Source organism: Schistocerca nitens, chromosome 4, assembly GCF_023898315.1.
Source record: "Schistocerca nitens isolate TAMUIC-IGC-003100 chromosome 4, iqSchNite1.1, whole genome shotgun sequence".
In the NCBI taxonomy this organism is placed as follows: domain Eukaryota; kingdom Metazoa; phylum Arthropoda; class Insecta; order Orthoptera; family Acrididae; genus Schistocerca; species Schistocerca nitens.
The window spans coordinates 400,345,230-400,489,408 of NC_064617.1; the positions used below are offsets into that span (position 1 = coordinate 400,345,230).

Genomic DNA, 144,179 nt, shown 5'->3' on the forward strand with positions numbered 1-144,179 from the left:
CATCTCCGTAACGCTATCACGGTTACCAAATAACCCTGTGACGAAACGCGCCGCTCTTCTTTGGATCTTCTCTATCTCCTCCGTCAACCCGATCTGGTACGGATCCCACACTGATGAGCAATACTCAAGTATAGGTCGAACGAGTGTTTTGTAAGCCACCTCCTTTGTTGATGGACTACATTTTCTAAGCACTCTCCCAATGAATCTCAACCTGGTACCCGCCTTACCAACAATTAATTTTATATGATCATTCCACTTCAGATCGTTCCGCACGCATACTCCCAGATATTTTACAGAAGTAACTGCTACCAGTGTTTGTTCCGCTATCATATAATCATACAATAAAGGATCCTTCTTTCTATGTATTCGCAATACATTACATTTGTCTATGTTAAGGGACAGTTGCCACTCCCTGCACCAAGTGCCTATCCGCTGCAGATCTTCCTGCATTTCGCTACAATTTTCTAATGCTGCAACTTCTCTGTATACTACAGCATCATCCGCGAAAAGCCGCATGGAACTTCCGACACTATCTACTAGGTCATTTATATATATTGTGAAAAGCAATGGTCCCATAACACTCCCCTGTGGCACGCCAGAGGTTACTTTAACGTCTGTAGACGTCTCTCCATTGATGACAACATGCTGTGTTCTGTTTGCTAAAAACTCTTCAATCCAGCCACACAGCTGGTCTGATATTCTGTAGGCTCTTACTTTGTTTATCAGGCGACAGTGCGGAACTGTATCGAACGCCTTCCAGAAGTCAAGAAAAATAGCACCTACCTGGGAGCCTGTATCTAATATTTTCTGGGTCTCATGAACAAATAAAGCGAGTTGGGTCTCACACGATCGCTGTTTCTGGAATCCATGTTGATTCCTACATAGTAGATTCTGGGTTTCCAAAAACGACATGATACTCGAGCAAAAAACATGTTCTAAAATTCTACAACAGATCGACGTCAGAGATATAGGTCTATAGTTTTGTGCATCTGCTCGACGACCATTCTTGAAGACTGAGACTACCTGTGCTCTTTTCCAATCATTTGGAACCTTCCGTTCCTCTAGAGACTTACGGTACACGGCTGTTAGAAGGGGGGGGGGGGGGGGGGGGGCAAGTTCTTTCGCGTACTCTGTGTAGAATCGAATTGGTATCCCATCAGGTCCAGTGGACTTTCCTCTGTTGAGTGATTCCAGTTGCTTTTCTATTCCTTGGACACTTATTTCGATGTCAGCCATTTTTTCGTTTGTGCGAGGATTTAGAGAAGGAACTGCAGTGCGGTCTTACTCTGTGAAACAGCTTTGGAAAAAGGTGTTTAGTATTTCAGCTTTACGCGTGTCATCCTCTGTTTCAATGCCATCATCATCCCGGAGTGTCTGGATATGCTGTTTCAAGCCATTTACTGATTTAACGTAAGACCAGAACTTCCTAGGATTTTCTGTCAAGTCGGTACATAGAATTTTACTTTCGAATTCACTGAACGCTTCACGCATAGCCCTCCTTACACGAACTTCGACATCATTTAGCTTCTGTTTGTCTGAGAGGTTTTGGCTGCGTTTAAACTTGGAGTGGAGCTCTCTTTGCTTTCGCAGTAGTTTCCTAACTTTGTTGTTGTACCACGGTGGGTTTTTCCCGTCCCTCACAGTTTTACTCGGCACGTACCTGTCTAAAACGCATTTTACGATTGCCTTGAACTTTTTCCATAAACACTCAACATTGTCAGTGTCGGAACAGAAATTTTCGTTTTGATCTGTTAGGTAGTGTGAAATCTGCCTTCTATTACTCTTGCTAAACAGATAAACCTTCCTCCCTTTTTTTATATTCCTATTAACTTCCATATTCAGGGATGCTGCAACGGCCTTATGATCACTGATTCCCTGTTCTGCACATACAGAGTCAAAAAGTTCGGGTCTGTTTGTTATCAGTAGGTCCAAGATGTTATCTCCACGAGTCGGTTCTCTGTTTAATTGCTCGAGGTAATTTTCGGATAGTGCACTCAGTATAATGTCACTCGATGCTCTGTCCCTACCACCCGTCCCAAACATCTGAGTGTCCCAGTATATATCTGGTAAATTGAAATCTCCACCTAAGACTATAACATGCTGAGAAAATTTATGTGAAATATATTCCAAATTTTCTCTCAGTTGTTCTGCCACAAATGCTGCTGAGTCGGGAGGTCGGTAAAAGGAGCCAATTATTAACCTAGCTCGGTTGTTGAGTGTAACCTCCACCCATAATAATTCACAGGAACTATCCACTTCTACTTCACTACTGGATAAACTACTACTAACAGCGACGAACACTCCACCACCGGTTGCATGCAATCTATCCTTTCTAAACACCGTCTGTACGTTTGTAAAAATTTCGGCAGAATTTATCTCTGGCTTCAGCCAGCTTTCTGTACCTATAACGATTTCAGCTTCGGTGCTTTCTATCAGCGCTTGAAGTTCCGGTACTTTACCAACGCAGCTTCGACAGTTGACAATTACAATACCGATTGCTGCTTGGTCCCCGCATGTCCTGACTTTGCCCCGCACCCGTTGAGGCTGTTGCCCTTTCTGTACTTGCCCAAGGCCATCTAACCTAAAAAACCGCCCAGCCCACGCCACACAACCCCTGCTACCCATGTAGCTGCTTGTTGCGTGTAGTGGACTCCTGACCTATCCAGCGGAACCCGAAACCCCACCACCCTATGGCGCAAGTCGAGGAATCTGCAGCCCACATGGTCGCAGAACCGTCTCAGCCTCTGATTCAGACCCTCCTCTCGGCTTTGTACCAAAGGTCCGCAGTCAGTCCTGTCAACGATGCTGCAGATGGTGAGCTCTGCTTTCATCCCGCTAGCGAGACTGGCAGTCTTCACCAAATCTGATAGCCGCCGGAAGCCAGAGAGGATTTCCTCCGATCCATAGCGACACACATCATTGGTGCCGACATGAGCGACCACCTGCAGTTGGGTGCACCCTGTACCCTTCATGGCATCCGGAAGGACCCTTTCCACATCTGGAATGACTCCCCCTGGTATACAATGATTTCCATCTTTTGTTTTGGTACAGGACTTATAATATCAATGCAAATTTGTTCAAAAGGTTCACTTGTTTCTGGGAGTTCTTGCAGTTGTACTTTAGTTTTGCCCACATCATTCTGCTTACTGCATGACACCACTTCAACATAAATGAAAGTATCTGCTTTCTGTTTTGGCCACCAACAGATATGTGCTACTCATTGATAAGTTGCTCTTTTTTGCCATTGTGTCCTGCTAATGGTCTGTCATGATTACGGTCTTTTAACACTTGTACTCATAGGCAGACTTGTAGTCAGATTAATACTAAGCAGACCTGTACAGCAAGAACAAGCACTCAAGAATGGTTATGAGTTAAATAGTTAGAATATAGTATGATTACATGCAATTAGATAATTTATATTAATTGCTACAATGAACTTGAATTATTTCTGATCTAGTGATTATTTTGTATACCTTTTATTGGAATGGGTATGTTTCACCACTGATGTTGAGTTAGTCTTTGGGAACTCTGCTACCACCAAGATATGCAATCTTTACTGCAATTGTTTTTTATTACTTTTTTATTTCATGCTTACACACATATCTGTAGGACCACTATTCCAATTATTTGTGAGATTTACTGAAGGTAATTGAAATCCTTTGACGTTGCCTACAAGCAGTTATCTCAAAGAATACAATCTTTTGCCATTTTTATACAAAATTTTAGACTCCAAGATCAGGAGTTAAAACAATTTTGCAACTAGTTTAGCTGCTGGGCACAAAAGTAGATGGTACACGGCTTGATCCTAAAACAATACTGAGCCAATATTTCAAATAAAGTTGTGCGTTTCACCTAATATGTGACTTGAACATTGTAGTTGTTTGATCACATAAGCTATTAAAGTAGCTGTATCATCACACCAGTACAGTCGCATCTCCTACTCAGGATGAGCTGGTGCTGACCTTAGCTTGTCAACTTTCAACAATCAGCATATCTGGTTTAGCATTTCAGCAGTAAAAGTGGAACCATGACTGCTAATTATAGAAGAAAGTGAGCTAAATTTCAAAATCTACTTTTAACAAAAACATGCACCACAAACTCAGGTCTTTGGTCCAAGATTTGTGTCACTAATACATGTATTGTTAAGCATTCAGAATTGTCAAGATACAATGATTTCCATCTTTTGTTTTGGTACAGGACTTATAATATCAAGGCAAATTTGTTCAAAAGGTTCACTTGTTTCTGGGAGTTCTTGCAGTTGTACTTTAGTTTTGCCCACATCATTCTGCTTACTGCATGACTCACAACTTCAACATAAATGAAAGTATCTGCTTTCTGTTTTGGCCACCAACAGATATGTGCTACTCATTGATAAGTTGCTCTTGTTTGCCATTGTGTCCTGCTAATGGTCTGTCATGATTACGGTCTTTTAACACTTGTACTCATAGGCTATAAGTTACGATGATACAATTCCCTTTAGCAGTGCTCTTGTAATGGATTCCATCAACTACTTTCAATTTATGATATTGTTTCCAGGACTGGCACTGCATCTCAGCCTCTTGTTCATTAATTAATCTCTTTTCTCTCTGTCAATAGTGAAACATACTCAGACTTTCCTACTTGATCTATCTGCACTGCTACGTAGTTTTCTGGGCTGATGAACTACCTTAAACTGGTACTCACTTAAATCCAAGGCCCATCTGGTTCCTGCTACTGGAGTCCCACAGGTTTAGGAACCACTTCAGTTCTGCATGATCTATTTCTACAATGAATTATCAGTTGATTAAAAAACATCAGCAATCCTTTATGTCTTAAATAAGTGCACATAACTCTTTTTCAGTTGCCGAGTAATTGCATTCAGCCCTATTCAGAGTGCGAGAAACAACTACCCTCAACTGAAAATTACTACTATCAGAAACCAGGATGAAGGGTTTTTTGAATTTTGGATTTTTTTTGAGAAGTTATGTCATATTAATCAGTTGTGGATAGTTCTTCACAGCTTCTAACAGTTTTAAATTGTTCTGTTATCCGTGTTCTATTTCAGCCACAGCAAAATGACATTTTGAGAGGGAAAGATTCAAATTGTGCAGTATCTCAAATAGGACTTGATATTTTAAAAATATTGGGAATCCGATATATCTATATTAAAAAAAAAAAAAAAAACATAACTATCAGCTCTTGATATATTGAAAAAAAGTATCAATATATCAATGGAAAAAGTATTGACATATGGGTCTATAAAAATATCGGCCGCACATTGTAAATATGCTGCCGGTTTTAGAGTTGTATGTTTAAGTACTGATTTATTATCTGATATTTTGTACATCAACAAGCTGGAAATCTGCTTATCCCCTTAGAACAAGAACTGAAAGGAAAATGATGTGCATTCATACTTGGGGATAACCACTTTGCTAACAATGGTAACTGCTTGTAAGTGCACAATAAAAGGTGTCTGAAGAGTCTGTCTTTCGGTTTCATCACATGTTGACTTCTTGTTGTTTTCATTTCGGCCAATGCCAACGACCTAGAAATTGTAGTGTCAAAACTGTGTGGTGATGCTAAATGTTGCAGTTTCCATTGGTACCCCCTGAGCACCCATTACATCAGCATTTTCCCTCACACGTCTCTGCCCACTATCATCAGACTTTTGTTCATCATTTTCAGCAATTGTTTTTGAAGAATGCTGATGTGACGAAGTAGCACACTAGTTGTGTGAAAAATTGTTTTTTGATGTAACGGGTGTGCTATTTCTTGACATCAGAATTTTTGTTATTTGATTCACACTGTCACTCCCAAGTACAACTGGCCTACTTCTTTTGTGCCACTTATATGTGCAAAGAGAAAGATTGGACATGATGAAAGACCAACAAGTAGTAAGACTCCTTCACACAGTGAAAGTAAAATTATGTTATACTACAATTTCAAAAGAATAACTTCAGATATTTACCAAAAATTATGAAAAAATACAATACAAAATAAAAATATTCGCACTTGATATTGCCATTTTTATATCAATATATCGGAAGGAAGAATACTGCCAATATATATCTCAATATTTTTTGGAAAAAATATCGATATTTCATCAATAGCCCTACTTCAAACACTGCTCATAGTCCTTCAAGATTATGATGGATGTCTTCACCACAAATGATGATATCCTGGTACACCAGACATTGCGTAGGTGTCACTCTTCTGAGGGCACTGTCCATAAGTCATTGAACCGTTGCCGCTGCAGTCTGAAAACTGTGAGGGAGACAGTTGTATTTGTATGGATTTATAATATCTAAATGAATGATATTTTAGCCCTGTTGTCTACATGTAAAATACACCACTGGTTAAATCATAAGCACAAGTGATTTGGTCATGGATGAATATCTGGTAACATTACAGCATTCAGCATCCTGTATTCAGTACAAAACTTGTACTTCTGTTTTCTTGTAAGTATAGAGACTGAATCCATGAACCTGTTATGGTGTTGTAATAGAAGGAGAGGTGTACTCCTACGTGGCGTGTCCCAGTTGGCGGATAGGGAGGTCCTCAACAGCTTGTTGGCAGACTTGAGTGAAATAAAATAGCTCTCACGGACCAAACACACATCCCATCAACCTCATTTTTACCACCCATAATTCACCCATCACCTTTCCAGACACATCTCGAATTGTAAACCCTGACCTTAGTCAGACACTTGATCATTGATCAATCAAGCAAATATGAGCAGTCTTGTATTGAAAGAATCCACCAGTTTTCACAGTCACGACGAAATTATCCAGGCGAAGACACCATTCAGATACGGTGGGGTGTCACACAGAGGACAAATGCGAGTCGGAGTACCTAGTGATGCACTGAATGAACAAACATACATACAACATATTCCAGATAAGACGGTGCTAAAATTTAACAAACCAGTAAGATTTTCATATTTTGCAACAGTAAATATTAATTCTTTGAGGAAAGTTGGTAATTTGAAACATTTAATAGATGTCTTAGATCAATAGAACATAGTTATCACAGCCCTTCAAGAGTTACGCAATACTACCCAGGACCCAATCGAATCGGGAGAATATCGACTTTGTAAGGGACCACCAGGAGAAAGGGTAATAGAACATGTTCCCCAATTCGGTGTGGGTTTCTTGGTACATAATAGAATATTGGAGGATTTTTCATCCAATTTCTCAAGAATGGCATTGTTAACAATTAGGGGGGGGGGGGGAAAACAAAATATATACACTGATAAATATTCATGCTCCAACGAATGTTAAAAATAGAACTGACAAGGATGGAACGGAAAAATTCTGGCATGAACTTGATCAACTAGTAAGGACCATTCTGGATAGTAACATTAAAATTCTGCTTGGAGACTGTAATGTGAAGTTAGAACAAGAAATTTTGAGGTATGGTGGGGGCAATGGCTAGCATATAAAATTACAAACAAAAACGAGGAACAGTTAACTGAATTTTGTACTACAAATGGATTGGTTTTAAAGACAACAAGGTTTAAGATAAGACCACATAAGTTAATGACATGGAAATGCCCTAACGTCAAGCTAGGAGAGTTCCAGATGGATCATGTGGCCATAGATCAGAAATTCCACAAGGAAATCTATAATGTTAAAGTGCTGTGTGGCGTTGCTGTTGATTCAGACCACTAAATTTCAAGAATTAAAATCAAACTGACACCTAAAAGAAAAAGCAAACCTCAAATGTTAGATACAAAGAGAACATATCATCCTAGTTATATTATTAATAATCAGATATATTACAAGAGATCAAGAATACCTTTAAGTGACAATCTAGAAGCCACTGTCAATCAATTGAAAGCCTTGGCTGAAGAAGTAGCTCCTGTATGGAAACACAAGAAATATGCTAGGCGGAATGAGGAATGCGATGTAGAGATTCAACATAAAGATAAGGCCTGGTTAAATGACCAACAAAAGAGAACTGAAAGCTCAAGGGAAGAATTATAAAATGCTAGATGATCAACCGCCAAAGAAATTAAAAGGGTCAAAAGGTAATATCATAAGGACTCGCTAAAATCTATCGAGGATGATTTCAATTGCCACAAGACATGAGATTACTATCAGGCATTCAAACAGTACCATTTGAAATACACTCCACCTACTCTTATGATGAAGGACACAAATGGAAAGGTAGCACATAACAATTATGACACTTCAATGATATTGGCTAAATATTTCAAACAGTTACTAAATAGTGAGGAACCTGAATATCATTTGGAATTTGACCCCTATCTAGGAAACAAAACGCATTTAGAAAGAGTTATACCACCACATCCAGATGAAGTTCAAGCAGTGATTAACTCACTTCAGAATTATGAAGCAGCAGGTGAGAACTAACTAGTGGCAGAATGTTGGAAATATGCAAATGTACAAACTATTCGGAACTTACACAAACAGCTTACTGACATTTGGAATATTGAGAAGTTACCAAAGGAAAAAAATGTTACAATAATCCATCCACTACACAAAAAAGGAGATAGATCAGATCCAAATAATTATAGGGGTATATCCCTGCTGGATATTACTTATAAAAAATTTTCCAAGGTGCTTCAGAATTCATGAACAGTTTGACGGTGAACTGGGTGAATATTAAGGAGGCTTTTTTCCAGGACGAAGCTGTCCTGATCAAATTATTTATTAGTCTCAAATGGATAATGAAACATCAAAGGGTCAGGAACAAGAAGCTAGCGATCACCTTTGTTGATTTTAAAAAAGCCTACGATAGTATCCATCGTGAATCTCTTCTGTCAATTCTTAAAGAATTTGGTTCACATCAGAAACTTGTCAACCTCGTTGCAGTCACCCTTCGAAATACCAAAGCTAGAGTAAGGTTCAGAAATGAATTCTCTGAACGTTTTGAGATTCATATTGGCCTTTGACAAGGCGATGGATTGTCTCCATTATTGTTAAATTGTGTGCTGGAGAAAATCATGTATGAATGGAACAAGATATACCCACCATCTGTTCAGATTGGAAGAAAGATTCGACTTAACTGTTTTGCACTTGTAGATTATTTGGCACTGTTAGCAAACAATACTGATGAAGCAAAGATTCAGATAGAACAACTAGAACGAATAACGGCGAAGGTTGGATTGCAAATTTCGTTTGAGAAAACAGAAATGATGCCCCGTTTCCAAGTTGACACATCCCATATTATACTCCATAATGATCAAAAAATCAAAGTAGTAAAAAAGTTTAAATATCTTGGTGAGATTATTACCTGGAATGCTAATGAAAGTGTATCAATAGAGAGTAGAACATTAAAACTACAGCGAGCACAGAGAACCATACGGCCAACCTACAAAAAACAATCTCTCTCAATAAATGCTAAATTTTGACAATATTCCTCTGTCATTAAACCAGAAGAAACATATGCAAGTGAAACACTACTCAAACTAAACACTCAAGCAACAACTGACAAACTACAGAAAGTTGATAGAAGAACACTTCGAACAATTATCAGGAAAAAAAACATCAAGTTAATGGGCAGTGGAGATTTTTGCCCAATTCAGTAGTGTATAAAGAAAGTGAATCCATTACTGGTACAATGCGGAAAAGGAGGATTGCATTTTTTGGTCACATATTTCGCCTACAAAATACTAGAATCCTGAAGCAACTTTTTGACTACTTCTGGAACAGTAAAACCAAAAACATCTGGTTTAAAGAAGTACAAAGTGATCTGGATGAATTGAACATCACCACACACCAAATTAAACACAGAGAAGAGAAACTACTTCTGAAGAACAACTACACATGGCTGACATTCAAACTATTAGAACAGAAGAAGTATGTCGTATCTGCAGAAGAACGAGCAGCCAGATCACAGTGAATGAAGAAATTTTGAAAAACTAAGAAATTGCTGACTGCTAAGACCTAAACTTAATCATTGTAGACTCTATTGTATTATGTTTGATTTTAGTGCTCCAATGTGGGTGTAAACTATGTAAATAAATAAATAGAGACTGAAAGCTCGCTGAAGCCAGAGATGAGTTCAGCAGAAATTTGTACATAAGACCTAATGGTGTTCAGAAAATATAGATTAAATACAATTGAGGGAGACAAGTTTGTTGCTGCTGGAAGTATTTTATCCTGGCATGAAATTGAAGTACATAGTTCCAGTGAATTATTATGAGTATAGGTTAAGTTATACTTGATAACCTAAATAAATTGATATCAGTTCCTGTCACTGCCGCTGCCACTGCCCCCCCCCCCCCTCCCGCAATTCAGCTGGCACAGTTGCTGAAAGGTTTAACCCTCGCATTACCAAGCGGTGTATTCTGACTACCCCAGGTTGATTTTTTTCCCTATAATAATGTTATCTGAAGTGCCACATGCCTGTGGTTTCATGACTTTGTACTAAAATGATTGACATTGAATTCACACTCACGACTGTCCAATTCTTTTGGCTTTATCATTGTTATTCAAGTCATTTACTGGTGGGATTGTGAGACTACCCCACTTGGTATGAAACGTCTTATTTTCTTATTTATAGAAAAAGAAGATTTTGGGAAATATATCTGTCATTCATCTTCTTTGTTGAGTTTTGCCATAGATACAATGTTTGTTATTGTTGCTGGTTACTATTACTGAGTTGAATTTGACGTTCACTGTTGAGCTGACATTACACGAGTCAGCATTTCATCTGCAAGTAAGGAAGTCCATAATGATTTTCTAGTGAAGAGATCATGAAAATTCTATACAATTCTGATGACAGTGATGATGAAAATGAATGAGACATTGATAATGAACTGAATGAATATATGGAAGCTTTTAACGAAGACCATATCATAGCATCAGATGAAACTGATGATGAAATATCAGAAGACACTACACATTCTTGTGAACAAGTAGAAGAAGAAGAAGAAGAAGAAGAAGATGAAGACATTGGAGATTTGTTTGTTTCTAGAAGTGGCCTACAATTTTCTAGTGAACCACCAAAAGGTGGGCGGCGTCGACGTCGCAACATTTTGAACGTAACACCTGGCCCAGTGAATGATGGAAAAACAATCAAGCCGGCCGGGGTGGCCGAGCGGTTCTAGGCGCTACAGTCTGGAACAGAGCGACCGCTACGGTCACAGGTTCGAATCCTGCCTCGGGCATGGATGTGTGTGATGTCCTTAGGTTAGTTAGGTTTAAGTAGTTCTAAGTTCTAGGGGACTGATGACCTCAGAAGTTAAGTCCCATAGTGCTCAGAGCCATTTGAACCATTTGTTGGCATATTTGTTTGTATTTATTATTTTATCAATTCTTCTCACGTCATTATAAAAAATATGTGTTCTTTTAGAGTCATTTTTATTATTTATCTCACCGGAAATCGTGAGCATCATTGTAGAAGAAACGAACAGGGAAGCCAAACGAGTAATTTCTTTGTGGAATGCACCTCATTCTTCGAACATGGAGAGATATAAACGCAACTGAAGTGTATTAGCAATTCTACTAGGAGCTGGTTGAACTCATGGACATCGCACAAGTGCTTCTGATCTGTGGGGAGATAATGTTGCCTTTCGGCAACCATTCTTTTCTGCTGCCATGTCAAGAAACTGATTTTTGTCTATACTGAAATTCTTGTGATTTGATAACAGACACACAAGAGCACAGAGAACTGAAGAAACTAGGGACAAGCTACAAGCCATCAGGGTAGTGTTCGGCAAATTTCAATCTAACTTCTGCAAGAACTTCTATCCTTATTAATATGTGATTATTGATGAACAATTAGCAATGTACTGAGGAAACTGCTGTTTTAGGGTTTATATTAAGAGCAAGCCTGGCAAGTATGGCATTAAAATTTGGGTTTGTGCTGATGTGAAGACATCTTACTTATTACGGATCCAAATTTACACAGGAATGGTGGACAATACTCAGGAAGTGAATCAAGGGCAGAGAGTCGTTTTGGATCTGATGGAACCATTTCTGAATAACGGTCATGGTGTAACAACTATTAATTTTTTCACCAGTTTTCCAGTGGCTGCTAAACTACTAAAATGAAACACGACATTGGTTAGTACCTTGCGTTCCAATAAGAAAGAGATTCCGAAGTAATTCTTGCCAAACAGAAGTTCACTCTTCAATGCTGGGTTTCACAAATGACTTGACCCTAGTTTCCTATGTTCCAAAGAAGGGAAAGGCAGTAATACTACTCTCTACTCAGCACAATGAGAGATGAGTTAGTGGTGAAGAAAGTGAACACAAACTCGAAATCATACTGGACTACAACAAAACCAAAGGTGCTGTAGATAATGGAGACAAAATGACAAGAGAATAAAGTTGTGTTAGAGGAACGAGGTGGTGGCTACTAAGAATCTTCATGGAAATGATAGATATTGCAGCACTGAATGCATATATTCTGTACACTCAAAGATTTCCTGAATGGCAGAAGAATAACCAAAGCCGACGTAAACTCTTCATGACTGAACTGGCATTTGGACTCAGCAAAGGCAACGTGGAAGAAAGAGCCAAAAATATCAATGGTCTTCATAAAGATGTACAAGATGCACTGAAAGCTTGTGGTATTGCAATTCCTACAGCAGTGATCCATACCCAGTGTTCCAAGTTACGATGTCAAGATTGCAAGAGAAACAAAGATCGGAAAACAAGATTCTGTTGTGTAACGTGCAAGAAACCTGTTTGTAATATACACAGAGAAGAAACTGTTACTGTGAAGTGCATGCAGTGCAAAATGTACTTGACTGAAAAGTTCAAAAAAGTCTTGTGTTATTTTACTGCAGTGACTGTTGAGGTACATAGATTATTAATTTTCTGTTCGTTGAGTACTGAATTTAGTGAAAGATACAAAAAAATTTTTGTACTTTGTACCAGTGATCTGATTAAATACTTCTAATAACCTGAAAAGCTGTTTTTCAATACTAAATAAACCCATTCAATGGAAATAACGAAATCTGTTGTTGTTGTTGTTGTTGTTGTGGTCTTCAGTCTTGAGACTGGTTTGATGCAGCTCTCCATGCTACTCTGTCCTGTGCAAGCTTCTTCATCTCCCAGTACCTGCTTAGTGTATTTACCTCTTGGTCTCCCACTACGATTTTTACCCTCCACCCTGCCCTCCAGTACTAAATTGGTGATCCCTTGATGCCTCAGAACATGTCCTACCAACCAATCCCTTCTTCTAGTCAAGTTGTGCCACAAACTCCTCTTCTCCCCAATTCTATTCAATACCTCCTCATTAGTTACGTGATCTACCCATTTAATCTTCAGCTTTCTTCTGTAGCACCACATTTCTAAAGCTTCTATTCTCTTCTTGTCCAAACTATTTATCGTACATGTTTCACTTCCACACATGGCTACACTCCATACAAATACTTTCAGAAACGACTTCCTGACACTTAAATCAATACTCGATGTTAATGAATTTCTCTTCTTCAGAAGCGCTTTCCTTCCCATTGCCAGTCTACATTTTATATCCTCTCTACTTCGACCATCATCAGTAATTTTGCTCCCCAAATAGCAAAACTCCTTTACTACTTTAAGTGTCTCATTTCCTAATGTAATTCCCTCAGCATCACCCGGCTTAATTCGACAACATTCCATTATCCTCGTTTTGCTTTTGTTGATGTTCATCTTATACCCTCCTTTCAAGACACTGTCCATTCCATTCAACTGCTCTTCCAAGTGCTTTGCTGTCTCTGACAGAATTACAATGTCATCAACGAACCTCAAAGTTTTTATTTCTTCTCTATGGATTTTAATACCTACTCCGAACTTTTCTTTTGTTTCCTTTACTGCTTGCTCAATATACAGATTGAATAGCATCGGGGAGAGGCTACAACCCTGTCTCACTCCCTTCCCAACTGCTGCTTCCCTTTCATGTCCCTTGACTCTTATAACTGCCATCTGCTTTCTGTACAAATTGTAAATAGCCTTTCGCTCCCTGTATATTACCCCTGTCACCTTCAGAATTTGAAAGAGAGTATTCCAGTCAACATTGTCAAAAGCTGTCTCTAAGTCTACAAATGCTAGAAACGTAGGTTTGCCTTTCCTTAATCTTTCTTCTAAGATAAGTCGTAGGGTCAGTATTGCCTCACGTGTTCCAACATTGCTACGGAATCCAAACTGATCTTCCCCGAGGTCGGCTTCTACCAGTCTTTCAACTCATCTGTAAAGAATTCGCGTTAGTATTTTGCAGCTGTGACTTATTAAACTGATAGTTCTGTAATTTTCACATCTGTAAACACCTGCTTTCTTTGGGATTGGAATTATTATATTCTTCTTGAAGTCTGAGGGAATTTCGCCTGTCTCATACATCTTACTCACCAGATGGTAGAGTTTTGTCAGGACTGGCTCTCCCAAGGCTGTCAGTAGTTCTAATGGAATGTTGTCTACTCCCGGGGCCTTGTTTCGACTTAGGTCTTTCAGTGCTCTGTCAAACTCTTCATGCAGTATCGTATCTCACATTTCATCTACATCCTCTTCCATTTCTATAATACTGTCCTCAAGTACATCGCCCTTGTATAGACCCTCTATATACTCCTTCCACCTTTCTGCTTTCCCTTCTTTGCTTAGAACTGGGTTTCCATCTGAGATCTTGATATTCATGCAAGTGGTTCTCTTTTCTCCAAAGGTATCTTTAATTTTCCTGTAGGCAGTATCTATGTTACCCCTCATGGGATAAGCCTCTACATCCTTACATTTATCTTCTAGCCATCCCTGCTTAGACATTTTGCACTTCCTGTCGATCTCATTTTTGAGACGTTTGTATTCCTTTTTGCCTGCTTCATTTACTGCATTTTTATATTTTCTCCTTTCATCAGTTAAATTCAGTATCTCTTCTGTTACCGAAGGATTTCTACTAGCCCTAGCCTTTTTACCTACTTGATCCTCTGCTGCCTTCACTATTTCATCCCTCAAAGCTACCCATTCTTCTTCTACTGTATTTCTTTTCCCCATTCCTGTCAATTTTTCCCTTGTGCTCTCCCTGAAACTCTGTACAACCTCTGTTTCTTTCTTTCAGTTTATCCAGGTCCCATCTCCTTAAATTCCCACCTTTTTGCAGTTTCTTCAGTTTTAATCTACAGTTGATAACCAATAGATTGTGGTCAGAGTCCACATCTGCCCATGGAAATGTCTTACAATTTAAAACCTGGTTCCTAAATCTCTGTTTTACCATTATATAATCTATCTGAAACCTAGTATCTCCAAGGTTCTTCCATGTATACAACCTTCTTTCATGATTCTTGAACCAAGTGTTAGCTATTATCAAGTTACGGTATGCTCTGTGCAAAATTCTACCAGGCGGCTTCCTCTTTCATTTCTTAGCCCCAATCCATTATCACCTACTACGTTTCCTTCTCTTCCTTTTCCTACTGTCGAATTCCAGTCACCCAAGACTATTAAATTTTCGACTCTCTTCACTACCTGAATAATTTCTTTTATCTCATCATACATTTCATCAATTTCTTCACCATCTGCAGAGCTAGTTGGCATATAAACTTGTACTACTGTAGTAGCCATGAGCTTCGTGTCTATCTTGGCCACAATAATGCATTCAGTATGCTGTTTGTAGTAGCTTACCCACACTCCTATTTTCCTATTCATTATTAAAGCTACTCCTGCATTACCCCTATTTGATTTTGTATTTATAACCCTGTATTCACCTGAGCAAAAGTCTTGTTCCTCCTACCACCGAACTTCACTAATTCCTAACTTTAACCTATCCATTTCCCTTTTTAAATTTTCTAACCTACCTGCCCGATTAAGGGATCTGACATTTCACGCTCCGATCCGTAGAACGCCAGTTTTCTTTCTCCTGATAACGACGTCCCCGCCCGGAGCTCCAAATGGGGGACTATTTTACCTCCGGAATATTTTACCCGAGAGGACGCCATCATCATTTAATCATACAGTAAAGCTGCATGCCCTTGGGAAAAATTATGGCTGTAGTTTCCCCTTGCTTTCAGCCCCGTTCGCAGTACCACAACAGCAAGGCCGTTTTGGTTAGTGTTACAAGACCAGATCAGTCAATCATCCAGACTGTTGCCCCTGCAACTACTGAAAAGGCTGCTGCCCCTCTTCAGGAACCACACGTTTGTCTGGCCTCTCAACAGATACCCTTCCGTTGTGGTTGCACCTACGGTACGGCTATCTGTATTGTTGACACACGCAAGCCTCCCCACCAACTGCAAGGTCCACCGTTCATGGGGGGGGGGGGGGGGGGACACGATTTGAGAACAAATATTACAATAAAACACAAAACTCTTTTGGGATAGTCCAAATATCCCTCTTGGTAAAATAGAGGTGTGAAAAAGCTTGGTAATGTGAGGGTTAAAGAAAGAAAATATGTACTACACGCATACAATTTACAGTTGGTACTGGCTTCAAAGTACCCTTGCTGTGTTGGTGAAAATACATGTTGAAAATTGGTGGCAAGTATAAAACATCATCCGAACTTTAACTAAGTGCTTTCTCTGAAAATTACTTCAATCAATTAGTTCAGGAGCTCTGTAAATGGTTGCGAAAACACACTTGAACTTTTAACAACAAATAGTCCTTGGCAAACAGGGAGCATCATGATGGATACAGGTATTAGTGACTGCTACATCATTCTAGTGAGACTGAATAAAGCAACATCGAAATTCACCAAAAATAAATGCAAAATAAATGTAAAAGAAAATAAAAATTTGCTTGGTGTGCACCTAAGAGACAGAAGCAGGGAAAGACGTCACAAGATCTATACCAAATAAATTAATAAGAGGGAGAACTGATACCCCATTGTACAAAAACAGATCAGAAGACTGGTACAGAAGCAACAAAACGAGCATGCCAAATTTCAAAGATTGGTGGTGTTATTAGCGAAGCTTAGAATTAAGTGCGGTCTTAAACATGAAACGCATTTAATAGTTTCCACTACAAAACTCTGTCTCAAAATCTGGCAGAAAATCTAAAGACGTTCTGGTTTTGTGTAAAGTACACCAGCAGCTAGATGCAGCTTATAATTTCACTGAGCCACAGCAATGGTAATGGTGATGTTACATGTGACAGTGCCAGTAATGAGGAGATACTAAACACGGTTTTTTTGAAATTCCTTCACCGAAGACAATGAAGTAAATATTCCAGAATTCAATCAAGAATAGCTGCCAACACATGTAGCTTGGATGTAGAATCCTCGAGGTAGTGAAGTAGCTTAAAACACTTGATAAAGGCAAGTATTCTGGTCTAGATTGTATACCACTTCAGTTCATTTCAGAATATGCTGATATAATAGCTCCATACTTAGCAATCATACACAACTACTTGCTCGATGAAAGATCCGTACCTAAAGACTGGAAAATTACACAGATCACGCAAATACTCAAGAAAGGAAATATGAGTAATCCACCAAATTACAGATCTGTACCACTGACATCACTTTATAGTATGATTTTGTAACATATATTGTGTTTGTACATTATGAATTAACACAAAGAAAATGATCTACTGACACACAGCATGGATTCAGAAAATATTGTTCTTGTGAAACACAACTAGCTCTTTACTCAAATGAAGTAATGAGTGCTATTGACATGTGACCTCAAATTGTTACCATATTTTTAGATTTCCTGAAGGCCTTTTAACACTGTTCCTCACAAGTGAATTATAATGAAATTGCGTGCCTACAGAGTAATCTCCATCATGCGACTGGATTCGTGATTTCCTGTCAGAAATGCCATAATTCATAGTGACAGAAGATCACTGTGAGTAAACATAAGTGATATCTGGCATTTCCCAAGGAAGTGTGAGAGGCCCTCTGCTGTTCCTAAGCTACATAAATGATTTAAGAGAGAATCAGAGCAGCTATCTTATATTGTTTGCTGTCTGGTAAAGTTATCGGAAGATCAAAACCAATTGCAAAATGTTTCAGATTTAATATCTTTATGGTGCAAAAATTGGTAATTGACTCTAAATAATGAAAAGTGTGAGGTCATCCACATGAGTACCAAAAGGAATCTGTTACATTTTGGTTACACAATAAATCACACAAATCTAAATGCCATCAATTCAAATAAATACCTGGGAATTACAATTACAAACAACATTAATTGGAACAATGACATAGATAACATTGTGAAGGCAAACCGAATAATGTGTTTTATTGGCACAACACTTGATCCTTACCACATAGGATTAACAGAGGACATCGAAAAATTTCAGTGAAGGACGGCTCATTTTGTTTTATCTTGAAATACAAGAAAGAGTGTCACAGATATTATACGTGAGTTGGGGTGGCAATCATTAAAACAAAGGCATTTTTCATAGTGGTGAGACCTTTTCATGAAGTTTCAATCATAAACATCCCCACTTGGCCCTTCTGTACCGACAGTAGCATTATTGTTATATAGCAGTGTCTATGGTCTAGCAAGTTACTGTTTGGTGATGGCTCTGTTAACAAATTACTTATGCTGTGCTTTGGCATGTTTATGTCAACATACAGAGTTTTTAGTGTTCACACTGTCAAACGTACATCAACTGGGAACAGCATAACTCCATTGCTACTTGGTTTGCGCATTACCTCAGTTGCACTATTGTTCCTTTGAGCCTGATCTTTAGTATCTATTGCAGCCATAAATTATCACTAAATTGGATTTCTCTTTTTTGCTGAACTGATATGAGTGTGTTTAGCTGCCAGGAAATCTAACCCAAACATACCTTCATAGTTTTTTTTTCTTTGTTCCTGTCATCCATATTTTTTCACCGTATTCATCTTGGCCTATCACGAAATCAATCATAACTTCTCCATAACTATGTACCTGGATGTCATTTAACCCTTTAATTGTACAACATAACTGCCACCAGCTTTCTTCCAAGACTACATGGAACCCACATCCAAGAAATCTGATCACGTGTCGATTAGGAAACATATATGTTGCCCATGGTAAATCATGTTAATCAGCATACCTTTGAAACTGTCAACAGGAAAACTCACAGTAACTATAGCTTCTTGGGGGCATAAGTAGTGGTGGCTCTTCCATCCCCTGTCATTTTAACATACTCCTCTCAAAGCTCGCCGCTCTTGTCCTTATGTTGCTCTAACAGTTTCACACCGAGTCCTTCCATTCCACAGGAGAAACATTGACCCTCTCCTACAAGAAGTTTTCCTTAGTTGCATGTTCTCATGATAGCTGGTTCCAGAGTAAACTCTGAACAAATTACAATCTGGGTTGTAATTGATTTGAAATCTCCACAGCTCTTCAATAAATCAAACTACCATTTGTATTGCTTCTTCAAATGTCTTTTAATGTATCAGTCTAACTGCCTGGCCCAATTCAACCTGCAGCCCATTGAGAAATGTATGTAATTTTTTTGCCTACCTTCAAACAACTCTGCCTTACTGTGTGAATGAGAAAAAGTTAGTAATAACTCCTCTAATGCAATCTGCAAAATGCTCAGTGGAGTCTCTATCCAAAATACACATGCTGTGGAATTTCTCCCTGTAAAACAATGCACTGTTGTGCAAGCGACTGTTTAAGTTCATTGTAGGTAGTTGCAATGACTGCAAGTGGCATCACGCATGATGAAACAGAGTGCATCATCTTGGATTTGCAGATTTCCCACATCTATTTTGTCTGAGTTGCTCTCCAGGATTCCGAAGCTGCTGCATTCTCCAGTTCATTAAAATACTTTTGAAAGATGTTTGCATCAGCTCTGTGCTAGTTCTACATTCGGATGTCATACACAGACTTCTGCAAATAGTACTGACAACTGCTATACCTCTTGGAAGACTGTAGATTTTCTTCCCTCTTCAGAAGTAGTGATTTGTAAAGGAGCACCGAGGACCCCATACCTAACAACATTTTATAAGAGATCTCATTTAGGATGAGCGGTAGTGGAGTGTGGGGTCATAAAAGGTGAGCAAGTGATTGATGCTAATAGCAATAGTCAAGTTAATTGAACATGACATTATTCTTACCGTGATATATACATACACAAAAGGGGTCAAGGTTTTGGCTGCCTGCCAACTTGAATACGGCACTGACGTCACTGGTGGTGACAACAACACAACAGACAGCTTTGATTCACCATGGACAGTTTTTATTTGCTACCAGCGGCCACATGTGGAGTCAGTTATAGTGGGAATCTGCTTGCTGAGTGCTCCGAGATGAATGCTCTCGCACCTTACTTACGTGAGCTCTTACTCTACATTATTTGCTGCATTATCTATCTAGCACAATTCACATTAGTTACTCATTTACTTGCAAAATGTCATCTGTGCTAAAAGGGAAAGGGAAACAATACTTTGAAAATAAAATAATGCTAATATTGCTTTAACATTAATTTATTGATAATAACATTTTTTTAAAATTAATAACTGAACATATTGCCTACTTTGGTAAAAGAGGCACAACATCAGCCAGCGTGTTTACATAATAATTGGGAACACAGCCCAAAATTTCTTTGTCATCAGACTTCTCCCATTGCTCAATGTCCACTAGGGATGACACTCCTGTGAGTACCATTAAAGTTTTGAAGCCACAGCGTGTTCCAAGAAGAATGTCTGTGTTTCCTCTGTAACAGGTTTCATAACACAAATAATGTTTACAATGATCCTTTTTTTTGTATAATATAAACAACATAAAGAAATAGTAGCTCTCTCTCTTTTCACATTAATGATAATGATATCATTACACACCCACAAGTTTACTCCATAAGCTTTACTTCATAAGCATTAACGAGTACTATGAGAACCCACACAGTTAAATAGTTTCCCTGTGCAGCTTCGAAGATAGTCTATGATGATTTACAATTTTACATGTCCCGAAATTGTGTTGTTTTTTAAACATAAAGTGAAATATTTTATCGCAGATGATGACACACACACTGGAGCAAAAAATATTTATCGCAGATGACAACACACGTAGTGGAGCAATATGTTTGTAAAAAAATATTTTACCAATTCATTACTACACTGTGATTTATTAAACAAAACTAGAAGGCACAAAACTATTAGACACAAAAAGATGAATTTTATAGTCAAACGCCTTACACTTCGTATGACACAGACTTCCTTGTACCCGCAAACAAGGTGATATTAAGAAGTTCACATAATTACAAAGAAAGAAACACGCTATGTCCCTTTAGTTTATTACAGTTACAAATTACGTATTTTTTAACAAATTAATATGGGTAGATGCATAACCGAAGAAAGACTGTCAACTGTCTTTATTTCCAGGCAAAAATCATAGGAATGAAAGTAAGTTTACAATGAAGGAAGCTAGCCTACAAAATGCTACCAAAGTTGACATATACCTGTAAACTGAAGCATGTGAGCGCTAAAGTGTGTCAGCTTTGTATTAGTAGTTAAGATTCCAACAGTCAGTTACCTGTTAGAACAATGCTAACTCTATTCTTATGTTTCATACTTTCAACAAAATGTAGAAAGCTCAGTAAAAAAATGGTAAATTTTTCGCTGTAGGTGTAGTATTTGGTGATGCACTTTTCCAGCCCTTGGAAGTGTTGCATAAGTATGATGCATCAAGTTCTGCAAGTACTTTTGGCAATGGCAGAGTAACTTTTGAGCCAGTCTACCTTGCTGCTTACCACATGAATACTAACAGTATTATAGGTTTCGTGCCTAAAGAGGAATAACAGTGTTATGTAGCCATTCAAAATTATAGCAGAAGACTTATAAAGTCTTTTACTTCTAGGCTCTATGTAAGTGAAGGCTATGCCTTCCCACAGTGTCTCAAAAATATGATGACCACTGATTTGCAATGTCAATGGGACAACAATGTTATTGTGCAGAAATTGGCAAATACATAATGGGAGAATCACATTTTCTTGGGGTAGAATAAAGTATACTGCCTCAATCTTCCAATAAATAACAAGAATGTGTGTGTGTCTGATTGAAGTCAAAAGTCACCATAACAGTTATCTCATCACGTTATGTTGACCTGACCACCGTCATAAAAAAAAGCTACAAAATCATCCAAATACATTACCAGACATTAAAACTGCAACCCCATGAAGAGGGCATGCAACAATGTGAAACTGCATAAGTGAACTATATACTGAATATGCAAATGTTTTACATCTCAGCACTAATGCAGAAAGTGGGTAGAAGTAAAGCCATCAACATTCAATATACAAGGTGTCCCTCCTATGAGTTCTCAGACACATTTTCTCTCATGTTTGGACAGATATTCGCAATGTGTAACTGGACTTAGCCCATACAAATACTGCTCATCATGTCTTTCATGCAACACCCAGTGTTGACAAAAAGCATCAGTTTGTTTCCTGTTGCAAATAAAATTACTTTTAAAGTGGAATTTTAAATGACCATTCGATACAGCAGTCCCAAATGAGTCTAATATGACACCTGCTTTATTGGTATGTATTATCAGGGGCAGTAGAACATGACAAATAACCAGTACCCCTCCAATGACGGTACCTTCCTGACTGCTACAATCACACAACAGCGCTGTTCAGTCACTGATGTAGTACTGGTTATTCTCTACATTTTAGTCCCCCTGTTAATATACACTGATAAAACAAATATGGGACTCCTCTAATAAATGGGCCTGTAAAATTGCACTTTAAAAATAATTTTGGTTGGTTGGTTGGTTTTGGGGAAGGAGACCAGACAGCGTGGTCATCGGTCTCATCGGATTAGGGAAGGATGGGGAAGGAAGTCGGCCGTGCCCTTTCAGAGGAACCATCCCGGCATTTGCCTGGAGTGATTTAGGGAAATCACGGAAAACCTAAATCAGGATGGCCGGACGCGGGATTGAACCGTCGTCCTCCCGAATGCGAGTCCAGTGTCTTACCACTGCGCCACCTCGCTCGGTAAAAATAATTTTGTTTGTAACAGGAAACAAATAGATGCTTCCCACTCATACTGGGTGTTGTTTGAATGATGTGATGAATCACATTTGTTTGAGCTGACTAACTACACACTGCAAACACTAAATTGTAAATATGTGCCAAAATATCAGAGAAAATATGCCTGTCAACTCTTAGGGGGGATGCCTGCTACAAGGAGATTAAACAGTGGGTTTCTCATTCATAATTTGGATTAGAGTGTGGATTGCTGTCGATAAGATTACATTTTGCCTTATGTAAGAAGAAAATTTTACTGGCATACACTGGAACTTAACAGCAGTAGGACTATGGCCTGTAGATATGGTGCTTTATCATTTCACAATATTGCTGCTCACATGCAGGACATCAATGGCCCACACAACTGGCATTGAAGAGGACAGACATATCTGCTTGGCTGTGCACGAATATACATCCACGTCAAGCACCTTGAGTCAGGAAATGGACATGTTTACTGCAACACAAATATCCACACAGACAATATGACAATGTCTAAAGGGCCCCAGTCATCTTCTGAAAGTCCGAGTGTATAAGTACAATTTTGTTAACTGTTATCCTTTGTGGTACTGCAATTTCAAGGACTAGCAATGTGTATTTTGTGGCTGTCAAGTAGAGTGTTGACCTGCAAGTCATCCTCAAGCCATGTAACCAGTTCTTGTAGTGCTGATGTTGGAGGATGAGGTTAAACACAAATTGAAAAGGATTGTGAAATAGTGTATTACAAGTTCATCAGCAGTATGACACTCAAAACTCACCGTGACAGTCCCCTGTCCCTGTGGTGGCAGCAATAAAGTTATAGCAAGCTGCTGACAATAAGCAGCATGCTCAATATTCCTGGCATGAAGTTACTTCCCACCTCCTCAATATCGACACCACTGAGCAGTCCTCAGTTTTTGCACCAAATGTCCACATCATGCCACTGTTAAAGTCAGAACTGGTAATATAAACTAATTGTAAGCTTTCTTTTTTAGGAAGATAGGAAGCTTTATTTTAAAAAACCTATTTAGTTTTCCATAAGCATCCCAAGAAATTTTTACTTTGCTATTTATTTCTTTTACTGATTGTACAGTAAGCAGTGCAGTATTGGGAACATCAGCAAAATTTCTTGGTTTGGGAATATTGGAATAAATGTGTTTTTTCATGGAATGATACATAATTTTTAATGACTTTCGAAACATGTTGGATAAAGTTCAGTGATATAATATTTTTAAGGATTCGCAGTGCAATACTTGAAAAAATTTTCTAATCCAAATGTCAAGGTAGGCCACAAAATTCTTTTTCTCTTTTCCACTGAAGCTGTAAATATTGCTGAACGGGTTTCAGTCTGACACAGAAACAGCGCACACTAGTCACTATTACTGAGTGTGGATACTAGTCTCTATCTCTCTCTCTCTCTCTCTCTCTCTCTCTCTCTCTCTCTCTCTCTCTCTCTCTCTCTCTCTCTCTCCAGCTTGTATTAGAAAAATTAATAGCAAGAATTTGCAAAAATCTTGATAAAAGTGACTGGTACAATAAGCAGGGTTGATGGAAAAGACTGGTAGAATGACACTGGAAAGTGTTCTAGCACATTTTTAAAGATTTCCCAAAAAACAGTTTATGTGCGCTAGCAATTGGTCTAATCGAGCAGCTTTTAAACGCTAAATCTTTTCCTTATCATCCTCCATCACTAGTTGCATGAAGGTGATGTCGAGCAGTTTATCTTGTTTTCTAAGACTGGATGAACCTTTTTTGAGGAAGATATTTCTTACCAATAAAATTACATTCATAAACGATGTATACATAAAATTTACGCAGTGAGTATTATTAGGCTGTGACAAGTTGAATTTCAGGGACATTATCAACAGACCATAGTTTACTGAAAGACACTAGCTGATCTCCAATATGTTCACAACCAGCAGTTATTTTGCTTCAGCATCAAAGCTGATACTGCATAAAACATACCTAGAGGGACAGACAGGTCATTGTGGCATTATTATGTGGCCAAAATGGTCTCTTGATGCCGTATCAATAGAGGTTTTTACTTTGGGGAACTAGGAAATAAATAGTGCTCCAAATATACACGATGACACTATTGAAACCCATGGCCACATTCAGACAGAAACTTGTTCTTCACTCTCTGCGTACAGACAATAAATCGTTTGTGTTATTATAAACTGTTACTAACCCCATATTATTTTTCTGCTACTTTTTGTGTGTTGCTATATCGAATTACTGAAATCACATTGAAACAACAATGTATGAGGTTGTTATGCTGGAATAAAACATATTTTGGAAGTTTGTAGGCGTGTTTGTCACTGTTTTCCCACTTGGAGGAACTGAAGTGTTTAGTTAACTTGTTCAAACAATCCATGAAATTCAATTCTACTTCAAAAATAAATGAAATGTAGTGCATTATTTTAACACACAAAAAAAGCTACACCTAGAGCTGGAATCAAACTTGTGAATTTGAGTATTCTGATGCAAAACCCTGTCTACTTCAATTGCAGGCCAACAATCAACACAGCATTGAACAATGATACGTTTTGTGGATGTGATTACAATGTTGGCAAACTGCCACCCTCTGACATCCATTTTCTCTACAGTGGTCTACTTCTGTACAGCTGAATCTTAATGATTACAGGGTGCAAAAAGTGGGTTTGTCTTGTGATACTGTGGAAAAAATCCATGACACTTTCATCAAAATTCATAACCATTCACTATGTGATTAAAAGTATCTGGAAACCTACAAGTGGACATTAATATGGGGTGTGTCCACTCTTTGCCTTTATGATGGCTTAAACTCTGTTGGACACACTTTCAATGAGGTGTCTGAATGTCAGTGGAGGAATGGCAGTCCATCCTTCCTAAAGAGCTGAAACCAGAGAAGGTAGCTAGTGATGTTAGACACTGGAATCCAAAGTGACGTCAAAATTCTAATTCACCCCAAAAAAGTTTCACTTAGTTCAGATTGAGATCCTGGGCATGCCAGTCCATTTCATGAATGTTACCGTCCACAAAACACTGTCTCACAGATCTGCTGCTTCTTGATAGGGTGCACTGTCATGCTGATACAAACAGTTATCATCTGTGAACTGTTCCTTAACTATATGCAGCACACAATGCTCCTATATTTAGGATTTTCTTAAACACAATAAGGGGTATACACCCTAGCCATGGAAAACACCCCCCATATTGTAACACAACCTTGTAGCTATGTCTTTATTGGCACTAAACATGATGGTGTTTTCCAAGCATTCACCAAACACAAATCACTTGTTTCCAGTCATCCACTATCCAGTGGCATCTATCTTTGCACCATATCAAGCAGTGCTTAGCATAGACTACAGAAAGGTGTGACTTATGAGGAGCTCCCCACTGTTCAGCTGGACTCCTGGTAACACTTTGGAATTCCTTCTGCTGATTTCATATGATTTTAATGTCCCTGATGGATCTGTTACTCAGGTGATACCCAATGTCTAGTTGACATCTGAAGTCACTGAGCTCTCCTGACCAACCATTCTGCTGTTACTGGTTCTCTACTGACAACACAATATACTCCACCTCCTTTTATATTGGGGGGTCTGCCTCTCATGACATCTAGTTGTCAATTTTGCATTAAATACAAGTGTCCACACACTTTACTCAGAGAGTGTGTTATATCAACTAAACAAACCTCTGCCTCCTTTAGAACTAATGACAAATACAGGGAGTTTCGTTAAGAAGCACTTACCTGTCACCAATCATTAGCGTTCTTTGAGGATTTATGTTGTGCTTCTTGATAAGGTAATCTCTGATGTAGTCTCCAGGCTTTCCAATGACTTTTGGTTTACGTCCTGCGCAGCATTCTACTGCTGCTACTATACAGCCAGCACCTACGAATTACGGCCACTTTTAATAAGGGATGCTAGTTTTTTTCTTAATTCTTATAAAACAGTTCTTTTGTCCCACTCAGTTACACTACCATAACGAAATATCTGCTAGAACTGTGAAGATATACTGTAAATGCTGCAACTGAAACAACAAAGTGAACAAGGAAAGCACGAAATAAGCTGAATTGATATTTAATATATCGTGCATAGAAAGATCATTACAAGTGAGGCACTAGCTCAGTTCTAAAGCATTGGGGGGAAAAACAGTAAAAATATTTAAATTTAATATTTTAGAGAAACCCCAGAAGAACTGAACCAATTTCACCAGATAATGATTGGAACCCTGCTCCTTTTAAATAAGCATCTGAAACCTTTAAGCATTGAGCATTTTACGCAACTTATAAAGAAAGCATAGCAGAAGACTGGTATCAGCAACACACATCCATAAATGAACTCAGAATGTATAAACTTACCCCTGCTCCAATCAACACGCACATACTACACCACTGAGTGGACTTAAAAAGCACATATTTACTGTTAAGTACATCAAAGATAGTAATATGATTTACATCTCCTACCACTTGCATGGTTACAGGTATACTAGGATCTTTCCTCCAGAAAGTACAGCTCTTGTAGACACAATGAACTGTACTCATACTGTCAAACAATCTTTGGAACTTCCTTCGTGACCATGACAAAGTACTTGAAATTTATAAGGGCCATTCAAAAAGAAACAAGCAGGAGGCATAATTACAGAAACCATTACCTGTATGTTAGAAGTATTAACCCTGGCTATTGAGGCACTTGATACAAGGCAGTGAATGGCTGTCTCATAAAATTCCCGGAGCTGCGATGTTAAACACTTCTGCAAGTACAGCTGGACGTTGTCATTCGAAATGAATCGTTTGCCCTTCAGAGCCTTTTTAAGGGGACCAAAAATGGTGTAATCACAGGGAGAGAGGTCCGGACTGTATGGAGGGTGGCTGAGAACCTCCAAATTGAATTTATGCAGGAGTGCCGCGACTGTTTTGGCCATATGAGACTTTGCATCATCGTGAAGCAGAATGACCCCATGGGTGAGATTGCCTGGAAGTTCTGACTGAATTGCTTGGCAAAGGGGTGGTCAAGCTTTGTGAGTAATGCTGGGCATTCAGTGTTGTCCCGTGCTGCAGGAAGTGAATCAGAAGGGGGCCATGTGGGTTAAAGAAGAACATCATCATAACCTTTCCTGCACTCATATGGATGATGACGTCCAGCTGTACGTGCGGAACTGGTTAACATCGTAGCCTCAAGAACTTTATGAGACAGCCATTCACAGCCTTGTGTCATAGTGGGACAAGTGTCTCAACAGCCAGGATCAATAAATTTAACATAAGGTACTGGTTTCTGTAATTATGTCTCCAGCTCATTTCTTTTTGAATGCTCCTTATATTTGTCCAACTTCATTTGTTGCAACCTAGCTGAGAGGTTGTACAATCAGACACAATTTCTTCCCTGCATCAAATATTGGGGCCACAACACCATTCAAAATTTCTTTGGCACTGTTGTCCCAGCACATCATTTAACCTTTGTGAAGAGCAACTTCTTCCTGCAGTACATACATTTTGTTGTAAAACAAAGTACATAATTCTGCCCATGTAATAGGCACGTAAAAAGGCAGATCTAACCATGTTATCACTGATGACACTTTACTATAAATCTTTTCTGGTGACAATACACTTGGCCAAAATGAAGGTCTTCAAATTCCCGCTGGTGACAGTTGTGAAGACTTCTTATATCATAATGAAAATCTGAGCAAGTAGGGGGACATTCAGACTACTGGAATAGGAGCATGAGCTTTAACATGCAACCAAAATATTGTTTGTCTTGTACAATAATCTACTTTCAAAGCATGGACCTTTTGCACACATTAGGGATGCAATCCAAGTTATGGCTTTGCTGCTCGTTGAAGATGTTTTGAAATGGTGGAGCACCTTTCTGTCCAATTGCAAAGACCTCTAGCTCCTTCATTAACCTATATATGCCTTTTTCGGATGTAAGTTAAGTGCATTTGTTTCACCAAGATGGTAGTTCACACTACTGTCTCAGTGAAAGAATGTTGACCTGCGAGGGGAGGCCACGACGTTCGGATCATAGATTTATTTTAAAAATTGCACAAGTTTAGTAGTTCATCAGGACAACATGATGTGCAAGTAGTATGGCATACTGCTTAGGCAATTTCGAGAAAATCGCAAGAGAAGTTTTAGGCATCAATGACAGACCAGTGTGTTGCAACCCTGAACACAAGATGGTGGCAGTCATGTGGTTAGTGTTCGAGCTCCATAATTAGTGGACCTCAGGCTCTAACCCTGCTAATGGGATTCCCCCCCAACACTAATCATGTTATTTCCTACACATTACATCTGAAAGGTAATATGATGACGATACATGTGTATTTGCACAAACTTTTATCAAATTTACAATGTTATTTGACTGTTTACTAATTTTTATTATTACAACAAATGTTATGAGAGTTTTATTTCTACAGGCAAGTTAAAAACTTTATCAAGCACCTTCAAAGTTCTTTATATTAAATTGACAAGAACAAGAAATTGCTTCTGAAAATGCGATTAAAATATATTCAATCGTAAATCGCCAACTTTTGGCTCCAATATTTATGAAAATGTTAGGTAATTTATGGATTGCATCCAAACTGTTCAAAGAGAGAGAAATTTTCCATAATGTCAATGAGCCCTGTTTTTCCTTAGAAACTCTGAAGATTCCTTGTGTATATAGGAAAAGTAGATTCATTTGATGTAGTAGATGCCGTTTTAATTTATATTTTCCATGTGTGTATGGAAAATATCGTCCTGCAACTTGTAATGTACAAAGCACATCTGATGATCAGTCATACCTACCCTAATATTGTAGAATATTGTTACTCATTGTATTATTGAATAAAGTTATTTACATCTTTATTTATAGATGTTTGACTTGGTCTTTCTAAGTCTATCCCTCGTTCCTGAAACGGGTGTATGCATGTGGAAGCATGCAGGTGCAAAGCAGTTCTTGCTACACCATCCGCTGACAGATATAATGAAGTTTGGAGATCACAACAGGCATACATTTTCAGGAAAACTTCATGCATTTGCTTGTTTACTTATCAATAATTATAAATACAATATTTATTGTGATGATAAAATTTAGCAAATACATGTATATTTTCATCAAGTTACCTTTCAAATGTAATATGTATGAAATAATATAATTAGTATTGGGAAAAAAGCATGGGCAGTGTTCAATCCAGCAATCCACTGATTATTGAGCTTGAATGTTAACCACACGACTGTCATTTGCTTAGGGTCACACCACTGACCCATACAACTTCTGTTGCGATTTTCTTGAAATCGCATAAGTAGAACGCCTTAGTACATGTATATTATGTTGTCCCAATGGACTACCAAAAGTGTACATAATCTGAAGTAAATCCTTGATCCAAACATCATGGTCACCCCTTGTTAATATACTTTGCCATTTAAACTAAAATGTTAGGGCATTTACTTTTCACATAAGATCTGTTAAACATCAACCCATTTCCACCACTATATTAATCTGTATGCATTATACCATTCCTGAACAGCACGATCAGGTCATTAACATGGATCCAATGTAGCATAAGGTGCTTAAGGTCAAACCTCAAAACTAATTAATTTAATATTTTATTTTTATAAAATATATTTATTATCTTGCTGAAGCATGGCTAACAGCTTTTTAGCTGAGCATAGTACCTTCAGATCATTTTATTTAAAAAATTAACTAAGGAAGGTCACCACTCTAAAATGGAGATTGAGCAATGACATACAGCAACTAACACACTACCATAATAGCTACCTCAACTCTTTTTGCAACACATACTGATTTCTTACCTGACTATAGTCAGCAACCATAGAGGGCTGAGTGGGATACAATAGCATCCACCAATCACACCCACTAAATTGGTGATCCCTTGATGCCTCAGAACATGTCCTACCAACCGATCCCTTCTTCTAGTCAAGTTGTGCCACAAATTTCTCACTCCCCAATTCTATTCAATACCTCCTCGTTAGTTATGTGGTCTACCCATCTAATCTTCAGCATTCTTCTGTAGCACTACATTGCGAAAGTTTCCATTCTCTTCTTGTCTAAACTATTTATCGTCCATGTTTCACTTCCATACATGACTACACTTCACACAAAACTTTCAGAAACGACTCCCTGACATTTAAATCTATACTCGATGTTAACAAATTTCTCTTCTTCGGAAATGCTTCCCTTGCCATTGCCAGTCTACATTTTATATCCTCTCTACTTTGACCATCATCAGTTACTTAGCTCCCCAAATAGAAAAACTCATCTACTACTATAAGTGTCTCATTTCCTAATCTAATTCCCTCAGCATCACCCAATTTAATTCAACTACATTCCAATATCCTCGTTTTGCTTTTGTTGATGTTCATCTTATATCCTCCTTTCAAGACACTGTCCATTCCGTTCAACTGCTCTTCCAGGTCCTTTGCTGTGTGTGACAGAATTACAATTTCATCAGCAAACCTCAAAGTTTTTATTTCTTCTCCATGGATTTTAATTCATACTCTGAATTTTTCTTTGGTTTCCTTTACTGCTTGCTCAATATACAGATTGAATAGGCTACAACCCTCTCTCTCTCTCTTTCCAACCACTGCTTCCCTTTCATACCCCTCGACTCATATAACTGCCATCTACTTTCTGTACAAATTGTAAATAACCTTTTGCTCCCTGTATTTTACCCCTGCCACCTTCAGAATTTGAAAGAGAGCAGTCCAGTCAACATTGTCAAAAGCTTTCTCTAAGTCTAGAAATGTAGGTTTGCCTTTCTTTAATCTATCATCTGAGATAAGTCGTAGGGTGAGTACTGCCTCACGTATTCCAACATCTCTATGAAATCCAAACTGATCTTCCCCCAAGATCAGCTCCTACCAGTTTTTCCTTTCGTCTGTAAAGAATCCATGTTAGTATTTTGCAACCGTTACTTACTAAACTGATAGTTTGGTAATTTTCACACCTGTCAACACCTGCTGTCTTTGGGATTGGAATTATATTCTTCTTGAATTCTGAGGGTATTTTGCCTGTCTCATACATCTTGCTTACCAGATGGAACAGTCTTGTCATGGCTGGCTCTCCCAAGGCTATCAGTAGTTCTAATGGAATGTTGTCTACTCCCGGGGCCTTGTTTCGACTTAGATCTTTCTGTGATCTGTCAAACACTTCATGCTGTATCATATCTCCCATTTAATCTTCATCTACATGCTCTTCCACTTCCATAATATTGTCCTCAAGTACATCGCCCTTGTATAGACCCTCTATATACTCCTTCCACCATTCTGCTTTCCCGTCTTGGCTTACAACTGGTTTTCCATATGAGCTCTTGATATTCATACTGGTGGTTCTCTTTTCTCCAAAGGTATCTTTAATTTTCCTGTAGGCAGTATATATCCTACCCCCAGTGATATATGCCTCTACATCCTTACATTTGTCCTCTAGCCATCCCTGCTTAGCCATTTTGCACTTCCTGTCAATCTCATTTCCGAGACATTTATATTCCTTTTTGCCTGCCTCATTTACTACATTTTTATATTTTTTCTTTTCATCATTTAAATTCAATATTTTTTCCGTTACCCAAGGATTTCTACTAGCCCTCATTTTTTTTTTACCTACTTGATCCTCTGCTGCCTTCACTATTTTATTTCTCGGAGCTACCCGTCTTCATCTACTGTACTTCTTAGCCCAATTCTTGTCAATTGTTACCTAATGCTCTCCCTGAAACACTCTACAACCTCTGGTTCTGCCAGTTTATCCAGGTCCCATCCCCTTAAATTCCCACCTTTTTGCAGTTTCTTCAGTTTTAATCTACAGTTGATAACCAACAGATTGTGGTCAGAGTCCACATCTGCCTCTGGAAATGTCTTACAATTTAAAACCTGGTTCCTAAATCTCTGTCTTATCATTATATAATCTACACTCCTGGAAATTGAAATAAGAACACCGTGAATTCATTGTCCCAGGAAGGGGAAACTTTATTGACACATTCCTGGGGGTCAGATACATCACATGATCACACTGACAGAACCACAGGCACATAGACACAGGCAACAGAGCATGCACAATGTCGGCACTAGTACAGTGTATATCCACCTTTCGCAGCAATGCAGGCTGCTATTCTCCCATGGAGACAATCGTAGAGATGCTGGATGTAGTCCTGTGGAACGGCTTGCCATGCCATTTCCACCTGGCGCCTCAGTTGGACCAGCGTTCGTGCTGGACGTGCAGACCGCGTGAGACAACGCTTCATCCAGTCCCAAACATGCTCAATGGGGGACAGATCCGGAGATCTTGCTGGCCAGGGTAGTTGACTTACACCTTCTAGAGCACGTTGGGTGGCACAGGATACATGCGGACGTGCATTGTCCTGTTGGAACAGCAAGTTCCCTTGCCGGTCTAGGAATGGTGGAACGATGGGTTCGATGACGGTTTGGATGTACCGTGCACTATTCAGTGTCCCCTCGACGATCACCAGCGGTGTACGGCCAGTGTAGGAGATCGCTCCCCACACCATGATGCCGGGTGTTGTCCCTGTGTGCCTCGGTCGTATGCAATCCTGATTGTGGCGCTCACCTGCACGGCGCCAAACACGCATACGACCATCATTGGCACCAAGGCAGAAGCGACTCTCATCGCTGAAGACGACACGTCTCCATTCGTCCCTCCATTCACGCCTGTCGCGACACCACTGGAGGCGGGCTGCACGATGTTGGGGCGTGAGCGGAAGACGGCCTAACGGTGTGCGGGACCGTAGCCCAGCTTCATGAAGACGGTTGCGAATGGTCCTCGCCGATACCCCAGGAGCAACAGTGTCCCTAATTTGCTGGGAAGTGGCGGTGCGGTCCCCTACGGCACTGCGTAGGATCCTACGGTCTTGGCGTGCATCCGTGCGTCGCTGCGGTCCGGTCCCAGGTCGACGGGCACGTGCACCTTGCGCCGACCACTGGTGACAACATCGATGTACTGTGGAGACCTCATGCCCCACGTGTTGAGCAATTCGGCGGTACGTCCACCCGGCCTCCCGTATGCCCACTATACGCCCTCGCTCAAAGTCCGTCAACTGCACATACAGTTCACGTCCACGCTGTCGCGGCATGCTACCAGTGTTAAAGACTGCGATGGAGCTCCGTATGCCACGGCAAACTGGCTGACACTGACGGCGGCGGTGCACAAATGCTGCGCAGTTAGCGCCATTCGACGGCCAACACCGCGGTTCCTGGTGTGTCCGCTGTGCCGTGCGTGTGATCATTGCTTGTACAGCCCTCTCGCAGTGTCCGGAGCAAGTATGGTGGGTCTGACACACCGGTGTCAATGTGTTCTTTTTTCCATTTCCAGGAGTGTATCTGAAACCTTCCAGTATCTCCAGGCCTCTTCCATGTATACAACCTTCTTTCATGATTCTTGAACCAAGTGTTAGCTATGATTAAGTTATGCTCTGTGCAAAATTTTACCAGGCGGCTTCCTCTTTCATGCCTGAGGACATATAGAGCCAAATTTACATAATTTATAAACTGATGAGGCACGTAACTTTTCTTCCTTAGGCTAAGCAACAATTGTACAGAAAGGAGGAGCCTCTGGTCACAAATTTAAAATGAAATAAACCTGCCAAATCATGAAAACAGTGGTCCCCATACATAAAAGAAGCAGGAATAGCTATTTCTATAGATGTCAATTATTAAAATTCATCTCAATCGACATACAGCAATAGAGTAACTAGCAAATAATGTAAATAAAGCTGTTACAAGAATGAATATATTATTCAATTTTATTTTGTTGGTGTCAGTAATATTGTATTATAATATGTTTATATGTTCCCTTACTACACTTTGTCCACTATTCAGCTTAGTATTATATTTGAAATTTTACAAATTACAGATTTTTAACATAATTTTTTTGGTTAATAGTACAAAATATATTTTGGAGAGGTTTTTTCTCTTTGTAGTCATCTTTTAGCTTTACAGCACTTTGCTGCTAATCACATTTTGCACACAAGATTCCTATTTTATGTGCACATTTTCTATACTTTTATAGAGGTCATTGATGGTACTGTTTCTGCAGAGGCCTATGTGGCACTTCTTTCTCAGCTTTTGTGCTCCAACTTCATGTTCTGCCAGCTGTGCTCCCACAATGTTTCTTCCTTGAAGTACTTCCTTTCTACCAAAAGCTCTGTAACTGTGCTGCTTACCTCATCCAAAATGTCATTTGATCGATCATTAAATCTTTACTTTGCCCTGTCATACACAGTAACAACTTCTTTGTTTGCTTTCACTTCACGATGCAAAGTGCTTAGAAGAATAAAACTTTCAGAATGAGATTTTCACTCTGCAGCGGAGTGTGCGCTGATATGAAACTTCTTGGCAGATTAAAACTGTGTGCCCGACCGAGTCTCGAACTCAGGACCTTTGCCTTTCGCGGTAGAGCACTTGTCCGCGAAAGGCAAAGGTCCCGAGTTCGAGTCTCGGTCGGGCACATAGTTTTAATCTGCCAGGACGTTTCAATAAAACTTTTGTTTTCTTTCCATGATGTACAGGCAAGGTGCAGTCCCTGTTGCCCATCAGTGACAGGACACTGGTGAAATATATTTTGGTGCTGCACTTCTTCACCTCATCAGAGTTCTTCAGAGTTCTTTTAACAGACGTGGTTTACTGTCTTACTTCTCCTGTATCTTGTTAGCTGGATGAAGAGACATAAAGAAGTTGTCTATCATCACATTTCTCCCTTGGTTTAGACAAGGCTCTATCTGGTGTAGGAGAATTTCCTCTCCTACAGGGTGAATTCCAGGATCCGTGTTCTTACTGAGGTATGGAAATCACTTCATACACACTTAGCCTCTATCTCAACAACAATTCAGAAACTGACACAACTCTTCTCTGGGTTACTGGGAACAAATTGGGTGAACCTGTATGATTTTTTACATTTCAGACATCAAAATTATTGGTAAACAGGTGTCAACTAACTTTGATTTTTCATTGAAACTTAACTAAGCATTGGTGCCATGTTGTTTTGTTGTTCAGTGTAGCTGACAATTCATTTTTAGTGTATTTATCACAAAAAAATATTGTATAGCACAGCATCCAGAGCAGAAATGAAGGAGGGATCATTTTGACCCTTTCTGCACTTTTAGTGTCAACTTGTTAGATATACAAGTTCTTAAGAATTTAAATTTGTGAAACGTATATCCTGGAGCTTCTTAAACAATTTATTTCTACCACTTTCAGAACACACATAATTAAAGTCTAAGAGAGAAAGAGAACAGTTAACATGCTTTGCTTATTTTTTTCAGCTATAATAATTAATAATATACATGTGGCTCAATGGTCTAGTGCAAATCTTTGAGTTGGACACCACTTCAGCAACTTGTGTGTCCCTAAACTACCCCAATTATCCAACTGTGAAAAGGTAATCTACACTTTGAAGTGGAATCCAAACCATATATGTCATTCTTGGTGGATCCTCATATCACTGAGAGGTGATGATTAGTTAAAAAAAAACGCACACTGAAAAATCCATGAACTGACTGGGATTCAATCCCAAATCTCTTATTTTCCAGGCACGTGCTTTACCATTAGACCACCAGGTCCAACTGTGATGTGCTATGGAGTTATAATTTAGTATAATTCATCTTCAAGAAATGAAGTTTTCATTCCCAATAAAAATAATACATGGTGCTTGCTCAAGATCACTCTAAGAGTTATGTTTAACTAGTTAGGTATTTTAACTGGAATACATCTGTATATAATGTCTCATACAATTTGTTATGAACAATCCATAACAATTGAAAACAAACAGTGATCTCTACAGCTAAAATAAGAGAAGAAAAATGGAATGACTGCATCTCAAATACTGGGAAATATGTTATTCTCAAAAATCTTTGCTCACTTACCTAATGGCATAAAATGCCTCACAGGTAACACAGCAAAATTCCATAACAAGCATTAAATTATGTTACACAATAGATAAACTGACTCACACCACTTCAATACAATATATCATTCAAATAGCCCACATATAATTAAACCAAATCAATTCTGCCCGTTCCAGAGTAAGGAGCAGAAAAGTAATATTGGAGTGGAAAAACTGAAACATGAACAAATAATTGTAACATCAATAACAAGAGATAGTTTACTTTTTGAATGGAGATGATGATCATTTTACAAAGCCTCTTAAGGAATGAATGAAGATCTATTGTTATATAAGCAAGAAAGAGTGAAAAGTATTTATTAAGAATGCTGAATGCACTAAAAAGCAAGGGGAACACAGGGTACAGTAACTAGTCCATGATACAAGCAAGTAGTAAACGACAGTTAGCAGTAACATTACTTCACTGATACATGGGTAAGAAATATTGATGATATATTTTTAAGAGTTTCTAAAGCAATCTTAATCTTTAGTAAAATATTGTTTAAATTGTCACAGAACTTAATGATATTCTAATAAGTTATGCTGAAAATCACAAAATATAGAATTCATTTGAGCACTTGCGAGATGAGAAATTGAGTAATGCCAAGCATAATACATATTTTTTAGTTATAAGATATGAGAGACCAACCTGGTATTACTATATTGCTTTTTGAAGGAAATTGCTGATCTGTATTTGTAGCTAGAAAAAGACAGTCTGGATTTTTGAGATATGAGCCTGCTTTTAGTATTTTGGGATAGCTGATCTGTTCATCAAATCCTACAATTACAGCTCCTACTTCTGGATCCAGCTTTATTTTGGAGCTAACTAGTGTTCCCATATCACACACCATAGGATCAGGCTGCAAAGCACAGATTTAGTCACATATGTATAAATTGAAGAAGAAGAAAAAAAAAAAAAAAAAAAAAAAACACAAATAGATATAGACACACATCTTTAGTGTTCCTGTAATCAAAAACTTTCACAATATTAAAGTCTTTCCTATGTTGTTGCTCAAGAACTGCCTGGAAAGCCTACTTTTATTGACAGATCTTACGATTTGACTGCTCTTTTGATTGGGAACATTTGTGAAATTAATTTCACTGAGACTGAAGACAGATCTTCCACACAAACATTTAATAGATAAAATATAAATATGTTAGTCAGAAAAAACTGTTAATGACAATGAAACTGGAAAGACTGATGAAAACTTATAGACATTAAGAAATATAAGTCATTCTTGGAGTTTACTCAACATGTATTATCCTTTCCTGCCCACCGATCCCACTACCAAGTGAAACCCAAACAAGGTGACACCATATCAGGCCACAGAAGCATCTGGCTCAGTCCTACTTGCAGGTGTGAATCAAGAAGTGATTTTGAACATTACTTAAAGGAACAAATCATGGGATTGTAAATGAGCAGTTAGGGCAATATTACAATCACAACAAGGGAAAGAGCTCAAATTCCATTTCTTAACTGCAACAAGATTTACAAAGCAATACAAACTGAATATTAAACACTGAAACTGAGAAGAAAGAGTAAAGTTCACAAGCTATCAAGCACCAATTACAAGTTATAAAAATTTAATTAATGAAGCTGCTATAAAGTTGTGATAAGTGCAAGAGAGAAGTGCTAGCAATGAGGGGCAACAGTGGAGCACAATGACACTTTACTTAGCCTCTAGTTCATAGAAGTCCAATGTGTTGTGCCGATGGAGGGTGCTGGTTGTCCACAAGCTCTTCTGTGATGAACACAGATACTACTTGTCGACCGCTCAGGATATCAACAAAAGTATGGTTGAGTGAACGTGCTGGATTCAATTTAAACTACTTGATCCCATCAAGAAAACAGCAGATTCACTGCCACCCTAATGTCCATACCTACAATAAGCTACCTCTTTCTTACCAGTGAGTCCTGAGGGAGCTCTACAGATCTGTTAGATTGCCATTACCTGGCTAGTCCTAACCCCAACTACCTCCCAGGAATGGCATATGCCTGAACTCCTTGTGTTCTCCTTCAAACCAAGGAGCTTCTCACACAACCACCACCCTTTCAGTGGCCACCAATAATTACACTTTGGAACACATTGGCTTAAAATTAATCTGTCCCAAACCCACTCCTGTGCAGTGGGAATAGTGTTAAGTAATTTCTGTCTCACTCTCGTCATGGACAAACAGAAAATCTGTATGCAGGTTTATTAAAAATTCTTATTTCTAGCTGACTTCCCTAATAAAATAAATTTAGAATCATAAACAGAATCAAAAAATTGTATTACGCTATCACATCTTTCAATACTGTGGTAGATATCATGTCATACTGTTACATAAATTGTATTAAGTACAAGCCATCAAACTGTCATACAAATGGTAAACACAGGGCCAGTTCGAGCAAATTTTTTCACCCATGAGACACTCCCATGTACGCTTTTGTCTATGTGAGTTTTCACTAGAAATTGTGATATGCAATGTACACAAATCATCCACTTGGGTGCCACTATCAGCTTGGCACCCCAAGTGACCGCTACTAATTTTGATACATCCAGCATAGAAATCTTACTGTTTCGGCACCTTTGGTGCCTCTCTCAGCTTAGGGCATCCAAAGTGGCAGCTCATGTCACTTGGGCTTTAAACTGGCCCTGGCTACATAAATACTGTAACAGTAAAGGGGGAAAAAACTTGCGCACACCCCTGGGAAATACTTTAAAAAAATGTGAGTACAATCAATTATCAAATATTTACAACTTTGACAGAAATCAAAGGGTTTATGTATGTTAATGAAAAGGAAGAAGATTAGGATTTAACATCAAACTGATGTAAGGGTCATTACAGATGGCTCAGCTAGAGAAGGGAGGCAGCTTTTGACAAAGGACTGTTAGAAGAACTGATCTAGCATTTTTCTATTTTGCTTTAAGCACACCACAGAAAACCCACACATGGTCAGCTGTTCAGAGAACAGTAATGCTTGCTTACAGCATATTACTCAATACAATGATTTCACATGTTCATGGAATCTCAATGAGTAAAATGAACTGTAAACTCCTCTACTACATAGAGTATAATTTCTCACTTCTTGTCTAAAATTATGAACATGTGGGTAAGTTCCTTCTTCAATACATGCACTGACTCATAAAGTTGAAAATATGTTGAAGTTCCACATGATACTCCTCCAGAACTACAATATTTTGATATGCTGATGATTTGTTAAAATGATACAGACCTCTATAAATGAGAATATTTGTGAAAATGTTATAACAAAAGGGAAAATTGTAATAAAAAAACCAAACATGAGAGAGATCTGAATTAATTTCCAATAAATAGTTTGTTCGTAATACTACGAATGAGACATGATTAATACATATGTGCTTCTGAGCTTTTTTTCATCTTTTTATTTTTTTTCCTTAAATAAACTGTAACTTTCTAAAAAATTTCAAAATTACATTGTGAAAATATGAATAGCCACAGGACGTTAACTGTCTTCAGAAATGATACAGTGGAAGAACTCCAAACTGTCAGCTATGGCATTAATGCAAGAAATTCTCTAACTGTCAAAATATGTATACATAAAGATGAAAGAATCTGAAATTTTTTGGTTATTTAGAAATTATTTTCTCCAAAACCCTCATCCTAAATGTTCTAAAAATTTCATGGTACGTTAGTTGATCACTGTACTTAGGAAGTGTACAATCAGAAAGGGCAATACTTGTCTGCACAAAATGTGAGAAATTTCCCAGACATGATGCAGACACAAGTGATGCCTTGGTCTGAGTGTAACAGTTCTTTCCAGTAATGCCAAATATTACATCCTTCAGATGTTTCTAAACTAAGTTTGAGGACCAGGGCCAAGTTAAAGGCAAAGTATGCCTAGCAGTTAGAGAGGCCTATCAGGAGTTGGGTTTATTGGAAGGAGAATAGCACTGGGATGGTTTATTGCTAGAAGTCAAGCTGGTCTCCCTTTCAGAGCCATTGCTGTACTACCGACTACATGCAGTGCAGCAAAACCAAAGTCTCTATGGGAAAAATATAAGTAAGCCCCAGGTGAGGGCATACTTGCCAAAGTCAAAAGGGAAAGTCTGATACTGGAAATTAAGCTTCAAACAAACATTATCAACAAGGCTTTCATTATCTTTGAGAACAAGTGTATGGTCACGACACACAAAACTTTGCTGCAACTTCGCCTGCCTGCATCAGTTTGAGACAAACAAGGCATACTTTATGCTGATTATGTCTAAAAATCCCCCGCCCCCTTCCTCCTCCCCATGAACCATGGACCTTACCATTGGTGAGAGGCTTGTGTGCCTCAAAGATAAAGTCTGCTGTACCATAGGTGCAACCACAATGGAGGCATATCTGTTGAGAGGCCAGACAAACGTGATTCCTGAAGAATGGCAGCAGCCTTTTTAGCAGTTTCAGGGCAACAGTCTGGATGATTGACTGATCTGGCCTTGTAACATTAACCAAAATGGCCTTGCTGTGCTGGTACTGTGAATAGATGAAAGCAAGAGGAAACTACAACTGTAATTTTTCCTGAGGGCATGCAGCTTTACTGTATGAATAAATGATGATGGCATCCTCTTCGGTAAAATATTCTGGAGGTAAAATAGTTCCTCATTAGGATCTCTGGGTGGGGACTACTCAGGAGTACGTTGTTATCAGGAGAAAGAAAACTGGCATTCTAGGGATTGGAGTGCAGAATGTCAGATCCCTTAAATGGGCAGGTAGGTTAGAAAATTTAAAAAGGGAAATGTATACAATAAAGATGGATATAGTAGGAATTAGTGAGGTTCAGTTGCAGGAGGAACAAGACTTCTGGTCAGGTGAGTAGAGAGTTATAAATACAAAATCAAATAAGGGTAATGCAGGAGTAGGTTTAATAATGAATAAAATAATAATAATAATAATAATAATAATAGCGCGGATAAGCTACTACGAACAGCATAGTAAACACATTATTGAAACCCAGATAGACATGAAGCCCTCACCTACCACAGTAGTACAAGTTTATATGCCAACTGCCTCTGCAGATGATGAAGAGATTGTAGAAATGTATGTGCGACAAAAGAAATTATTCTGATAGTTAAGGGAGATGAAAATTTAATAGTTATAGGGGACTGGAATTCGACAGTAGGAAAAAGAGAAGAAGGAAAAGTAGTAGATGAATATGGAATGGGGGAAAGGAATGAAAAAGGAAGCTGTCTGGTAGAATTTCGCACAGAGCATAATTTTATAATACCTAACACTTGGTTTAAGAATCATGAAAGAAGATTGTATGTGTGGAAGGGGCCCGCAGACACGGGAAGGTTTCAGATAGATTATATAATGGTAAGACAGAGATTTAGGAACCAGGTTTTATATTGTAAGACATTTCTACAGGGGCATATGTGGACTCTGACCAAAATGTATTGGTTATGAACTGGAGATTAAAACTGAACGACTTGCAAAAAGGTGGGAATTTAAGATGAGACCTGGATAAAGTGAAAGAACCAGACGTTGTAGATAGTTTCAGAGAGAGGATTAGGAAATGTTTTGACTAGAACAGGGGAAAGAAATGGAGTAGAAGAAGAATGGGTAGCTTTGAGAGATGAAATAGTGAAGGTAGCAGAGGATCAAGTAGGCAAAAAGATGAGGGCTAGTAGAAACTCATGGGTAACAGAAGAAATATTGAATTTAATTGATGAAAAGAAATAAAATATATAAATGCAGTAAATGAAGCAGGTGAAAAGGAATACAAATGTCTAAAAAATGAGTTCGACAGGAAGTGCAAAATGGCTAAGCAAGGATGGCTAGATGGCAAATGTAAGGCTCTAGAGACATATATCACTAGGGGGTAAGATAGATACTGCCTACAGGAAAATTAAAAATACCTTTGGAGGAAAGAGAACCACCAGTATGAACATCAAGAGCACATATGGAAAACCAGTTCTAATCAAAGATGGGAAAGCATAAAGGTGGAAGGAGTATATAGAGGGTCTATACAAGGGCAATGTACTTGAGGACAATATTATGGAAATGGAAGAGCATATAGCTGAAGATTAAATGGGAGATATGATACTGTGTAAAGTGTTTGACAGATCACTGAAAGATCTAAGTCGAAACAAGGCCCCGGGAGTAGACAACATTCCATTAGAACTACTGATAGCCTTGGGAGAGCCAGCCATTACAAGACTGTTCCATCTGGTAAGCAAGATGTATGAGACAGGAAAAATACCCTCAGAATTCAAGAAGAATATAATTCCAATCCCAAAGGCAGCAGGTGTTGACAGGTGTGAAAATTACCAAACTATCGGTTTAATAAGCCACGGCTGCAAAATAATGACATGAATTCTTTACAGATGGAATGGAAAAACTGGTAGAATCCAACATCGGGGAATATCAGTTTGGATTCCATAGAAATGCTGGAACATGCGAGGCAGTAGTGACCCTATGACTTATCTTAGAAGATAGATTAAGGAAAGGCAAACCTACGTTCTCCCATTTGTAGACTTAGAGAAAGCTTTACACAATGTTGACTGGAATACTATCTTTCAAATTCTGAAGGTGGCAGGGGTCAAATCAGGGAGCAAAAGGCTATTTACAATTTGTACAGAAACCAGATGGCAGTTATATGAGTCGAGGGGCAAGAAAGGGAAGCAGTGGCTGGGAACAGAATGAGGCAGGGTTGTAGCCTATCCTTGATGTTATTCAATCTGTATATTGAGCAAGCAGTAAGGGAAACCAAAGAAAAATTGAGTGTAGGAATTAAAATCCATGGAGAAAAAATAAAAACTTTTGAGCTTTGCCGATGACACTGTAATCCTGTCATACACAGCAAAGGACCCGGAAGAGCAGTTGAATGGAATGGACAGTGTCTTGAAAGGAGGATATAAGATGAACATCAACAAAACCAAAACGAGGATAATGGAATGTAGTCAAATTAAATCGAGTGATGCTGAGGGAATTAGATTAGGAAATGAGACACTTATAGTAGTAGATGAGTTTTGCTATTTGGGGAGCAAAATAACTGATGATGCTCGAAGCAGAGAGGATATAAAATGTAGACCAGTGATGACAAGGAAAGAGTTTCTGAAGAATTGAAATTTGTTAACATCGAGTATAGTTTTAAACGTCAGGAAGTTGTTTCTGAAAGTCTTTGTGTGAAGTATTACCATGAATGGAAGTGAAACATGGACAATAAATAGTTAAGAAAAGAAGAGAATAGAAGCTTTCGCAATGTGGTGCTGCAGAAGAATGCTGAAGATTGGATGGGTAGACCACATAACTAATGAGGAGGTATTGAATAAAAATGGGGAGAAGAGAAATTTGTGGCACAACTTGACTAGAAGAAAGGGAGGGAAGCGCAGAGGGTAAAAATCATAGAGCAAGACCAAGGGATGATGGTTGGTTGGTTTAAAGATTAATGGGACCAAACTGCAAAGGTCCCTTATTTCATAAAAACACAGAGCACATTGAAACTATCCACCAGTCAGGCGAAGCACTACAATAAAAATTCCGGGGGAAGAAAAGCCCCAAGGTCAATGGTAAGACAACACGGAAAACGGAGCACAGCAACAAAAACAACACAGAGAAGAAAGGCAGAAGGAATTAAAACTGTACAGCAGAGGACTGTGGCTGGCTGATCATGAAAATAATAGGATGAGCCAGCCACTCTGCAACACGTTAAAACCTCCAGCCTAAAAGATTAGGGTGGAGTCGAATTACAACACAAAACTAAGTAAAATATATAGCACAAAAGAGGGTGACGCAATAAAATTAGAGGGACTTATAAAAGCCACTTGCTTGAATAAAACTTAAAACACGATCTGCCATAGAGACATTGTCACCTAAAAGAGATGATAAATCACCCAGGAGATTAAAAGTTTGCCTGAGGGCGGTTAAAAGAGGACATTCCAACAATATATGGGCCACCGTCATGTTTGCACCACAGCGACAATGAGGGGGGTCTTCTCGACGCAGCAGATGACCATGCGTCAGCCAAGAGTGACCAATGCGGAGCCTACACAGAACAACAGAATCCCTGCGAGAGGCCCTCATGGAGGAACCCCACACAGTCGTGGTCTCCTTTACTTGCCGCAGCTTGTTGTGTGCAGACAGAGTGCACCATTCCTCTCCCCACATCCCAAAGACCTGACGGTGCAAAACCTTTTGGAGATCAGTTTCTGGTAGGGCAATCTCCAGCGTCTGTTTGCGGGTAGCCTCTTTGGCTAACTTGTCAGCGAGTTCATTTCCCGCGATCCCAACGTGTCCCGGGGTCCATATGAACACCACCGAACGACCACGCTGTTCAAGAGCGTGAATGGACCCCTGGATGGCACCAACAATGGGATGGCGTGGGTAGCACTGGTCAAGAGCCTGCAGACTACTGAGCGAGTCACTGCAAATGACGAAGGACTCTCCAGTGCTGGTACGAATACGATCAAGGGCACAAAACACTGCAGCCTTCTGGCAAGGAGCGCTGGTCGACATAGTCCGCATGAGCATAAGCGTACCCCACACGGTCATCAACCATCGAGCCATCAGTATAGATAACCTCCGAGTCATGGTATGTGCCTAGGAGAGCAAGGAATTGGCGGCGCAAGACTGCAGGAGGAACTGAATCTTTTGGCCATCAGGAAAGTTCCAGCCGAAGCTGCTGCCGATGAATACACCAAGGTGGTGCATGTGGGCGGACCTGGAAAGCAGATGGAAGAGGCAAACACTCGAGTTCACTAAGGAGTGACCAAACACGGATCCCAATTGTATGGCCTGATCACGGCCGCCGGTGTGGAATATGGACTGCCGCATTACCGAAAAGGAGACTGTAGTTAGGGTGACGGGGCGAACAACGGAGGTGGGCTGCATAGTTTGCTAACAGTTGTTGACGCCGAATACGAAGCGGAGGAACCCCAGCCTCAGCAAGGAGGCTACTAACAGGGCTGGTGCGGAATGCTCCTGTCGCCTGTCGAACCCCACAGTGGTGAACGGGGTCCAGCAGTTGCAATGCTGAGGGTGACGCTGAACCATACGCCACACTCCCATAATCCAGTCGGGACAGCACGAGGGCTTTGTAGAGCTGCAGCAGCGTATTACGGTCTGCACCCCAAGTTGTGTTGCTGAGGCAGCGGAGGGCATTCAGATGCTGCCAGCACTGACGCTTGAGCTGACGAATATGTGGAAGCCAAGTAAGCCGCGCATCGAACAGCAATCCCAGAAAATGGTAAGTGTCAACAACCCTGAGCATGGCATCCTGAAGATAGAGCTCAGGGTGGGGATGGGCAGTTCGACGCCGACAAAAGTGCATAACACAAGTCTTCGCAGGAGAAAATTGAAACCCATGGGCTAGGGCCCATGCCTGTGCCTTGCGTATGGCTCCCTGCAACCTACGTTCTGCAACACTAATGGTGGAGGAGCTGAAAAAGATGCAGAAATTGTCAGAATATAACGTGGGTGAGACAGACGACCTTACTGCTGCTGCAAGGCCATTAATGGCCACAAGGAAAAGGGGCACGCTCAATACAGAGCCCTGTGGAACGTCGTTCTCCTGGATATGAAGTGAACTATGGGATGTGCCAATTAAAACACGGAATGTCCGAACAGATAAAAAATTCTGAATAAAAATGGGGAGAGAGCCCCGGAGACCCCACCCGTGCAACGTGGCGAGAATATGGTGCCGCCACGTTGTGTCATATGCTCTGGAGAGGTCGAAAAAGACGGAGACGAGGTGTTGGCGCCTGGAAAAAGCAGTGCGGATTGCAGACTCAAGGAAGACCAAAGTATCAGCGGTGGAACGGCCCTGACGGAAGCCGCTCTGGCACGGAGCCAGAAGACCCCGAGACTCGAGCAGCCAACACAGCCGTCGACTCACCATACATTCCAGTAGCTTGCACAGAGTATTTGTCAAGCTGATGGGCCGATAGCTATCCACATTAAGCAGGTCCTTACCAGGCTTCAGCACCGGAATGATGGTACTTTCTCGCCACTGCGACAGAAAGACACCATCGCCCCATATGCGGTTGAAGATGGCAAGAACACATCGCTGACAGTCCGGGGACAGGTGTTTGAGCATCTGATTGTGGACACCATCTGGCCCAGAGGCTGTATTGGGGCACTGTGTCAGGGCGCTTTGGAGTTCCCACGGACTAAATGGGGCGTTATACGCCTCAGGGTGGCGAGAAGCAAAAGAAAGCTGTTTGCTTTCCTCCCGGCATTTTAGCGCGCAAAACGCGGGCGGGTAATTGGTTGGTTGGTTTTGGGGAAGGAGACCAGACAGCGTGGTCATCGGTCTCATCGGATTAGGGAAGGATGGGGAAGGAAGTCGGCCGTGCCCTTTCAGAGGAACCATCCCGGCATTTGCCTTGAGTGATTTAGGGAAATCACGGAAAACCTAAATCAGGATGGCCGGACGCGGGATTGAACCGTCGTCCTCCCGAATGCGAGTCCAGTGTCTTACCACTGCGCCACCTCGCTCGGTCACGGGTAATTCCCCGACGCAGAGGCCCGAACGTAGTACTGTGCGAAATGCTCGGCGATTGTATTGGCATCGGTGGATAGCGCCCCGTTGATGGTAAGCCCAGGGGCACCTGCAGAGTGCTGCAATCCAAAGATGCACCGAATCTTCATCCACACCTGGGTGGGTGAAGCACGGGAACCAATGGTGGAAACGTACCTCTCCCAGCACTCCTGTTTCCGCCTTTTGATGAGCCGCCGGGCCTGAGCACGGAGATGTTTGAATAAAATGAGGTTCTCCAAAGACGGGTGCCGCTTTTGTTGCTGAAGAGCCCACCGACGTTCTTTAATGGCTTCAGCTACCTCCGGAGACCACCAAGGCACTGACTTTCGCCGGGAGCACCCTAACGAACGAGGAATGGTACGTTCCGCAGTGGAAACAATCGCTGCAGTCAGGGTCTCAACCGCCACATCGATGGTACCATGGGGGAGAGATTCAACAGTGGCAGCAGAGGAGAACGTGTCCCAGTTTGCCTTGCTAAATGCCCATCTAGGAAAGCGTTCATGGGAGCGACGCTGGGGTAGTGAAAGGAAGATGGGAAAATGGTCACTACCACACAAGTCGTCATGGACCCTCCAGTGGACCGATGGTACAAGCCCTGGGCTGCACAACAACAGATCTATGGCCGAGAACGTGCCATGCGCCACACTGAAATGTGTGGCAGTGCCAGTGTTTAAGAGCCAGAGGTCGAGTTGGGAGATGAGATTCTCGACATCTCTGCCTCGGCCAGTAATCTTCGTTCCACCCCACAGGGGATTGTGGGCGTTAAAATCCCCCAGGAGAAGAAAAGGCGTGGGAATTTGGGTGACAAGTGCAGCCAATTCGGTCAGGGTGACTGTACCACCTGGAGGGAGATAGACACTGCAGACAGTTATCTCCTGGGTAGTCCTTACGCGGACAGCCACAGCTTCCAATGATGTTCGAGGGGCACAGGAGCACTATATACAGAGGTAAGGACATACACGCAGGTTCCACCTGACACACCATTGTAAGTGCTACAGTTACAGTAATAGCCCCTGTATCCACGAAGGACAGGGGTCCGCATTGCCGGGAACCAGGTTTCCTGGAGGGCAATGCATAAAGCAGGTGTCATGCTTAGAAGCTGACATAGCTTAGGTAGATGGCTAAAATAACCGCCACAAATCCACTGGAGGATTGTACAAAGCGTGTCCTGTAGGGACATGCAGGCACTGAAAAGGCAAATTACCTCGCAGGGTCACATGCTGCCACCGACTGAGTGACGGACGTCGCTACGTCCATCGTTTCGGAGGAGACGGCGAGATCCAGGTCATCAGGGGACGCAAAGAGCTCGACCTCATTCTCAGAGGCTGAGCTGACAGGAAGCGGTGGTACGGGAACCACTGGGTCCTTATCCTTCTTGGAGAGCTTCCTCTTCTCTCTCTTGTCTTTGGGAGGAGGGTTTGCATGCTGGGAGAGCTTTCTTGACGCATTATCAGGAACAGAGGAAGAGCGTGAAGCCCTTCGACCAGCAGCTGGTGGCTTCTTCAGCCACTGGCTAGTGTCTTGTGAGACACTGGGGGAGTCCTTGGAAGGGACTCCCCCAAGGGATCCCTTCCGAACATGTGAGGCCGGAGGAGGATGTTGCGTCTCCGGCTGAGCAGCCGGAGAGGGCTGTCGCTTCTCCGGCTTAGGAGCCAGAGAGGGCTGTCGCCTCTCCGGCTGAGAGGTGGGGACTGGCGTCCCCGGTTGTTCGGGGCACACTGCTCCCAAACTGGGTGTTTTGGGAGCAGTGGAAGAGAGAGTGGCCCCCACCAGTGGTAGGGCAGGCGTAACGTGACTGTTCTGTGGGCCAACTGTGAAAGGAGTCTTTGCAGGAACTGGTGGCGGCAGTGTGACGGTAGCATAACTCCTCAACATAGGTGTGGGGTTGAGTCGTTCTAGTTTCTTCTTTGCCTCTTGGTAAGTTAAACGGTCCAAGGTCTTAATTTCTTGTATCTTCCGCTCTCGTTGGTAGACTGCACAGTCTGGTGAGCAGGGAGAATGATGCTCCCCACAGTTAACGCAGGTGGGAGGCAGAGCACATGGAGCATTAGGATGTGAAGGTCATCCACAATCACGACACGTGGGGCTGGCAGTGCACCTGGAGGACATGTGTCCGAATTTCCAGCACTGAAAGCATCGCATAGGGGGCGGGACATAGGGCTTGCCATCGCACCGGTAGATCATGACCTTGACCTTCTCAGGCAAACAGTCGCCCTCAAAGGCCAGGATGAAGGCACCGGTAGCGACCCTATTATCCTTCGGCCCCCTAAAGACACGACGGACAAAGTGTACACCTTGTCGTGCCAGGTTCTCACGTAGCTTGTCATCAGACTGTAGCAGAAGATCTTTATGAAAAATAATCCCTTGGACCAAATTTCAGGACTTATGGGGAGTGACGGTAACGGGGATGTCACCGAGCTTCTCACAGGCGAGTAATGCCCGGTACTGTGCAGATGAAGCTGCTTGTATCAGAATGGTCCCGCTCCTCATTTTGGAGACGCCACTTCCCCAAACTTATCTTCGAGATTGTGCACAAAGAAAAGAGGCTTAGTCCCCAAAAACGAATCCCCATCAGTTCTGCTGCATACAAGGTATCGCGGCGAATATGGCTCCTGTCTGTCTGCAGCCCTACATTCCTCCCATGGTGTGGCTAGGGAAGGGAACGAGTTGGGGTTATATGTCACAGCGTTAAATTCCACCTTACCACGCTTAGAGACATTGGCGGTCGGGCGACCACCAGATTGAGATTTCACCCGCTTCATTGCAGGGCATCCGCCCTGATGCCACCAACTCCGACCAGGGGCTCTCCCCACGGGCACCACCCAGCCACAGCAAAGGCCACCTGGCAGGATGGCCGTTGCCGGGAGTCCCAATGCCCCAGAGAGATGGGCATCTACTCCTTGGCTTACGTGGGGAGGTGTCAGCTCAGGCATCAGCAGTACGATCCCTGTGTTGTCAGGGGGCTACAACCTAGAGGGTACATGACGACCCCACCATAACGGGCTGGCTACCGTGCTGGATTTTGGGTGCCATGGGTAGTCCATAGTGATCGTGGGTGCAGATGGTGACGCACTAAGGGCTTAACTTACACAATCCATCAGGTGTGTATGCCCAAAATGAGGGATGGAGGGTGCAGTTACGACGCCAAGACGATAAAGAGTGGCAAGGTCTTAGGGCACAGAGGACTCATGGTGCACCACGTAAGGTGTCCTTCCCCAAAAGGCTCGTACGTCTGTTGAATTTGGAAAAATGGAGGTCAAACCCCAATGGGGACCATCACATTAAAGGCCGAAACAGGTGAGACTCCTTTTAGTCGCCTCTTACGACAGGCAGGAATACCGTGGGCCTATTCTTACCCCCGAACACGCAAGGGGGGGGGGGGGGGGGGGCAAGGGATGAATCACTAAGGAGATTCAGAAGGATGTATGTTGCAGTAGTTACTTGGAAATGAAGAAGCTTGCACAGGATGCAGTAATATGAAGAGCTGCATAAAACCAGTCTCTAAACTGAAGACAACAACAACAACAACAAATATAAGAAATTAATTACTATGTTTAACAGTTGCGTGTATATATAGTAGACAAGAAACCACTTCTAACCAAGAAAAAGCATACCAAATTATAATGAATAAGACATTGACACAACAAGGAGAGATTTTTCTCGATGCTCCCAGGGGCACAGGGACAACATTTTTAACAAATTTAATAAGGAAACAGAGTGCAGTTGTTATCGTCATCATCTCCTCAGCAGTTGTAGTAACATTAATTGAAGAGGGAAGGACAGTTCCTTCTGCTCTTGATTTGCCACTTCACATTGCAAGACACAAAATTCCTTCCTGTAACATAAGCAATGCAAGTGGTCAAGTGCTCAAGGGATGCAAATTGATCATATGAGATGAATGCAACATGGTTCACAAAAAGGCTATCGAGGCATTTGACGTCATGTGGAGAGGTTTGAGAGGAGACAACAAACTGATGAGAAGAGTTCTTGTACTCCTCTGTGGAGACTTCCGTCAAACCCTGCCCATAATCGCAAAGACAACACCCACTGACAAAATCCACAGATGTTGGTGATACTCAAGTTTTGTGAAGTTACTTTAAAGTACATGTGAGTACATTTAATGGAAGAGAGTGAACAAATTTTCTCCAATGAACTGCTAGAAATTGGAGAACATAGAGTAAACTATTGCTTTCTCTGGTAATACAAAATTTTCATCTCATTTTTGCAATGTGATGTTGTCTGTTGGAGAGCTAATGTACGACAGTCTATCTATTTCCCATATGTATTGTGCAAGACGGGCTAATGGACTAAGGGGGAAAGGTCTTATTTTCAATAAAGTTTTAACTTTTCCAAGTTTTGTTCATTGTACAAGGGAACTGTGTTTCATTTTGAGGTTGAGGCAAGGCTTGGGCTAGTGCAATACCAGCTACCACTGGAAATCGCTGCCAAGGTGTCCTTTTCAAATGCAAACTGTTCCCACAGTATAAGTAGCACTGACAGGGTGACTCTCTACCTACATGTAGCTAATGGAGGTATGCTTCTAGAAATCCCTCGTGCAACCAACCAGAGAAGTGCGAATGGTTGCGTGCAGACTGCGGAGCAAGCTGGCAAGACCACGCCACAACGAACCGCTTGCTCTCAATCCAATCAGGCGTTTCCTCCACATCCCTCTTTCAGGCAACATGCCCCTCAGTCCATTAATGGCCTACCAGGCTCCACCTGTATCCCTAACCTTTCTTGGCGCCAAATGTGCTTGCATACACCACGCTGTGTGAAAACGTTCACAGGGCGCATCACCGTTGCTTTACAACTTCAATGCATAATTTGAAATCAACTAACTTCCATGAAGAGTATGGGCAGTGGATTTTGCTTACCACTGTAGTGACAGGACTTAATTTCTGTTAAGCCCCTAAGTGGTAGACAATATCAGCTGGATTTGGGGTGCTTTTCTGCTATATACCAGGATGAACTAGCAGAGATCCGTATATTGCCAAAGCCTGCTATGATGTGCATTTTTGCTTTCTCAACCTGTTGTCTGTGGAGATAGGCCACCCCGTAACTATGCACTGAAATGCCGATGCCACATGAAATTATTCAAACCAAAATTCTTGTCATATCTGAACTTTGTTGTATTTGCAAGCTATTTCGCACTCTCTACAATATGTGCAATCAGATATGATGTTCATCTACTCTACTGACTTGAAAACTGAAAACTTACCACACTGAAAAAGATAGTGTCTTGCGTTTAGTCACCATTCTCAAATCAAGCACTCATGGCTTTGAATACGATATTCCCCATTAATGATCAATGTAAATTTGAACGATTCACTATGAATACTAGTACAGTGAGGATGGAATGCACTAGAAGGAAATATTTGTCGACTTTACTGTGACTTTTTCAATTATCATTAACTGTCGGCCACTTAAACCTACTGAAACTAATTTTGTGCCTTTTTATGCAAATCTGTGCTTGAGGATTTGGTTAATGATCCCTACATGTTAATACAACCAGGTTCTCAATAATCATTTTTATACACTTGCACGGGTACAATAACTTTTCCCCTTTGTTGAATTGTACAGTACCGGTGGGACAAAAGCTGCACGGTGTGTGGTGCGGACACACCATTGGGCGACGCCATGTTGCACATTCCCACACATGAGTAAGAAAAGCAGTGTACTACGGCTTCAAATTGTACGCTGATCATAGGACACTGTCTGCTCAGTTCAAAGCATTTATGTTTTGTTGGAACATTTACAAAAAGATACTAGTCAGCTGCTGTTGTATCACTTACTTATATAACAGCTTTCATGCATTGGTTACTATTCCTCTCTTAATTTCTCAAAAGAAGTTCATAGCATTGAGTTGATTTTGAGAAGGAAGACAGCCAGACTTCTGCTGCCATAGCCTCTCCCAACCCTCACAGGCACCGACGTGCTGATTTACCCCTCGAGGAAACCAACCAGTGCACCTGTGTGGCTTGTGAGTGAGAATAGGCAGATGGCCTTTCTTTGTGAAAGATATCCTGCTGCGATCATCTGTGGACTGACACCCATGACAGAAGACTGGAATAAATAAATGCATATGGTACACTAGGAACTCAGCTAGTTTTTTATACAATAAAGGACATTCTGTCAGATAAGCACAACAGTTAATCATCAGAACATAAAATAAACTTTCACTTTAAATATGTCATACTCAAACTGACACAAACGTGATCTAGTCAGAAAAGAAAGCCATGATCACATATTTGCTCTATTCATGAGCCAAAACACTGTAGTCAACTATTTAACAGCATATTGGTCCACCTTTTGAACACAATACAACAACGATACTGAATAGCATGGTTTCAACAGATCCTTAGGATGTTTCCAGAGGTATGTGATACCAGACGTCTGTGCACAGGTCACACATTTCTCGTAAATTACAGACAAGTGATCTGCGAGTGCAGATCTGTTTCTCAATAGTATCTCAGATGCATTCTATAAGGTTCAGATAACACAAATTTGGTAGTCAAAACATCAATGTGAGCTCACTATAATGCTCCTGAGAACAACTGGAGGACTCATCTGGCCTTGTGGCATTTTAAGTTATCATGCTGTTTATGCCACCGCCATCGGGAAAGACATCAAATATGAAGGTATACAGGTGGTCTGAAATAATGTTAACGAATCTACTCAGTGACACTGCTGAATCAGGAACTCAGCAGTGAGCAAACAAAAGGAAGACAGTAGAGTCTTAATCTCAGGAGAAAGCAACAAGAATTCTGAGGGGCCAAACAAGAGCACTCAAAAGAAGACAACAGACAAGCAGGAAGCGCCCCCCCCCCCCCCCCCAAATCTTGAGCCACAGCAATTTTGTGTCACAGTTCGTGGCACATGGTAATGAAGAAACAGCCTTGGATGACATGGAGGACACGGGAATGAACTGATGGCAAAAGGTGACAAGATGTCACTTAGTTTCCAAGCAGGCACGGTCAGAAGACCAAAACACCTTTTACCTTTTCATCCACAACAATGGAATGGTGCAGTGGGCCGAAATGATGGAAGAAATTGACCAGAACTCAAAATGCAAGGCACACACCAGTGCTTGTGGGAGGGCACTGATGATCTCTTTCCAGCATGAAGACAACTGGAAGGTGGCCAAACAAACCCTAGCTGCTCACATGGTCACCAAAGAAACACGGGCCAAAACCACATGGAGGGGATGATAAAAGCCATCATCAGGGTGGTGGACATCACAAGCATCATCACTGAAGCAGGAAGACTGGGCTCCTACAGCAACATCTCACTGTGGTGGAAGTCCAATCAAAAGTGGGTGACAGTGTGGCTATTTGTGGAACTGCACTGTCATGAGAACATCAACGTATTCGGCCCGACGGAACTCGTGGACATATTGGTCGGGCTGATGCCACCAGAATTCGACATCTCTTCTCAATATTTCACATACTAGCAGTGTGACCGTGTGGCCAAGTATTTCAACAGGAACCCTCTTTGTGGGAAATGTGCAGGACCCCACACCTCACAAAAAGGTAGATGGAAAAAGATGATATTGCCACAGTGCTCGAACTGCAGGGGCATGCATGTGGCCAGCTGATATGGAGTAGCATGTTTATTCTATAGACTAACATATTCCACTTCTAACCACTCAGGCTGACGAAAGATGTTCATAGAAACTGGAATAATTGTATAGGTAGTTGTTAAGTATGGAACATCCCACTGTGTGTGCTCTGGTTTTCCATATGTGCAGATTGGGAAAAAAAAAAATAGTTCAGAAAATCGAGAAAGTACAACAGCTGGTGCATGTCTAAACCTGCTGCGGAGAGCCGCTTATGATTTAGTGTCATGGCTTTGCGGTGCCTTGAAAGTCATGGAGCAAAGGCTGCGGACAATAAAGCATGTGCCAGAACAATTGAAGAATATATGGAAACTGTCATTCTGTAATGTCAAATCAGAACAAGAATACACGTTGCAATCTATGTTGAGCTACTAGTTCAGAGAGACTTGTTTCACCCTCAGCTGTAAATGGCGTTGTGCGGTGGAAACGTTAGGCTTATAATACAGAAGAGGTTCTGCAAAAGTGACTATCTGAACAGATTGTAGCGCTCTTTCAGCACCCACCCACTACAAAAGGTGAAGTGTCTCATCACAGTCTAGTGCATGGAGTGGAACCACCATACCTAAACCACATCCATCACACTTCATTTGGCACCCTAGTGCAAGATGCAAATCAGAAGTGCTAAGAGAGCTTTAATAATAATAAAAAAAAAAGAATTTTGAAGAATTTTGACTAAAACAATGGAAGACGATATGACACTGTCCAAAGCAACCCAATAACTGAGGAAATACAACCGGTCACATGCTGTGATGTTGCCTGAACTAATTTGAATGTTTAAAAAGAAAGAAGTTTAGTTTGGTTACGGCAGCAGAAGAGTTCATTATAATAAAGAGTCAGGCAGAGGATGTTAGTTGACCATAGGAATGAGGTCAACAGTGAAAGATATTCACGTGCTTAAGTAACCTTTGGCACATGAGTGAAGAAGAATTTCATGATTGGTACAACGAATTCCAAGTTGTGATTCTAGATTACAGCTGCAGCAGCACTCTGTTATAGCATCCCTGCGGTGGCTGGCCAGTAAGTCAACAGCACAGCTCCACTTCACAGTGGAACAGCGAATCAGCCCATTACTACCTAGCCCATGCAAGGCACATAAGCATCCTCGTGCAGCTAGCTGTAGCATGGATGATTAGGTGAGCTGTAAACAGCACTGACCTGATTTCTTTTATTATTATTATTATTATTATTATTATTATTATTATTATTATTAGCTGTTCATTCTGTGAATAGTTGAAAAGAAACATTTCACTGGCTTTGGGTAGTTAGGTCAGAATCTATTGACAGTGTTTAACTACAAATGAGGATATACTTATTATTCTTAATGTTGTACACAGGTTGTACTAGGAAGAGAAAGGAATTAGTAGCTCTCATTAAGGCTAAAAGGGAGGAATTAAAAAACTTAAACACGAACTTCTCAAGTTTAGAAACACAAGGGTAGGGAATAAAGACAGGAGTTACAGAGATAATTAAACAATGTGACCTCATGAATGAAGTTCAAGAACAGTTTTAAACAGGTAAACAACAAGATCCAACCAATAAAGGAATTGTTGACCCACAAATTCGAAAGTATACATAATCAAATCTCAAATACGCGAGGCCGGGTAGAGGCATTAGAACAAAACAAAGAATTTGGTGAAGTAATTAGTATTCTTAGCACTTTGATTAGTTTGGAGGAGCATCTGCAGGAGCTAACTGAACAAACAGTACAATGAGCAGGTTGAGTGTACTAGCACTGCAACCAATTTTTCAAGTGATACTGCAGATCCCCAGAAGGAGTTTTAAAAGTTGTGGAAGAATTAGAATGGGATTCCGAACACCAGAACAATTTTAAGATGATTTGGCAGTTGAACGGAGCCTTTAGGAGAGAATTTATATGTCCTAGTGAATATACTAAAATGTATGATGCTCATAAGCCCAGGATGAAACATATTTTTGTTCATAATTAATATGTGAATGAGAAATTGAATTTTGATTTCACTACATGTCAAGAAAGAAGCTTACTAGTGGAGATGGTTATGTATGTAATGGGTTTATTTTTATGGCAATAAGCGTGTGAACATCAATGAATATGAAAAAAAAAATCGCTGACCTGTGAACACGTATATACGAGGGCTATTCAGGAAGTAGGGAACATTTCTGTCTGGCGCCACTAGGCGCTGCTGATCAGGTATATTTTGGTGTGTGCATGCTCAGCAGCTCAGTCGGCATCCATCCGTGACAGTGGGAACATCTCTGCATGTCTAGTTTTTTCGACATTCGAATTTGAAATGTGAGCTGCAATCGAAAATCCCACCTGTTGTGAGGTGCGGTCTGTGATACAGTTTTTGTGGTCAAAAAACCTGAAACCTATAGAAATTTATCGTGAACTGTGCCAAGTGTACGGAAACAACTTCCATACGGAAATGGTGCATTCGGTTTAAAAATGGCCGAACCAACATTCATGATGAACAGAAGAGTGGACGCCAGACATTGTAACTGACGATCTACTCACTAAAGTTGATGAAACGATTCGTGAAAACCATCGCTTCACAATAACGGAGCTTTTGCTTTCTTTTCCACAAGCTTCACGGACTTTGTTGTTTGAAATTGTCACTCAAAAGCTAGGCTACCACAAATTTTGTGCACAATGGGTGCCCAAAATGCTTACAGAGCTCCATGAAGAACAGCGAATGCGGGCAACATTGACATTTTTGGAGGCCTACCACACACATGGCGATTCATTACTGGATCGAATCGTAACTGGTGATGAGACTTGGGTGAAACACGTCAATAATGAGACAAAATTACAGTCCATGGAGTGGGGGCACACAAGGTCCCCCCAAAACCAAGAAAATGTTTGCAAACCTTGTCAGCAAGGAAGTTGATGGTGACAATGTTTTGGGATAGGCAAGGTGTGCTTCTTATTGATTTTCTCAAATGTGGAGCTACTATAAATTCTGCCCGGTACTGTCAAACTTTGCACAGCCTTAGAATAGCAGTTCAAAACAAACACCGAGGAAAGCTGATATTCGAAATTTTGTTTTTGCGCGACAGTGCCCGACCTTACGTGGCAAACTGCACTAAAGAACACCTTAATTCTTTTAAATGGGAAATTTTCCCTCATCCACTCTACAGCCCCAATCTTCAACCAAGCAACTTCCACTTGTTTCCCAGGATGAAGAACTGGCTTGCAACACAGCGCTTTCATGACGATGCTGAACTCCAGGCGGGCGTGACTCACTGGCTGAAGTCTCAGGTGGCAGAATTTTACGATGAAGATCTTTCAAAGCTTGTCCACCGTTATGATAAGTATCTCAATGTGTTTTGTGCCCACGTGGAAAAGTAGTATGTCAGTCGCGCTTTCAGATGTATATAATAAAATGTATTTCTTGTACGTAGTTTTTTTTTTTAATGCCAAAACGTTCCCTACTTTCTGAACAGCCCTTGTATTATGTGAACTGCTGCCTTCTGGAAGGCATGCTACAATCCAGAGACGCACAATACTGGCTAATAAGAAGTGGAATATTTAACAGAAAGGAAGAAAGTAAAGACTTGAGTAGCATTTATATTCCTGACCCTGGTGAAGGATATTGTATACTGTGTAGGTGCAGCTAAAAATCATTACAGACACAATGTGTCTCAAGTTCAACAGTCATCAAACTGCAGAAAACCCTAAGGTTTATTTTAAAAGGTGGGTTGGGAGGTTACAGTTTAACATCCCACCGACAATGAAGTCATTAGAGACAGAGCACAAGCTCAGATTAGGGACGAGCGGAAAAGGAAATTGGCTGTGCGCTTTCAAAGGAACTACCCCAGCATTTGCCTTAAGTGATTTAGGAAAATCATGGAAAACCTAAATCTGGATGGCCAGACACGAGTTTGAACCTCTGTTCTCCCAAATGTAGGAGGTTTATTTTAAAGCTGTAGGTTGAATTTTTATGATTTTATTTATTTATTTTATCACTTACCTGAGGTAAAAGCAAACAATGAAAAATCCAGGATGAAATAATGACAATATTATCAAAAGGGTAGTAGCTACTCACCATAAGGCAGAGATGCTGAATCGCAGATAGGCACAAGAAAAACACTGTCAAACAAATCTTTAGGCCAAACAGGCCTTAATCAGAATAGAATAGACAAAACACACACACACACACACACACACACACACACACACACACACACACACACACACGGGACCACAGTCTCTAGCTATCAACGCTGGACTGCGAGCAGCAGTGCATCATGGGACAAACAATTCGGTGGTGCAGTGAGGAAGAGGAGGAGGAGGAGGCGAGGCCACAGAGGGAGAGAGACAGCAAGGTAGGGCTGGGGGACGGTAAAGTGCTGCTTGCGGGATCATACAGAGACGAGGTGGGGTGAGGGTGGGGCAGCTAGGTGCAGTCAGGAGGTTAGGCAGAGGGCGGGGTTGGGGGGGGGGGAGGAAGGCAAGTAAAAATACTGTGGGTGAGTTCGTGGAATAGAGGGCTGTGTAGTGCTGGAAAGGAAAGAGGAAAGGGGATAGGTGGGTAACGACAATGACTAATGAAGGTTGAGGCCAGGATGGTTACGAGGATGTAGGATGTATTGTAGGGTGAGCTCCCATCTGTGCAGTTTCAGGAAAGCTAGGGTTGGTGGGAAGGATCCACATGGCACAGGCTGTGAAGCAATCATTCAAATGAAGGATGCTGTGTTCAACAGTGTGCTCGGCAACGGGGTGGTCCAGCTGTTTCTTGGCCACAGTTTGTTGGTGGCCATTCATGTGGACAGACAACTTGTTGGTTGCAACTTAGCATGTAGATAGATTACATGACTAGTTTCACAGGCAGCCCTGCCTTTGATGGGATAGGTAATGTTCGTGACTGGACTGGAGTCGGTGTTGGTGGGAGGATGTATGGGACAGGTCTATTACAGGGATATGTGCCATGAGGCAAGGGGTTGGGAGTTGAATTTTTAGCTTTCCTATTATGCATGTTTAATATATATGAATACATTTGGAGATTTTCAATGTGGAGCTCTCAAACAATAAATCTAAATTAACTGCAGAGAAATTCATTAGGATATATTTTTATTCTCAACCTACTTTTTGAGACATAACAGCTGCCATTTCTGATCTATCTTTGACTAGAGCTCATTATAATAATTCTAGAGTAGTTGTATTTCACCCTCTTCTTTTGCTCCTGCTGAAGTCTCATGATCAGCCTATCCTAAAAAATCTTGTAGTGGCATCTCTCTACCTTTCTTCTCATCTCCAACAATCATAATTCTCTTCCAATTAAGGAACTGTTATGTTTAAAAGCTCAATATTACAGCCTTGCAATTTTATCAGCCCAGGAATAGTTGCAATGGTGGTAAGAATACATTTTTCTTCTATCTTATTCTAGCTTTACCTAAAATTACTCTGTGGTTATCAATAACTATTTCATAAAGTAACTTATCAGATCATAAACTATTTTTAAAAAACTAACAATCATAGAAAGGCTATATGCTAATTGCCATAAAAATGACTTGCTGAGTTGCACACAGGAACAATGGAAAAACTGTTAATATTAAGCACTCGGGCAAAGCCTTCATCAGAAAAAAAAAAAAAAACACCCACACACCCACACACCCACACACACACACACGAGACCACTATCTCTGGCTACTCATCAAAGACATGTTTCAGTTCAGTCTGGCCTGAGTAGCCAGAGATAATGGTCATGTGCGTGTGTTCACGTGGTGCATGTGTGTTTTTCTTTTCTGATGAAGGCTTTGGCCAATAGATTAATGTGTAAGTCTTTTCATTGTGCCTGTCTGCTACTCAATGTATCATTTTTACAGGGAATAGCGACCTATCCTTTCCGTAATTGTTGATATTCAAACCTGGACTTTCCATGGTTTTAAAAAACTAATACAGAAAAAAAACTTTTGTCATTCAGTTCCTGGTGCAAAAAAAAACTAATACCACATTTTTAATATTCAACTGACTGACTAAAAATACATCTTTAATTAATAATTACCCCAACTTCAGTATGACGAATTCCCACTTTATCCAACTCCTTGGTTATGCCACTTGTGCCAAATACATACACCTTCTTCTTAAATCCTATGTCATTTAAATAAAGTGCTGATAGATATGAAGATGATAGAATTTCCTCCTGCAAAAATGATCAACCATAAATCATTATATTTTTAAATAACTAACATGTACCTAGCCTATTACAACACATTTTCATCTGTTGGAAATAAATTGTCAAATCTGTATATCATTTGTATGTACGATTATGAATGTAATTTGCAAGTCCTTGTTCAGTATACATTTAAGAATACATAATACTACAAGAGGTATCATTTCTGTTCACTGGCAAATAACCAAGAGAGAATAACTAATTATACTGTGCTGTTCATGACCTTATCTTCTTTCCTTGTATTTATGACTTAAAAGAAATTCCCTGTGCAGACAACAGACTCACTCTTGTGTCAAATACTGGTTCTCTAAATTCACCAACAGCCTTTAAAAAAATAAAAAGATAAAAATTAAAAAAAAAAAACATACAAACAAACTTTCCTTTTTCAACAATTTCACAGTGTTTTCTGAGCATGAACATTCTCTCCTACTTAACAACATTAAGCTGGAATTTCTTCAACATTTTCCAGCATTCAACCTTGATGGGAAGGATAAATACTTGACAAGTATTTTAGAATATGTTAAATGAGATGTACACAGACTTCTTAACAGGTACAAAACTTTCCCAGAACTTAGTTAAATTGTGGTCATGTATTCGTATTTGCCGCAACTGATTTTGCTTGTTCACTGTAATTGGAATCACTTTGTAAGATTACTGTTAGATATCCCTTTTATGTGCCTGGAACCAAAGACCTATTGCCAATTCTACAATTCAATAATCTTCGACTTTTTTCCCTATCTCACCATGAGCACCCACTTACATTTTGAAGTTAATTAGAAATTTGTTACAACTATGCCAGGATACCACTGCTACCTGAGATTTAAACAGGTATTAAGCTGTCTAGTTTCCACCCTCACAATTTCTGGACCAGTCTGCATAACAGTAAAACTACAAGTATTATAAGTCAGTTCTCTGCTTTGGAAAAGAGTAGCGTCATAGCCTTGGCACCTTTTAGATCCACACGTGGCAATGGGGTATCCCTGTATTAGAGTGCACGCACAACAACATGGCCAGTAGATTTGCAGTTGGCTGAGGAAGCATGAGGAGAGCAGTATAGGTGGAGGTTGCCAGCAGTCAGTCAACACACTGTAGGGGAAATGCCGTGCTGGAGAGGAAGTGCAGTTCTAAACTGAAGCCTATTCTAGTATTTTTTGTAAATATTAAGTGGAGCCTCTCCACGCCAACACTTGCATGGTGATCATTCATATAGATCTACTGTCATCTCTGATTTGGTTAGTATGTAAAAAGATTCGCCATGGGTGGGGGAACTGTAATTTGATCCACGCATCTGGGACTAATCACCCTTTTACATGGTCCTATGAAGGAAGACAGTGAAAAAGAAGCAATTCTACAGAAGATTAGGGCTGAGGAAAAAGTGCCACAGCTTGAAGACCTGTGGGGAAAAAACCTCCATGACAATATAGGGTGGGAAGCAAGGCAGCTAGCAGAAATTCAGTTGCAGCTGCCTCAGTTTTGGGATTCAGAGTAAGGGCTGATCTGTTTGTGTGCAAGCATTAAGCATGATATTTCAATTGAACCAGCAAACAGAAAAATTTTCATTAGTGGTTTCCCTATGGCACACATTTCGATAATGCTTAAACAAAGAACGAGTTGGAAGCAGCACTAAATCAAACACCGACAATGCAAAGGAAACGTCAAAAAACATATCCTTCACTGTTAATAGGATAAAAGATGCAGTGGACAGCATTACCTACTACAGTGCTCAATGTGTAAAATAAAGAGCATGCAGAACATCATTTTTTTGTCTACTAACCTTCCATTTATTTGCTGTCTTCAGAATGGAATAGTCTGAAGTCGTCATCATCGCTAGTGCCCTCCGTATTGCTGGCACGTATCTCGATAACCACTTCTTCCACTTTGAAAATTTTTCCTGATCCACATATGTTTTTTCAACACCTCCCACGTGTCTGCAAACTGCCACCCATTCTTACACAGTAATGGAGGAAAAGTTTTATTCCACTAGCTTCCATACATCTTCCTGCTTGAAAGTAATGTTCTTTGCAGCCACCCAGTTCTTTGCCAACATCCATGCCATTTATATAGCACTTACTTCTGGGTGACAAGGGGGCACACGGAGAACTAAATGACCATAAAGTGCCAGAAGTTTATCTACAATGCAAATATTTGAAGATTTGTTGCTATCTATTAAGGCAAGCAAGTCAATACTTGTGCTTTCCTAGTCACATTGAATGTTATGATAATTTAGCCAATACCCTGTCCCGCCTTTCCTCCTATGCATTTTTGGTAGTTTTCCATGCAGAACGCTGTGATAGCAGTGACGGGCTCAACAACAGAGTTTTTTGGCAAGTTTGGTATCATTTTATGTTCCAGCCACCTGAGAAAAAATATATTCATTCAGCTGAAGTGCCTCACTACTTTATGTGTGTACTTCAATCAGATGGTAAATGATAAATTACCTTGAAAAAATTCCAGCATTCACCTCTTCATGGTAATCTCCCATTTTAGTTCTTGATTTGAAAATTAAAAGTGGATTTGGCACAAAACCTAATTTTTCTCCTATGGTCAGAAACATTTCATAAACACACTAATAAAATTGATGGAATTTTCTGTTGCTGCTTGGTAAAAAACATTTAAGATTAAAAGAAATGTTCAAATTTGTGTTCTACAATATCATAGGCCACAACAAAGTGAATGTTTCTTTTAACTCTAGACACATTAATACCATGCAGCCTGCAGAACTACATATCCTTATCAGACATCTTTGTTGCCTGTGTTTACTATAATGAGACATTGGCCTTTTGAAATTGGCGCCTTTACTCCTTCGGTAGATCCATCTGTCCACTCATATGAGAACAGTGAACATGAGTTTCAACAATTTATATGATCGGCTACCCTTTTCATGGTACTTTTTTTATTTTATTTAAATAGTCAAAACATTTACTGCATATTTCTAAATGTTCCAGAAACACCTTGCTGTCACCTTTTTTTGTGCCACCTGGTAAATATAGACACATTAATTACACAAAAATTTAAACATGAAAGTAATATATGCACCTCAAAAAAACTGACAAACCTGAAGCCTAACTTGTGGAGTAGTTACCATAATGAAGAAATATTTCCCTTAAAAAACGTAGTTTCTCTTATTAAGGGAAAAAGTGATTTTGTTGGGGGGATGCTATTTGTTTGTCATGTGGAAATTCTGTATCAGTCTTCACACAATTTGTTCATCAAAATCATTGAAATGAAAGATTTTCTTGTCTTTATCCTGTTTTATTGCTGGAGTAGAGGAAGCCTCGGAGCTACTACCCCTTCTCACTCTTTCTTCACTCTTTATTGTCTGAAGTGAACCACCAGTAGCAGGCTGAACTCTTTCTAGGATACTTTTTAATCCATTATTTTGCAAGTGACACAGTCACACAATTGTCTGTGTCCCACGTAAATTCACATAGAGAAATGCCACATACGATATTTTCTCTTCCCATCGAATTGCTTAAACAAACAAAGCATAGATTCTAAATTCCAGTACTGGTGCAATTGATATAAATCACGCCATGTTTAGCTATGTTCCCCTCCATTCTACCAAATACGGCAAGGATGTACAAGTACCTACAGAACAAGCAACGCAATGAGTAAATGGAGTCTGAGAAAAAGCTGCTATTGGTTGATGCCTCACCTCTGCCACACATAACTCTGCCATGTAAATTATAAAGGTATTTTAATTCCATTATAATATACCAACATGTGAGGGTCTTACAAAATATTTGTCATCACTTCAATACTCAATCCATCCACATATGTACAATCGGAAATCACACTCAATCTACTTATTTAAAACTCTGTTCCTTTTCACAGTGCAGTGTCTTCTCTGTTAATATTTACTTTGGTTTTGTCTATAGTTATTCTGCATTTCTGTTGTTTGGAAGTATTTATCCTAAGAATTATACTTTGAAAATAGTTTAGTTCAAAGATAGCAGATTTTTCAGTTAACAAGTGTGCAATTAGCCTCTTGGAATCTCTGTATTTACACTTTCACAGTGTGTTTCATCTTGCGTAAGTAATATGAAAACTAGTGTAAAAACATTCACGGCAATGTGCCTAATATCACTGAGTAATTGAGTTCCAGTAACCTGCAACTTGTACCACAAACTATTGCTACAAGATTTTTTGAGTTCAATTTCCCAACAGCAACAAGCTCATTTTGAAGTGGAAGCTACTGGAGATTACTAGATGAGATGCTACAAATTCATAGCACTCCAAACTCATTCTCCTTGTTTCAGTTGCCTCTATTCTTCACAGTGGCCTCATTTCAGAGACTAACAGATTTGACAAATTTCTTCAGGTATGTCATATGCACTGGAAACCTCTCATTGACCAATATATTCCACAAAACAACAAAATAGCATGGATGTTGACCACTATTTTTTCACCCATTGTTCCAAATAGTCCCAGAAATTTTCTACAGAATGAAAATCAATTGCTTCAGTGGGCCAACCGAGATGTGATTTGGTGCCTAAGGGTGTCACACCAGGAACATGTGCATCCAGCCCTATGATTACAGCTGTTGTCATCTTGGAAGGTGAGAGTTTCCACTGTACAGTCATGCAAATGTTGAAAAAAGGGCAACACTTGATCACTGATAAATGTAAAATACAGATATGGGTTCATATCCATGATGAACTTTTACTCTGCAGCAGAGTGAGCATTGATTTGAAGCCTCTTTGCAGATTAAAACTGTGTCTCAGACTACATTTTTGAGTCTCAGTCCAGTTCACAGATTTAATTTGCCCTGAAGTTGCACAATAACCTGAAAGAGTGGGCCTCAGCCTTAGGAAGAAAAACACTACCAGACTTCACAGAACCTCTTTGCAGATTAAAACTGTGTCTCAGACTACATTTTTGAGTCTCAGTCCAGTTCACAGATTTAATTTGCCCTGAAGTTGCACAATAACCTGAAAGAGTGGGCCTCAGCCTTAGGAAGAAAACCACTACCAGACTTCACAGAACCACTTCAGTCCTGAAGTACGAACTCCACACTGTGTGGTTAACGGTGTCACTAGGCTGTCAGTGCACTCAATATCTTGAAGCATTTGAAATGAGGAAAATTTGCAACTCTTCGGATCACACTACTTGCTTCCACAGTCAGCTACTGTCCAAGTCCTTTGTTGGTTGGCCCACTGAAGACATGCAGCTTCATGTGACTCTGGACAATGGTCTTTTATAACATACCCAACCCTGAATGTCCAATACACACAATGCTTGCTCAGAAACACAAGACAGATCTGCAATTGCCGATAGCAACAATTCCTACAGGTTTCAAACTGACTGTCATTCTTGAGGTGTGTCACTCATCTCCAATCCCTGTCGGTTAGGCACTGTGGTGACTCCTTCCATTTGCCTCCACCTGTAGCAGCAGAAAACAGACAGCACTGACCATAAACCACAGCAAAGTGCCTGCCAGATCAAGGTACCACAGCATCCCTCTAGCAACCTCGCTGGTCACTTCTGCTGGAAATAGAGCTTAGACGAGGCACCACCTCACAGCTGTGCTCTCGGCAGCTCACCCTGTGCAAAGCCAGTGGCTTGCATCATCCTCTGCCACACTTGTGGTGGAGTATGCGAAGACAGCAGGATTTTGCACCCACATGCAGTATCAGTGTTCTATAACAGTTCGGTTAATAATAGGAGTGCTACTGCATCTTCTTCGCCGCCTTCCCGAGCTGTGTTCCTTCATAGGGCTTCCCTCAACTGCACCATACAAAGCCTGATGCTGGACGCCTATTTGTGCCTCGGTATCAGCACACAGAACACTGTGTGCAGTGTGGTGTAAATAGTACAGTGAAGTGCAGTGTGCACCAGGGGCACTGTTAAAGGCACCCCTTTACCGGCAAGTACACCACTGGAGCGAGTTTTCCCATGCTGCCAGATGCCGCTGAACAAAGTACTGTAAACCACTCATAGCCCACCCTGTTCAAAGACTCCACTACAAGTGAGGACCCCCTTGTTTAAGAGTTAGTATCCTAACTAGCTTGTGGGCCTCTCCCAGCATGCCATGTTATTTATTGTTGTCTTTATTGAATGGCATGCCTCTATAGACATGTATGCTCCTTTGGAGCATGGAAGGGAACCTAAATCATTCCTTCAGCACTTTTCATGACTATTGTTCTTATGCCATGTTCCATGACTGTGAACGGTATGTGGTATTCTGTCCAGCGAGCTTATTGCTCTTCCCACTTTAAATTCCACACAGAATAATTAACTAAAAGTTTATTTCAGAAATAAATGGTACAGTGGATTTAAAATAAATGCACACTAAAATAATGGGAACTGTTAACAGAGGCCACCATTACACTGCCAGCTGTGGTTTTCTGAGAAAATCACGGAAGTGGTGGAGAAAAGAACAGGAACTGCAGCAATCTGACAGTATACTGAGGACATTTGCATATTTGCTGTTACAAGTATAGTCAGATTTTCTTTCTCAAACATTCTTAACCCACATACAGCTTTATTCCTCTCATATGTGATCATTCTAAAATTAAAAACATAAGAATAAAAAAGGAATCTTCATCTGACTTAAAAATTCTACTTGGGTCGTTTTCTATTTGCAGAATGTCTTTTTCTTTCAACTGCTGTTCTATACCTGCAAACTAGTTACAAATTTATAGCTCAGAGACATTTTCATGGGAAGTCAAGTTGTGTGCCATTTTCTCACTTTCAACTTGATGTCTTTTCCTAAACAATTTACATCTTTTCAGCCTCGTCTTGCAACAGTAAATGGGTTCTGTCTTCTATTTTTTGTACTTTGCCCAGCTATATTTCTTTTGTTAATGACTACTGCACTTTTGACATTGACAAAAGCTATTGGACTTGAATATGAGCCGTGGTAGCTTCTGTGAGGGCATGTGCGAGATCCTAACAGCGCCACTTGCACTTGCGTTCTATCGATTCTGGCCCTCATCACATCGTCTTTGCTTGGTTAAGAGTTCCCTTTGGGGCTGTGTGGTAGAAAGTGGTTTGCGGGACACAGAGCTGGATGGGTATGCCTGAGTACTCTCCATCCTGGCAACTGCAGCGAGTTGAAACAATTGACCATTGTGTTATGGAGGCCAGTGTTTTCCTGCAGCATTGACTGCTGCTGCCAGTGAGTTTAGTGGGCAAGGAGCGGCTCTTGTCATGTGCAACCTGTTTATGAAGTGCATCAATCAACTGTGGTGTGCTAAATATGCAGGGATGTATTGAACAACTTGTTAGCAGCTACAAGCAGGGGGGCAGTATTATCAGATACCTACCTGGAATTGTGAAGCTATTGGGTTTTGTGGCATTTATTTCAAATTATCTATGTAGATTGTTCAGTAAGTACTGTGCTTATAGACTGTTAATTCTGCCCAGTGTGAGCTGACCAGGAATGCGGTTCCTTTATGCCTTTCAGTGATCCCTTTTGGAGCTGTGTGTGTCAATCTGGAGGTTTCTGTAAGTGACAAGCTAGTATTTTGCAATTTTAACCCGGTACCTGAAATCATTGTTTGTTATCATTGAGTATTTGATACAGCTGATTGTAATTTCTGTTTGCTGTAGACACTATGCCTCTTCCTGGGGTGAGTTATTGGATTTGCCCTGTGACTAAAGTTGTGTGCACTCAACCTAAAGGTATGCACATATGAGTTGTGTGTGTCCGTTCTTGTATTTGCACACTCTATTACTCCGTGTTGAGATGCCCTTCGAGTTGTAGGGGAACACTTTAATCGGTCACCTCCCATTTGGTGCGTATTGCAGTTACAGTGTCTATTAGTATCAAGAGGCCACAGTAAGGTTATAACTTTACTTATTTAATCTTGTTTAGTTATAATGTGATTATTCTTTTAAATGACTGTTCATTATTTCTTGTTACTGCTAGAAAGATTAACTTGCAACATATGAACTATACTGAAGTTCTAATAGGTGATTTCCTTGAAAATAATCTTTAATTGCCCACTTAGATATTGCTGTGTATGTTAATTTCTATGAAACTTATTTGCTGTTTGTTGTTTGGTATATGTTGACAGTCTTGTACTGGCAGCAGTTGACGCACTGCCAATCTGCTGGCCAGAGGCAGGGACTCTTTTTTTTCCTTTTGCTTTGGCGGCTTTCCCATCACACGAGGCCTAAGTATTGGCAGGTTGCACGCAATTCTACAGATTTCCCATTCTAGACTCAAGTTGAGTAGTTTACTGTCATTCTTTTGGTATCGTGCCAATGTGGTGGTGTCGCTGGATGCACGGACAGTGCCGCTACACGTTTATTTAACCAATTAACTGTTTGTAATCAGGCCACCATTGCATGTTGACATGTTCTTCGAGTACCACTTGTATTTTTACATGTAATGTAAATGTCTTTATCCACTGTGATATAAATTTAAATATTTAAAACTTTTGTATAAATTTGGCAAGAATCTTTGCAACTGTTAGTTGGCTTATGGTAGAATTGCTACTAACAAAAAATATTTGTTTGGTAATGGTAAATGACGCATCAAGTTGGGCCACCCCTCCACATGTTTTCCTTAAATTAATCCTGATCCTTATCTTGGGTCTCAGAATATTTTTTTATTCTCAGTCAGTACAGAGGAAGGACAAAAGCTACACGATTTGGGACTTTTCGCCACTAACTTTCTAATATAATGCAACCTTGGCACACCAAATTCTTTACCGATAACAACCATTAGGGTGCCTGCTAGACAGTTTCTATAGCTTTTGTCATTGTTCAGTTTCATAATATCTCATGGGCCCCATACTTGGAAAAAGATGTTCCAGTTATTGACAGCAAGTTGTTCCACTGCCTGATGCCATATCATAGGCTGGAACCAAGGTTCACAGAAATTAAATTCTAAGAGAGGAATTCATAATGTATTTAATTTTGGTAATTGACATGCTTTAATCTCAATGTAATAGTAAAGCCATAATGTCAGTCACTGACAATGGATGTCAAAGACTGGATCATAGTACAAAAAAATACCAGCCTCACATAACCACTTTAAAATTAATGGACAGGACTGATTTTATTTTTAATAAGTTGCTACAAATTAATGGATCTGTCCAATAGAGCACTATGACTAAATGTAATTTACAGACTTCCATCATGCATTAAAGAAGAACCTTATAACAACACCTGTCTTTGTGAGAAGAATTAAAATTGCTCCCAGCACATCAACAATTACTTCCCTATTTTTTTTTTCTCTCCACAACTGAATGTTTAGGATCTGCTATCTTACGGTGTTACCATATAGAATGGCATAACATTTTCTATACGCATGCCAAAGAAAAAGATTTTACTTTTCTTGTTCTTTAACAAAAATGAGTAAAATGTCAAAGCCTGAAGCCTGTTCCTAAAATCTGCATGGATTTATTGCCAGTGCCACCCAGCACTACGTTTTAGTCACGAATGTCCAAATGTACCTCTAAATGAATGCAGGTTCCTTGTGCTTTTAATAAGAGAAGGTAACAGTTTCAGCCGAGATTATTATTATTATTATTATTAATATTATTTATTCGTTTGGCTGACTAAGGAGTGCATGAAATAACTTACGTATTCTTTCTTTATTATTTTTATTTCTGTTTAATATGATACATTTCAGAACAATCACTAGAAAGAAATCTTGTATTTCATGTGCATGTATTACATTAAAACACGTTTTTCCCATCAACTTGGCATCTTTTGATTACTGGGTAAAATGTTTTCTTTTGTCTTTTTGTCAGGGAAAATTTTGTTTCCAAGTTAGCAAGTTATTCTCATTTGAAATAAATAGTACGACTAAAATGAGGACAGAAGGAAAGATAAGAAGTTAATTATTTCCAGTTACTGTCTTTTAAGCCAAAATGTTTCACATGTAAAATTTTCACATTCTTTGTCTAGCTCTCCACAATATTTGCTGGCAGAAACAACTTCAAAAACAAATTAACTTTTCATCCTTGTTACAAACTTCCTTTTCACTCACAGACTACTTTCTGTAAAATTATTGGCACATCCTGAAGCCTACTCTGATTATTAACATCTTGCGATGTGAAACTATGAACTGCATTCATCCGCCACCACCTGTGAGTGGAAGTTACTGGAAACATTCTACACTGATAAAAATAAAATTTTAAACTGTCAACAGAAGCAAACTCCAAACTCCTATTCTTTTAAGTAAGAACTACTGAGAGAACACGTTTGACTGTGACACCAGTGGGTCACAATGTTTAATAAAGCCTCATCATATAAACTTACATTTCAATCCGAACCCCAAATAATATTCATTCATTCACTCACTCATAAAGTTCCATAAGTCCACCATCATGGAGAGCCTTCAGGAATTCAGAGTAAGTCAAATTATACATCACTTGAAAACAGCAGCCACAACAAGCAACTTCTGTAAAGTACACTAGTAACCAAATACAACTAGTGTTAATCTAGTGGGCAAATTTTTCATGGAAAAAACCATACTCTAAACCTGACTTTTTAGCCACTTCACAGTGAAAGTTCACAATTATGATTCCAATAATGTGATAATAATTAATATAACATTGATAATTATGAAAATTACTTCTGTATATCCTTATGTAATTTGATAACAGTTGCATGCAAAAGGAACTATTTTGGGGAAAGAAGGCCATTCATTGCTCCCCCTCTTGCACTACCCCAACAGGGACTTTACCTATTTTGTAACTTTACAAAGAAAACTATACACTGTTAATTGTAGAACGTGGAGAGATTGGGGTCAACCAAAGGGTGCTATACACTAGTCTGCTTAGAACCATGATGTAACTGTGTTGTGTGGCACGATGGTGTTGTGGACATTTGAGAACTGTATCTTGTTTGCAACAGGCAAGTTGGCGTATGCAGTCTCATTCTCTAGTGTGAGATGTTTCAGTTTCTAAATGTTCTGAAAGTGCTGTTAGTGATTCGTTGGACTTCCTGAGGATGCTTGTGAGAAGGATATTGGAAGAGAGAAACCCGAGTTTCTCCTGGCATATAGGATGTTAAAATAACTTTACGTGAATGTAACCACGTTACATCTTTGACAACCACTACCATTTCAACAGGTACACACCACATCATTTTCAAGGCACAAATGCAGGAACATAGCAGTAACTCTGTCCCTCTATTTTTTGACAAGGTAGAGAACAGATTCCACGCATAATTTAATCGAACACCTCCTTATCTATTTGTAAGGTCACCCGCTAATTTAATTTCAACTACTTTCTTAGGAATGCTATGCCAATAGCTGGAATTGCATGCCAGAGTCTCCATGTTGTTATATTCCATAGGATGACTGGTACCAATGCAACAGCAGAATTTCTCGTTTGTTGTAAGCAACTGTGATGCTTATGCTCAGAGTACTGGACCTCCACTGTTCTGATGGCCTGACCAATACATGACTTCCAAAGAGTGCCAGGAGTATGATAGATGCCTGCCTTACACAATCCAAAGTCATTTGTGGATCTTAAATGGACTCTAATCTTAGATGGTGGTCGAAAAACACATTTCACATCATATTGCCACAAAATATGACAAATCCTTTTGGAAATTCTTCCCGTGTAAGGAAAAAAGGCCGAGACTTTGGTGTTACTTCAGTATTATCATCAATCATCCAGTGCATGGTCGGTCGATAGTGCAACACCCATCTGACCTGTCTTATTATCACAAAAGGTGACTTTGAGATGGACTAAGCTGAAGAACTTTCAGGGTCTGAGATGACCTGGATCCTATGAACCAATGTATAAAGTACCCTTTCATGCTGAGCCATGTAATGATAACTATCAGCCAGTAGATACAAGCCGGTTTAAGTTTGCATGACCAAACATACCGGTACTACCAACCTTGTTCCTTACCAACATATCAAGGAAGGGAAGGCAGCCATTCTTTTCCACCTCCATTGTGAAACATATATTCAGGTGGATTTTTGGATATAAGTTATTTAAATTCACACTACCATGAACCCACAAAATGAAAGTTTCATCTACCAAACGCAAATTACCAAGTGGTTTAAACTGATTAGGTGAGAAACAAATGATCAAGTCGTCAGCCAAACGAAAATTATGAAATGGTTTAAACTGAAGAGGACAGATGTGGATGAAGAAAAACTTATACACGCTACATAAGTTAACTCACCTGCTGATTGCCACCAGCAAACAGAAGCCACACACAACAAAGATACTGAACATTTTTTAGGGTACATACTGTATTAGAAATGCCATTATATAAAGAATCAGAAACCATTTCAACTAAAGTTACTAAATACCCAGATTTTACTATACTACACCATAACGTTCAGTCACAAATAAAATTTCCATGTTGGAAGCACTATTCCAGTATGCACTAAATGTAGACATAATTTGCATTACTGAACATTGGCTACGAAATGATGAAGTAAAATTAACCTCAATCTCAGGATATAGATTAGCAAGTCATTTTAGCCAAAAGTTTTCCAAACATGGTGGCTCTGCTATCTTTTTGAAAGAACAAATAAAGTTCTGTGATGTCAGTAAAAGTTATATTGACTCAATTGAAAAAGACTTTGAACTTTCCATTACTACACTGCCTGAGCTTAATTTCATAATTATTAATATATAGAGCACCAAGTGGAAAACTGCCAGTCTTCATGAATAAACTATAGGTCCTGCTGAACAGGATCAGTACACTAAATATGAAGGTAGTGCTTTGTGGGGATTTCAATATTGATTTTTCAAAAGACAGCAGCACCCGAGATGCTTAGATAAATATGACCAACACATTCAATATGATCCCCACAATATACTGCCCAACAAGATTAACAGAATGCACAAATTCCATTTTGACCAAATATTCGTCTCAGAAACAAATTACAGATTCACAAGCAGAGTATTGAGCATCGGTTATAGTGATCATGAGGCACAGCTGCTGTGTATAGAAATGCCAACAAGCAGTAGCAGTTCCGAAAAAGTAGTTGAAAAAAAGAACCTTTTCTGAAGATAACATTAGAATTTTTAATCTCTTACTGGCAAAGGAAAACTGGGAAGGCATCACCACTCAGAACAATGTTGATAGCATGCACATGAGTTTTCAGAGCATCTTTCTTTGCTATTTTAATGTAGCATTTCCAAAAGTAGTAAAAACAGTAAAACCTAACTATAATAAGCAATGGGTAACTAATGGCATAAAAATTTCCAATGAGAGAAACAGATTTCTGCAGTACTGTTGTAAGAAATATAGAGTAGCCCAAGAATTTGCAGATTATTCAAAAGCCTACAAAAGAATCTATGGTAGAGTAGTCAAAGAGGCAAAAATTATGTGGAATGACAATTTGATAAGAAACTCATCTAACAAAATGAGAACCACTTGGAGAGTTATAAAGAAAGAAATTTGTACTTCAGCACCAAAGAAAAAGAATGTATCATTAACACTAGAAGGCTCAATAGTCACACACCCAAATTGAGTTGTGGAAAAATTCAATTAATACTCCACTTCACTAGCTGAAGACCTCATTCATGTACACTATCAAGGACCAGTCCCAAGTTTCTCCAGCAAGTCAGTATCTTGACTGCTGCTATGTATGTTTATGAAACAAACCCCAATGAAATTATAAGTAAAATTAAATCATTAAGCAATAAAATGTCAAGTGGTCTTGATGAAGTACCTGATTTCGTATTAAAAACATGTGCTCGCCACATAGCAAACACCTTGGCAAAAATTTTCAACCTGTCTTTAAAAACTGGTGTATTTCCACATATTTTTAAAATAGCAGAAGTTTCACCACTGCTAAAAAAAGGTTCTTCTGAAAAAATATCAAAATACCAACCTCTAAGTTCCTTCTCAAAAATTCTAGAAAAACTCTTCTATGACAGGCTTTTAAGTTTCATAAATAAATATGCACCACTTACAGTACAACAACATGGTTTTAGAAAGTCTAAATCTACACTGACAGCAATTTTCAAATTCTTAGATTGAATTTTAAAATCCCTTGATTAACACAGGTATTTTTCTAGATCTATCAAAAGCCTTTGATGTCCTGGACCATAACATTCTGTTCGAAAAATTAGAAAGACGAGGAGTAAGAGGTGTAGCACATAGCTGGTTGAGTTCATACCTAAAAAACTGTAGGCAGAAAGTATCACTTCAGTATGAATTCAACAAAATGAATAAAACAACTCCTTTCTTTCTAGTGAATTACCAATAAAACATGGTGTACCACAGAGCTCAATCTTAGGTCAACTACTCTTCTTGATTTATGTGGACGGCTATATGAGTCCCACAAAAACTATCCTGTTTGTCGATGACACCAGCATATTGCTCACTGGATCCAGTCCAGAAACTTTGCGGTCCACAGCAGAAAGTTCTATGAAAAGACTTTCTGAGTGGTTCACAAAAAACAAACTCATTATAAATACTGAAAAAACTGTGTGTGTATTTTCATTTAATTCCTTCAACTAATCAAATGTATATTCAAGCACAATTAAGAAATGATCCCCTGGAAAATGTAAGTGTCACAAAATTTTTGGGTCTGTGGGTTCAGCAAGACTTAATCTGTGTGCTATGGCCAGGCTACAACAAGCAAAACAACAGTACTGCAGGCATACTATGCACAGTTCCACTCACTAGTCCGATATGGGATCGTTTTCTGGGGATACTCAATTCACAGTGTAAAGGTTTTTAGAATGCAAAAAAGAGCTCTAAGAATAATTTGTGGCCTTAAAAAGGTGGAGTCCTGTAAATCCCATTTTACTGAGCTTGGTGTTCTAAATGTTCCAAGTTTATTCATTTATGAAACTATCTTGTTCACTAGGGACTACCTCCTGAAAACAGGCAAACTTCTACAGAACAAAAATGTACACAACAATAGTACCAGAGTGAAATCAAATATACATCACAAATATCACAGAACACCCGCCTATCAGAGGAGCATAATTAACATTGGTGTAATACTACACAATAAGATACCAGAGGAAATAAAAAATACTACTCATCCAATACCTAAAGCTAAACTAAAGGCATTTCTAATAAAGCACTGTTTCTATTCAGTCAGAGAATTTCTGGCTACGTAACAAAATTAACTGTAATAGGTACCTATTTTTAATTTGCCTACTATTTTGCTAATACTATGTATTATTGTAACTTATCTTTGACCTGTCCAATATCAATTGTACAATTTGTGTCGTATGATAAAACTGGACCAATTAAAAATCAAATCAAATCAAAACATGGGTTTCAATACTGTTGGTGTCACTTTTTTTCAGGCCTAGAAGAAATTTGTACATGGAAGAATCTGAAGGCGAGGAGGTGTCAGCGAATGTGAGTGAAACTCGGATGCAGTACCTTGAGGAAGAAAATATGGAAAATTTAATAGAAGATTCTTTTGTACTTGTGAAATTTTTGGAAGGACATCGTCATCTAAAGTACGTATTTCCAAATAATACTGATGTTAAGGCACATTGAACATTTGTAACTGTAAAAATTTCAGTTTTCCCATTCTTAATTCTGATGCTATTCTTCAACGTAATTGGAAAAAAAGGGTGATTTCGTGTTTCAATTCCAATTAATAGCACCCAATTTCTGTTTCACACATTATTTTGAAAATTCCTCAGATTTTGAGAAATCATTTCTGTTTGCTGCCACTCTGTATATTACGGGGAAGAGAGATGGGGATTGATCACTTTTCTTCTGGTCCTTTAATCAGAAGTAAAAATACATTAACACTTTTTTCTGATTCCTTTCTTGTGTTCTATATTCGCTAAATTTTGACCGATCATAACTCAGCATAATTGGGTGGGGGAGGGGGATGGGAAGGGGGTAAGAAAGAAAGATCAATCTTACACCGTTCTGCTGTGTGTTGATAAAGTTAAAGCATTTTTAATACGCAAATTGATTCCAGTCATCTTCTCCTGTCTACTATAACATAATGCACCTTACGTTTAAACTCTGAGACTTTACTAAGTTCATAGTTAGGTTACCTGCTGCCTTTTACTACTAGTTTCTCAGCAGTTCATACATAGTGTTTAACAATTCAAAAACCTTTCTTTTTTTCTGTATTGGTGAAATTCGATGGCAGGATGAACAAGACTTCTGCTTAAGTGGGTACAAGATTATAAATACAATATCAAATACAGGTAATGCTAGAGTATGTCTTATAATGAATAAGAAAATAGCAATGTAAGTAAGCTACTATGAACAGCATAGTGAATGCATTATCAGAGCTAAGATAAACACGAAACCAACACCAACCGAAGTAGTACAAGTTCGTATGCCAACTAGCTCAGCAGATGATGAGACTGAAAAAATATATTACGAAATTAAAAAAATATTCAGAGAGTTACAGGAGATGTGAATTTAGTTTCATTGGGGACTGGTATTCGATATTAGGGATAGGAAATGAAGGAAAAACTGTTGGTGAATATGGACTGGGGGAAAGAAACGAAAGGAAGTCACTTGGTAAAACAGAACAATTTAAATATCCCCGACACTTGGTTTAACCCTTGAAGGGGTGAGCCATTTTTCATAACACAAGCGTGCTGTGTACTTTGTAAACATGCAAAGAATTGCTGCCTATATGTTTCCAAAGTAAACATATTTCAGCAAAATCACGTTTTAATCTTAGTTTAATTCAAGAACAATAAAGTAAACTTACACTTTATGAACTAAAGCACTATTTAAATTAATAATAATAAAATAAACTTTCATTGTATCACTCTGTAAACGCCTACAAGTGTTACCCCTAGCAATGACCCACTTGGGAGTATTAAACAGCACAGTTGCACCAGATCCCAACCAACCAGTTATTTGATTACGGATTACATTGTAAATGACAGTCTCTTTCTGGGATTATGATGCTGGCTCATAATTTGTGTCATTTTTCTGCTTGTGTCATCATTTTTTTCACCTTGCTTGCTGTTTATTTTATATTGGTGATGCTTACTTTGAGGTATGACAACAAAACTTGTCACTGTGTTACCTGAAGCAATAATGATGCACTAGGTATGGGCTCGCAACTGTTGAACAACAGTGGGACGGCCCACCCAATACAACATTATTTGTGGTTGGTCCCCTTTATACATAAGCATCCACTTCAGGGTTAAGTATATAGGAAAAAAATCATTGTACACTTGGAAGAGACCTGGAGGCAGTGTAAGGTTTCAGACTTACTATATAATTGTGAAACAGAGATTTCTGAACCAAATTTAAAACTCTGACATTCCGGGGTAGATGGGAGCCTGACCACTAATTTTTTCATTATGAACTACAAATTAAAACTGAAGAAATTGCAAAAAGGTAGAAAATTAAGGAGATGGGACCTGGATAAGTTGAAAGAACTGGAGGTTGTTGACATAAAATTATGAAAAGGATAGACTACTGCTCAATATATAGCTGAACGTGCTGAGAAGCAGGTAGGCACAACAGAAAGACTGTCACACAAGTAAACATTCGACCAGAGGCCTTCATCAGGAAAAAAAAAAAAAAAAAAAACCACACACACACACACACACACACACACACACACACACACACACACGAGATCATAGTCTCTGGCTGCTGACACCAAACTGTGAGCAGCAGTGCATCATGATAGGAGAAGCAATCTGGGTGGGAGGAGTAAGGAGGAGGCTGGTAAGGGGAAGGGAGGGGGGGATAGTAGGGTAGAGGTGAAAGACAGTAAATCGCTGCTTGTGGGAGCATACAGGAATGAAGTAGAAAGAGAGTAAGGCAGGTAGATGCAGTCGGGAGGTTAGAAGGAGGTCGGTGGCAGGAGGGGGGGGGGGGGAGGGGGGGCAGTGGAAAGTGAGAGAAGTAAAAAGAATGTGGATGAATTGGTGGAACAGACAGCTGTGTAGTTCTGGAATGAATAAAGGGAATGGGATAGGTGGGAAAAGGACAATGACTGCAGAAGGTTGAGGCCAAGAGATTTATGGAAACGTCAGATATATTGTAAGGAGAGTTCCCAACTGTGCAGTTCAGAAAAGATGGTATTGGTAGGAAGGATCCAGATGGCACAGTCACTGAAATGTGACTGGACTCAGAGCAAGACAAGAGATAGTTGACACCATGGTGGAGAAGGCGATTCCGTTGCTTCACTCCTGGCTGGCACTAAGTCATGACAGAAATGCCCCTCTGTGGATGGATGGTCGGTCTTTGGAAGGTTGTGGGTGACTGGAGAGATAAGGCACAGGAGATCTGTTTTTTGTATAAGGTTTGGAGGGTAATTATAGTCTGCGATGACCTCAGTGAAATCCCTGGTATATTTTGAGAGGGACTGTTCATCACTACAGATGCAATGACCATGAGTGGCTAGGCTGTATGAACGGGACTTCTTGGTATGGAATGGGTAGCAGCTGTCTAAGTGGAGGTATTGTCGGTGGTTGGTGGGTTTGACATGGATGGAGGTACTGATGTAGTCATCTTTGAGACGGAGGTCAACATCGAAGAAGGTGGCTTGCTGGGTTGATGAGGATCAGGTGGAGAGAATGGAGGAGAAGTTGTTAAGGTTCTGGAGGATGTGGATAGGATGTCCTCACCCACAACCCAGATCACAAAGAGGTCCTCAATGAATCTGAACCAGGTGAGAGGTTTGGATTCTGGGTAGTTAGAAAGGATTCCTTTAGATGGTCCATGAATAGGTTGGCATAGGATGGTGCCCTGTGGGAGCCCATTGGCATATCCTAGGTTTGTTTATGGGTGATGCCTTGAAGGCCACAAACCTGGTATACGGCAATGGTTCCCGCATGGCACCATCCTATGCCAACCTATTCATGGGCCTCTGAAGGCATCAAATACAAACAAATCCAGAGTACAGCAACAGCTACCTCCCAAAGTACCACTATCCAACCACAGAGGAACATTCCCCTTGTGACTCAGTACCGGCCAGGACTGGAGCAACTGAATCACATTTTACACCAGGGTTTCAACTATCTCTTGTCGTGCTCTGAAATGAGGAATGTTCTATCCACTGTCCTTCCCACATCTCCCACAGTGGTATTCCAATGCCCACCAAACCTACACAATATCCTCGTCCATCCTTACACGATCCCTTGCTCACAACCCCTTGCCTCACAGGTCATATCCCTGTAATAGATCTAGGTGTAAGATTTGTCCCATACATCCATCCTTCCTTCCTCCTCCTCCATATCCTCCACCACCACCACCACCACCACCACCTACTTCAGTCCAGTCACAAGCATCACATATTCCAACAAAGGCGTGGCTACCTCTGAAACCAGTCGTGATCTACAATGGTAAGCTGCAACCACTGTGTTGCGTTCTATGTGGGTATGGCAACCAACAAGCTGTCTGTCCACATGAATGGCCACTGATGAACTGTGGCCAAAAACCGGCCGGACCACCCAGCTGCTGAGCAGTGCCCAACATGATGTTCTTCATTTCAGTGACTGCTTCACAGCCATTCCCATTTGGACCCTTCCCACCAACATTAGCTTCTCTGAATTGTGTGTGTGTGAACTCTCCTTACAATATACCCTACATTCTCGTAACCCTCCTGGCCTCAAACTTCACTAGTCATTACCCTTTTCCCGCCTATCCCCTCCGTTCCCTGTTCCCATTCCAGCACGACACAGTCATCTATTCCACCAATGCACCCACAGTCTTTTAACTTCTCTCCTTTTTCACTGACCCCCTGCCTAACTTCCTGACTACGCCTAGCTGACCTACTCTATCTCCACCTTGTCCCTGTACGGTCTCACAAGCAGCACTATACCATACCCCACATCTACCCTGCTATCCCTCCCCTTCCCTCTCCAGCCTCCTATTTACCTCCACTACCCAGATTGCTTATCTCATCATGTGTCACTGCTTGCAGTCTGGCCTCAGCAGCCAGAGACTGTGGTCATATGTGTGCAAGCTGCGCTGATTGCGCGCGCACGCGTGTGTGTGTGTGTGTGTGTGTTTTTTGTCTAATTCCAATGAAGATTTGTTTGGTCAAAAGCTAACTTGACAGTCTTTTTGTTATGCCTATCTGTGGCTCCTATAGGGTGAGTAACAATACATCATTTTCTTAATATTGTCAGGGGTTGTTGAGAGTTTCAGAGCCAGTATTAGGCAGTGATTGACTAGAACAGGGGAAAGGAATATAATAGAAAAAGAATGGGTGGGTCTGAGAGAGAAAATAGTGAAGGAAGTAGAGAATCAAATAGGTAAAAAAGACAAGTCCTAGTAGAAATCCTTGGGTAACACAGGAGACACTGAATTTAATTGATGAAAGTAGCAAATGAAGCAGGCAAAAGGGAATACAAATGTCCAAAAAAATAAGATTGATAGGAAGTAGAAAGTGGTTAAGCAGGAATGGTTAGAGGGCAAATGTAATGATTTAGAAGCATGTATCACTGGGAGAAAGATGAATAACGCCTCCAGGAAAATTAAAGGGACCTTTGGAGAAAAGAGAATATCAAGACCTCAGATGGAAAGCAAATACTAAGCAAAGAAGGGAAAACTGAAAGGAGGAAGGATGATATAGAAGGGCTACACCAGGGAAATATACTTGAAGACACTATTATTGAAAAAGAAGAGGACATAGATGAAGATGAGATAGGAGACACGATATTGTGAGAGGAATCTGATAGAGTGCTGATAGATCATAGATGAAAGAAGGTCCCCGGAGTAGAGGATATTCACTCAGAAGTACTGACACCCTCTGGGGTGCCAGCTACAACAACACTGTTCCACCCGGTATGCACACTGTATGATAGGTGAAACACCCTCAGACTTCAAGGAAAATGTAATCATTCCAAAGAAAGTGGAGCTGACAAGTGTGACTATTACCATGCAACCAGTTGAACAAATCATGTCTGCAGAGTACTAAGACAAATTCTTCACAGAAGAATGGAAAAACTGGTAGAAGCTTGAGGAAGTTCAATTTGCATTCCTGAGAAATGCAGAAATATGCGAGGCAATACTGACCCTACAACTTACCTTGAAAGATAGGTCATTGAGAGGCAAACCTACAGTTATAGCATTTATGGACTTAGAGAAAGCTTTTGATAGTGTCAACCAGAATACACTCTTTTAAATTCTGAACATACCAGGAGTGAGATACAGGGAGCAAAAGGCTATTTACTACAACTTCACTCTCAGCTCCATGTTACAAATAGTTAAACGACCTGATCAAGATCAAAACCAAGTTCAAACCTAGTCATAGGATCCTTAATTCAGCTGATTTAGTGAACAAGTTAAAAGACATGCAAATCCTCCCCCCTCTAGTACCAAGCTGGTTTCTTTTGATGTTAGCAACTTATTCAGTAATATACCTGTTCAGGAGAGTCTAAACATTCTCACAGACACGCTAAATAAATCAGAAGTTAACTGAGTTGTCACAGATGACATAAGGTTGGTTACAGATACTTTTCTAACACAAAATTATTTCCATTTCAGTGATGGGATACACAAATAGTTGGATGGTCTAGTTATGGGATTCTCCCTCAGTCCAATCCTGGCTGAAATTTCATGGACACTTTTGAAACACAGTTTTTTGAAAATAATCCACTTTCTTCCAAGATTGGATACTGTTTTAGGTATGTTGATGATGTGTCGCGCATATGGATAAGTACTACCAGACAACTGCAATAATTCCTCAAGCAACTAAATTCTAAACACAACAGTGTAAAATTCACAATGGAGTTTGGGAGTAACTGCGTACATTGTTTAGATCTAACCTTAGACATCAGTAACCATATTCATACTTTCAAGATTTATAGGAAACCTGCCACCACAGATGTAGTAATACTCAACACACAGTGACCCATAAATGTGCTACCTTTCACTCTATGATACATTGCCTAATATCCCTCCCCATGAGTGAAGACAATTTCCAAATGGAATTAAATGCCATCAAACAAATAGCATCAAACAATGACTATCCTCCTACCTTAGTGGACTCCACAATGCACAAAAAGCAGAAAAAAAACGGGCGTACTCTCTTCTTTACCCAGTCCTTGACCCACCACCTCAAGAATGCAATAAATGGTGCACAATTCAATGCTTAGGAAAAATCGCATAGATGTAGCCAAAAAGCTTGAATACAGGAATGTAAAAACATCATTTAATGTGCACAATACTGTTGGACTCTTTTTGCCCAATGGTGAAGACAGCAGTCCAGCTTTGGGAAAGAGTGGAATATACAAAATTAGGTTAGTCTGGCAGGGCAATATGTACCTGCTCGAAGGAACACCATAGAAGTTGGAAACTTAGCAAAGGAGACTCCACTATTGCAGACCACCTGCTTAAAGAAGGCCATAGTTACAAGGTAAAACAAAGGATACATCACATTCGCAAAAGAAGGAAGATAATTTTTCAAATAATGGAAATTAATAAATACACGTCCATCAATCCAAGCTTAGTACTGAATGATCAGATACAGTTTCCTTCTAACTGCATATACTACTAATAATTCCATCCAGGCCACACTGTAAATTACCCCTCTTACTTACTCCTTTTTTCTCGTTGCTACAATTTCTCTCATTGGGTTAAAAAAATTTACTTTGTATAATAACAACTGATTCACTCGTGTGCTTAATATCACTATTATATCTTATCCATTTGCAAATTATGATTTATTGAAGAAAAGATTATTTTGTTCAGCCACATCCGTCGAATACGTCAAGAAAGTTTGTTGTTCAGTTATGTTGTTCTATGTAAAACTGTTGTAAATTGTCTATAGTTCATTAGTTAGTGTGTCATGTATTTTATCTTAGTTAAATAATCTCACATTGCATTTACACTGAAATAATCCCACTTGCTTTATTCCTAAATCTAACATTAACATTTTTGCTCTCTGGAAAGGGAGATGCTATGTACAGGCAATAGTTTAACATCTTTGATCCAGCAAAATTTCACTGCACCACATACTTGTCTTCGTACCTGATGATGGCGTAACAGCCGAAAACTGGTTTGTGCAACAAATAATAAATACTGTAAATATTACACATTACACCAGTGTTGTGTGTGTTTCATTCATAATGTATAAAATATTCTACCAAGAATCAACAGAACAGTCAATCAATGTGACATTGTAGTTCTGCCAGAGACAGCTAAGGACTTGGAAGAGCAGTTGAACGGAATGGACAGCATCTTAAAAAGAGGAAAAGAAATAATAATAAATCAGCAATAAAGCTGATAATTTATAAAATCAAACACCTACAAAAGCAAGACAAGGATAATGCAAAGTAGTCTAATTAATAAGTGAGGCTGAGAGAATTAGATGAGAAAACAAGGCACTTAAAGAAGTATATGAGTTTTGCTATTTGGGGAATAAAATAACTGATGAGACAGAATAAGAGAGGAAATAAAATGTATACTGGCAATGGCAATAAAAGTATTTGTGAAGAAAAGGGAATTGTTAACATTGGATATTTCAAAGTATTAGGAAGGGCTTTACCATGTCAAATCAACACACTCGTCTACCTCACCATTTTAGATTTGGCTAAACTTTGATATACTCATAGTGGGAACTGAGACTAATAAAAATACCGAATTTTAATTTTTTATCTCAAACCTTTTCTGAATTATGTCTACTTAAAGTTTAAAACGTGCCAAAACAACCATGAACAAACTCTTTTTAAATCACTCCAGGAGCAGTCCTAACTAAACTATTTCTAGTTGGGAAAGGTGTCATTTTGCACTTTTTTAATACTCTTTCCAGTGATATACAACACAACACAGGTTCTAATTAAGATTTTTTTTTCAAAATACAAACTGAAATTTTGATTTAATTTATTTCCAAGAAGTGCACAATTTAAAATTTTTCAAATATTTCCATAAATACTTACACTGTTGTAAATCACATGGCAAAATATAATTATTGGTTGATGATGGGTTCATTGTTAAAAAGATTATTCCTTATCTTGTTTTTCACTAACATACCCATTTTGAACAAACCTACCATTAACAAATAGAAATTTAGTTAAAATATACAGAAAGGTAACTAAAAAAATCGTAAATATAAAAATATCGCCATCTTAAAACCAATCAGAATATTCTATAATTGATTTAAGCTGACCACTTATCTTAATTATATACAATTTAAAGTAAAACAATTAATTGATAAAACAAAAAATACTGAACAAGGGACCTACAACTACAAATTTAAATAAGATATGAAAAAAGAATTGCTGTAATAGCTCTGCCTCATGACGCTTGGACCCACAACTATCAAATACAAAAGAATTAAATAAATACATGATGCTTGTTTTTGAATAATAGATATCTATATACACATAAATGTGGCACAACCGGTACTAATGATAATTTTTTAAACAGCTATCTATAAAATATAAATTAACACTAACCTTAGGAAAAATTAAGTTTTGAGTTGAAAGCAGTTAACCAAAAACTGACATCCACAGGACATCTGCATACGTATGACATGAGACTGATGTAGCTGACCCACATGGATGAAAAAAAAATTATTGTCACTTCATAAAGTTCTTCCTTTTTTTTCTAAAATGTACCAAAGCCGCCAGTTTTTGTCATACACAGTGGTAATGTAGCCTGATATGCCTTATAACTTCAGTTTGTCCGATGTGGAGGTTACCTCCCCTTCCAAGCCTGCACATCGTCTGAAAAGTGCTTCACTAGTAATTTTCAAACAATGGAAACTATAGGTAGAAACATCAACAATGTAGGAAAAGACAGATTGCTACTTACCATTAAAAAAAAAAAAAACACATCAAGTCGCAGACACACACAATTAAAAGACAATTATATAAAGCTTTTGACCGCAGCCTTCATCAGAAAAAAAAAAAAAACACCCACACACACAAAACAAAAAAATCGCCCATCACAGCATCTCAGGGTGGGATGCAAGCAGCAACCTGGAGGAGGTGTGGAAGTGGAAGGGATGATAGTGTAAAGTTTGAGGGGGGAGACATATGCTGTCTGGTGGAGAGTCCATTGATGATATCTTCACGGCATCCATTCAGGCCCAAGACACCGTATCTTTGTTTCTTCACAACTTCAATACCTTCTCCCATCCGCTTCATGTGGTCCTCCACAATCCAGTGTGCCACTTTCCTAGATATTGACCTCCTCCTCTCTGGTGGCTCCATCTGCACCTCTGTTCACATTAAACCCACCGAACACCCAACAGTATCTTCATTTTGACAGATATCATCCCTTTCACACCAAAGAATCCCTCCCCTACAGCCTGGCCACCCGCGGTCTGCCTATCTGCAGTGACAAAAACTTCCTTGCTCAGTATGCCGAGGGTCTCACAAAGGCCTTCACAGACAGTCACTGTCCCCCCAACATAGTCCACATAAAGATCTCCAGAGCCATTTTCCCTCACACCCCCACGAACCAGCCACAAAGCAGTCCCCCCTTAACCACTCAGCACCACCCCACACACAAACAACTGAACCACATCCTTCACCAGGCATGTGTGCGTGAGGTGTGCTATCTTCTTTTGTGTTTTTAATTGCCTCTGTCTGAAACCTCACTAGTAATTTTGATGTAGTGTTGGGAATGAATGCATGAAACTGCTGTGCCCCTTTGATTGTCGATGCTCCATCAAGTCACTTTTTTAAGAATATTTCTGAAGCCACATAATCTTTAGTGGAACAGGCAAGATCTATTTGTATTATGTTAGCTACTGCCCATTAAAACAGATCTTGTGTGGTTTGGATCTGGTTGTGGTATGGCCTTTGCAAACTTTCACAAGCTGCGAGTCTCTTAACAGAACCCCCTACGCCATAACAAGGCCCTTCCCCATGTGCCGTGGCTGAAAAGTGCGGCTCAACTTTTACATGAAGGTTTTCCTCATGTACATAAAGTTTCAGAAAGTTTTTCTTATTTTTATATTGAGCAGCAGATCCATCTGAAAAACATTACTACTTTTGTGAAAGCTTTTGAAATTTATTTGTTACATACAAAATTAGCTTATTTTGAAAGGTGTAAACAATAGTTGTATTGCACTCGAGGCAATCAGAAACTACGACAAAGCTCCCATGTTCAATTCTGTCTGCTGTTTGTAACAAGTAACAAACTAACAAAACTTACGTACAGTAATCTGTTGGCTTATCCAGTGGTAACTCCGAGCTTCATCCTGTATAACTATACTATAATTTTCTGAAATATCTTTTGACAACAAATTTTGATTCATTATTTTCTTTTGTGGCGTTAAGGATTGCTCTTTGCTGCTTGGCAATGAAGACATGCCAAACTAAAAAGAACATCTTGCTATGGAATAAACCTATAAATTCCTTGGAAGTTTTCTGTAAGATTTCCAAGTTATCGTAATCAACTGAGGCCCAATGGCAGAACTGAACTTGTTCAATTAAATTTTCATCCAAAAGTCTTGTAAAATTTTACGTATTACATTTTCCCCTGGGCTATATTTGCAATTTACCATGTTGTTTAAGTTGGCATTTGTTACTGTACTGCATTTAGTTTGGCATTTTCTATCAGTAATTCTGTGTTGTGAAGAGATGTGCACACGCAAACTGTGTGTGTGCGGCATTCTGTCCAACTAATACACAATGTTTTAGCCGTAACTCAGCAAATTTAGAGAAACCTATTTTTAAATTTGTAAGCTTCTTTAAGGTTACACAAATTAAGTATTTTTGATATTTTTGTTTTACTTTTATTTGGTCCAGTAATTGTCATACGATCTTTGATATGTGGCACTGACCAGCTTATTCCAACTTTTTCATAAAGTGGATGTACAATTTTACAGTTTCTATTGGTAAACATTCCCCTGGTTTTAGATCTGGACCATTTTTGTTCCAAAATTTTTTCGGATTCCCGAACAATGTAATTAGCAGCATTAAATTCACTCATTATCTTCCTGATACTCTACTTTTTAGGTAACCCTGTAAGAATCAAGTTTTTTTGCTCTGTTTGCATAATTTAAAAGTTAGTTTTGAGATTTTGGAGAACAGATTCTCACTATCAACACCATTTTCTGAAGAAGAAATTTCAGCGGCAATAGAAAGTTTACATTTCACTGATGACGAGATATTTTTAACTTTTGCTTTGGCACAGTGCTTAGATGTTATTTTTTTTCTTATCAATTCAGGACTAGCCCAGTTCTTAAAGTAAACAATATGGAGACTACAATGTGATGTTTATTGGCAATTTTTTCAAACGGACTAAGGTACAGATCTGTCTGTTTCCCCACAACAAAACATTTTGAATATCACATTTGTTGGCTTCACCAACTCACAACCAAATTGTCCTATTCCAATCTGTCCTATACCTCGAGCTAAGTTACAGATCAGTGTCATCAAGACCAGTTTGGAGAAAAAAAAAAAGAGAGAGTACATGCACCAAAAGGTGACATGACAGCAGCCATTAACATAAGTCACTGGCCAAACCCGATGACTCGTACTGAATATTCCTCTTGACCTGAAGAATCTTCAGCATCTTTATCAATGATTGGCTTTGTATTTTTACCTGAGTTATATCTTTCCCACATTCATCACAAATCATGGCACTATTAGGCATTCATGCTGTGATATTTCTCTTATTTTTTTCTATCTCTAATGAAATAGGCTAATTTGATTTCTTCAACGGATTACAGCACTGTACCCTTACAGCAATGTGCTTTCTACAAGTTTAACACACTGATACAAAAATCACTTAAGACACTCCATCAATTAATAGTTTCACTTGTAAATGAACTATTAAAAATACTGCTTCACCACCTGTTGGTGAAGCTGTTATTAAAGAAGGCTTGCCTGTTATTTACTTGTTACTTGCACTTAACTGAAGCTGTTGTCATTGGAGATCTGCCTGTTCTCTATTTGGTAGCCTTACTGAACTTAAGTTGTTACTAAAAAAAGGCCTGCCTGTTGGTATTTGGCAATTTTACTTAACTGAAGCTGTTGTTATTGAACACCTGCCTGTTCTCTATTTGGTACTCAACATACAGCGGAGATGATCAGTCGCTGATATTGGAATATTGTTATAGTCCATTCTGGATTTTCCATTGTTTGATTTGTTCTCTATTTGGTAATTGGAAACACGGAAGCGTCCAATCCTGCCCGTCTGCTTTGACCCATGACGTCACAAATATGGGGGAAATGACCATAAACCACGATTCCAATATGGCGCATATAAAGTCGGTACATACACATTATGAGGACAAAAATACATCGAAAAACAAACACACACATTTTACACAAAAGGCCTAATGACACTCACGGGAAATGGGGTGTTTTTGGGTGGGGGTAGGGGGGGGCAAACTAAATATAAACAAATTTAGACACCCACCCCCATACAAAACCACACAAAACGACGAAAAAAACGGACATCACAAAACTCCCCAAATACCACTAACCACAATATCATCTGGAATCGGACACTTCCCTTGACCTGTACAGCTCAACAGCAGCTCCCGATCCCATAAATTAGGATCAAACACTTCCCTTGGCCTATATAGCTCAACAAAATCTCCCGATACCAATATCAACATATATAGCCACACATTGGGATCGAACACCTCCCTTGACCTGCGCACTGTTAATTTTATCCGTCATATACATTCCTGAACAAAAACAACAACCGATTAATTTTACTAGAATTACCACACGATGTACAATGAACAACACTAAATTAACCTTTACACAAAATCATTAACTCACTGAAACGAATTCCACTACAAACACAACCGACACTCGAACAATTCTGGATAATGAGCAAAAGCAAACTGATCCCATTACACCACACAAACGAAAACCCTGAACATACCACCAGAGAGCACAACAAACCACAACACGACGACATCTACAAACACGCCACACTCACAAACCAAACTCTGCGCCGTCATGACGTCCCACACGAAAACACCCTTACATCATGGGTCAAAGCCGACGGGTGGGATCGGATGCTTCTGTCAACCCAACTATCCATAATTTGGGTTAGCTGAAACTCTTGTTAATCAAGGCCCACCTGATGTTATTGCCGTATCATTGAGATCTGATAACTTTCTCAATCTGTGTTGTAATTAACTGAAATTTTGATTACCAAAGGCCTACCTGTTTCAGAGGTATTTATGTCAATAAGGTAGGGCACATGATGGTACATGGGCCCTAACCTTTCACCTTGCATCCCTTTAGCCATAACTGTAGGGTTCAATACAAAGTTCCACTAAAATATATTTGATAAAAAATTGTTCAATGTTTATGCTAATACAATGGTGCACTATAATGACTTAGAAACACTAATATTAAAGTTTAATTATCAACCACAGAAGGAAGAAATACAGAACACATCCACTCAGCAAAGACTCTTAGCCTCTGAATCATTAGACAGACAGTAAGTGCATGGCTGGAAGCAGGCTGCGCTTGTTTCAACTTCTTCACAGTCTGCACGCACAGGCAGAAATCAACCTGCTCAGCCTGAATACACTAGCCTGATATGTAGAAATGGAATGTGCATTTTGATTAATCTGTTTGGACCAGAATTACCACATCAATACTTACACTTTTCTCTTTGTTAACCCTTAACTCACACGGTGACTTTTCTGTAACACATACTACGAGGTGTGGTCTCTGAGACCCCTATCTTTAAACCAAGATTTAAGACTTAAATCATTTGAAAATTTAATTTGTTATATAAGATTTATAGTTACAACTATATAACTATTGTTTAAATACTCCTTGTTGACTTTATTGCACTAAATACAGCCAACAGTATTTTTTAAGCAAAAATCACATACTTCTGTGAAGCTTTTTCAATAGTACACAAAACTAACTGTTAGAGAACTGAATTTTACCTTCTGAAAAATTATGGTATCTCTGTAGAATGCAAATTTTCGCACAAAACTAATTTCCCGGGATTAAACTTGCATACAAAAACTGAACTCGATAGCCAGAGAAAGACTGCAAAATTACTATTCAGTACTGAGATCTACATCTTTCTTTGACACCATACAGAACACATTTAATTGTAACTAGCACTTCATATATTGTTGGAGAAACAAAGGTCCTCATCACCATTGTCCCGAAGTTCTTCCGCTGAAAGGTCCTCTCGTTCGCTAACAGAACTGTGGTCACTGGCTATTGAAAAACCACCGTCTTCTTCGTCTACTTCTTGTTCTATCATTGACATCATTCTCCATCCATTGACTAAAAATTTCATCGAACTTGGAGTGTGTAAAACTGTCACATTCTTGATAACACAAACACATTTTGTACTGAACTGATGAAAGCAGGCGCGTAGTTCACAAGGCGCGGTCTAGGAGACCACATCACATGTCAACAACACATGTAAACAAAAATCAAATAAGGCAATAACACAACTGACAATAATAATTATTTGCAGGCTTGGTGATTAAAAGAGGGTAGTTGATGTATAAATACATTCCGACGTGAACGACCTACGAGTGCGACTTCGAAAATTCTGGCGCTGTCTGAGAGACCACACCTCGAGAGTTAACGGATAAAGATAGTTTTGGTCAGACAGCGGCTATAGTTAAAAACAAGAGTCAGGAATAATTGTGTTTAACACGACCCCATCATGTTCTCATAATCATATTTGGCATGTGATTTACAGCAGCACTAAGTACTTATGAAAATATTTTGAAAATTTAAAATTATGTTTTTACGAGAAAAATTAAAATTTCAATTTGTATTTTGAAAAAACACTTGTTATTACAACTTATGGTGTAGTGTGTATCACTGGAAAGTGCATAAAAATGATGCAGATTTACACCTTATCCAGCTCACCAGTTCAATCAGGACAGCTCCTAGAGCTGTTTAAATGAGTCCATTCACGCTGTTTGGGCCAGTTTTTGAAAATTTTATATAGCCATATTTCATAAACCATTTTCGTATAAAAAAAATTGAGATTTGATATATTTCTTAGTCTCAGCACCCACTGTGAGTAAGGTGAGGTACTGAATACAAATGTGGAGTAAAGAAATTTCTGGCATCACTTGACTGAAAGACACAAAAGATCGCCAGTTTAGTATTGCAGTAGAGGTGTAGGGTGTGAAAGTTGTTGAAGGGGACTATGAGATGAATACAGTAAGCAGTTCAAAGTTATTCCGAGAGGGACAAAACTGCGTAGTATCGAGTAATGTGGAGAGATATATCAAACCAACCTTCAGACTGAAAGTAAGAACATGCTATACATTTAAATTTTAACAACAAACTTACTTCTGATGCTACGAAGCCTAGCTTTCTAAACTTATCTATATACTCCTCTCTACTCTTTGTGCTGTTGTTTGTAACGTAGAAAATTTTTTTCCCTAGGTTCCTAAACGTGTTCAAAGCGATGTTAGCACCTGGTATAAGCTCAGAGCCGAGCCACAGCACACCTGAAACACGAGACTGTGGTTATGAAGTCATCGAAATGCTGTATGGTATAGTGATTTGTCAAACGTGTTTAGATTTTACCATCACAGTCTGTCAAAACAGTATCAAATGAGTTAATAAAGCTTTTTATATCGTGTTTGCCCAAAGATGTCAAACATATTGTTTTCATTGTGCCCTTGGCCATGCAAACACAGCCGGCTGATGTCATGAAAACAATGAATTTCCGCGGAAAGAAATGACAACTGCTCAGTCATTTAACGCACAAGTGGCCATAGTTTTGCGCAATACATGGATATATTTCTGACAACTTAATAATGTTTTAATATATAACCAATGCGCCAGTTTATAAATGCCTTTACGCTATTTTACTTCCACAGAGAGGGTCGTGTAGTAGAAAAAATTAAACGTTCCAAAAATAATATTGTGAAACAAAATAAAAAGAGTCTGCGTGAGGTAAACACCGCCGTTCTCTCATTTTCTCATGTGACACAATTCCCGGAATTAAAAAAAAATCGAATTTCGGATACGGTATTTCGCCTGAAATGGTTTAGCTAGAGCGTTCGAATATGGCGTCTGGAAATCAGCTGTTCCAGCTTCTAATTTAGTCAGCACAATTACTACTTCTATTTAATTACAGATTAGAGGTAGACAACTCTGTTAAATATTTCCAATTGTCCTTCACCGCATAAAACGTCACTGCATTCAAACTAGCCGGAAACTTCTACAAGCAAACCAGAAACCCAAGGATGTTTCAAAAACCGTGTTTACATGGGAGCGAAAATCGATTGTAGAAGTGAAAACCTGGCAGCTACATAGCATTTGCAGAATAGGTTTTCGAAGTGTTTTCACCAGTAACGAAAGGCGGTTTTGGGATTCCCATGTAAACATACCGCAATGTTGTTTACCCATTTGCGCCACTTGCATTTCCTCCCGCTCGCCGCGCCCTATCAATTGTGTGAAGAAAAGTGCGCTTGTCTTTGCAGATAAAGTGAAGGGCGAATGTTTGTTGAAATAGACCAAAATGAATCAGAAGACGCCTGTGTCAGTGTTACAAGAGCTAATGATGAGAAGAGGACACACTCCGCAATACGAACTTATTGTGGATGGTACAGGAACTCACGATCCAATATTTAAATACAAAGTTACAGCTGCGGATATTACTGCAATCGGTGATGGTAGATCTAAGAAGGAAGCGAAACACGAAGCAGCAAGGAAGGCGTTGTTACGACTCAACCAACCAGATCCTGCTGTAAATGTTGCTGAGGTTGAATCACCGTACAAGGATAAAACTCAGGAAAACTCTGTTGGCTTGCTAATTGATTTGTGTGCTGGACATAACTTACCGCCGCCTGAGTTTGATCTTCTTAAAGACGAAGGACCAGCTCACGCCAAGCAGTTTACCATGTCGTGTACCGTTTCAAAGAATCAAAAGTTCGCAACAGGCCGAACGAAAAAGCAAGCCAAACAGCTCGCAGCTCGAAAGCTGTATAAAAAATTGAGGGAGTCGCTGGGAGATATTCCACCAGTTGAAGCAACCAATAGTAGTCGCCAAATATCGGAAGAAGAGTTACAGAAAAAGTTAGATCTTCTCGGGAAATCGCCATTTGCCAGCAACTATTCTAGTAGCAATAAAAGTTACGGTTACAAGCTCCCAGAGGTAATACATTTGCTGAAGGAATTGCGCAGTGAGACTCTAGAAAAGCTTAGGAGTGGTAGAGTTGAAATTGATAGCAGTGCACTAACATTAACGGAAGCCATAGCAAAAGAACTGAACACAAAACTGCAAACAACAACAACATTGAAATCCATACAGAAGAAGGGTGAAGAGGAGAAACACCTTATAGTTCTGAAAATGGAGCTGGATATTACACTTGTTCAGTACGGAAAAGGACGTACAACAGAAGAAGCTTCACAGAACGCTGCTGCAGCTCTGTTAAGGAATCTGCTCCTTCTGTCAGCAGGAAGGAGATCTGGGTGAACTGTTCTCATAAAAATAGCCATCTGCCCCTCCAATGATGTTTGTTCTCCGGCCAGTCACCTTTGTGCCTCTCTTTAACAAGAAAATTGAATTAAGTATACTTATCTTCATCATTTATTTGTATCTAATTTCTTCTGTCTGTAATTTCAGTAAGAATATTGTAGGTCACCTACATCATTAGCTCACTTTACATGACTAATGTAAACAAATTTAAATGATGATTAACAATTCAACCTTATATAGGGGTGTATGTTTACTGACAAGGGCTCTTCACAGTAGTCAAAAATAGCTCCACAACATCAATAAGTAGATTATCATTTGCTACCAGATTTATCTAAAAGTTTCTAAATAAAATTTCAGCAATGGTATAGAAACTGTCTAGAATAAACATTTTTTTTTTTAATGTCACCACTCACCTGTAGCATCAACTAATTATTGAATTCTGGTCCAGTAAGTAATTATATTAGTTGTGTTTGTGTAAAGACAAGACAAGACATTACATGTATGTGGTGCTTTGTCAGTGTTAACAGATACTACAAATAAATGGACACAAACTGTAATTACTTGTGTCTGATATATAGTTTATGTAGTTACAAGGTAATGAAATGTAAGCCTTTGTTTTTAGCACAATTCAGTATAATAGATGACACTTTTCCATTAGTTTGCCCACTGAAACTGTTTGTTTCATTTGTGTGATTTATTTCTTTGGAATTTAGTTTATTAGAAGATTTTGATGTCTGATTGTGAGAGGGAAGTATCTGGTGGAGAACAGAGACCACACTATCCTGTATGGTGACAGATTCAAAGTGAACATTTTTATGATGTGATCTAATGAAGAGAACAAGGACACCAATAGCAGTTTTGTAATTATGTTTGTGAGATTATGTAAATTAAAATGATCAATATTATTTATACTAGTGGATAGCAGGATTAATATTTTCTTTATTTGTTGAGGCACAGCCTTTTATGCAGGCTGAAAAAGTATGACCATTTAAATAATGTTTAGGTGCAAAGAAAGTAAAAATGGGAACAGATGGCAGTTTCATATTTCAATCTACATAGTCAAATATACATTCATTTAATCGTCATGTTCCACAGCTACCATCAAGGAAAACCTTCAGGAATGTGGAAATTGCAGAACATAATTTACATCTGTGCTCTGCGAGCCTCTGTGAGGTGCGTGGCAGAAGGTACACCCCGCTGTACCAGTTATTAGGGTTTCTTCCTGTTCCATCTACATAAGGAGTGCAGGAAGAATGATTGATTGAATGCCTCTATGCATGCAGTAACTATTCTGGTCTTATCCTCACAATCCCCATGTGAGCGATACGTAAGGGGCTGTAGTATATTTCTAGAGTTGCCATTTAAAGCCTGTTCTTGAAACGTTAATAGCCTCTTTTGGGACAGTTTCTGTGTAACTTCAAGAGTCTGCTAGTTCAGATCCATCAGTACCTCTGTAACACAGTGTCATGGATCAAACAAACCTGTGATAATTTGTGTTGCCCTTCTCTGTATACGTTCAATATCCCCTGTTAGTCCCATTTCATACAGGTCTCACATTTGAGCAGTAATCTAGAATCGGTTACACAGGTGATTTGTAAGCAATCTTCTGTGTAGACTGAATTCACTTCCCCAGTATTCTATCAATAAACTGGGGCGTACCACCCACTTTATGTACAACTGAATCTGTGATCATTTCACTTCATATCCCTTCCAAGTGTTATAGCAAGGTATTTGTAAGAGGTAGCTGATTCCAACAGTGACCCATTGATATTATAGTCATAGGATGCTACATTTTTTTTCATTTTGTGAAATGGACAATTCTACATTTCCGAAAATTTAAACCAAGTTGCCAATCTTTGTACCACTTTGAAATCTTATCAACTGACTGAATATTTATGCAAGTTTTTCATGACAGTGCTTCATTATAGATAACTGCATCATTTGCAAAAACTCTGAGGTTACCATTAATATTATCCGCCAGGTCATTAACGTAAACATGGTCAGGAAGAGCCCCTTTGGCACACCCGAAGTTACTTCTACATCAACAACGGCTTCCATCCAAGGTAATATGCTGTGTCCTCCGTACTAAAAGGCGCTCAATCCAATTACAAATTTCACTTGACACTGCATATGATTGAAGTTTTGACAGTAAATATAGGAATGGTACTGAGTCAAACACTGTACGGAAATTAAAAAATACTGCATCTACCTGACCGCCTCGATCCAAAGCTTTCAGTATGTTATGTGAGAGAGGTGTGAGTTGGATTTCACATGATCAATGTTTTCTGAATCCATGCTGGTTGACAAGGACGACGTCATTCTGTTCAAGAAACCTCATTATATTTGAGCTCAGAATATGTACTAAGATTCTACAGCAAATTGTTATCAAGGACATTTTACTGTAGTTTTGTGGGTCACTTCGACTACCTTGCTTCTAGACAGTTGTGACCGGTGCTTTTTGCAAAGAACTGGGCATGGTTTTTTGTTTGAGAGATCTACAATAGATTATAGTTAGAAGAGGGGCCAACTCAGCCACAAATTACATGTAGAATCTGATAAGGTTTCCATTTGTACACTGTAATAGCAATAACTGTGGTGTGCTATTTATATTCATAGCAACAAAATATGCCCTTGTAAATTACAAGGAAAGCTGAAAACCTGCTGGTTCCTCAGTTATATTAAATAACTTAATTTCTGTCGTATTGGAAGCTTAATACTTACTTGATTACACTATCACTTGCAAAGGAGATAGTTACCTACATCCGTAAATATAACATCCTATTTACAGTATAGGACTACATACCGAGCAGTTATACATTGAACACTGCTACTTGCCATGTAGCTAACAGATCATTTCAATTCTTTAATCTAGATATCAGATAATGCATAAGAGTGGCTAATGGGGTATCTTTTTAATTTACTTTTGCATTGGTTGGGATTCCAAATTTATTTCTTTTTGTCAGATGGGAGTTTGTCTGATACCTTTCTGCCAGAGTAAATAACTCAAGGAGGCAGTTTACATGTAAATAATTTTTGCTTTGTTGCATTGTGATTGTGCAGATCACAGTTAATCTGAAACTGATTTTTTATTGTCAGCAACAAAAACCATTAGATAGTAAACGTACTGCAAAGTGAATGGAAGAATTCCAATGTCCATATGAAGCCTGTATAAGACATCAGGTTATCTTCTTTATACAATATTTTGATAAAGAGGGATGTTCAGTTCTACTATTTGGCTTTGACAAGTTACCAAAGAAACATGCGACAAACATTTTAAACATCCTGGCTGTTACAAGGTCAGCTTCACCAACTAACAACCAAACTGTGAAAACATGCACAGAAAGATATCACAGCAGCCATAAATATTATGTCACTAATCAAAGCTGACAATTAGTCTTGAATATTCTGCTTGACTTAAGTATTCTTACCGCTTGCTTTTACTGAATAAATACTTTTTGTGCACTGCCCTTCAAAAAATAATTCCACAGATGGGAGGGTATGATAATATTCAGAATAAGCCAACAATCTTTTCTTTAGGTCAGTGCAAGGGGAGATGATACTTCCACAGACAAAACACTTTCAACAGAACCTTTAATTAGCTTATGTATGTGTTGTCCCCTTCTCAACTTTTTACCTTCTTTGACCCGTGTTTCATTTGTTGTGTGACTGTTAGTGTTTATAGCTGCTAGTATGCCATTCTGCATGTTTAAAATTATGTGACATCTGTGCCAGCTTTAGACAACTGCTGAACACCACTTATAGGCCTCTTTAGCTACCACCTGATCTGTCTGGTAAGGTAGAGTTTGGACCCAGGATTAGTATGCATGTGTCATCAGCAAACATGATAAAACATGTGTGACTACCTCGCAGACATGTTGGCTTTTATTGTTTTTGCAACTAAGGAGGGTTTTTTTCCCACCTGTTCTTGTTCCCCGTGATCACCAAATATAGTGGTAGTCAGTCTTTAACAAAGTCAGAATTAAGTTACTGGAGACGAAATTAGTCAAAATTTACTTTTATTTGTGGCATAGCATCACTAAATTAAAGCCCAATCAAACAGTTTATTTAGTTTCAAATCAAATTGAAATACTTATAAAGTTGGTTTTTAATAGACATTTTGTGTTACAAATGAAGTTTGTCACCGCAGTGAGCAGGTATGTCAGTCTTAAAAGTCAGTAAACCATTATCATTTTATGGTCATCAGTTGGAATGACCTCTGACCTCAGTATTTAATATTTTAAATAGTTATTTACATACACTGGTTCACAGAACAAAAATACCTCCTATAAAGTGAACATTTGACACACACACACACACACACCTCTTCTCTGATAGCTGTATGTAGCCATTTCTTGTGGTCAAAAGTTTATTGTGAAAGAGGTTTACAATTGAATAAACACAATTTACACAAATCGGTCTTTGGTGTACCTGTATCGTCCTCTCTGCCCCACTTCCACCTACTGCAACTGATGCATTTTTCATCCCTGAAGAAGTAACATATATGTTCCAAAAGCTAGGATTATCATTTTCTATTCAGTTTTATGGGCAGCACTAATAATTTTGCATAGTGATGATAAGTACAAGCTAGCCATCCTATATTCTAGTAATTATACAGTTATGAGTATGTACCAGAAAAACCTGGGTGGAACACAATGGAATGAGTAAAGGTAAACATCACACCATATAATTGAGTAGTTTACAGGCACATAAAAAATACTGGCCCTATTTATGTTCATCCATCTTCTGGTGGGTATTGGTACAACAGGTGCTATGTTTATGTGCAGTAATGATAATACCTTTAGCTGTATCTATTAGCTTGTATTTATTTATGACCAGTTTGTGTACATTTCGCCAGTTTCAGGTACCTAGGTACAGCAACCATAACATTCATCATAGTATACAAAAAGTGAAATCATAATGTCTATATTGCCTTGTTCTTAATGATTAAATGTTAACTATATTAGGCTGTATCAGTTTTCGTGGTGTGTGTGTGTGTGTGTGTGTGTGTGTGTGTGTGTGTGTGAGAGAGAGAGAGAGAGAGAGAGAGACCAATTGTTAGATATCACCTACAGAAAGTGTCTCCACTGTAACTAATTTGTAATAATTGCTGCACTGTAGGTGTAAAGGGTTGCTCACAACTGTGTTATTCTTGTGTCAACCACATGAAACTTGTCAAATGCTGTAGTGTAAATATAAGCTACACATACAGCTGAAGTCGTTATCATTACTGAACATATTAAACCAAGTTGTTAACTGATGTTTTCCCTCAGAGTTAAAATAATAATAATAATAACAATAACAATAATATACCCACATGTAGCTATGTTGCCCCAGGACTGCCCCCCCCCCCCCCCCCTCTCTCCCTCTCCCTCAAAAATATGATGCGTTGGTGGATTTTGCACACACAAGTCACTAGTTGTCCTGTTCGTTTTTATGACACCAATAGTGAATGTTTGAAAGACAAAAATTAACCCACATTGTCTCGTGAATAGGATAGTGTCCATGTGGCAATAGAATATTACTCATTTCAAAACACACATGAAGGAACTTAAATTCATGGAAAAGGGAAGTTTACTGTGATTAAGTTTGCTGAGAAGAATATTGCTGACATACCTGTGCTAAAGAAATACATCCTGTGTTCAAGGAAGTACCTAGGAGGGCACAGTAAAGGACAGATAGCTTGTTCGTAAATGACACTATTCTTCTGTCAGTCCGTCTGGTTAATTACCTTTGAACAGTTGCCGCTTTTCTATTTTTTTTATATATAAAGTGCTACAAACAAGAGCACTCTGAAAACATGGCATTTCATAAACATCTGTGCTGTGGCTTGGTAGCTCATTGGGTAAGTGCTAGACTACAAACCTAAAAATTTGACATTGAGTCTCCATATTGTCCTCAGAGATTTTCTTTCACCTCTGGCAATTGTTTGTGTTTGTAATCATGAGAGAACTGCTAAATTACAATTACATACATTTATACATATTCTATGAACCACTATGGAGCACATGGCTGAGGGTACTAAGCATTCTACGACACGTTATGGCTTCATCTCATTCCATTCATGTATGGAGAGTGAGAAAAATGTCTGCTTAAATATCTCTCTTAAGCACAATCACCCTAACCACAAAGAACACCCACATACCTTAACACCACCTTTGCTTTACTTAACTGGTTGATACTAAACATGATGGCAGATTAGTTATCCAGGCCTTTACCAAATCCAAATCCTTCCACCAGATTCCCACAGGGTATTGTGTTATTCATCATTCAAAATCACCCGTTTCCATTCATTCACTCTTCAGTGTGTCACATAGCAGTGGCTGCAGAAATTTGTGGCTTCTGAGGAGGTGCTTCGTCCTTGCATCCCATTCTTTTTCAACTCTTTATGCACAGTCATTATGCTAACTGGACTGCTGGTAGCACTCGAGTAATACCTTCTACTGTTTTGATGCGATTTATTACAGACATGCTCTGTAATGCACCATGGTCACTGTTTCTCAGTATATGAATTCTGCCTGGTCTTCGTTTAGCTGCGGTTTTTCCTTTGCACTACACTTCACAATCAAATCACCAATAGTTGATTTAGGCAGGTTTATAACAATAGAAATGACCCTGATTATTTGTCATTCAGATGAAGCCCAGCGACTAGTCCATATTCAAAGTCACTGAGCTCTCCTGACCAAACCATTCTGCTTTTAGCACTTCTGCCCTGACAACACAATACTTACCACCACCTTTTTTATTGGCGGATTCACCTTTCATGACATCTAGTGTCAATTCCAAATCACACAGCAATGTCCAGATACTTTTGATCAGATAGTATATATTCCTTGAGGCTTCACTTAATACTTGTTATTGTAACTTTGTAAGTAGCCTTTCGCTTGATAAGAGATGCTGTTCTTCAGGTGACAGCCAGTTCCTTTTTTCAGCATTTCCATTATGCTATCTTGTGAGTCAAACAGACCTTGACAATTTGTGCCGCTGTTTTCGTACACATTCAATATCCCCTTTTTCTCCTGTTTGTCTCACATACACACATCAAAAAAAGTTTTGCAATCACCCCGATTCCCAGAACTCCTGAAGACAGATGTTGATTGAGGATATTATATCACAAACACACTCCCTTTGACTGTTCAGAGATGTCACTAAACTTGCCCAAAGATGTAAACAACCATGCATGAGCAGTGCCTGTTAGATGGAGGGGGTCTGACAGCCAATCAGTTCCAGTACACCAGGAAGGATGTACACCAGCAATGCCTTGACAGTCAATATCACAGTTTGATTGCATCTGCATTGTTACTTTGTGCCAGGAAGTGCTCTCAAGAAGGGAAGTGTCCAGGTATCTTGGAATGATCCAAACCCATGTTGTTCGGACATAGACGAGATAGAGAGAGACAGGATCTGTCGATGACACACCTCGCTCAGGCCTCCCAAGGGCTACTACTGCAGTGGACGGCCACTACCTACGTATTATGGCTCGGATGAACCCTGACAGCAATGCCACCATGTTGGCTAATGCTTTTTGTGCAGTCACAGGACCTCATGTTACGACACAAACTGTGCGCAATAGGCTGCATGATGCACAACTTCACTCCTGGCGTCCAGGGCGAGGTCCATCTTTGCAACCATGACACTGTGCAGTGCAGTACAGATGGGCCCAACAACATGCCGAATGGACCGCTCAGGACTGGCATCATGTTCTCTTCTCATATTTCTTCAACCAGACAATCGTTGTAGACGTGTTTGGAGGCAACCTGATAAGGCTGAATGCCGTAGACACACTATCCATCATGTGCAGCAAGGTGGAGGTTCACTGCTGTTTTGGCATGGCATTATATGGGGCCGACGTTCGCCGCTGGTGGCCATGGAAGGCACCGTAATGGCTGTATAATATGTGAATGCCATCCTCCAACTGATAGTGCTATCATATAGGTAGCATATTGGCGAGGCATAAAAAAATGACAATTTGCGCCCCCATTGTGCACATCTTGTGAATGACTTCCTTCAGGATAATGACATCGCTCAACTAGAGTGGCCAGCAGGTTCTCCAGACATGAACCCTATCGAACATGCCTGGGATAGATTGAAAATTGGGGTTTATGGATGACGTGACCCATCCACCACTCTGAGGGATCTAAGCCGAAGCGCTATTGAGGAGTGGGACAATCTTGGCCAACAGTGCCTTGATGAACTTGTGGATAGTATGCTATGACAAATACGGGCATGCATCAATGCAAGAGGACGTGTTACTTGGTATTAGAGGTACCGGTGTGTATGTGTGTACAGCAATCTGGACCACCACCTCTGAAGATCTCGCTGTATGATGGTACAACATGCAATGTGTTGTTTTCATGAGCAATAAAAAGGGCAGAAATGTACAGCGATCTATGATTGTGTGGATCATTTGTCCAATACAAGTTTTTCACACATTCCAATTTTCTCTACAGGTTCTGGAACTTTTGGAACCAAGGTGATGTAAAACTTTTTTGGTGTTTGTATATGAACAGTATTATACAACAGAGTCCCACTAATCTGAACGTTCTGTTTATCCGAACATGAAAAATGTTAGTATAAGTACAAAAAACTGTGCGGTAAAGTGCTGTACATACACAGTATTTTAATTTACGCAGTAGAGTTAACATGTATTAGAAAAATTGGCAAGAAAACATTAGGTTTAAACAATGCATAACAATGAAATAAAAGATGTCAAACTTACTAAAATACAGCGGACATTTTATCGCTGCTTTATAGATGACAAAAACTCAGTCATTGTTTTTTGACGTAATGAAGAGAGTCTGTTATTGATTCCTAGTTGTGGCATCATCTCATAAACATCAAATCAGCAGGTGTAGCAGTGGGCTGTTGCTCCAAATAACATAGCGCGAGGTGAAGGGCTTCTGCTGCGTCACTGTGTGGTACGAGCTCTCCTTTGTCCCTTTCAAGTTCATTGTCACTTCCATCACAGCAGTCCACTTCTTCCTGGTCTTGAGGCACAGCAGCAACTAAATTAACGTCAGTAAGGCTCTCCACACAAGTCTCATCCGCTGCCATCCACTCGTCTACGTCTCCTTCACATCCAGGGATTGTCTGTATCATTTGTAGTAGATTTTCCTCTTCATTTTCAACTAGGTTGTCCTGAAATTCAAGAGATGTCCACAGTTTTCTCCACCATTTTCTCAGAGTATTTTGTGAAATATTTTTTCATGCCTCAGCAGCCCAATAAACAACATCCTTCACATTGGTCTATTTTATTTTGTCCACTAAAGGAATGGTATCATCTTGGATCAGCATTCTTAAAAATTGTTTTCTGTAAATCAATTTTAATGTTTGCAGTAAGCTCTGGTCCATTGGCTGTAGAAGTGATGTAACATTTGGCGCCAAAAACTTCACCACAATTTCTCCGTCACATAATTCCTCAGTGTTGGGGTGAGATGGCGCTTTATCAACCAAAAGGATTGCACGGGGAGACAAATGATGTTCCTTAGAAAACCATCGAACAGAGGGGACAAACTGGCCATGAAACAATTCTTTGAACAGCTTATCACCCGTCCATGCTTTTTTTCTGGTTGCGATAATATATGGGCAGGGACTTCATGTTGCAGTTTTTAAAAGCTCTGGGCCTAGCAGATTTGCCAATCAGCATTAAAGGCAGCTTGTGATTACTAGCAGCATTGCTGCACACTAATAAAGTCACACAATCTTTGCACATTTTAAAACCAGGAGCATGGTCTTCTGCTTTTGATGCCAGGCTTTTTGTTGGCAATGCCCAAAAATTAAGGCCAGTCTCGACAGCGTTATAAATTTGTTGGGGAGAATACTTTCCCTCTCTTATCATTTTTTCAAACTCACCCAAGTACTCCTTTGCTGCATCATGGTCAGAAGAAAGCTTCTCTCCAGTAATTGTTAGCTGATGGATTCCATGATGTTTTATGAATCTGTCCAACCAACCCATACTCGCACTAAGAGATTCATCACCATTCATTAACTTGTTCAGGTAAATGGCCTTCTCCTGAACCAGTGCTCCACTCCAAGGAGTTCCCCTTTCTCTTTCCTGTGTAAACCAAAGGAAAAGAGCTTCATCTTCTTTATCGAACGGGACTTTTTCAAAGTGCCGAATTTTGAGTGTCTTTCCCGAAGATGTTGCACAGAACTGTTCAAGCTTCACTTGGTCCTTCTTCCAATCACAAATGGTTACTTTACCAACACCCAGTTCCATTGCCAGTTTAGATACATTCTCACCATTGTCTATCTGCTTCAAAGCATTCAGTTTTTCTTTGAGAGTTAACGTTGTATGTTTCATTTACTCATGATGAAAATACGTACACCACTACACGCGAACGAATACAGTACAACTGTTAGGCGTGCCAGCAATCGAAAACTAACATAACCAAGCACTGTGCGAGCCGACTGGCAGTGCACTTACCTCAGGCACTAAAGAGGGCAGGGAGGGAGAGTGAGCCATTGTTCCCATACTTGTTCCCATTTGTTACCATGGTGTACCTACTTATCTGCTTGGTATACTTTATTCTAGAAACTTGTCACCATAATTCCGGCTAATCTGAACAAATCGGTAATCTGAACAAGGTCCGGTCCCAATTAGTTTAGATTAACGGGACACTACGGTAACTGTTTTGTACGCAGCCTCATTTTTTGAGTGGCAGCTTTTTCTATTTCCTACCGTGAACCAATGTTTTGATACTTGCTTTACTTACGACAGCCTGTGTGATCATTGTGTTTCATAACCCAACTGTATTTTATAATGCAGGTTTTTGTATGAATTGTCTGATTCCAGTTGTGACACATTTTAATCACAGGAAACTACCATTCTGTTTTGTGAAGTGCCCAGGTTAAAAATTTTGTACATTCAAAGGAAATTTCCAATCTTTGCCCCATTTTGAAATATTATCATGATTTAAGTAGATATCTATAAAGTTTTTTTTTTACTGATAGTACTTAGTTTCTAGTAACTGCACCATATGCATAAAGTCTGAGGTTACTATCAATATTGCTTCCAAGGTTCTCTGGTGTAGTATTGCCTCCCATGCCTTGCTCAGTTGGAAGCCCTAGCCCCTGTTGATTAAATTACCTGTCACTTGGATTTCAATCGCTTCTTTGAAAATGGAGTCCCAAAATTTATTGGTGGTAGCCATGACTTTTATTTGCCAGTAATTCATTTTATGCCTATATTCAGTGTAGTGTTCGGCTATTGCAGACTTGATGGGCTGCAGTAAGTGGGTGTGGTGATTGTGTTCTTTACATCGATCTTTGACTGTGTGGATCGTTTGTCCAACATAAGTTTTTCACACATTCACACGGAATTTGATACAACCCCGCATTTTTGAGACTGAGGTAGTCTCAATTTCCCTTCTAAAGCTCAGTTTTCGATGGTAGGTGGAAAATTAGTGTTTTTGCAGTAGTCTGCTAATTTTTGACAGTACATTGCCAGCAAACAGATGAAAGCAGTCTTCTTATTGTCCTGTGTTTTTGATCTCTTTGTCCTTCTTGGGGCTTTTGCATTGCAAGGCCATCTGAATCTGTTCACTGCTGTACCCATTCTCATGGAAGACGGATTCCAGGTGGTTCAGCTCTGCCTTTGTTTGTCAGAAATGCGGCATGCTTTGTGTACTAGAGTGTTGACTATGCTGCTCTTCTGGAGGGATGGAGGCATGGACATATAAATCCATACACATTGGTTTGCAGTATACACTGTGGGCAAGCAAGCTGTCGAGGATGCCGAGAAAAGAAAGTTTGACTTTTTTTTTTTTTTAATTTTCATGGTAAAATGGATGTTTTCATGGATGGAATTCAGATGGTTCTAAGAAATTCTGTAGTTTTTTGGGTCCATGTGAACAGATGACAAACATGTCAGTGACATACCAAAAGAAACACACAGGTGTTAGTTTGGTGGTTACCAGTGCTCTGTCCTCGAAGTACTACATGAACAAATTTGCTGCAATTGACAAGAGGGGGTTATCAACGATTACACCAGTAGTCCATTCATAGTAATGTCCATTAAAAATAAAATAGGTCAGTGTCAGATCATTTCTACAAAGCTGTGTGAGGTTAAGGGTGAACTTCTTGTTAATTAGTTTTATGGAGTCTGCCAAGGGAACTTGAATGAAAAGTGAGGCGACATCAGAGCTGTGTGATGTCAGACTCCTGCAGTCTTAGGTAATCACCTGAGTTTCATATGTGATGTGTACTCTTGCCAGCATGGTGGTCCAACAGATAACCCAGATACTTTGCCAGGGGATATATTGGTGCTCCAATTTTGCCCACTTGTGGTCAAATGCCTCTTTTGGGTCTTTGACAGGCCATACAGGTTATGTGGTACAGCAGTTCATTGGCGAAGTGCTTTGGCAATGATGTTACTGAGTGCCCCATTCTTTAACAGAGAGGAGGTGCTTTGCTGCACTTTCTTGGGTGGATCTGCTGTTTTCCAGTGTGCTGGCTAATCCAGTATTTCTAACATTTTCTTCTCATAGTCCTTACTTTGAAGGAGTAGTGTGGTATTGCCCTTAGCAACTTGCAGCAGCAACAGATCAAACTAAGAAAGTGCAGAAAACCACCTGCATTCTGTTAAAGAACAGGGCATTCAATGATGATTTCACCAAATCACTTCATCAGTGCACTTCTGTAAATCGTTATAGGTACAGAAAGCTGGATAAAGCCTGAAATAAGTTCTGCAGAAATTTTTACGAAGTCTCAGACGGTGTTCAGGAAAGATAGATTAGGCAGAATTGGTGGTGGAGTGTTTGTGTCTGTCAGTAGTGGTTTATCTTGTAGTGAAGTCGAAGTAGATACTCCGTGCGAATTGGTATGGGTGGAGGTTATACTTAACAGCCGAACTAAGTTAATAATTGGCTCCTTCTACCGACCCCCAGACTCCGATGATATAGTTGCGTAACAGTTCAGAGAAAATTTGAGTCTCGTAACAAATAAATACCCCACTCATACGGTTATAGTTGGTGGGGACTTCAACCTTCCCTCGATATGTTGGTAAAAATACTTGTTCAAAACCGGTGGTAGGCAGAAAACATCTTCCGAGATTGTCCTAAATGCTTTCTCCGAAAATTATTTTGAGCAGTTAGTCCACAAACCCACGTGAATTGTAAATGGTTGCAAAAACACACTTGACCTCTTAGCCACAAACAATCCAGAGCTGATAGAGAGCATCATGACTGATATAGGGATTAGTGATCACAAGGTCGTTGTAGCTAGGCTCAATACCGTTTCTCCCAAATCCACCAGAAACAAACGCAAAATAATTTTATTTACAAAAGCGGATAAAGTGTCACTAGAAGCCTTCCTAAGACACAATCTCCATTCCTTCCGAACTGACTATGCAAATGTAGACGAGATGTGGCTCAAATTCAAAGATATAGTAGCAACAGCAATTGAGAGATTCGTACCTCATAAATTGGTAAGAGATGGAACTGATCGCCTGTGGTACACAAAACAGGTCCAAACTCTGTTGCAGAGGCAACGGAAAAAGCATGCGGAGTTCAGAAGAACGCGAAATCCTGAAGATTGGCTAAAATTTACAGACGCGTGAAATTTGGCACGGACTTCAATGCGAGATGCCTTTAATAGGTTCCACAATGAAACATTGTCTCGAAATTTGGTAGAAAATCCAAAGAAATTCTGGTCGTATGTAAAGTACACAAGCGGCAAGACGCAGTCAATACCTTCGCTGCGCAGTGCCAATGGTACTGTTACCGACGACTGTGCCGCTAAAGCGGAGTTATTGAACGCAGTTTTCCGAAATTCCTTCACCAGGGAAGATGAATGAAATATTCCAGAATTTGAAACACGAACAGCTGCTAGCATGAGTTTCTTAGAAGTAGATACCTTAGGGGTTGCAAAGCAACTCAAATCGCTTGATACGGGCAAGTCTTCAGGTCCAGATTGTATACCGATTAGGTTCCTTTCAGATTATGCTGATACAATAGCTCCCTACTTAGCACTCATATACAACCGCTCGCTCACCGATAGATCTGTACCTACAGATTGGAAAATTGCGCAGGTCGCACCAGTGTTTAAGAAGGGTAGTAGGAGTAATCCATTGAACTACAGACCTATATCATTGACGTCGGTTTGCAGTAGGGTTTTGGAGCATATACTGTATTCAAACATTATGAATCACCTTGAAGGGAACAATCTATTGATACGTAACCAGCATGGTTTCAGAAAACATCGTTCTTGTGCAACGCAGCTAGCTCTTTATTCGCACAAAGTAATGGCCGCTATCGACAAGGGATCTCAAGTTGATTCCATATTTCTAGATTTCCAGAAAGCTTTTGACACCGTTCCTCACAAGCGACTTCTAATCAAGCTGCGGGCCTATGGGGTATCGTCTCAGTTGTGCGACTGGATTCGTGATTTCCTGTCAGGAAGGTCGCAGTTTGTAGTAATAGATGGCAAATCATCGAGTAAAACTGAAGTGATATCAGGTGTTCCCCAGGGAAGCGTCCTGGGACCTCTGCCGTTCCTGATCTATACAAATGACCTGAGTGACAATCTGAGCAGTTCTCTTAGGTTGTTCGCAGATGATGCTGTAATTTACCGTCTAGTAAGGTCATCCGAAGACCAGTATCAGTTGCAAAGCGATTTAGAAAAGATTTCTGTATGGTGTGGCAGGTGGCAGTTGACGCTAAATAACAAAAAGTGTGAGGTGATCCATATGAGTTCCAAAAGAAATCTGTTGGAATTCGATTACTCGATAAATAGTACAATTCTCAAGGCTGTCAATTCAACTAAGTACCTGGGTGTTAAAATTACGAACAACTTCAGTTGGAAAGACCACATAGATAATATTGTGGGGAAGGCGAGCCAAAGGTTGCGTTTCATTGACAGGACACTTAGAAGATGCAACAAGTCCATTAAAGAGACAGCTTACATTACACTTGTTCGTCCTCTGTTAGAATATCGCATCGCGGTGTGGGATCCTTACCAGGTGGAATTGACGGAGGACATCGAAAGGGTGCAAAAAAGGGCAGCTCGTTTTGTATTATCACGTAGTAGGGGAGAGAGTGTGGCAGATATGATACGCGAATTGGGATGGAAGTCATTACAGCAAAGATGTTTTTTGTCACGGCGAGATCTATTTACGAAATTTCAGTCAGCAACTTTCTCTTCCGAATGCGAAAATATTTTGTTGAGCCCAACCTACATAGGTAGGAATGATCATCAAAATAAAATAAGAGAAATCAGAGCTCGAACAGAGACGTTTAGGTGTTCATTTTTCCCGCACGCTGTTTGGGAGTGGAATGGTAGAGAGATAGTATGATTGTGATTCAACGAACCCTCTGCCAAGCACTTAAATGTGAATTGCAGAGCAGTCATGTAGATGTAGATGTTGGCAAGTCTACACATTACACTTGAAACTTGAGTGATATCATTGGTCAGCTGAAGGAGCTAAGGTTGTGAGAGTCCAACATTATGGTTAGCTTTGATGTTGGCTAACTTTTCACTCAATCCCCCTCGGAAGATTCCATAAAATACTCAATGAGAAGTTCAGCCCTGAACTGATACAGCTTTATAGGTATGTTCTGACACTGACTTATTTTATTTTCAATGGACAATGTGATCAGCAGCCAGATGGTGTAGCCATGGGTAGCCCCCTACTTTTCACTCAATCCCCCTCGGAAGATTCCATAAAATACTCAATGAGAAGTTCAGCCCTGAACTGATACAGCTTTATAGGTATGTTCTGACACTGACTTATTTTATTTTCAATGGACAATGTGATCAGCAGCCAGATGGTGTAGCCATGGGTAGCCCCCTCTTGCCAGGTGTATCAAATTTGTCCAGAGAGTACTTCAAGGACAGAGCACTGGAAACTGCCAAATTAAAACCTGTTAGTTTCTTTCGGTATGTCAACAGCACTCACCATATGGACCCAAAAAACAACAGAAATTCTTAGAATGTCCGAGTTCCATCCCTGAAAACAAGCATTTTCCCATGGACATAGAAGAAGATGGCAAACTTCCTTTTCTCAATGCTCTAGTTCAGCATTGGGCCGATGGTTTGCATGCCCATAGTGCATACCACAAGCCAATGGATACAGATTCATGTCTCTGTGTCTCCAGTTGCCACCATTCCTCACAGAAGAACAGTGTGCTCAACACTCAAATACATTTTGAATGAACAATGTCTGATGGCAGAGCTACAACAGCTGTCATCCATCCTCCACAAGAATTGATACAGCAACCGACAGATTCAGATGTCCTGTGATGCAAGACCCCCAACAATGACACAGGGGCTGAAAACATGGAAGAAGACAATAGGAAGAGCACTTTCATACCGTTTTCTGGCAATGTATTGTCAAAAATTGGCAGACTACTTTGAAAACACCAAATGTCAGTTTTCTACCCACCAGCCAAAATACACGCTTTATTAGGGACAGTGAAAGATAGCACGGGTGCCAAAAAAAGTGGGGGTGTACCAAGTTCCATGTGAATGTAATAAAACATGTATTGGACAAATGATCCACACAATCAAAGATCAGTGTACAGAACATGAGCAGCACGCCCATTTACCTCAGCACATCAAATCTGCAATAGCAGATCACTGTATTTAAAATGGACACAAAATCAATTACCAGCAAACGAAAGCCTTGGCTACCACAAATAAACATTGGGACTCCCATTTTCAAAAAAAGCAATTGAAATCCATGTGACTCATAATTTAACCAACAATGACATGGCCTTCAAATTGAGCAAGGCATGGGAGACAGGACTAAGCTCCATCAAAGCAGAACGTGACTGGATGTGAGATGCAACGGAGTCAGTAGGCAGAAGCCAACTGAGATTCTCCGTCCCACCACCGCAGCCGCATGCCACCTGCTTTCCTCACCAACAATGGGCAGCAAATGGCGCTGGTGAGACCCAGGTTCTGGATCAACAGGCATAAATACTGCCAGCATGCAGAAGACACATCATGCCACCAACACCATCTAATGACAACACCACTCGCCAAAATATTGGGACCTTCGATGACTGGATACGGCTGTACACCCAAGAACTGTGGAAGCAGCATGAATGCTAGGAAAGCTCAGATCACATACCACTACCTATATTGTGTGTCAGGTCATTCATATACAATATGGAGAGCAAAGGTCCCAATATATTTCCCTGGGTCACAGCTGAAGATACTTCTACGTCTGTCGATGACTTTCCATCCAGGATAATATTCCTCACTCCGGCTGCAAACATTTGAAACACCCTGTGATCATAGTCCTGTTACTAACTGTTGCTGTGGTACTGAGTAAAATATACTACACCTACTCAATTGCCTTGATACATGGTTTTCGTAATGTCATTTTAAAAAGAGAGTATGGTTTCACGTGAACAATTTTTCAGAATCCTGCCGCGCGGTCTGAGGTGCTTTGCTACGGTTCGTGCGACTCCCCCTGTCAGAGGTTCGAGTCCTCCCTTGAGCATGGATGTGTGTGTTGTCCTTAGTGTAATTTAGTTTAAGTTACATTAAGTAGTGTGCATGCCTAGCGACCAATGACCTCAGCAGTTTGGTCCCTTAGGAACTTACCATGAATTTCCAGTTTCAGAATCCAAGTGGTCATTCTAAACTAGATACCTCGTTATAGTTGAAGTCACAATGTGTTGTAAGATTTTACAACAAACGGATGTCAGGGAGACTGGACAGTCATGTTGTTGATCATTTCTGCTGCCATTCTTGTAGATGGATGTGACCTCTGCTTTTTTCCAACCAATCAACACAGTTTTTGGTTCAATGGATCTAACAAAATCTAAATACAGTGTAATTCTTATTAATGTTTAAAAACTTCAAAGGCAACATTGACAGTACTGAGAGAAGTAATTTAAAGTAAAACACATGGGGTCGCAAATGTTGGGGAATATCCCGAAAGTGGATCACAAACGTTGAACATGTGACGTGGCACCAGATGATGTATGTCACCATGCATGCATCAATCGAGTCAATCGGTCTGTTGCAGCTGATCATCCCATCCCAAGTCAAGTATTCATGTCAGTTGGGATCATATGCATGACTTTAGTGGATGGAGCTCAGGGTTCGAGTCTTGTGCCTGGCAGGCAGTATTTTTTCATTGCATTACACAACTGTGTGTTCAGAGTAAAGTAAGATTTATTATTTTATTTGCCGGTCTCACTTTCTCCACTGGTTTACTGCAAAGTACAGTACAACAAAATCCTACCATAATTTGTCACAAGTAAATGAGTATAAGCTTCCGAACTGCATCATTACCAGTTCATGACCTACATTTTCTTTGCTAAATAGTGTCTGTAAACAAAAAAAAAAAAAAAAAAAGGGACAAAAGGAAAGAAACACAAAATAAGAACATCATTTACTTGGTTACAGTGGGGACAATAGTTTTGTAACTTTACACTTATAACAGATCACATTTATAAAACATGTTCAAAATTTGCACAGTTTGCTCGAATAGAAGTATCATCCTTTAACGCCCAAGTTCAATTGCTGCACATTTGGTGAGGTATGTTATTTGATGCCATCACATGTTCAATGTCTCATCCATTCTTGGGATATTGCCCAGCATTTTTGACCCCATATCTCTTACATTTAATTATCATCTCAGCATCATCTATGTTGCTTCGAGGGATTTTAAATGTTAATAAGAATAACTCTGTATATACTCTGGGAGTCACCATATGGTGCATGTAACAGGGTATCTTACAGCACTTCTAGTAATTCCCTTTCCTGTTCCATTAGCAGGAGTGAGGGAAAAATAAGTCAATACACCTTCATACGAACCCTGATTTCTCTTGTCTTTGTGGTTCTTACGCAAGATGGATGGTGGTGATACTAGGACTGTTGTGCAGTCTGTAACAAATTTTGGTTCTCTCAACTATCTGAATAATTATTCATGAAAATAATCTTATATTCACTCCAGGAATTCCCATTTGCGTTCACAGAGCACCTCTGTATTACTTGCATTTTGATCAAATCTCCCGGTGACAAACCTAGCAGCAAGTTGCGAATTGCTTCAGCATCTTCTGGCCTTGTATGTATCCCTACACACCAACAGTGTTCAATAATGGGTACCACAAGTGTTCTGTACATATTCCCCTTTATAGATCTATCTTTCCTAGAATTCTCCAAACAACTGAAGTCAACCATTCACTTTCCGTACAAGCAATCTTCCATTTTACATTGCTTAGCAGCATTATATCTAGATACTTGACATGCTGACTGCCAGGAGGCCACCGACAATCTGGCACCATGTGCCCATCAATGGCAGCAGGCTCCACTTTGTTTAGTACAACATATCTTTGGATGACACCTGAGGTATGTACCAGTTAACCTTGGTCACAGTTCTGGTTTCTTTCTGTTCTCATTGCCATCAGCAAATACAATCATTGTCATCTTCACTGCTGTCACTATTAGTTATGTACACAAATGCATCATCTTTGTCATTTCCAATATTGTGCTGTTCCACTGGCAGAGGGTACATTGAAGCTAAAATCTTGTGGTTGTATTATGTGATAAAGCAAATCCTCTGTTCATACCAGAAAATACTTTATAACAGATGTAGAGCAAGATACTCAAATCTGTTTCCTGGACACCGCCATCAACTCATTCAAGAAATACAAACTAATGCACTGTATACTATACTAAGCAGAGTGGAGCATGTGGCTGCCACCAGACAAATGGCATCAGCCATGTGGCTCTGCTTTGTCCACTGGCAGTCAATATGTTAACAGATATGACTGTCACCATTGTGACAAAGAGCACACAACTAACATAGTATTAAAACATTATGGAATTGTTTCTCTCCACTTGTCACCAGTAACTTATATTCTTCCACATTTGGAGGAAGCTGCCACTCATCATGCCAACGAGGATTCCTAACTCACCCCATATCTGCTTACAGTCACTCAATGAACATACTTTACTGCACACTACATTGTTATCACCAAACAATCGCAGATTGTTGCTCATCCTATATCTCAGATTTTTGACCTATATATAGAGAACAAGAGCCTTCCTGTTGCACTTTCCAGGGGCACTCTTGACAATATCCTTGTCTCTGAAGGACACTCACCATCCAGAACAGTGAACTGGCTTGTATGACATAAAAAGTCTAACCATGGTCTTATCTGGAAACCTTTCCGTATGCTCAGACCTTTATGTCCAGCCTGCAGTGGGACAACGTTGTCAAATATTTTCTGGAAATCTAAGAATATGGAATCTGCCTATTGGCACTTCATACATGGTTCGCAATATATTGCACAAGGAAAGGGCGAGAAGGATTTTGCAAGAGTGGTGTTGTGAATCAGTTTCGATTTGTGGACGGAAGCTTTTGTCTAAGTTGTGTCTGTATATATGTGTGTGTGTGTGTGTGTGTGTGTGTGTGTGTGAGCGCGCGCGCGCTAGTGTATACCCGTCCTTTTTACCCCTAAGGTAAGTCTTTCCGCTCCCGGGATTGGAATGACTCCTTACCCTCTCCCTTAAAACCCACATCCTTTCGTCTTTCCCTCTCCTTCCCTCTTTCCTGATGAGGCAACAGTTTGTTGCGAAAGCTGAATTTTGTGTGTATGTTTGTGTTTGTTTTTGTGCCTATCGACCTGCCAGCGCTTTCGTTTGGTAAGTCACACCATCTTTATTTTTAGATAATTTATTATATTCGAACTTATAATAGGCTCAAGAATTCTACAGCAAACTGACATCTCAGATACTGGTCTGCAATTTGGTGGCTCCGTTCTGTTACCCTTCTTTCATCACTTTCACTTTTGTCCGATCATTTGGTACTCTGCACTTGGCAAGATATTTGCGATAAATGCAAGGAGGGGCTAACAGTGAAACTAAACTAGGTTTCCATCTGGACCTAGCATTTTTTCCCCCCAATTCTTTCAGCTGTTTTTCAACACCAAGGACGCCTATTACTGTCCTCCGTTGTAGCAGTCAAACAATGGTATGTCTGTATGATCAGCTTGTGTGAGTGATTTTTTAAATGCAGAATTTAAAACTTTGGTTTTCCTTTTATAGTAATGTATTGCCACACTGGATTGCTCGATAAGTGAGTGAATAGGACCCTTTGTCGCAGTGATTTAATGTAGGATCAGAATTTTCTATGTTTGGTAGCAACATCTTTTGTAAATGTATTGTACCCTATGCCCATTCATCTCTTTATAGACCGTGGAATTCTAACTTTTGCCTGTTGACATTTCTGCATTCTTTTTTGAATAGTGAGTGAAAGAACCTCTAGTTTCTCAGCATTTTCCAAATTTTGTTAATTAAACCATGATGGGTCTTTTCCAACCTTAATTCACTTACTCGACATGTACGTATCCAGAGTGTGATTTAGAATCAGTTTAAACTTTGCCCTTATTTGATCTATGTCCATTCACATTGGAACGGCATTTGTGTATTTGATTAAGTAGGATGCTAGCAACTGCTTATTTGCTCTTTCCAAAATAAACACTGTTACAGCATTCTTGATGGCTGTATTAACTTTAGTAACCAATGTGTGAATGACAGCACAGTCACTAATCCCTCACTCTTTATCAACAAGGTCAGGCCTGTTTGTAGCTACAAGGTCTAAAATATTTTCATTGTGCGAGAGCTGTGGAACTAGTTACTCAATACGGTTTTCAGAGAAAGCATTCAGAACAACTACTTAGCAAGACTGACTCTACCACCTACAACATCTACTGACATCTCAGTATATACTCCATATGTTAAAAGTCACTTCCAACTAATATTGCATCATCAGGGTAATTCCACACCACTGAGCATAGACTTCCTTTGAATTTTCCATAACTGCTACAGCAGCATTGAGTGGCCAGTATTATCCTCTAACTTTTAGTTCACCTATGCTGGTTACTATCATCCATATAACTTAGCCGTCACACCCAATTCCGGCTTTAGTATACATCTTCTCAATTGCAGTACTACGATGTCTAACCTGTCTTTTCAATACACACTCCATGTGTCATTAAATGTTTTGGAGCTTTCTACTTAGGGGTTAATCCAACTCTCAGTTCTGAGTGTAATTTGAAAGTGGCAACTTTTCATGAGAAACTAAAATCTTGAACTTTGGTAATGTACTATTACAATTTTTACATTCGAAGTGTCTCTAGTATGTGTGCAACCTGAATTTCACCCTGCCGACTGGCAAGCACCCAGAGAACCTAAAACAATGCCTAGCCTAAAAAAATACATATGCATTCCCCAAGTATTCTGCTTCTCGAAGTGTGCCCCGATTGGTACTCGAACCCGGGATCTCCTGCTTACATGGCAGACGCTCTATCCATCTGAGCCACTGAGGACACAGATGTATAGCGCGACTGCAGTGACTTATCCCTTGCACGCTTCCAGTGAGACCCACATTACCAACTGTCCACCACACACATTTTCAGCTGTCCCCGTCGAGATATATCAACAACACCTGTTGGTAGCTGAGGGTTCATCAATGGTATCCATTCTTTCGAGAACAGTTACTATCTTCATACATATAATTAAAGGCTACCCAGCCATTGACCTTCATCTGTGCGAATGCTCACAGGTTGCTCGAACTCTTGCGGGAATAGTCACCTTAGAGAGCGCGAGTAATGAGTGGATGGGCAAATATCTATTAGGTACATTATGTATGTAGATTGTGGGCAGTTTGGAATGTGGGTCTCGCGGGAAGCGTGCAAGGAATAAGTCCCTGCAGTTGTGCTATTCATCTGTCTCGGTGGTTCAGATGGATAGAGCAGCTGCCAAGTAAGCAGGAGATCCCGGGTTCAAGTCCCAGTCGGGACACACATTTTCAGCTGTCCCCATCGAGGTATATCAACAACACATGTGAGCAGCTGAGTTTCAATTAATTATCATTATCACATAACATGTTTAAAACTGAAGCCATCTCAGCTGCAAATTCTGTATATAATCTGATACGGATTTCATTGAGTGCTGGACCCTAGTCAAATTTTAGCCATTTCTCAACTGCACTGTTGGAACATTTGAAAACTGAGCTCACTAATTCTACTTTTCCATGGCTACCCTCAATTTCAGTTCCTGTATCATCTTTCAGCGTCTGGATACTAACAGACTTATGACAAGAATGTTTTGTGCAAAATTTGCTATGGTAGTCACTGAATGCTTCAAACAGCATCTGTATCTATAGTGCAATGTATTGTTTTGCACCTATTATGCAGTAGTTGCAGTTTCTCTATTGATTAATTTTGAGCTATTGTTCCTCTTCATGCTCCCTGCCAGCACTGAATGTTTTAAGTTCCTACCTGAGGAATGATACTAATGCTTTATCTAGGTTACTGAACGTATAAACCTTTTTACTTGTTTTATTTATTTATTGCTCCTATGAATCTAGGACTGTACAGTGCAGAAAAGTTATGGGACCATTCATGAATTACAATACACATTTCTTGATCTTTTTTCCAGGTATCATATTAACAAAAGATAAAATTATATAATTTCTTACTCTACACATCTTATAAAAGAGTCTTAATTGGTGAGGCAGTTTAGTTTTCCTAGGTATTCCCTTACTGTATAGAAGCAGTGTTTGACCAAGTAATCCTTCAATTGATTTGAACTTTAAGTCAATTATTATATTTGTGGATTTGGGTAATGCATTGTACAATTTGATGCCAGGGTGGAGTATACCCTTCTGTAATAGGACTGTGTTTGTCTGTTGTACATGTACATCATTTATTTGTCTTGTGTGGTAGCTATGTACAGATTCATTACGGGTGATGCTTGGACTGCTGGTGTTTAGTTTTTCTTTTACAATAATTACATTTTCAAGTATATAAATACATGGAAGTGGTATTTTATTTTCCCTAAATAGTGGCATGCATGATGGTCTTTGCTCTAAACTTTCTAATAATCTCTCTCTGTAATCTAAATGATTTCTGACTAGCTCCACAATTTCCCCTAAACACAACAACATATTTCAATATTGAATGCATATAAGCAAAATATATGGTCCTGCGATTATCATGTAATATACAGTTTCTTATTACTCTCATTACAAAACTTTTGCTCAGTTTTTTGTTCACATAGTCCACATGTGTCCCATTTCACATTTTGTTGAATCCATATACCAAGAAATTTTGTATTCGCTGTTTTTTTCAATTTTTGTCCACTTATTTCTACAGGAGGATTTACTTGTGTCCTATTCTGGGTGGTGAAGTTGCAACAGTTTTTTTTTCTTCTCTTCAGATTTATAATCAAACTGCTTGCATCAAAGTACTATCTTTGTGACAGTCTTAATGTCATTTTCAAAGTTCTGCTGCTTCGTGTAATTAAGATGCCGATATCATCTGCAAATTGATACAGCTCACTGTTTTTATTGTTGCTACGACTGTTTTATGGTTCTGGTTTCAGTGTGGCATCCTTAAAGGAGTCAGGTCTATTTATCACTTAGATTTATTTAGTAAATCTGCTTCATGAGTGGGTTTCCCAAGGAGTTTTCAGAGATAGCCTTTAGTATTTTTCACAAGGTGTCTTGGCAGGCCAACTGACTAAACCATATTAGTATAAGTATCCCAAATGATAACATGATTGAGGAACATATGTATCAACAAGTTTATAGTTTTAATCTAGCTTACAGCTTAAATTTATACCTCTGTGGATGAGAGTTCCTTGTCTACTATGACAAATATGTCATCTATTTCCCATTTGCCTCCAAGATGGATCAATGTGAGGAAAAGGGAAAGAACCACTCCCATGTCGCACAGACACATGTACAACCTAAATAGTTTCTCAGCACTTTTTCTAGTAAGAATTAGACACATTCATAGACACCAAAACACATCACCATTGCCACAGCAGCACTACTTTTGAAATACACCTAAATTCGCCACAAAAATCTTACTGCTGTCAATTGATTTTACACAGCTTTTTGTAGCTTCTACAACTTTGACTGCTGAACCTCCATTGTGACTGCTTTGACAGTTAACTTTATGGTAGGGAAAGGATTTCTTTGGGTTTTAACACTAATGCTTTGAGAGCCACAGCCATCATTATCAGAATGATATGCAAAGTCACGTAACTAAGAAAAATTCTTGTGTAAGAAAACACACACACAGTGCATGCCAGAACCCTTTAGGGAGAACATAGAGTTAACACTGTAACAAGTCCAAGCTGTTGCAGCCTAGTTAATCACAGGGCCTTGAGTCTCTGTTCACACTTTCCATCCCAACCAGAATTGCCTTAACAAAAAGAGTAAATGAGTATCTTAAGATATTACAAGTTACAATACATATCAAGTACAAAATTTTGAACACCCTGCCACACTATCTGGAAAATTTGGAGCCATTCTTTTGTTTCAAGTTGTAACCTACAGATACTAATATTTTTAATAAGCAAGTTCTGCTTCACACATCATGGTGACATGCCAGTCAGTGCACATGGCAATTCCATCTCAACATAACTTGTTTGCTTATTGAGCTATTCTCATGGAACTTGTTCCTTCAGCAAACTGGAATGGAGTAGCCTGCCTGTTCCCAGACACTCAAACATATATGGATCATTGAAATGAGCCACTATTGGAGATCTCAACAATCACATACAGTTTACAGCTTATGCAGAATCACCACTGAAATTTGGGCTGATTTACGCCATTCTGGCTTGATCTCACTGAAGGTATATTCAAAACTACATCCAAGCAAAGCAAGGGGATGTTCCATTGTGTATAGACATTGCTCAGGAATGCTGTGAAAAAATCCATGGGATTCTGTCATACAAATATTTGTTTTGAGATTTGGTTATCTCTATGCAATGCAATTTATATTAATTACAAAATAAAGGGGTGATAAACTTTTGTGAATCCATGTAGCAATAACATACACTAATGATCCACTCTACAAAAGAACCCAAAATCATATTTGCCTGTCAAATGTGATAACTGTGATGCAGCTTTGATTTTTAGTAGAAATTATCAGTTTTAGCCTGTACAGCAGAACAATCCTAGCAAACCACTGTTTACATACATATACATATTGTAGGGGCAGGGAGAGGAGCAAGCAAGCCTGTCTGCACAAGAAAACAAATTGCATACCTACACTGCTAACAAAAAACACATCCATACTACATTTAATGGAGCATCAAAGTAAGACTGGCCAACAAATACCTTGTTCTAATTAAAACTCAGATGCACTTAATGGCACACACAGTGGGATTGAAAGTATGTTTTGTCTGACATTCTTCCAAGATGCACAATAAATTACGCTATAATTTTTGATGCAGCAGTTTGAACTTAATAAATATTGACAATGAACAAGCCTCCTGCAACTGAAACAGTGCATTTAACCTGTAGTCTTCACATTTCACAAATTATCTACACTTGCATTATCAGTATGAAAATGCAAATGATTTTCTTGCAGATATAGTAAGTATGCGACCCAGTTAGTCGTGCAGTCTAACGTACTGCTTTCCAGGTGGGAAGGTGTGGTGGTCCCCGGCACGAATCTGCCTGGCAGATTAGTGTCTAGGTCCGGTGTGCCTGCCAGCCTGTGGATGGTTTAAGGCAGTTTTCCATCTGCCTCGGGTGAATGTGGGCTGGTTCTCCTTATTCTGCCTCAGTTACACTATGTCGGTGATTGCTGTGCAAACACTTTCTCCACATACACCACAATTACTCTACCATGCAAACATTGGGGTTACACTCGCCTGGTGCGAGACGTTCCCGGGAGGGAGGTCCACTGGGTGCCAAACTGCACAATAACCCTGGGTTCCGTGTGGGGCGGCAGTGGGGTGAGGACTGCTGCAGCCTGTTGTGTACCAGTGCAGGCTACAGCGGGGATGAAGCGTCTGTCGTTTCTAGGTCCCCAATTCCATACAAGTATGCAAGAAACGTTTTCTGGTAAACGAACTCTGCCCATTGGTTTCCACAAATTACTGCAACCAGTCATGTTTTATTTTATTATTAAATTTTTATTTTCCATTACATGTTTCAAATTGCTTAGTGATTCATCAGATGGTACATATTCATTGTATGTTTCCAGCATTGTTGGTCATGTAGCTGTGGCAAAAAGTACAACCTAAAGAAGTAGCACAGAATGTAGCCACAAAATCTAACAATAAAACAAAAGGCAAAGGATGCAGTAATTGGTGGAGACCATTATTAATCATCAATAGCAGTGTTACACATCCATAATGGATAAATTTATTCATATTTGTAAAAAGGCTTCTCAAACATGGGAAAAATACCACAACAAATATTTCAACTTTTTTATTTTAGGCATAAAAATGTATTTTACAAATCAGCCACAGATCACTGAGGTGCTCCCCGTCCTCTTCCAAAACTGCCGCGCTGAAAATCAAAATCTGAGCGTTAGAGTGAAGGACTGACTATCACAAAATTATTAGTGACAGCAATGAACTTAATATAATTTTACCATTATATATTTTTCACAACATTCACACAAGCTGTTTGCAGTAAAGTGGGAAACATCAATGACCACAACGCCGACCAAACAACAAAGTTGGTGCAAGTCTGATTTTAAAATATTCTTTACAGCAACTAAGATAAGCATTATATAAGAATTGCGAAAGAAAGTTATTTCAAAACACGTTGCAACACACTAACAACTGCACACTTTCCAAAATCCAGTTAAAAACTACATGAAGTACTTCAAGGGGCTAAAACTAAGTAATCCTGCATTTTGTATACTATAATACTTAGAGTAACAATAACAGAATTTTTATCTTTATCAAAGAATGTGCCAAATTTCACAGCTGACAAATGAGGCAGGAATTTTTGATGAGGCTTTACCTTCTTACAACTGTTTGGACTTGTGAAATGAAAATTTGTAAACAAAATCTACCCCACAAACCACACTCCAGCCGCTGAACACACCATCAGTACAAAAGCTATAGAAAGATGGAAGCACTTCCTTAATTGTTACATTAAGATTGTTTGAAACTTCATAACTGCTGTTGCTAAAATGCCTTAGGCCAGTATTACCCTATCAAATTTCCTTCCTCAAAGTTTCTTTGACAACATTTGATAGTGTAATAAGGCACTTTGTCAAAGTTAGGCCTCAGTCAAATTTTCTTTGATCAAATCTAGCCCCTTACATTTGATCAAAAAGTGACCTGTTTACTGCACAGAGAAACTTAACTGCTTGGAGCACTAGCACTGATGCAGGTGTCTGACATCTATTGTTTCTCAACACTGCTTCCAAGTTTTAATGATGCTTTGCATCTACAATGAAACTGATAGTATGTACAAGGAAGTTTAAGCACTGTAACTTGCAGCATTCCATATACAAAATAGAAAGTGGGAGCTATAAAAATTGCTGAAGACCATTAGCTGTAAAAATCCACAACTGTTGTGGAAATAAGAATATTTCTTATTAGCTACAGTACATACTAAACAGTTATTTGCCTTCAGATATTACTCCTTCAGCACTTTATAAAAAGCTTCACACATTTGTGGTCTTATCTTCATTAATGTGCAGTGTGGCATTTGAATGTTATATGGTGAACTAGAATAGCTTTCTCCTGTTGTAAGAAATCACATATGTTACAAGAAGTGTCTTTTGCAGGTGTAGCACTTCTGATGTGAGTCCTGCTTCGTAATATGAAAAGCCACTTTCTTGAGCACATACTGAAATGTACTATCATCCAGTGGCAATTTTCATACAACTTTACATTCTCTGCTGACAGCTCCAGTAATGGATTCTGTTTGATGTTTTTAGCACCTCACTATAAAATCCACTGCTGCTCACAGGAATGTTTCCTCTTTCTTTTCTCTGCCCTCTACCAAATACAATGCAGTTTATGTACATGTGACGGCAGAGCACTGTAATAAGTCTTCGTTAGCCATTCTGAAGGCACTATGACGTCAAAGATCTTTCTTGAAGAATATTTGATGGTGTGGTACCAGCTTTAGTCAATATTTAAACATCAATTTACAAATGTCAATTCAAAATTTTGCTTGCATGCTGCCAATGTATAAAAACTTGCAGAATTGAAACAAATTAACTTTACACAGTGTCTTTTAGATGACAAAGAATACAGTTTGTCCTGCTGAGATTAGAGAAAGCAAGTGTAAACTTCAAAGTTTGCAACTCTGATTACAATTTATGAACAAAAAATTTATACTTCTTTGTTATTCTGAAAACAGGAATTATTAAATATTCATCATTTCCAAAATTATGTCAAATGAATATTCTTACTCACAAAATGTAACATATACTTACGAATTCAAGTTCTCCTGTCCCTGCACCAACATCAGCTTTCTTGTCTGGGCCTGCAGCAGCAGCACCTGGGGCCCGCCTGTACGCAGCACGGTCTTCAGCTGGCCGGGCAGCTTCAGAGCGAGGAGCACTCGGCCTTGGTCGAGCAGTTTCCTGCCGTGCTTGGCGTTTCAGAGTTGATGGAACAATCTGGAAATTTGAGAAAATTGGAACTTGCTGCAAACAATTCTGTAACTAAAAATAATGTGAGCAATGTTTTTATGGTAAGATTTACTGCCCCTCATACACATAGTGTTGAATCTTCCATAACCTAAAAGTCATCACTTGATATCAGTAGCATCAATACTTTTACTGCACTGCATGGGTACATTAACAAAGATACAGCCAAAACTTTTACCATTCAACTTACCTACTCATGAGAAGTGTGTACAAAGTTCCTGATCTGTTGGGCTATATGATAGCCCAATCTCAAAAATTCTGATTTATTGTTCTTGACACTTTTAGACAGGACTAATTATTTAAACAATACAAAGACAAGAAAAGCTTACAAATACGTAACTATAGGAGGAACAACTCAATACTCCAAGGAGAAACCCGTAAGAAAATAATCTGGGACTGGTTGGGCAAGGGTCTCAGGTAACTGACCTAAGTTGAGCAAGACCCACCTGCTGTGAGATTGCAGCAGCAAAGCAGGGTGGATCTGGATGCTCTAAGCCCAAGGCATAGCTGGAGCCACAAATGACAGTCAAATTCAGGCTCATTCTGTGCAACTGATATCTTGCATTCTGACAGCAAATGAGCATTTAGTATTGCTCTGCTGACACGGGAACTCCTAATTGCAACCCCCCCCCCTCCTCCCACCCACCCTCATTTAGTGGTGAGAAGGCCCAGTGGACAGCCCATCAAAAACTGAACAGATCAAGCATGAACACAAAAAGAAGGTGCACTGAACTGTGAAAAAAGGAGCAAAATAGAAACAGTGAACAGTCCAAGCTTGACAAGTACTACACTGAGCATAATAGAGAAATGGTAAGGATCATAGTTAAGTGGTCACTGTGTTTGACGCGAAGCATGTGAACGATGTTCAAAGCACTCATCTTTTTTGCTTAGACTGTATTCAAATTTGTGTCTTGCAACAGTGAGGTTAACCTACCCAACACTGCATTTTTGGACTGACCGTTCAGGTTCTATTTTGCCTTTTTTTTTTTTTACAGTCCAGTACACCTTCTTTCCATTTTCATGCTTTATCTGTGTTCAGTTTTTGAGGCTGTCCACTGTCCCTTTTACCACTAAATCTGAGTGGGGTGTGATGGGAAGGTTCCCTTGTGAGAACTCTGTTGTGAACACTGTAACCATTGTGGGCATTAAACTTGACAGTAATGGGTTAACTACTGAATTTTTATTCCATGTGTTGCAGGCTCTCTTGGCTGATGGTGGTAAGAGGCCAATTCTACAGATGTGAGAGAATTTGAGGGATACAAACTTTCTTCAAGTGTGAAGCCCCTCTATGTGTGTAGGACCACAACTGTCACTTGGAACTGGCAACACTGCAGTTCCTCCCTGTGCCACAACCTGCACCAACCAGTCAGTTGAGAATTGCACTATAACTGAAATAAGAACTTTACAAGTAAGTAGTGGCAAATTACCAGCTATAGTAACTATGCCAATCACCAATGTTTGTTGCATTATGATCACTGAATAAGAACTGGAAAGTGCAACCAGGAAGTGATAGTTATGGGGAACTTCAAATTTGTACCTGTTATAAATTTACACTGACATTGCTGGTGCAATGTGAAACTCTCACAATCCTACAACTGCCTTATCTTGTGTACATCAACTGCACACTTCCCACCAATCAAACTGTCAGTAGACTGTCAATATCATCAGTTTTAACAAGCAATGGATTTGAGTTGCACTTCTATATGCTACCCTTAATGTGCTATATATGCTACCCTTAATGTGCTATACTTACCTCAGCTGGGAGATGAAGATAACTTCTTAAATATGTTATGCCTTCATTTGTAAGGTACCAATAAAAATGTCTCCAAGCAAACTGCTCTGTTACATATCCTCTTGACTTCAATGACTGCAAAAGATGAAACAAAATTAATAAGATCTATTAATTGTCCTGTACTTTTTTTTAAACACTATCTAGCAACTTTATTTTCAAAGGTATGGGGCAGCAGTCACAGGATTATGCATATCTTCCTCATGACATACTCCTTAAGGGAAAACCATAATTCTCCATTCTACCAGCCACATCAAAACTTAAAAGTTACATGAAGATATCAATAACAAACGTTTTATCTTAACTAAATGAATATTTCCCCAAGGAACCTTGGTTGTATTAACACTAAAAAGTAATCTTGTTGTTGTGGTCTTCAGTCCTGAGACTGGTTTGATGCAGCTCTCCATGCTACTCTATCCTGTGCAAGCTTCTTCATCTCCCAGTACTTACTGCAACCTACATCCTTCTGAATCTGCTTAGTGTATCCATCTCTTGGTCTCCCTCTACGATTTTTACCCTCCACGCTGCCCTCCAATGCTAAATTTGTGATCCCCTGATGCCTCAGAACATGTCCTACCAACCGATCCCTTCTTCTAGTCAAGTTGTGCCACAAACTCCTCTTCTCCCCAATTCTATTCAATACCTCCTAATTAGTTATATGATCTATCCATCAAATCTTCAGCATTCTTCTGTAGCACCACATTTCGAAAGCTTCTATTCTCTCTTCTTGTCCAAACTATTTATCGTCCATGTTTCACTTCCATACATCGCTACACTCCATACAAATACTTTCAGAAATGACTTCCTGACACTTAAATCAATACTCGATGTAAACAAATTTCTCTTCTCAGAAACACTTTCCTTGCCATTGCCAGTCTACATTTTATATCCTCTCTACTTCGACCATCATCAGTTATTTTGCTCCCCAAATATCAAAACTCCTTTACTACTTTAAGTGTCTCATTTCCTAATCTAATTCCCTCAGCATCACCCGACTTAATTTGACTACATTCCATTATCCTCGTTTTGCTTTTGTTGATGTTCATCTTATATCCTCCTTTCAAGACACTGTCCATTCCGTTCAACTGCTCTTCCAAGTCCATTGCTGTCTCTGATAGAATTACAATGTCATCGGCAAACCTCAAAGTTTTTACTTCTTCTCCATGAATTTTAATGCCTACTCCAAACTTTTCTTTTGTTTCCTTTACCGCTTGCTCAATATACAGACTGAATAACAGCAGGGATAGGCTACAACCCTGTCTCACTCCCTTCCCAACCGCTGCTTCCCTTTCATGTCCCTCGACTCTTACAACTGCCATCTGGTTTCCGTACAAATTGTAAATAGCCTTTCGCTCCCTGTATTTTACCCCTGCCACCTTTAGAATTTGAAAGAGTATTCCAGTCAACATTGTCAAAAGCTTTCTCCAAGTCTACAAATGCTAGAAACGTAGGTTTGCTTTTCCTTAATCTTTCTTCTAAGGTAAGTCTTAAGGTCAGTACTGCCTCGCGTGTTCCAACATTTCTGCGGAATCCAAACTGATCTTCCCCGAGGTTGGCTTCTACCAGTTTTTCCATGTGTCTGTAAAGAATTCGTGTTAGTACTTTGCAGCCGTGGCTTATTAAACTGATTGTTCGGTAATTTTCACATCTGTAAACACCTGCTTTCTTTGGGATTGGAATTATTATATTCTTCTTCTTCAAGTCTGAGGGTATTTCGCCTGCCTCATACATCTTGCTCACCAGATGGTAGAGTTTTGTCAGGACTGGCTCTCCCAAGGCCGTCAGTAGTTCTAATGGAATGTTGTCTACTCCCGGGGCCTTGTTTCGATTCTGGTCTTTCAGTGCTCTGTCAAACTCTTCACGCAGTATCTTATCTCCCATTTCATCTTCATCTACATCCTCTTCCATTTCTATAATATTGTCCTCAAGTACATCGCCCTTGTACAGACCCTCTATATACTCCTTACACCTTTCTGCTTTCCCTTCTTTGCTTAAAACTGGGTTTCCATCTGAGGTCTTGATATTCATACTAGTGGCTCTCTTTCCTCCAAAGGTCTCTTTAATTTTCCTGTAGGCAGTATCTATCTTTCCCCTAGTGAGATAAGCCTCTACATCCTTACATTTGTTCTCTAGCCATCCCTGCTTAGCCATTTTGCACTTCCTGTCAATCTCATTTTTGAGACATTTGTATTCCTTTTTGCCTGCTTCACTTACTGCATTTTTGTATTTTCTTTCATCAATTAAATTCAATATTTCTTCTGTTACCCAAGGATTTCTACTAGCCCTCGTCTTTACCTACTTAATCCTCTGCTGCCTTCACTACTTCATCCCTCAGAGCTAGCCATTCTTCTTCTACTGTATTTCTTTCCCTCATCCCTGTCAATTTTTCCCTTATGCTCTCCCTGAAACTCTGTACAACCTCTGGTTCTTTCAGTTTATCCAGGGCCCATCTCCTTAAATTCCCATCTTTTTGCAGTTTCTTCAGTTTTGATCTACCAATTACTTTTGCACAAAAAACACTAAATAAAATATAATCAACTGTCTAATAACTGGTAGTGCACATCTGCAACCAAATCAATACACACTAGTTTTTTCCACAGCTTTTTTATTTGTCCCAATTGAGCACTTTGTAGCCAGATGTTATAACATAAGAGCAATACTACAACAATAGCATCAAACAGCATTATGTCTTAAGTATCTATGTCAAAACACAATGAAAGAACTACTAAAGAAACAAAACTACTGTGCAGTTCGTGGGTGTGTACTCAAATGCCCGCTTACCAATTACATAAAGTGAAATTACAAACACAGATACAACTGATATCTGTGTATGATATCTGATGTGTTTAAAGCTTTCTATGTCCATGATCTTAGCAATTCTCAATTAGTAATCTTTATTTCTGAAATATGAGGTGTTGTGTTCTGTATGTTTCCTTTTGTTGGGCATGTGACAAGCCAGTTATGACAAAATATTGGCTAAATGTAGTTATGTCTCTTACACCATGGAAATAATGTTGGCAAAATGGGAAGAAGCTGGAAGATGAAGGGAAACATTTAAACGTAGGCACTGAGAGGGAGGCACACAATATTGCCATAAGAAAAGTAGTTCAACATTAACAGAATACTAAGAGCAACCGAAAAGGGCTTCAAAAATAGCAGCAAAATGACAAAACATGAATAAAATTTCTCCTAAAGCACTGAGAAATGCAATCTGCAGAGCTAAAAAAAACAAACAATATGAAAGCTACTCAATAAACATATATTAAAAAAGCTGTAGTCAACAAAACTATGTCCATGATATTTGCAATTATCAATTCTGAGTGAAATACATAGCTAAATATTTCTATTTTAGTTATGTCAAATGACATTGTGAGCTTAAAACTAATTCTGTGCAAAAAAACTCCATTTCTGTGAGGCCAGCGAATAACTAATATGTTCTAATGACTAATGATACCACCATAGGGTCTGAAGATTTTGCTTCTGTAGGGATCCACAGCCTCAAAGTGTTAAATACATTGTTTCTTGAAGGCTGTGTTGTGCTTTATTAAAATAATGCTGTTCAAACACATTTACTGTGTCGTGTATTACATTTCGTTTATATCCTGGTTTTATGTAAGTGACAAAAAGAATGCAATGAGCACAAAACGTAATACAAGGCAAAGCAAATGTGCTTGATAGTGACTACCAGAATTCGCTAACAGTACGATTTTAAGTACAATACAGCCTACAATAAACAATTATTATTTTATTAAATGCAGTGTTTTATCCTGAATCAACACCTGACAGGAGCAACAAACTGATTTGAGTTGTTGGGTTTTCTAGGTACAATGTGTGATAAGTAATTGTGCCTCGTAATGCTTCTCCAGAAAATGTAATCTGATTAATCAAAATCACACATGTTTATTCATATAAATTAACTGCCTAGGAGAGTTAACATTACACCTTTTCTAAACTTGTGGCATTTACTTATAGTCTACCTTTTGATAACAAGGAGAAATAAAACGAGTGGTTCACATTTATCATCTTAACACACACTTTGCGTTATATCTACAGCAATCTATTGTGTAATTTTCAATCAGTATCTCGGTAAATCTGAGGAAGATTTGCGAGTTCATGGCAAAATCTGTGATGCTACCAATCATTGTTGCATACACTGAACCTCTACCACATTTAATCTGCACTCCGTTGTTGGACAAATACTCACTGATATTATACATTTATGCAGGAGATGGTAGAACTCGAGAGGCTAGCAGCGTACTTAGATGTTTCCTGAAGAAATGTTAACACCCAATGTGATGTACTAAGGGAATGAAAGTGGGTATCGGCAGACATGTTTAGAGGTTTGCATCCATGTGATAAATCTGTTAAATGTTGCCAGCCCGTGCAGTCTGGGGACTGTGTTTCAGCAATCACTGATGTGGGATTCTCAAGCAATCTCAATTGTGTGTGTTGGTGGCAATATGGTTGACTTATGACTCATTTGCCTAGTTATTAAGAGTAGTTTTTCATTCCACTTTGCCCATGGTGATAGAATCTATGGCTAAATTGCACTTAATTTGTTAGTGGCTCTTCAGCTGTGTGCCACTGTCAGCAGTATGTTTCTATTGGTCATAGGCAATTGCGTGATAGTACACAGCAGCTAACGAGTTACTTAATCTAATGTTTTGGTGGAATATATGACTTGTTTTTGGTATGGAGGCAGACTTATTGATCTGGTTATTACGTATGTAAGGTTGGTTACGGGTTCCCGTTATTTTTTGTCATGTGATTCTTTAAATATGACATCTTGGGATACTATTTTGTATTCAAATGGTCGAGTTGGCAAAGCCAACAAATGTTACTGCAGAAAAACTGGCTGCGGTGATGGACTGATTAGTAGTGTAGCCCGATGACTGTCAAAACCTTTTCCAGAATGGCTACTTCAGAGACGATTGTTACACAGGAACCTATGATTACAGTTTAAATATTACAGAATATTTAGGTCTGTTTGACAGCATTCAGCACAGCATATTCCACTGCACCACCATATAATTTCATACTCAACATTATGACAGTGTTTACCAGATGCTACTGCTTCATGGGATTCAATCTGGTCTGATCATCAATTTTTGATTCTTTATGCAAACCATAATCAACTGGAGCACACAATGGCAAAACCAACAATAAGTAAACTTGTCAAATTATTTGGTGACAATCAACCACCATGGTTAGTTGGTTTAAAAGAGGGAGCCCCCCTTCTTTTCAACCAACCAACCCATGTTTGATGTTTGCCCGGACTTGGGTAGGTGATGTATGGCACTCAATGGTCAAGACGTATCTCGACCAACACTCCTAGTTTCGTCGTTTGATAAGTTGGCGAATGCAGGCATGGAGCCATTTAAAGAATATGAGGTACTCCAGGGAAGGGTGCCCCTTATGCTGCTGTCGAGCTCGCCGATGCTCCTTAATTGCTTCAGTGACTTCTGACGACCAGAGACTGGCTTTCGCAGGGGACACCTTAAAGAGTGAGGGATCATGTTTTCTGCCACAGAAACAATTGTTACTGTCACCTGCTCAACCTTCACATCGATGTTACCGTGTGGGGGAGATTCAACGATGACAGCAGAGGTGAAAGTTTCCCAGTCTGCCTTGTTTAAAGCACATCTGGGCAGGTGTCCGTGGGCTTGATGCCAGGGCAGTAAAGGAAGATGGGGATGTCGTTACTACCACACAGGTAGTAATGTGCTCTCCAGTGGATAGACGTGAAGTCCTGGGCTGCAAATTGATAAATCAATGATTGAGTAAGTACCATGAGCCACACTGAAATGTGAGGCGGCCCCAGTATTTAAGAGGCAGAGGTCAAACAGACAGTTAAGTTAGGACATCTCTGCCTTGGCCAGTAAGCACAGTGCCACCCCACAAGGGGGTTTATGGGCATTAAAATCTCCCAAAAGTAGGAAAGGTTTAGGGAGTTGATCAAATCAGTGCAGTTCATGCATTAAGAGATACTGCACCATCTGGAGGATGATAAACATTGCAGTTATTTCCTGTCATTCTGACAGCCACGGCTTCAAGAGGGGTTTGAAGGGACACTGCAATTCCACCGAAGGATGACTTAGTGAAATGGGAAGGCACCGAACATTCAATGAAGCAGTTTACGCCTCAGGGTCACCTGCTGCCACTGACTTTTTGTTTGAGCAGTCTATATCCATTATGTCTGAGGGTCCGGCAAGGTCTAGGTCCTCAGCGGACACTAGAATCTCCACATCTGCAGAGCTTGTAGGTAGCAGTGGTATGGGTGCTACCAGAATTCCCTTGGTCTTGGGGACCTCCTTTTTGGATTTCTCTCACTGCTCCTTGGGTTTCCCTGGCTGGGAGGACTTCACTGATTCAGTCTCCAGGACTGAGGATGAGTGTGAAGCACTACGACCAGCTGCTTTTGGGCCCTTCAGCCACTGGCAAGGTGTCATCTTTCCCACTAGCACAAACCTGGGAAGGGAATGACACAAGGGACTCCTTCCTAGCAAGAGGAGCTGAAGAAAACTTACACTTCCCTGGCTCAGAAGTGGAGACATATCCCCGAGGGTTGGAAGGGGGCGGGGAGGGGGGGGGGGGGGATGGTGGTGGTGGTGGTGTTGCTCCCGAAGTAAGTGGTGCAGGAGCAACAGGGAGGGAACTGCCTCCCCACCATCAAGGGGGCAGGTGTAGTCCTCTGGTTCTGAAAGGTGACCGGATTGCGAGGAACTGATGGGGCGATAATTGTTCTTGTAGCGGCCGAGTAAGAGGTGGCCATAGCCATAGAATGTAGGCATTCAAATTTCTTCTTAGCCTCAGTGTAGGTCAGTCGGTCCAGGGTCATATTCCATGATTCTCCTCTTTCAGTAAAATCATGCAAGGCGAATGATGCTCTCCACAGTTTACATAGGTGGGAGACACGGCACATTGAGTATTGGGATGTGATGGACGTCCACAATCTCTACATTTGACGCTGGAAGTACAGCAGAAAGACATAAGGCTGCACTTCCAGCACTTAAAACACCGCATTGGGGAGGGATATATGGCTTGACATCACAGCGGTAGACCATCACCTTGACCTTCTCGGGCAATGTGTCACCTCGAAGGCCAAGGTGAATGTACCGGTGGCGACATCCATGGCATACTTGGGGAGTTAATGGTGCAGGCATCAGTAGACCTATCACTGTGTTTTCAGGGGGCTACGAACAACAGGGTACATGGTGGCCCCACCACAATGAACTGGCTACCGTGCCAGCATGAGGTGCTAAGAAGTCCATGGTCATCATAGGCGCAGAAAGCAACACCGCATAGTGCATGGTGGAAAATGCACCCAGGAAGGTGTCCTCATCCACGATATGGAAAATGAGCAGGCCTGCAATGCAATGACAAGTGGCAAAAGATCTCAATGCATTATGGACACAATGCACCATGCAAGGCGCCCTTCCTCAATTGGCTCTGCCGTCGGGAAAGTTCAGAAAGATTGAGGTGAAACCCGACGGTGGATCATCACATAAAGGCCTAAAGGTGTGAGACACCTTTTACTCGCCCCTTACAACAGGCAGGAATACATCACGCCTATTCCAACCCCTGGGCCTGCTGGGGGAGGGGGGAGGGAAGACCATAAAAAGTTAATTTGAGGCAGAGTTGTTATTTAAGTTACAAGTAATACAAATATAAAATGCACTGGCATTCTGATTTTGACCACAGTTGCTTATGCCCTAAAACAAGAGGTCAATCCATATGAAGTGGTCCGAGGACGGTTGCTTGGCCATTTTTAAATATTTTTATGTGTGATTGCCCTTTGAGATTCAAAAGAGTTTTTAAATAATTTATCTTGGACCTTTACTGGATGGAGGCTATTTTTATTTGTAGGCATGTAATGATTTTTCTGTCTGGAGACATTAGCAAAAATTTGAATACCTCTGCACTGGGTTAAGTTACAACATTGCAATTGACATGTTTGTTTTTAGAAAAGTGTGCTGTACAACATTGTCAATTACACAAAATACCCTAAAATAAAAAATAACCAGTCAAAATGACCTCCAAAGTTTGGTATCTAAATTTTCAAAAATCCACATTTTAGGCCCAAAAGTAACAAACGGGGAGTGATTTATAGTATTTTATCCTATAGTTAGATAAACACTACTAGCCTCATATAGAGCAATAACAAATGTTTCCTCAATTTTTTATGAATTTTTGAAATTTGAAAATGTTCATTTTTTTCTAAAGTAATCTCAAGTGAGACTCAATATAAAAATTAATTTTTGCACAGTTAGTACACCTATATGATAGCAACATACAGTGAAAATTTCAACACTGATATCTGACTAAACGAAGATATGAATTTTTGAAAGCGAGGAAATAATTCTCATTACTGCACAACTGATCTTATGGCTGTTGCCTATTTAAATGGTTTATTGTTTCACTGTAATAAAATTTAATTGTGACATACTTAGTTAACACTATCACCCAATACTCATCTAGTTTATTTCTAATAATGCAATATTAAACAATAGGAGCTTTTGTTTTTGTTCTATGGCAATAAAAATGCCCATTTACATTTAGGTTTATTGTCAATAAAAAGTACATTATTGCTGGGTAAAGTTAATAATTTTAAGTTTGCTCCCTGACTCATGGCCAAGAGAAAAGTTCATGAATTCAACATTTCTCATCATTTGGTTAAACTAACCCAAAAATTAGTGAAAGGAAAGGCATTCTTCCAGTTTTAGGAAAGAAGAAAGGAGTAGGTATAAGTGGAGAATGTGCACAGGTTGCAAAAATAGCAAGAGTTGTTACAAATCGAGTTAAAGTAACAAAGCACAAATGACTAGTGCTGTCAAATTTAAATGAACTTATGTAGCTTTCAAAAACTCCCATCTTGAATGCAAAATTGGAAGGTCAAAATTTTGTGACCTGGATGCTCAGAGACACACACTGTATGTTTATATTATCAATATGTCAAACTGACCACAACTTCATGAAACTGAATGCAAAGCGCCTGCAGAAAATTTTACATCTGTGGTTCAGGATTCAATACAAGGGTACCACTGGGTCAATGACCAGGCAACAGTGCATCCATTTATTCTCTACTTTAAAAATGAGAAAGATGAAGTTTGCAGTTCTTCAATTTGCATTCTACACGACTTCTTGTAGCACAACACTTTGGCTGTACACGTGTTTCAAAAGTATGTAATAAATTACATAAAAGAAAATTTTCCCAAGGTTGAGAAGCTGATATACTTTTCAGATGGAAGTGGTAGTCCGTTAAAGAACAAAAAGAATTATTCAAATCTGTGCAACCACGAAGTAGACTTCGGGTTGGATGCTGAATGGCATGTTTTTGCATCCTGCCATGCTAAAAATGCATATGATGGCGGAAATGGTACAACAAAACGCGAAGTAAAGCCAGCCTACAAAGACCAACCACAGACCAAATTCTCACAGTACAGGACTTTTATGTCTTTTGCAAGGCTAATATTAAAGGCATTAACTATTTTCTGATCAAGAAAGAAGTGGTTCTGCATATGAAAACAACACTTCAAACCAGATTTGAAAACTGTATAGCAAAACAAGGAACAAGGCACTTCCACAAATTCCTTGGCATTGCAGAAAACTTAGTTCGATGCTATGTAACATCAGAAACTGAAATTTAATTAAGAGGATCATTGTGTCAGCAAAATTACATCTGTCTTTAACATTGAATGACATAGTGGCATGGGTGTATGATGGGCAGTGGTGGCTTGCAGTTTGGAAAACGATGTTTTGTGCCTTTTTACAACCCTGCTGGCCCAAGAACATCATTCAAGATATCTACTAGTGACAAAGTTTGGATACCAATGAAAAATGTTTTAAGCAAACTTTCAGTGCTTTAACTTACCACAGCAACTGGGAGGTTTTATTCTATATCACAGAAGCTGTAAAGAAATAAGTGTTCTTAACATTCACCACCAGGTTTAGGAACTGTCTCATCTCTAAGAACGTTAATTGAAATTATTTATTTTAAGTACGTCAGAATAATATAAATTAATTTCAGTGATGTTTCCACTTTTTGTATATAATTCAGTACCTTACTTCAATAATAATTGATTACATCCCACCAATATAATACATTAATAGGCAACGGACATAGGATCAGTTGCTGAGTAATGTGAATTCTCATTTTCAAAAATTAATATCTTTGTTCAGTCAGCTATCAATGTTGAAATTTTTACAGTATGTTGCTGTCATATGGGTGCACAAACTGTGCATAAATCATTTTTAAATTGAGTCCCACCTTAGATAAATTTACAAAAATGAAAATTTTCGAATTTCAAAAATTCATAAAAATTAAGGAAACATTTGTAAGTGTTCTTGCTCTATATGAGGCTAGTAGTGTATGATATTTAACAACGGCAAAAAATACACTCATAAATCACTCCTTGTTTGATATTTTTGGGCCTAAAAAGTGGATTTCCGAAAAATTTGGATACCAAACTTTGGAAGTAATTTTGACTTTTTTCAATTTAAGGTATTTTGTGTAGTACACTATGTTGTAGAGGACACTTTTCTAAAAACAATAATGTAAATTGCATGTTGTAACTTAACCCAGTGCAGAGATACTCATATTTTTGCTTAAGTCTCTAAGCTTAAACATCGGGTCGACAGAAGCGTCCGATCCCACACGTCAGCTCTGACCTGTGACGTAAGGGTGTTGTGTGTGACGTCATGACGGCGCAGAGTGTGTGGCGTGCTTGTAGATATAGTGTTGTGCTCTCTGGTGGTATGTTCAGAGTTTTCGTTTATGTGGTGTAATGGGCTCCGTTTGCTTTTGCTCATTATCCAGAATTGTTTGAGTGTCTGCTGTGTTTGTAGTGGAATTCGTTTCATTGAATTAACAATTTTGTGTGAAGGTTAATTTAGTGTTTTTCGCTGTACGTCGCATGGTAATTTTAGTAAAATTAATTGGTTGTTTTTGTTCAGGAATGGATATGACGGATAAAATTAACAGTGCACAGGTCAAGGGAAGTGTTCGATCCCAATGTGTGTGGATGTGTATGTTGGTATTGATACCGGGAGATGTTTTTGAGCTATATAGGTCAAGGGAAGTGTGATTCCAGATAATATTGTGTTTAGTGGTATTTGGGGAGTTTTGTAACGTCTTTTTGTGTGGTTTTGTATGGGGGTGGGTGTCTAAATTTGTTTTTTATTTAGTTTGCCCCCACCCAAAAACACCCAATTTCCCGCACTTGTCCCCTTAGTGTCATTAGGCTTTTTGTGAAAAGTGCGTATTTTTGTTTTTCAGTGTATTTTCGTCCTCATAATGTGTACGTAATGACTTTATATGCGCCATATTGGAATCGTGGTTTATGGTTGTTTCCGCCAGATTTGTGACGTCATGGGTCAAAGCAGATGGGCGGGATCGGACGCTTCCGTATTTCCAAATCATCGTGCACTTACAAACTAAAATGGCCGCCATTCAGTAAAGGTGAAAGGTAATTTTTTTTAAACACTGGTTTGAACATCTCAATTACAGGGTAATAAAAAACTTAAAATATTTAAAAATGGTCAAGCAACCAACATAATTTTTATTGGACCACTTCAATTGGATGGACCCATAACAAAACTTATGAGTGACAGACCATAATACTAAGTGGATTTTTCAATTTAAATGTTTAGAACATATCTATTATACAGCAGTAAAAAATATCTTCTCAATTCATGTAACCTAATGCTCCCTCACAAAATTCGTAACGAGTTATGGTAAGCAGTTTGTTTACTTTAGCATAACTCCTGAACAGTGGTGCTTTAAATATTCCTTGAAACTGCTTGGCAAATCACCTGTACGGGGACAGATTGAGATGAGCACATCTCTGCAGCAATATTGCTTGGAGCAAATCACCACAATTCATTGTGTGCGAGGACATTTTGTAACTGAGTCAAGAGAAAGTCACATTGTCATATCAACAGTAGCGGCAAAAACTAATGTATTAAAAAAAAACTGTTCTCAGGTCCCACCATAATTACAACCTCAGAACTGACATTGAGAGGAAACATTGTGATACTGAAGATAATATATTAACTGCTACTTGCATATAGAAATAACACTGCTTTTGGTCTCATTGTTTAGATGACAATGTCATCCCAGATAATGGGTCAAGTTTACAATTGGCCACCCATGTGACTACTTCAAAGACAGTCTCATGCATGTAGCATGGGATTTCTAGCTGAAATTCCTTTAAACTTTTCTACAAGGTTTAAGTCAGAACAGCCAATCATTACAAATAAGTGACAAAAGCCATATTGAGTGATGAGAGGCTACCTCAATTTCTACCATGTACTTTCACCTGTTTTATTAAAAAACAAGAACATTATCTGGACATATAAACATTTTAAATGTCTGAAATCATACAAACAAGCTGCCTACCACAATGTTGGCTGGCCTAAATGCTACAAATTACATGTTATATGATGGGGTGTCAGTAATGCTAACTGATCTAGGAAAACTGCCTTTGTAGTTCTAGTTGTTTGTCAACAGAGGGAGCCTGAAGGCAGTACAATGGGCTTGACATGTATGCAGTGCGAGTGAATGAAAGGGTTTACATTACATTGTGTGCCCGTGATTCCCTCAATCCAAAAATATTCTCTGGAAATGAAGTAAGTTCATAGCTGGATACATTACTGGATCCGCTCTGACTTTGCACACATTGTCAATCCCAAAAATAATACAGAGTGAAGGAGAGAACGACAGCAAGTCCCCCAATGTTCCCTGGCTCTGCATCAATAGACTGCATCACCTATATCACCAAGTAGTCATATGAAACGATGTTCACTTACCTACAATTTTATCATAATATTCATTTTCAAGCAATTATGCTTTCTGAGACAAAACTACGTGATTCAGGGAATCTGTAAGTAGCCTACTGTAAGCAAGTAGGTACCCATAAAATATGAGTCTGTGATGTTTGCATTCTCTTGATTATGTTATCAGCACTTACGAACACTTAACCCAAACACGTAAAACTCAATTTGGCATCTTCAACACAGCAATTTTAGTGTTTGAGTTTTATACGGGTAGTATGTTACATCATTCACACGTTTCCCCGTACAAACTGTATAAACGATTATCTAATGAGAAATTATAACTTACGACACAGCTGAAAGAATTCTGAACATTATACTCTGGCTTACGTGTAAATGGAATTACGTCTTATGCGCAGTACGTTGTGACAAATTAGTGCCCCCTGTTTTACAGTCACATTAACGTAACACTAACTATAACACAACGTCGACGAAGTGTGTTTCCATTAGACCCAACCAGCCAAAACAAAACTGGTTCCAGAACAGATAATGCTATGTGACATCCATTACAAAACTGTAAGCGCTATACGTGATAGTAACCAAATTACAGTACCTGCATGGCTTTTATGACCTGAAGGTTAGGTATGGTTTGTAGTTCGAGAGCAGGATGCTTCGGCGCATGAAAATCTTTCTTGGCGACCATAACACCTTCTTTAAATAGGTATTCGTAAATAGCAACTCTATTCTTCTTTGGCATCAACATCCTAGAAAGAATTAAGTCTAGTTACACAGATTCTTAACCTTAACAGATTTTCATACACACCACATACAAAAATTTGGCTTTACTGGAAATGGAACATTCAAACAATAACAAAGTACGGGAACAATATGCAACTCTTCAAACAGAACATTATTACCTCGATGAATTTGGATATCTGCCTCAATCGTCGAATTCAACAAGCACTACACGCCACCGAACCGGAAAAAGAAAGTAAGACCTATCATAACAGCAAAGATATGACACTTAGAGCAGAGGCTGTTTTGACCAAAGATCACGATTGTCGAAATCCTCCTCTACACCACAGAGTATAAAGCCCGGTCCACACACAACGATCTATACCCACCTCACCCCTGTTCCCCTCTTGGCAGGTCCCCGGACTCGCACACGCTACGTGGACTTTCGCGCGCCGGAGATCGCCGCCATCAGTGTCTCGTGTGTGCCGTCGTGTTTAGTGTTCAGTGTTCACCGTCACACTCCATTGTTCACCAGTGCCATCGTCTTCTTCGGTGTTTGTGCGTCGTCTCAACAGTTTGCAGTGTGGTTTTTATCGTCGAGTGTGAACGGCTCCGTGTTTGTCTCTCTGTGTCTCCTGTTTTATCGCCCACCATTTTGTAACTTTTATGTTTTTCTCATGTTTTTGCTGCTTATGTCTTCTTTGGCTGAAGAGCAGCGTAGTGTGCTGCTGCCAGCCTGCCTATTTGTATAGGCTTTAAAATGACAATAAAGTAAAAAAAAAAAAAAACGATCTATCTGTGCAGACATTGGCGCAGATGTCTGTACATGCAAAAGATCGCTGCAAATGCGGTGTGTTCACACGACACAAACCCAAATCTACTACTCGCCCGCCATCTGTCGGTGTAGAAAAGAAATATCAGTGGCAAGCGACTACGCTCCCCGTAAACGTCAAAAACTTAATTCAGTTATTTTGAAATATAGAAATGGAGGAAGTTCTATTGTGATCTGTGTTCGCAACTTGTGTTGCAAAAACATTCAGACCAACCGCAGGAAACAGATAAGGCGGTCAAAATGGTGTAGACAGTGGCTGCTAAAGCGAAAGCAGTTTTCTCACGTACATTTACTGTGAGAGTTGCAGGGCGAACCTGTTTTGTTCTACATTACCTCGTGTTCCATTTCCTGGCACATTGACACTCCAATTTCATCTTCAATTGTACTTCTGCTTGGTCTTGGCGTTTCTTGATCACTAAGAAAGCCAAGCAGATCAAAATACCATAACGTTGGCTGGTATACTTGATCTACTCCTACACCAGATCTTCTAGATTTCTGAACTTTGGATAACTCTTTTCGGTAAACAGTTCGTTGACAGACTTAATTTACTTGACTTGCCTTCATGACCCCATCCTTCAGGACAGCGTAAATAGCTTCACACGTGTTGGGTATTATTTTACTCAACGCTTGTTTCGATATTGCAGTTGAAAATTCCAAATCCTTGTAGCTCCTTCCTGTTGCTAGGAATCTTAATGTTACGCCAGCCGTTTATGAGGAGAAATTGCCCTTCTCATACAAGTATTTTTTTTCTCATAATATGAGGGGTTACAAGCTTTAAGAGATAATTATAAGTTTAGACATCCATCTGCAAATAATTTCGTCAGTTCACAACGAATATTTTTTTTATTACCGTTTCTCTGTTTGCCGAGGCGTCAACTGCCCGCAATTTTTCAATTAGAGCATTGTATGCTACTGCCTTTTTGTCTTGGGTCACTATATTCTTCACTTTTAATCTTCCACAAACATGGGTGGTTTCTATATATTTCAATGAATTCACTTACAAACTCTGGAGAACACTGAAGAGTATCAGTCATTTTAATGCCCTATGCGCACAAATACAAACACTAGACTGAGCGAGCAGCTGTTTCGCGCCAGATTTGCGGCGATCTCCTGTCCACACGCTTCAACTTGTCTGCGCAGATGTGGTTTGAACCCACAGGTTTGAGAGGTTTCGCTCAAACCTCCAACTCCAACTTCCAGGTTTGTACACACCTCAGGTTGGTGCAAATCTTCTGTCCACACGCAACGATCTGTCTGCGCAGATGTGATGTGCGCAGACATTTGCGCAGACAGATCGTTGCGTGTGGACGAGCCTTAAAGCCCGATCTGTCTGCGCAGACATCGGCGCAGATGTCTGTACATGCAAAACATCGCTGCAAATGTGGTGTGTTCACACGACACAAACCCCAATCTACTACTCGCCCGCCATCTGTCGGTGTAGAAAAGAAATATCAGTGGCAAGCGACTACACTCCCCGTAAACGTCAAAAATTTAATTCAGTTATTTTGAAATATAGAAATGGAGGAAGTTCTGTTGTGGTCTGTGTTCGCAACTTGTGTTGCAAAAAACATTCAGACCAACCGCAGGAAACAGAGAAAGCGGTCAAAATGGTGTAGACAGTGGCTGCTAAAGCGAAAGCAGTTTTCTCACGTAAATTTACTGCGAGAGTTGCAGGGCGAGCCTAACGACTGGCGAAATTATTTGCGGATGGATGTCGAAACATATAATTATCTCTTAAAGCTTATAACACCTAATATTGTGAGGAAAAAATACTTGTATAGAGAAGGGCAATTTCACCCCATGAACGGCTGGCGGTAACATTAAGATTCCTAGCAACAGGAAGGAGCTACAAGGAGTTGGAATTTTCAACTGCAATAAAGGAACAAGAGTTGAGTGAAATAGTACCCGCAATTTCTTCAATTACAGCATTGTATGCTTCTGTCTTTTGGCTCTGTCACTATATTCTTTACTTTAATCTTCCACAAACATGGGTGGTTTCTATATATTTCAATGAATTCATTTACAAACTCTCGAGAAAACTGACGAGTATCAGCCATTTTAATGCCCTGTGTGCACAAATACATACACTAGACTGAGCAAACAGCTGTTTCGCGACAGATTTGCGGCGATCTCCGGTCCACACGCTCCAACTTGTCTGCACAGATGTGGTTTGAACCCACAGATTTGAGAGGTTTCGCTCGAGCCTCCAACTCCAACTTCCAGGTTTGTACACACCTGAGGTTGGTGCAAAACTTCTGTCCACACGCAACGATCTGTCTGCGCAGATGTGATGTGCGAAGAAATTTGCGCAGACAGATCGTTGCGTGTGGACGGGCCCTAAGGCCGGTATTACACTATCAAATTTCTTTGTCAATGATTTGATCAAAGATGTGATCAAATATTCCGTCAAATATATTTGACAAAGATCTTTGACGTAACGCTAGAAGGGGTATTACACTGTCATCTAATTTTTCGTCAAAGTTCAAGAGGGCTTACAACAACTTGTTATTAACCGCTGCAGTTGCACGTACCGCAATTGCACTGTGTGCACATGCGGAAAAAAAGTGGGGGGAAAAAAGGAACCATACATACGAGGTTGACAGTCTTTAATTCCTCTGACTACAACTTGATAACAAATTCAGTTGGGAGGAGCACACCACAGAACTGCAGAAACGCCTTAACAAATCTGTATTTGCAATTCGAGTGTTAGCAGACATAGGCAACATAAAAATGAAAAAGCTTGCACACTTTGCCTACTTTCATTCCATAATGTCATATGGTATAATATTTTGGAGTAAATCTTCACGTCAAACAAACGTTTTCAGAGTCCAAAAGCGTGTAATACGTATTATTTGTGGAGTAAATTCACGGACGTCCTGCAGAAACCTCTTCAAAGAACTGGGGATACTAACTACTGCCTCTCAGTATATTTACTCCTTAATGAAATTTGTCCTAAACAATATATCTCTTTTTCCAACAAACAACTCAGTTCATACATACAATGCCAGGAACAAAAATGATCTTAAAAGCACTTACTTTAGTTCAAAAAGGGGTCCACTACTCAGGAACACTCAACTTTAATAATTTGCCAGGAAACATAAAAAATTTAGTTAGAAATAAAGATCAGTTTAAAAGGAGCCTGAAAGACTTACTAGTGGCCAACTCCTTCTGCTCCATTGACGAAATTTTTAATACAAACAAATGAGGTATTGTATATATTCATACTATTAGTATTGTTATTTCAGCTTAAAAAAAATGACATGTTCCACATCCACGAGGATCTCCTCAGCACGGATCTATGGAACGAAAAACTAATCTAATCTGGGTGAAGCCGTGGGTTTTACGACGACACGATAAAAGCATTCAACAAAACTTGTTACGTGAGTTTACAAAGATGTCAAGTCGTACATCAGTTACTTAAGAATGGATGAGCATACATTTCTGTATATGCTCAGTGAAATATATCCTCATATCACAAAGCAGAATATTCACTTAAGAACTGCTACATCTTCAGAAGACAGGCTCATTGTAACACTCCGATTCCTTGCTACATGAGAGGGTTATGTTATGTTAGGTTAGGTTAGGTTAGGTCAGGTCAGGTCTCCAATTCTCTTAATCTATTTTTGTATTCAGGGTGCCTCACGTTGCAAAGCGCCTCATCAGCTTCATGCATCTCTATTAATTTTGTAGTTGTCGGCACACACTAATTGTATTTACCGGCAATGTTTATAAAAACACTACAGACGACAGAACGCTGCAGCGATGCTAGCGCTCCATGTGGTAACATGTCACATTGCAGTGAACAGAAGACAAGCGATTTCTTTGATCAAATCTACAGCAAGGCCCTAGATTTGATCAAATATTGGACGACATTTGACAAAGTTCCTATTACACCATCAAATATCTTTCATAAAGATTTTTGACAAAGATATTTGACAAAGAAATTTGATAGTGTAATACCGGCCTAAGGCCCGTTTCACACTGGGACACCAATGACCTCCCTGTCTGCTCTCTTCCTCCAAACAACCCAACCCATCACACTGGGACACTTGTGACAGTCATCAGCGACCGTCACCAGCAGAGAAACATTCGCTTGAACTGAAGCATTCACACTGGAACACGACACCACCTCATCGAGCCACTGTGATCAACCAGTGATTAACCCTCATCACATGTGACGGACACCGTCGCTGTGTTCACAGCAGTCACCGCCGGACATGCATTAGTTTGAATTGGAGTGTTCGCACTGGGACACAGACCACAGACACAGCGCTGCAGATTTGCCAACAGACAGGCAGTCATTTATGAGACAGTGCCGCGAAACATTCATTGTATATTATACTGTACACATTGTAGCCATGAGTTTAGATTTCATCATCACGGAAGATTTTATAAATGAAGTAGAAAGTCGTGCAGCTACTTGGGATGTCAAAAGCGATGACTATAGCAACAAAGTGGTGGCTAGGAGGGTAGTAACCTTCAAGCACATTTGCATCCCTCGCCCCCTTTTCTTCTGCGTCTTAAGGTAATCCACCTTATGATCCAAAAAATAGAGTTAA

The 144,179-nt window shown here is 39.7% G+C and overlaps 3 protein-coding genes across 4 annotated transcripts; 1 reads left to right on the forward strand and 2 right to left on the reverse strand.

Annotated features, from left to right (window-relative positions):
* Positions 1-20,261: 20,261 nt before the first annotated feature.
* Positions 20,262-92,364, reverse strand: LOC126253175 (glycerol-3-phosphate phosphatase). Of its 2 annotated transcripts, XM_049954334.1 has the most exons (6): positions 92,210-92,364; positions 91,970-92,130; positions 60,741-60,878; positions 37,311-37,521; positions 26,527-26,668; positions 20,262-20,507 (listed from the first exon to the last, which is right to left on the reverse strand). In XM_049954334.1, the coding sequence occupies exons 1-6, from the start codon at positions 92,334-92,336 to the stop codon at positions 20,324-20,326; spliced, it is 963 nt and encodes a 320-aa protein (XP_049810291.1). In that variant the 5' UTR covers positions 92,337-92,364; the 3' UTR covers positions 20,262-20,323. The 2 variants fall into 2 exon arrangements, with proteins under 2 accessions (XP_049810291.1, XP_049810292.1); XM_049954335.1 differs by lacking the exon at positions 60,741-60,878.
* Positions 92,365-92,718: 354 nt separating this feature from the next.
* LOC126253176 (RISC-loading complex subunit tarbp2-like) lies at positions 92,719-95,159 on the forward strand. Its single transcript, XM_049954336.1, has one exon. The coding sequence runs from the start codon at positions 93,150-93,152 to the stop codon at positions 94,104-94,106; it is 957 nt and encodes a 318-aa protein (XP_049810293.1). The 5' UTR covers positions 92,719-93,149; the 3' UTR covers positions 94,107-95,159.
* Positions 95,160-121,287: 26,128 nt separating this feature from the next.
* LOC126252895 (40S ribosomal protein S10) lies at positions 121,288-139,118 on the reverse strand. The gene is made up of 5 exons (XM_049953865.1): positions 138,971-139,118; positions 138,667-138,817; positions 125,247-125,360; positions 123,278-123,463; positions 121,288-121,383 (listed from the first exon to the last, which is right to left on the reverse strand). The coding sequence occupies exons 2-5, from the start codon at positions 138,814-138,816 to the stop codon at positions 121,345-121,347; spliced, it is 489 nt and encodes a 162-aa protein (XP_049809822.1). The 5' UTR covers position 138,817; positions 138,971-139,118; the 3' UTR covers positions 121,288-121,344.
* Positions 139,119-144,179: the final 5,061 nt, after the last annotated feature.

Excerpts from the sequence above, each read along its gene's own strand:
- LOC126252895 (XM_049953865.1), bottom strand. The coding sequence starts at position 138,816 with ATGTTGATGCCAAAGAAGAATAGAGTTGCTATTTACGAATACCTATTT. Across the intron at positions 125,361-138,666 it reads AGGTCATAAAAGCCATGCAG|TCATTGAAGTCAAGAGGATA; the intron begins GTACTGTAATTT and ends CATCTTTTGCAG. Across the intron at positions 121,384-123,277 it reads GGACAGGAGAACTTGAATTC|CGCGGCAGTTTTGGAAGAGG; the intron begins GTAAGTATATGT and ends TTTGATTTTCAG.
- LOC126253176 (XM_049954336.1), top strand. The coding sequence starts at position 93,150 with ATGAATCAGAAGACGCCTGTGTCAGTGTTACAAGAGCTAATGATGAGA.
- LOC126253175 (XM_049954334.1), bottom strand. The coding sequence starts at position 92,336 with ATGACATCAGCCGGCTGTGTTTGCATGGCCAAGGGCACAATGAAAACA. Across the intron at positions 60,879-91,969 it reads TAGGCTTCGTAGCATCAGAA|GAGGAAATTCTATCATCTTC; the intron begins GTAAGTTTGTTG and ends TCATTTTTGCAG. Across the intron at positions 20,508-26,526 it reads ACGCTAATGATTGGTGACAG|AGGAAACACAGACATTCTTC; the intron begins GTAAGTGCTTCT and ends AACCTGTTACAG.